Source organism: Ixodes scapularis, unplaced genomic scaffold, assembly GCF_016920785.2.
Source record: "Ixodes scapularis isolate PalLabHiFi unplaced genomic scaffold, ASM1692078v2 PGA_scaffold2__306_contigs__length_199485367, whole genome shotgun sequence".
NCBI classification, from domain to species: domain Eukaryota; kingdom Metazoa; phylum Arthropoda; class Arachnida; order Ixodida; family Ixodidae; genus Ixodes; species Ixodes scapularis.
This window is the reverse complement of record NW_024609857.1, coordinates 139,790,358-139,934,536: the sequence shown is the minus strand read 5'-3', so window position 1 is coordinate 139,934,536 and position 144,179 is coordinate 139,790,358. Positions and strand designations below refer to the sequence as shown.

The 144,179-nt window shown below is 48.1% G+C and overlaps 2 protein-coding genes across 2 annotated transcripts; both read right to left on the bottom strand.

The window, feature by feature from the left end:
- Nucleotides 1-11,515: 11,515 nt before the first annotated feature.
- Nucleotides 11,516-13,420, bottom strand: LOC121836811 (protein ALP1-like). The gene is made up of 3 exons (XM_042292035.1): nt 12,932-13,420; nt 12,648-12,855; nt 11,516-12,049 (listed from the first exon to the last, which is right to left on the bottom strand). The coding sequence occupies exons 1-3, from the start codon at nt 13,397-13,399 to the stop codon at nt 11,649-11,651; spliced, it is 1,077 nt and encodes a 358-aa protein (XP_042147969.1). The 5' UTR covers nt 13,400-13,420; the 3' UTR covers nt 11,516-11,648.
- A 27,372-nt stretch (nt 13,421-40,792) lies between these two features.
- LOC120847926 lies at nt 40,793-122,180 on the bottom strand. Its single transcript, XM_040219860.1, has 4 exons — nt 122,129-122,180; nt 117,180-117,268; nt 104,949-105,050; nt 40,793-40,870 (listed from the first exon to the last, which is right to left on the bottom strand). The coding sequence occupies exons 1-4, from the start codon at nt 122,178-122,180 to the stop codon at nt 40,793-40,795; spliced, it is 321 nt and encodes a 106-aa protein (XP_040075794.1).
- Nucleotides 122,181-144,179: the final 21,999 nt, after the last annotated feature.

Below are 144,179 nucleotides of genomic sequence, written 5' to 3'. Positions count from 1 at the left end.
TTTGTGCTTGAAGCGATGGGGATCTCTCCGCCATTATGCAGGGACGTTAGGTACTTCCTTGTCCCTATGGAGCTGGTCACGTGACGTAAAAATTCCTCTTGGCCGCGGCCGCAGCCGCAGCCGCAAGATGAGCAAACCGGCCCTGTGCCGGTTTGCTCATCTTGCGGCTGCGGACGCGGCCGCGGCCAGGAGGGATTTTTACGTCACGTGACCGGCTCCATGGGGACAAGGAGGTACCTAGCGTCCCTGCCTAATGGCGGACAGATCCGTATCGCTTCAAGCACAAAAGCCTAATTTCGCTCGCAGAAACTGATTGGAGGGACTTTCAACTGGAATCTAATTGACCGCCCCTTTATACTGTAGGAGCGGCAGGTAAAGTTACGGCCAGGTAGGGCAAATAGGAGCCAAAATAAGGAAAAAACCACACGAGATAAAAGCGGTAGCAGTATTTTTATATACCTCCGCCGGCGCCGCGCCTCGCGCTTTCTGTTGTGGTCGAGAGGTTAAAGCGCCGGTACTTGTCGTAACGGCGTGAAAGTTCCGGGTTCAAATCGCGCTAGGGTCTTTTTTTTTTTTTGTGTGTTTTGCGCGTGTCTTACTTTTGAACTGTGATTCTTTTTTGGAAATCATCCACTTGCACTACTGCGCCTTACACGCTTTTACTGTTAGTCCCACCTGTTCAATCGAAACACCGGGAAGAAGAAAAAAAAGATCAACGCAAGTTAACGCGCTAATGCAATCATTTCGTAATGTTCATTAAAAGGAAACCAAGCTAACAGCATCAGTATGGCTTTCACACAAGCGGAGCCGAAACAAGCATCCTTTCCCCAGCGTTTACAATTTTATCTGTTTTCAAATAACGCTCTTGCTACGATTCCTTTCAATAACAAGAGACGCCTATTTAGGACTAATAAAAACTGCAGTTGTAGCAAAAAATAAAACAAGCAAAAAAAAAAAAAAAGACTAGCAGCTGTGGATACATTGATTGAGCGAAATCCTACAGGCAAGGCAGCAGGTCAAACGTCTGAGAAAGTAGTAAAACTGAACTAAAAGAGATCATACTTTTACTTGCATGGAATGAGATAAAAAGTATATTTATATTCTTTACATTTTGTTGTGGCAATCGTTTTGTAATATTAACACATTACTTGTTGAATTTTAGTAGAATAGCAGACGATCACGACCAAATGCAAAAATGAATCAGGCATGGACCATCGCAAACCCTCTCTCTCATGCAAACACCTAAACTGACTCTGGATCAACAAATGGAATTAATTATAATTAATTCCCTTTCTTGATCCAAAGTCATTTTTCACTTTCTCAGACGTTTGACCTGCTGCCTTGCCTGTAGGATTTCGCTCAATCAATGTATCCAGAGCTGCTAGTCTTTTTTTTTTTTTTGCTTGTTTTATTTTTTTTTAAATTGCTACAACTGCAGTTTTTATTAGTCCTAAATAGGCGTCTCTTGTTATTAGAGAGTATTAGCTTACCGCCTACCGGGCGACCGGGGGGTTACCGCGACCGTCACTGCAGAACTGCGCATGCGCCAATTATGCCACGCTACTCGGTTTACCGCGTTTACCGTCAATGGCGACTGCCGGGCATCGGCTCCGACGGCCGGCGTAGACTAATCACTTACTGTTTTGGAATGGCGGGGGAGGCGTCTAGAAACAATCGTCGCACCACATAACATGGGAAAGGGCAAGTGAAGCGGCTCTGGTTGGCCTATAAAGGCTTTCGCCTACCCGAGGTCCATAGCAAAAATCCGGGCTTCCATGGCCGCCGGACAGGCCGGTTGAATAGATGGATGGTAACTGCTATGCCCCTTGTTTCGGGCGGCAACCTGAGCCACCTAGCCGACATTAGAGACTGGTGCTGATGGCAATGGAGCTGCGAATGCAAACAAGCAGCGTACAGGATGATGCTGTTTGCTTGCATTCGTGGGAGAACGGTGGCCGAGGATTCTAGGGTGCCTAGATGTCTGTCTGTCTCAGGGTGAAGACATCCATTGTTGTCCGGAATGTGCCAGCGCGTGACGCTCTCGCGCACTCGGTGCGTGACTTGGGCGGTAAGATGGCGTCTATGCATCAACCAAAGCTACGCGCTCGAGCTGAGTGACACCGGATTGCGCGCACTTCAAAATGCATAAAAAAAACGATTGGGCGGAAAAATGGCTGAGATGTCACCACTCAAGCAAAAGCGCGCGTGTGTATGAAGGCACTCTAGAGGATTCCACTTCCGGCCGCCGAAGCGAAAGGACGTGCGATCATGAGCTCCGTCGGAGCGGTTTCAGCGGCCTCATTGGGCCGCGGTAACAGGACCGAGGAAGGAACGCAGGAATACTCCGTTGTTTTGCCACCACTGCCAACTGGGTCAGTTGTTTTAAATACTGTTTTTCTTCACGCCGACATCAAGGGACGGCCTTAGCACGTCGAAGAGTTCCGCGACGCCCTGGTTGGTCTCGCCTTACTGCCCGAGGTTATCGCCCTTGGGGCGTATCAAATGAACCATGTGTGGGCGGTGACCTTCAAAAGCGAGGAGGGCAAAAAGAAGTTGCTGGCCGCGTCCGAGCTCGTCGTAAAGGGCCGTCGGTGCATCGTCATCGATCCAAGCAACCAGGACGTGCGGATCAAACTGCATTGGCTGCTCTACAACGTCGCTGACGACGACGTGGGGGCAGCTCTGGCTCCGTACGGAAAAGTCGTCGAAGTTGCCAAGGAGAAGTGGCGCGTCGATGGCTGCGGAAGCGTCGGCACAATGACGCGCACGGCGGTCCTCCGTCTCAAGGGAGGCGTGACTGTGGACGACATCCCACACCAGCTGCGGGTCGGCGGCGAGTTGGCCCTCGTCGTGGTGCCAGGTAGGGCCCCTCTCTGCCTGCGATGCCAACGGACGGGACACATCCGCAAGGAGTGTCGCGTCCCCAGGTGCAACGTCTGCCGGCGGTTCGGCCACGAGGGCGCCCAGTGCGTGCGGACGTACGCGGCGGCCACGGCCCCTGTGGGGAGCGACGAGAAATCGGAGCTTCTCATGGACGAGGCCGACGCCGAGGAGGCCGCTGCGGGCTCTGTTGGCACGTCCCCGGGTGCCACGCCTGCGCCCGTGGGCGACGCGGCGACCAGCGTGGACGGCACGGCACAGGGTGCGGACGCGACGCTGAAAGCGGCGCTGCGGGACTGTTCGGCCGGCGAAGTGACCGCGCCGAGCACCAGGCATGCCAAGGCCCACGACGACGGGAACGCAGAGGCCGTCGGAGATGTGCCCATGGACGACACCGTGGCCTCTGCAAGTGGCCTGACCACGAAGCGAACCAGGGAAGACGGCGGCATAGACCCCGCCGCGGCAAGCCAGGAGGTGCCGCCCATCAAGACGGCGCCCATCAGGAGAATGCGCATCACCCCGAAACCGAACATTCCCGTGGACGAGAGGAGGGCGGCCAAGCCACCCCCTTGAGTGTGTGGGACAGAGCCCGATTAGGACCTCGGAGTCTGCGCGACGGGCAGTCAGTCGCCACCACTGCGTCGCGACAGAGCGAAGGCTGTACGGTCCGAGGTAAGCGCCATACGGTCTGTCTTTTCTTTGAATGGCCATCAGCCTAGAGGCAGCCCTACGTTTTGCCACGATTAACGTACGCGGGCTAGCGGCGAGGCGGCGGCAATACCAACTTAGCAGGTTGTTTGCGGACAACGAGCTAGATATTATCGCCGTCCAGGAAACCAAAGTGGAAAGCCAAGAACAGACAGACCGTATGGTGCAGCCTTTTCGAGCTCTCTTTAATATCTGTGTCTCTCATGCTGTCGGGACGTCGGGAGGGTGCTGTTTGTTTATTCGCACATCAGTTGGCGTTGTCGAGACGGCTGTAGGCGCGAGCGCTTTTGGCCGCTTCGTTTTTTGTGATTTTTCTTATTCAAATGTTGAATGGCGCGTGATTTGTGCATACGCCCCAAATCGCGAACGCGAACGCAAAGAATTTTTTGAAAGTCTCAGTCCGTATCTCGAATGTAATAGAGCTATTGTTTTTCTGGGTGATTTTAATTGTGTTTGCACTCTAGAAGATCGTTCCGGCCAAGTACGCCTACACGACCAAAGTGCTTTTTATTTAAACGATATCGTTGGGAAGAACGCTTTAGAAGACGTTGGATACTGCGCGTCTAACGGCAACGTACAGTTCACACATTTTCAAGGTTATAGTCACGCGCGACTGGATAGGGCGTATATTTCACTAGACCTTATTCGCTTATGCAGCCAATACGCGGTTCAGCATGTTTCTTTTAGTGATCACGCGATGGTTATGTTCACCTTGGGTAACAGAGGTAAAGCAAAAAAATGGAATTGGTCACTGTGGAAGTTAAACAGTAGTCTGGTGAAGGACGAAGTGTTTAGAGCTGCCGTCAAAGAGTCTTTTAGGACGTTACACGAAAGTGAACAAGCAAGGTGGGGGGTAAGGTGGGAACTTTTGAAAGAAGAGGTAAAAATGAACGCGATAGAAAGAAGTACTATATTAAACCATCAGAAAACGAGGAAAGAGAACGAGCTGAGGCGCCAATTGAACGTCATTCTAATCGAAGAAAGCTTAAAACCCGGCGAGTTTCAACAGGAAATAAGGAACATAAAGAATCAATTGGAAGTGATCGATGCTGAAAGATACAGGGGGGCCGTTGTGAGGGCGCGATCCGAAAAGCTTTGGTTGAGCGAAATGCCTAATAAGCGTGCGCTGGGCGATGAAAAAAGGTACGCGCAGCGAAATGAGATAAAAGAAATTTGCTGCCATAACACAGTCACTCGTGATAAGAAAGCAATCGAGCGGGCATTTGTTGAGCATTATCGCCATCTTCTCGGGCAGAGCACACAACAAGGGGAGGGTTTTGATTCGGAATTTTTATCTTTGATGCCCCAACTCGACGAACACATCCGTGATAGTTTAGAGACACCGATTAGTGTTCACGAAATTCAGATAGCCATCGATGACCTCAGCACTGGAAAAACACCCGGACCAGATGGTCTTGGCGCCGAATTTTATAAGGAGTTTAAAACTGAGGCCGCGTATGTTCTCCAAAAAGTGCTAATCGAGGCGTACGAAAACAATAGATTGCCACCGTCATTTTTAAGAACACATACGGTACTTATTCCGAAGTCAGACGATCCAGTTAAGCTTTTGTCTGTTGCTTCTTACAGACCGATAAGTTTAGCAAATGTAGATTATAAAATCTACATGAAAGTTTTAACCACACGATTACAGAGTGTTATCCAATGTCTTGTAGGGTCGCATCAGACTTGCGGCATAAAGGGCCGAACTATTGGCACTAACGTACATGTTGCAAGAAGCATTTTGGAATGTTGTGACGCTCTCGACGGCCGAGTTGCAATGTTGCAGCTCGACCTAGAGAAAGCTTTTGATCGTGTGTCACATCAGGTGCTTTTTAGTATTTTGGAACACGTAAACGTCGGCTCTGTAATAATTAAGGGTGTAAAAATGTCGTACCATGGTTGCTCTACATGTTTAGTTGTGAACAAAAGTGTAAGCGAAAAAATCGATGTTCGGTCCTCTGTGCGACAAGGTTGCCCTTTGTCGCCCCTACTCTTTGCCATTTACTTAGAACCTTTTTGCTTAAGACTCATCAGTAATCATAATATTCGGGGTTTTAAACTGCACTCTAGCGAGGTGAAAGTCCTTTCATACGCGGATGATATTGCCGTTTTTTGTGTTGACCAAGACAGTTTGCGCGAAGTAGTCAGCACTGCTTCTTCTTATTGTGCGAAATCAGGTAGTTTAATTAACTGGGGGAAATGCACAGGGTTCTGGCACGGGAACTGGGACACAACACCCAAGGTTTACGTAAATGTTCAGTGGACAACCTTGCCTGCGAGGTATCTCGGCGTGCCGCTAGAGCATTACCGAGATACTGAACCATATTGGAACGACGAAAAAGAGAGGGTGAGAACAAAAACGGAGAATTGGAAGGGCCGGGATTTGTCCATGTTTGCGCGTGCCACTGTTTGTAACCTTTTTCTGACGGCAAAAATATGGTATGTGTTGCAGTTTTTGTCCATGTCGCGCATCAACGTGCAGAGGCTGCACAGAGTGTTCGCAGTCTTCATCTGGGGTTCAACCTGGGAGCGCTCAGCTCGTACGAACTTGTTTCGATCAGTTCGATGTGGTGGGCTAGGCTTGTCTCACTTGTTTATTCGGCAAATTGTATCGAGGTTTATGTTTCTGCGCGATCAAGAAGATATTTTCTTACGCACTGTTATTCAAACGCGATTAAGAAACTTGTTGCCTGAGTTCGTAGTGTCGTCAAGTAACGTCATGTGTTTGAGTGTCCGGGGTTATTTGCGTGAAGTGGTGCTGTCATTCCAGATGTTAAAAGTGCGTTTTTCTTTAGAGTATTTGGGTACGGTTTCACGGAAAAAACTGTATAAGGACTTAGTGGATGTTTTATTGCCAATCCCCCTGTACAGGTCTTTATACCCCAATAGCTCAGGTTTAGACGTTTTGAAAAGAGTTAAAAGAATGCCGGTAAAACCCACCGTTAAATCGTTTTTCTTTAGATTACACTGCGGCGTCCTGCCAGTTAAGACATGGCTGGAGGAAAAGGGCGTATTTGTACCGTGGTCTACCAATTGTCTCTTATGTAAAAAGCCTGAGACCATAGAACATGTATTCATTGAATGTTGGGATGCCATCTTCCACTGGGACATCCTCCAGCGCACTCTTAAGAAAGAGCTACCCATAACAGCGCAGGGAATTCGCTTCCTGCCCGTTGAAAACGACGGCGGGGTTCCCTACGACATGTTTATGGCACTCAGCCTTCACAGTATATGGAAGACGAGGATGGGGGTACGCCATGCGGACGTGAACGTTCGCACGGTCAGAGAAAACTTTGTTGAAAGTGTGGCCTACATTCGCGAGGTGTATCGGGCGCTACCTGAACCCCCAGACTGGTGGAACGTCCTGAATGATTTGGTTCTCCTGAAGAGACTTTAATGTAACCACGTCGACAAAGAAGTGATTGACGTGTTTTAGCATTTTATCTGTACCAAATGCAAAAACAAGCAATAAAAAAAAAAAAAAAAAAAAAAAAAAAAAGAACGGTGGCCGAGTGGGCTAACGCACCACAGCTCGGAGCACGTGTAGCGAAAGCTCGCGCTGCAGAACTCAGAGCACTGGGTTCAAATCCCCGTCCCTGCCCGGTTCGATCTGGACGAGTATCGTACCGGCTGCGTTCGTATAACCATGACTGGTGGTGCACGTTAAAGACTCCAGGTTTTCGGTCGTACCGCACTGGCCACACTGCCCATCTACAGCGAAGAAACAGTATCGCCAAATTCAGGCAGACTAACCTCGCGCTGTGTAAATATTCACACAACGACCAATTTCACTTTTTCTTTTGGCTTGCATTCGTTCCAATAAGCTTTCTATTCATTTGCGCGCTCCAATAAATTACCAGTTGCCACAAATCTCTTCAAGTAACCGCATGTTTTTTGTTTTGTTTTTTTATCACAGGGAACAAACAAATATACGAAAGAAAAGTAGAGGATCCAACATTACATTGCAATTTCTTAGCAAGCTAGCCAAGACTAGACTGCAGCGTCTAAAGGTGTATCCACACGACGGACCAAATTGCTGTTTTGGTCCGCGGGCCGCGCATCACGTGATCTTACGTCACCGCTTTTCGAGGTCCGCCGGCGGTCCGCGGCCCGCGCTTGTGAGAAATGCCAAGCCAGTTTTCTCGCCCGGACCTTGGCGGCGGACCGCGGCGTTTTTAGTATAATTGAAGTGCTAAGTCTGGCAACAAGCTGACTTTTGTTTGGATTGGAATCCAAATCCAAAGTCGTGTTCTTTTGGCGCCAACTGTTGAAGACGAAGACGATAAACCTTTTGTTGTGCGACGATGGCGGCATGGTGCAACGATGCAACTTTTTACTTCATTGCGCTTGTGGAGCGATTTCCCGCTCTGTGGGACAATAGATGCATGCCCTTTCCGGTTCACTTAAGTCCTCCTCGTCTTCAATAGTCAACGCCAAAGCCACCGCGGCCAAATTCTCTTTCGTTCAACCTCCATCTTGGCTCCTTACAAATAGCCTCAAAGCAGCTCGTTGCACGCGTTTGGCGGAGCTGTGAGGTCGAGGGTTAGACCGGCCCGTTCACTCTGTCGTCTGCTCTTTTGGTCCGCCGTGTGGATGCTCAGTGCAGCCGGGCGGCCCGCGGGCCGCGCATCACGTGATCTATCGGTCCGCGGCCCGGTCCGTCGTGTGGATAGCGATCATGGCAATGGCGCGTAGTAAGAAGGTAGTATGTGGCCCTGCGCCTGTTTTGAGAATGCGTTTCAGCGCGTCCGATGATATATGTCTTTTGCAAGAGGCCGTCAATGCAGCACCATTTTCCAACCGGGCGAAGTGGTGCGAGGTAGCCGCGAACGTAAGTTCGGCCACCGGCAAAGATTTCACACCGCGCGGCGTGATGGAACGACTAGACCTCCTGCTGACCTATTTCCTTCGGGAGGAAAGGCACAATCTCCGAAAGTAAGTCGATCCTCGAGGTGCTACGTAATAGAGTATTATCACTTGCTAATAAGTGTTGGCGCTCTTGACTCAGGTCCGGCACAGAGGAACAATACTCTGAGAAAGAGAGACTCCTGCAAGATGTCGCAGAGCTTGCGCGGGAGCTGGGATACAAGCCCAAAACGGTCCTCAGGAAATGGACCTTGTGCGCTCCAAGGAAAGTCTCGGCGCAACCACGTGCTCCGGCGCGAGACTCCGCTAAGGCGGCGAGAGACGTCGCCGCTCTGGAAGGGTTCAATGCCGCGACCCCAAATGACGCCGCTGAAGGTGGGGAAGTTATCTGACAAGTGGGCACGTGGTCCATGGTTTACTTCTGTCTACTTTATGAAGTACATTCCGCCAATTTATATACTCCTCAAATAAGATTTGAGTAAAACCCTAAATCATTATTGGCATTTCTATCCTTGCGTGTTTTAAACGAGGTATACAGCAGGGGTGATTGCTAGAAGCTAAATGTACAGCTAATAGGCTCAGCTGTCCACAACATTTTTTTTCCTTATCGGTATTGCGGTGTCCAAGCCACCCCCATCTACATAAAGATTACGTCACGATGCGGAGCTGTATCATTGGTTTTGCTAAAGCTACTTTTTTTCACTTGAGTTATTACGAGTCTTTTGTTGTCTCCCTACAGAGATGTTAAAGAAATATAATAGACCTGGTAATCACATCGATCTCATTAGTTACTGCGCCATGGGCGATATGTTGTCCCATGTGCATTAATCATGTTTCTAAACCCAGGCGAGAACAGTTCGGGACTTGGTGCGACAGCATCTGCAGCAGACTTGCTGGAGCAGATATACAATGTGGCAGAACACCAGGATGCTGTAGAGGAGCCAGCAAATTTGAGCCAAAGCATGTCCAGCTCTCAATCCTCTCTCGACGAGCAAAGACCCAGCACACCTCATTTAGCCCCACCAAGAGGTTAGAAAGAATCACGCTTTATTGGCTGCGTGAGGAAATCCTCTGTACTAGGTTCAAATCGTTCCAATATAGCGATCTTTGAAGGAACCATAAAGCAATTTTCAAATTTGTTCGGAATGGTTGCACAAAGAAAATCTGACTAATATTTCTGTGCCACGTTCAGAAAAAGTACTTCATTCAAAAAAATTTTTACTGTGAACTTATTGAAATCCTGCTTTCGGGAAAGCACTTTGGGGCTGATGATGAAACGAAACAGTCTTTACATCTCAATCGAGACACGGGACAGCACGCCTTTCGACTTGTAAAACACAAATGATTTTATTCCTGTTAAGTTTCGAGTTGCCGGGCCGCCGGAAGGGAAGAGAGGGACAGCAGGAAAGGGCAGTGTTGTGGGAAGGAGCTGGCCTCCACACACGGTCGAAGTTTTTAGGCCACTGTCTGTGTCGTTGACGTCGCCAACTCAGACGCTAGGAAAGCCGCTTTTCTCACCGACAACACAGGCGAAGGCGACGAAATCTTGTTACGTGCCTCCTTCAATGCTGTACGCTTCGATATTTTACTGCTCATAACAATGCGCTTTGCTGGCTCCTCATCCAGAAACTGTGCAAATATTCCCATTTCATCAGGCTGCTGCATCTCCTGTGTACTGTCTGGTTTCTTTCTTTATTGAACTTTATTATGTAGAGGCAGGTGTTAACTTCTCCTATTATAATATTCTATGCGAGGGTTATAAGTAAAAAGGTAATTGATATATTGTGTTAAATATTGGAAACAACTCAATTTTTCAATTTCCTCATATCTCCGGCAACATTTATAATGGATTACCGTTGCTACATTCCGTATTAAAATTTTTTCTTGTTTATAATGGCAATGAACCATGTGAGCAATGCCCCTAAGTATCTGTATGCATGGTATCTGGTAGCAGTTGGCCTCTAGCTACTTAGAGAAGCCTTTCAACAGAATGTAGTGTGGTCTTTATAATTGTTTCTTGTTTTCTGCAGGAATGCAGAGACAAAATGCGGCCACACTAAGCTACTTCCGCCTTCGTGGGAAGCGAGAATTGGACATCGAGAACAGGCGGCTCGCACTTGAGGAAAAAAGGCTTGCATTTGAAATGCAGAAACATGAAGACGAAATGCGTGAAAAGGAATGCAAAAGACTAGCCAAGGAAGAGGAGAAAAAAACGGCTGCGGCGCTCCAGGATGGCCAGCTCAAGCTCATTCAAACATTAATAGCAAAGCTGGATAAACAATAAAGCAACTAGAAAACCGTACTTATCTTTATCGCAAGGGAGACAAAGTGTCTGGTAATTACATCGACTCAGCCTTTTATTGAAACAATCTATACTACATATCGAAACAGAATGGCCAAAACCAGCAGGGGCGGATCAGGGTTTCTTTCCAAGAGGGGGTCAGGCCAGGGGGCGGAGGGAGAGAGCATGCTTACACACGGCCGAATATATGGCCCTAACTAAGACGTACGTGCTATCTCATTATGCCATTGTCCAATGTAATTGCAGGAGTGAAGATTGTGTTCGACTGCATTCAGCAAATCTCATTAAGAGTGACTTCCGGCTGCAAATTCAAAATTCTAGAGAGGGCAGGACATCCTGACTCCCCCGTGTGTCCGCCCTCTAGAGCCAGTAACAAAGCAATAAAACGGTAGAGGTGCTGAAGAGTTTGCGACAGTTAATCATGGCGACAGTTCCCCAAGATGGAAATATTTTAGAAGGATGCAGAAAAGAGGACATAATAGCTCTGCACCTTCTGAGGATGTTATTCTGTCCTTTCTGAATCCTTACAATATATATTGCAGTCTAGGGAACACTGATTGATTCATTATTTTATTAATTATCACCCTTAAATGTCCACGGGGTGCTTTACATAGGGGGAGGGGGCAAAACTCGCATGTAAATTGAAACAGAAACACACAAACTAGGATAGCAAACACAAAAAAAAAAAAAAAATTAGAACAAATTCAGAAAATGAAAGCAGCTCAAAGAGAACTTTCGATTTACATACGTTGAAACACAGCGTTACATGCCGCGCAAAATGGAAACAGCGGACCTGAAGTAGAATTGAAACTAGAAAGAAAGGAACACTTGGTGTCCTATGCTATACATTTACATGCAAGTGCATCTATATACACCAAACATAACATGAAGTTTACGAATCAAGGGAAAGGGGCACAAGGTAATCATCAAGGGCGGGTGCCTCGACCTCAAAGAAATTAGACACTTGACTGCCGTATAGGCATGTGTGACAATTTGACAGTAGGGTGGCAACCTTATACATGCGCCCAAGTCTTTGACGCGACATTTTCTGGTTCTTGTGGAAATCCACAAAAGCAAAATCTGCGGCCACCTTCCCAAACCCCCACTCGACCGCCTGGCGGACTGTACTCATCCTCTTGTTAAAGAGAGCTTCGTGCGGCAGCAGGCGGGAGCCTCCAAATGGCTTGAGAAGGAGAGGCCGCAGTGGGTACGCTGGGTCCCCGTAGATGACGTATCTTTCACCGTGGTTGATGGCTTGCAAGTTGTCATAAAGGGCGGTGTCTTTGAGGATACCTGAAATTGGTTATTTGCATACTTTTATTGGCACTGAACATCCAAGACCAAGGCCTCTCTTACATTTAGGAGCGACCTTAGGAGCTTCTTAAAAAAATGGAAAGTGAAACTCTTATTCTCTGATATCCCGTGGAATTGTTCTACTTCATCATTTGAGCTGTGTGAAACCATTCTTTTGTCATATACTGCTTTAGTTTCTTTAGGAATGGAGGACTACACCCATTCTCAAATTTGTGTTCGTTGAATGGAAAGCTGTACACTGCGGGACAGGGCCTGCGCTGTATTGCGACTCCCACCAAATAAATATGGTACAGCGATGAACCCCATCGGCCTGGTTCCTTGGATACAACGCTTATATCGTGTTCAAAGTAGGTTTCAGCCCTTCATGCCATGTAGCTGGATGCTTATGAGTAATACTGTGGACAATGCTTGCTATTTAGATATTTGTCTACTACTGCGCGAACGAACGAACAATGCTAAGGTAACCTAGAACTAGCTGCGCACACTCGCATAGGGTCGGTTGTTATTGTAACCTCGTGAAAAAAAAAATGTGCATGGAAAGCATCAACGAAAATCTGAGCACAAAGAAGACACTTGCCTGCGTCATGTCGTCGCCCATTAAAAGGGCCATCTAATTGGCAGATGATGCCGTTGGCAGACATCAGTGCTTGATATTTCTGCACGTGGTGCCGCTTGTGTCCGGAGAAATGCTCCTGTTGCCCCACCGACGGCCGGCAGATATGTCGGGCAGTGCCGTCGATGAAGCCCCAGCAGTTCTTTAACGGCGCACCTCTCGCATGCACCGCCTGCAAAACATCGCCCGGAAATTAAGGTTGACAGATGCACAGCGCAAACACCTCTAAAAGGCCGGCGTATTCTCACCTCGGAGAGCTTCTTGAGGCAGGGCACGTCAAGCCACTTGTGGTTCGTCAGGTCTGATAGCAGATGTCCAAACTGGTATTCTATATGCGCCATGACAGTGCTTACTACGCTCGAAATGACCGAGCTGTGCCGACCGAATGTTCTTTCTAAATCGCAAAGGCGATTGGGGTACGCCAGCCTTCGCAGGGTCATGCACAGCGCCTCGTATCCCGGAACCCTCACTCGCTGGGCGCTTTTCACCTCGGCTGGAATTTTTAGAGCTGCCACCAGATCTTCTAAATCCATTTTTTCAAATCTAAAGCTCCTTTTGAACGTCCACTCGTCCATGTTCGGAACATCTACAAATCCGTGCTGCCCAATGTTGCGTCTGGGGACAGGCTCTGATTGAACAGAATATATCGCTTCAATCTCCGGCCACGTTAGCTCATTTAACAGTAAATTGTCGCCCAACACGCTGTAGCGCGCCATCACACCCGTGGAAGGAGCCGATGATCCGAGCCAATGCTGCCGCAGGTTACCTCCGACAGCACCACGTTGCACCACGGGCAAGGTGAGCACACGAGACGGCGTCGGCTAGCCCTCGACGGATGCGTTTGGCTTGAGGCGCGACCAGTATCCAACAGCTTAGCTGACAAATTAAGTTACTTGGTCGTATACCAAGGAAGTACCACTATAACTACTCGTAATGAGGAAAATATTTTTTAAAAGTGGCTTTTTATGCGGCATTTGTCCAAATAAATGTACCGCTTTAAAAACGAACCACGCCGGTATTCACTATCATCATCATGACTTTTTCGAGCCGTTGGAGAAAGAAGAAACTTCCATAGGCGCGGTCAGGCGCGGTTACGGTATGCTAAAACGTTCTTTACCCGCTACGCTCTCGGTCCGGTACCGGCTCGATGGTCGCGGTCGCGGTAACCCCGGCGGTCGCCCGGTACGCGATAAGCTAAAACTCTCTATTGAAATGAATCGTAGCGAGAGCGTTATTTGAAAACAGATAAAATTGTAAACGCTGGGGAAAGGATGCTTGTTTCGGCTCCGCTTGTGTGAAAGCCATACTGATGCTGTTAGCTTGGTTTCCTTTTAATGAACATTACGAAATGATTGCATTAGCGCGTTAACTTGCGTTGATCTTTTTTTTCTTCTTCCCGGTGTTTCGATTGAACAGGTGGGAGTAACAGTAAAAGCGTATAAGGCGCAGTATAAGGTCCTAGCGCGGTTTGAACCCGGAACTTTCACGCCGTGACGACAAGTACCGGCGCTTTAACCTCTCGACCACAACAGAAGGCACGAGGCGCGGCGCCGGTGGAGGTATATAAAAATACTGCTACCGCTTTTATCTCGTGTGGTTTTTTCTTTATTTTGGCTCCTATTTGCCCTTCCTGGCCGTAACTTTACCTGCCGCTCCTACAGTATAAAGGGGCGGTCAATTAGATTCCAGTTGAAAGTCCCTCCAATCAGTTTCTGCGAGCGAAATTAGGCTTTTGTGCTTGAAGCGATGCGGATCTCTCCGCCATTAGGCAGGGCAGAGCCTCCTAGATAAGTGTACACTTATCTAGGAGGCTCTGGGCAGGGACGCTAGGTACTTCCTTGTCCCCATGGAGCTGGTCACGTGACGTAAAAATCCCTCCTGGCCGCGGCCGCGTCCGCAGCCGCAAGATGAGCAAACCGGCCCTGGCGTCTTGGGTTTTAGCCCTGCTCAGCTGCTGATGGGTCGACAGCTCCGGACTCAAGTACCCAAGGCTGCCGAGAAACTCCAGCCGGCATGGCCGAAGTCACAGCTCTTTCTGGAGCAGGACAGCGCGGCGAAGTGACGCCAAGCTTCCGACTTCGACCGTCGTCATGGAGTGCGCGAGCTCAGGGAACTTTCACCTGTCGAAGATGTGTGGGTGACCGACGCACAGTGCCCTGCTCAAGTGCTTAGCCGAGCGCAACGCCCACGCTCTTATGTCGTCGAAACTCCGCGGGGTATATTGCAGAGAAATCGGCGACACCTGGTTCCTTTCGGGAGCCAACCTGCGGAGCCAGTTCCCGGCCTGCCAGCTACGGTTCTGCCGGTTCCTGCGGCCGATGGAGCCAATGGCCTCCAACCCCAAGATTCTGAACAACGAAGCCTGGTTACAACTCCCTCTCCGCAGCTTTCTGCCGAGGAAGCTCCCGCAGAGCCAATGGCAAGTCCGAGAGCTGATGCAACTCAGGCACCAGCGAATGTGTGGATCCACACTCCTCGACGCACGAGATCTGGCCGTCCAGTAGTAGCTCCAAAGAGACTGAACTTGTAGTGAGGTCGTGCATTCTGATTTGTTCATCCACGAGTGATGTCTCTGAGAAAGGGGGATGTTGTGGTAGGTGTCGCTACCATTAGGTTGTATATATATGGGAGTTCCACCCGGACCAGGCGCGTGTGTGTGTTCGTTCCTCTCTGGCCTCGACGGTCGCCGGTCTCTACAACTTTGTCTTGTTTATTCCTGAGAAATCGCATAGACTTCCTATGAGTCAGAGCCACAAAACGGCGGACAGAAGTAGTCATCCCCCGGTTGTAAGACTACGCTGCTGTAGTTGCCAGACTGTGAAAATCTCCTTAAGAAGGCCTAACTCTCAGTATAAACGGCTCTGGGGGAACCTGGACGTTAGCGCACAGCTTTTGCAGCGGCGAGGACCCGAAACACACTTGTTTGCTGGGGAGAAGTGTGTTTCGGCGTATCGCCGCAGCGGGGCGCCAGTGACGAGGCTCGCCTCTTATCCGTTGTCTAACGCACCACCTTTTCCATTTCGGTGCCGCTTCTCGTGGCGATCTGCCAGGCTTTGTCAGTGTATAGAAGGCTATGCCCTCAAGAGCGACCCAGCGAAGAGTTAAACCCTTAACCCCCCCCCCCCCCCCTCGCATTTCTTGTGTCACCCACACGTAGTTCTACGGAAATTTATGCAGCATACTATAAGTACACCGACCAATGTTTTTGGAATCCGCGATATACTTTGTTCCGGGGTTACCTTGGTTATTGGCGTCGTTGTGATCGGCATTCCACTGTTGTCCAAACGCTCACTACGACGTCTTGAGTAGTATTGTTTCAGCTCTCATCGGCGGAAATAGGAGTCAGACACTCAACTAAGACGGTTTTAAATCCAAGAAATATAAACTGTCGCCCAATATCCGCCATTGTATAAAATTCAAATCATTAGAGTAGAACGCAAACAAGTCCTTCAGGTCATCCACCATCTTCTCCGTGAGCTCTTTAACTGGGCGGACGATTACATGGTTATCGTTGACATATGTGAAAATTTTGAAAACGTCTTCACCCCCGAGCTTTTCAAACATAATTTGTCACACCGAGGTAAGAAACGTTCACACACGACGGGAGCGACGCGCGAACCAATGCAAATGCATTGTTTTTGCAAAACGAAAACCTCACCACCAAAGGAAACAAAATTATGCTCAAAATAAGAAGATAGTAGTTTTATGGAGCCCTCGCCACTCGGCCCCGATGAGCTCCGGAAGGCGATTCCCGTGTTGGTTTCAAAACAGTTCCTTGCTGCACTAAAAAATGCCAGTGGGTACATAATAGAAGACGTCCCCAACGCCCATCGAAAAGCCGACACACCTTTATTTACACCCTTCTTTCAACTATTTAATAACTTTCTCATAATTACGGACCAAGACCTTATCTTGCAGTTTCAAATTAGATAGTAGATAGAGATGAAGTGCCTTTTGTAAAAACATTTTGATGGCGAAGTGTATGTAACACCCCTGTTACACGGGCACACTTAACCGCGGTTAACTCAGCTTTAACTGCGGTTACGTGGCAGCACAGATGCCGCACTATACCCTCGGACAGCTATTTCAAAAGAAGTGAAGAGAGCGCGTGCACTGCTTTGATGGGAGCTCAAAATGCTCAAGCGCACGTTCGCCCATAGCTCTGACTGCATCGCCGCAGAATGTTGTCGGCAAGTATTGTGCGCTAATTGTGGTTTAACGTAACTGCAGTTAAGTGTGCCCGTGTAAAAGTGGCAAGAGGTTCTATTTAACTGAACGCATTTGAAATGCACGGGTACTGAGTTTTCGTGGGCAAGGGGGGGGGGGGGGAGGGGTCATCATCACCTTCAGGTCCTCGCCACCTTTATAAAATTTGACCAATTAAAATATTTAATTGCGCGGAGATTCGAAACATTTATTTTTATTATGTACATTTAAGCACCAAAAACAAGGACGTAGAGAAGGACGAGGGCAATTCAAGGCGCGCTCTCAAGTGAGATTTCGTTTGACACGCGTTGGTTGAGAGCTGTTTAAAATCACGCACATACTTTCCAAGATGCCTACATGTGCTCTAAAATAGAAGTCCCTTATCAATCAAGGACAATGAAGGTTCGCTTACACATTTATCAGGACCCCTTGTTTTGATTTCATCTGCCTCATGGAATTCTCTTGTAGTTTTTTCGCTGGGGCGCCTCAGAATTGCTATGTGAGAAAAAACATGGAGTGAAATTACATCGGCTGCAGTGAACTGCTAAATGCCCTGAGAGTTACTTCCATTCTCTATCTGAGAATGGTGGAAATCTGTAGCCGCTACGTATCCCCTTCTTTTACTTTTGTCCTAAACGGAACGTCTAATTTGTGGGTTTTCGCCATGAACTTCATGTCCAGGAAACGTTTCTTGCTGGGGAGCATGTTCTTTTCTAGAACAGAAAGGGCTAGATTACTGTACAGTTCATTCACCCTCACTTTCACCTGGAACAGGGGTCTTAGCTTCACCCACTTGATTTTCTTGAGAGTGGTTTGTTGGCCTTTTTGACATTCGGGTCCTGTAGAAGAACAAAGGAGCCGGCTTCTGTTTTCTTTTTTTTTTTTTTGCGCGGGGGGGGGGGGGGGAGGGCACAAGTTCACCCCATTAAACGTTTAGTTCTTTCAGTTACCATCGCCTCATCATTTGTCATTCGTGACGTTTTGGTGTTGGTGCTGGGTATCGCTGTGTCCGAGGAGCGCACATTTACGAAGACATCCCGGCCAAGTGAAGTGCTTAGCCCCGAAAGGCTACCCTTCGCAGAAGACGCCGACGCCCTGCAAGCCGCCGTACCAAAGACCAACCTCCGGAACTCGGACCCCTGCTTAAGAAACCAAAGAAGAAGACCGCGACGATGACCACTCCACCCGTCGTTGTCCACCCGTCGCTGCCCGTACACCCGCGTCCTTCCCTGGTGAGCCTTATGAAGACATCGAGGACTGGCTACAACTGTACGAGCGAGTGGCCCAGCACAACTGATGGACGGACGAACAGCGCCTGCAGAATCTACTTCGCGCTCGAAGGAACGGCCATGCACTGGTTCAAGAATCGTGAGTCTTCTTTGATCTCGTGGACCGCCTGCAAGGATGAGCTGACACGAACTATCACCAACCAGTATCGACAGGAGAGGGCTGAGGACCTTCTTCGAATGAGCACCCAGGGCGCAATCGAGACCATCACCAGTTTCGTCAAGGATGCCCTGCACCTTGTCGCTCGTGCCGACCCTCAAGCCACCGACGAAAAGAAGTTGCGGATCCTGATGCGAGGTGTAAGGGATGACATCTTCAGAAACCTCGTCCGCAACCCGCCGAACGCCGTTGAAGCTGTGGTAATAATCAGGTTTATGCGTTTCAATAAAACCCCGAGAGGGGGCAGCCAGTTGGGGGCGCGTGCTTAACCCAGCTCGCTGGTGCTGTTCTGTCTCTCTCTGTGTGGTCAATCCGAATTATCACGACATGGTGTCAGAAGTGGAATGCGAGCGGCCACAGCAGTGAAAAGGGCAGGCGTGACGAGCGGCGGTCACAGCAGAGGAGGCGTCCGACTGGGAAGAAAGAAAACGGTCGGGAAGTCCGGGTACGTCAGAGGCAAAGAGCTAAGCCTAGCTGCGAACACTTAACCGCAATCGGTCAAGATGGCGGCGGGCGAGCATCGGGAAACCAGGAGGGCTATGTTGCGCTTTTTGCACTCCCAGGAGACTTGGAAGAGGGAAGTGACGTCAACAACACAACAAATGCAGATTGGATGTTGACAGAAGAAAACGAAATCAACACCCAATCTGCGTTTGCTGTGTCGTTGACGTCACTTCCCTCTCCCTAGTCTCCCGGGAGTGCAAAAAGCGCAACATAGCCCCCCAGGCCAGCCTTCGGTTTTGCGCCACCGACGGCGTTCGATTTTCAACGCCCAGAGGAGTGGACGGCCTGGTCCAGTCGTTTCCTCAGGTACAGAAGGGTCTCGCGACTCATGGAGGAAGAAGGAGCAGCTCAAGTAGACGCTCTAATCTACTGCCTAGGGGGAGATGCCGAGGACATACTCGCCGCAGCAACGCTGACGGAAGAAGACAAAGTGGACTTCGAAAAGGTGCTGGAAGTATTCCAAAATCATTGCATCGGAAAAAGAAACGTTATTTACGAGCGAGCGAGGTTTCATCAACGCAAGCAAGAACCTGGCGAGACCGTCGAGGCCTTCGTAACGGCCCTACACAGACTGGTGGCCCACTGCGGGTACGGAGCGCTCAAAGAAGAATTGGTGCGCGACCGCCTGGTGGTCGGCTTACAGGACGGGAAGCTGTCAGAGACGTTACAAAGTGATCCCGAACTCACCCTGGAGAAGGCGTTACAAAAGGCGAGACAAAAAGAAACCGTACGAAGGCAGCAGGCTGTCGTACGCCAGGAGAACCCAGCAGAAGAACTGTCTGTCGACGCCCTCCGGAAAACGTCGAGTAAAGGCCGCTCCAGTTCCGGAGACCAAACAAACGAGACTGCGGGGTGGAAGAGCCCCCTACACGGTTGCGGGAAGTGCGGCGGACAAAGCTTTCATGAAAAGAGCAACTGCCCAGCATCCACGTCCAAATGTCACTCATGTGGCAAGAAAGGCCACTGGCAAAAGATGTGCTACAAGAAAACTCTACGTGAAGTCACCACAGAAAAGAATGAACCTTTACTGGAAAGATGGTCACTGGGCGCACTCAAGGAGGGTAGCAGTCCATCAGCATGGAGAAAAGAGCTCAGCGTCAATGGAAAGCCAATCACTTTCAAGATTGACACCGGGGCAGATGTAAATGCGGTGCCACTGAGGGCTGTTAGAGATGTGAGTGCAGTACGACCCACTGCAGTGAAACTCTACGGTGCCGGCGGACAGCCACTGGAGGTGTTGGGAAAGGTTCAAGCCACCCTAAGCTGTGGAAACAACAGCGTCCGATGTGAGATGTATGTTATCCAAGGGCTGGAAGAACCTCTGCTGGGCCGTCGGGCGAGTACGGGTCTAAAGATTGTACAGCTGCTGCAAGCGGTTACAGCAGACCCAGGTGCCAAGTACAAAGAAAAGTTCCCAGGAATGTTCAAGGGTCTCGGGGAAATGAAAGGTGACTACCTCATCAAGCTCGAGGCAGGTGCAAGCCCAGTGTCAGTAAACACGTCACGGAGAGTGCCCTTGGCTTTGTTGGATAAGGTCAAGGCTCAGCTGACGGAGATGGAAAAAGACGGCATTATTAGGAAAGTCGTAGAGCCGACTCCCTGGTGCTCAGCTATGGTGGTGATCCCCAAATCAAGTGGGGAAGTCAGGATTTGTGTTGACCTGACAAACCTCAACAAGTGCATCGAAAGGGAGAAGCTTGTGCTCCCGTCGGTAGAAGAAACACTGGGGCGTCTCGCTGGCGCTAAGGTTTTTTCGAAGTTGGATGCCAAAGCGGGTTTCTGGCAAGTGAAATTGGCTGAAGACTCACAGCTGCTCACAACTTTTATAACCCCTTTTGGCAGGTTCTGTTTCCAAAGGCTCCCCTTTGGCATCTCCTCGGCGCCTGAGCACTTCCAAAGACGTATGAATCAAGTTTTTGAGGCGATACCTGGAGTGTTGTGTCACATGGATGACATTTTGATCACGGGAAGAGATCTCAAAGAACACGACGAGAGGCTGGAGGAGGTCCTTTCGAAACTGAATGCTGCTGGAATCACACTTAACGACAAGTGCGAGTTCGCAAAAACATCTTTGAAGTTCTTGGGACACATCCTGAGTGCGGAAGGGATCCAGCCAGACCCCGAAAGAGTGAAGGCAATCATGGACTTCCGGGCACCGGACACCGTTACTAAAGTTCGTCAGTTTATCGGCATGGCTAACCAGGTTGGACGGTTTATACCCAACTTGTCGGAGAAGCTAAAACCCATTCGAGATCTTCTCAGAAAGGACGCAGAATGGAACTGGGACGCCCAGCAGCAAGGAGCATTCGACCAGGTGAAGCGAGACATCACGGAAGCTACAACGCTGACACTCTATGATCCCCGACAGCAGCTGATAGTGTTGGCAGACGCCTCGGCGTATGGGCTAGGCGCAGTGCTGTTGCAGAAGGATCGACAAGGACTGGTGAGCCCGGTCGCTTTTGCATCCAAAGGACTGAGTGAGACGGAAGGAAGGTACGCGCAAATAGAAAAGGAGGCTTATGCGGTCACTTGGGCATGCGAACGCTTTGAAAAGTTCCTGATAGGAACCAAGTTTCATGTGCAAACGGACCACAAACCCCTAATTGCGTTATTGGGTGACCGAGAGTTGAATACCATTCCTGCAAGAATCCAGAGGTTCAAGCTCAGACTCATGCGTTTCTGCTACTCCATAGAACATGTACCCGGGAAGGATTTATGGACGGCAGATGCTCTCTCGAGATCCCCAGTAGAGCCTCCTGAGAAGATGGAAGAGGAGTTAGAGGCGTACGTCCAGCTTGTGACAAGCTTCCTGCCAGCTACGAGTCACTATCTGGACGAAATACGCACTGCTCAGAGTCAAGATCCTGTATGTTGCAAGTTAAGAGAGTACTGTGCAAAGGGCTGGCCCCACAAGACGGACATCCCACCTGAGATTGCTCCTTACTTCAGGAATAAAGACAGCCTCACGGTACAGAGCGATCTCCTCGTGAAAGACAATCGGCTAGTAATCCCGAAGTTATTGAGAGAGAAAGTGCTGTGCCAATTACATGCAGGGCACCAAGGAGTGTCCAAGTGCAGAGAACGAGCAAGAATGTCCGTGTGGTGGCCAGGACTCAGCACTCAGTTGCAAGAAGTGGTTACCAACTGCACAAGCTGCATCCAAGAGCGCATCCCAAAAGTGGAACCTATGATAGCATCGGAGCTCCCCGACTATCCATGGCAACGTGTTGCAGCCGACCTCTTTGAATTGAACGGCAAGCACTACCTTGTAGTTGTAGATTACTACTCCAGATTTATAGAAGTGTGTCTGCTGAAGCAAACAACATCGGAAGCGATTGTGGCGGACCTAAAGTCTGTGTTTGCCCGCCATGGGATACCGGAGGTCTTCAGGTCAGACAACGGACCGCAGTTCGCGTCCAAGAGTTTTGACGAATTCACAAGAAAGTACCAGATTCGCCACATAAAAAGCAGCCCACACTATCCCAAGAGTAACGGGGAAGCAGAACGCATGGTAAAAGTTGCCAAAGACATCCTGAAAAAGGCCGAAGACCCAGAGCTGGCACTTTTGATCTACAGAACTACACCAGGCCCCTGCGGATATAGTCCAACTCAACTACTCATGGGACGGCAACTACGTACAACTTTGCCCATGTTGCCATCCATGTTAACCCCTAAAATGCCAAACCACGCGGATTTCCGAAGAAAAGATAAGGAAGAGAAAAGAAGGCAGGCCCAAGGATACAATCAACGGCACGGAGTAAGCTGCCACAAGGAGCCGTCCATCGGTGGCTCTGTTTGGGTCAGAGACCCTGGCACGCCGGGGCAGATTGTGAGGAAAACGAACAACCCTAGATCCTTCGTGGTGGAGACACCGTCTAGACAACTCGTCCGGAATACCTACCATTTAGTCCCAGCACAAACACCGAGAAAGAGTGCTCAAACCGGATACAATGGAGACGAAGAAACGATATGCGAACAAGTGATCAATCCAGGCGAGAATGTCCAGGCCCCGTGCGTTAAGGACAAAGAACCGACATCGGAACAGGTACTCGACCCAGAGGGAGGTCCACCTATGGCTCTCGGTCCGGAAGAATCTACTCCGACATCGGAACAGGTACTTGATCCAGAGGGAGGTCCAGCTCCGGCTCTCGCTCCGGAAGAATCTGTCGTCGACTCCGGCACAAGGGAAGAGGAGCCCTACACTCTCACTAGAGCTGGGCGACGAATCATTCGGCCGCAGAGATTCAGAAACTAGTTTCAAGCCCATTGTAGAGAAAGGGGGATGTGGTAATAATCAGGTTTATGCGTTTCAATAAAACCCCGAGAGGGGGCAGCCAGTTGGGGGCGCGTGCCTAACCCAGCTCGCTGGTGCTGTTCTGTCTCTCTCTGTGTGGTCAATCCGAATTATCACGACAGAAGCCTTCGTCACAGAGGCGATCAACATTGAGCGCGCCCTCAGAGCTCGCTTTCCCACTGCCAACGACATCCAGACGTCGCTGCATCCACCCTGTTTAGCGGCGAAACCTCCCCTATAACCCCGGACATCCGCGAAATTATCCGGGACGTCGTCCGGGAGGAACTCAGCCGGTTGCTGCCAGCCTCGAGTCGTCCAGTAAAGCTCTCCATCGCCGAGGTTGTGCGCGAGAATGTCTAAAGGGTGGTGCAACTTGAAATTCCCATCAACAAGATGACTCTAGAAGAACCGACGTTGAGCTACGCCGCCATGGTCCGACGACCGCCGCAAGCTCCCCGCCAGGCCCCGGCGCCACCTCGAAGAGACGCCAAAACGTCACGGTATCCTCAGCATCAGGAGAGACAAGCCCAGCACGTCAGCCCGGAGCGACCCTTGACGAGGAAGACTGACGTGTGGCAAACGGCCGACCGACGCCCGCTCTGCTACCACTGCGGAGAAGCCGACCCCATCTGCCGCGGCTGCCCCTACCGTCGACTTGGGCAGCGTGGTTTCCACCCGAACGACCCACGCCCGAGGTACGGCGAACACCCTCGCGACATCGAGGAGTACCTCCGACGCTCGCCATCCTCAGTGCCGTCTCTCCGCCGTGAATCTCGCTCACCATCGCCAAGACGTTCAGCGTCTTCAGCATCACGACCCCGCCGAGAGAGCTTTCCTCCTCTGCTTCGCCGGGAAAACAAAGTGCTGCAACGCCTGGAGGTGGCGTTGCCGAAGACGACCAAAGTAAAGAGCCCCCAAGAACGCCGGAGCGCTCCCACTCTTTCGACGCCACGCATTGCAACGACGCTCCTTCAACGGTGCCCAACAGCCTAAAAGTTGTTATCGACGGCCACGACGCATCTGTACTCGTGGACACCGGCGCAGACTACTTAGTCTTGAGCGGGAGGCTCTCTCGCCGCCTGCGAAAAGTTACGATGCCCTGGGGAGGACTACAAATTTGAACCGCCGGAGGACACCTTATTACGCCTGTCGGAAGGTGCACTGCTCGCGTCGAAATTCACGGCAAAACGTGTTCTGTGAAATTCTTCGTTCTACAAGACTGTTCGAGAGACATCATTCTCGACATGGACTTTCTGCGTGAATACGGCGCCATCATCGGCCTTGGTGAGAACAGATTGACGCTGCGGACGCCTGTTCTGCCCTCAGAGAAATCCCAAACAGCGGCAGCCGCCGTCCGAGTCGCTTCCGATCACGTGAACCTGCCGCCGCGATTAAGTGTTGTCATACCCGTCGAGGCCGATGCAGCTACCTGCGGCGAAGTTTTTCTGGAAGCAAACCTACCATTACTCCGGGGAAGAGGAATAGACGTCGCAAGAGGAGTGGCTGAACTTCGGGATGGGCGCACCGCGGTCCTCGTGACGAACTTCCGACAAGAAACACCTCACGAAAGGTGCCGCTGTGGGCCACGTCGAGGAACCTCGGAACTCCGCCGAATCGCCGCGATTGCTGAAGAATCATCGCCACCTCCGCAAGGCATTACGCCGCCAGCGCAGCTCGACATTTACCCCAAGCTTCCAGAACTGAAACTACGGCAGCTGACTGGCCTCCTCCACGAATACAGCGACTGCTTCGCGATGTCGCCGAAGGTTCGCGGAACCGCCGTTGCGAAGCATCGCATCGTTACCGAGGACGACGCTCTCCCTGTGCACCGATCGCCGTACAGAGCCTCCGTAAAAGAAAGGGAGGTCATTCAAGAGCAAGTGCAAGAAATGCTGAACGACGACATAATCCAGCTTTCAAGCAGTCCGCAAGCCTCTCCAGTCGTGCTTGTTAAGAAGAAGGACGGAACGCTTAGGTTCTGCGTGGACTACCGACAGCTGAACGCGGTAACGAAGACAGACGTCTATCCAATCCCCCGCATCGATGACACGCTACACCGGCTGCGCCACTCTCGATACTTTTTATCGATGGATCTGACGAGCGATTACTGGCAGATCGAAGTTGACGAACGGGAACAAGAGAAGGCAGCTTTCGTCACGCCGGATGGACTGTACGAATTCAAGGTGATGCCCTACGGACTATGCACGGCACCAGCAACTTTCCAGCTTGTCATGGACACCGTACTAGCAGGACTGAAGTGGCAGAGCTGTCTCGTCTACCTTGACGACGTAGTAGTGTTTTCAAGTGACTTCGACGAGCACTTGCGACGGCTCCAAGCTGTTCTACTAGCCATACAGACCGCTGGATTCACCCTTAAACCGTCCAAGTGCCGGTTCGCCTATGACGAACTGAAGTTCCTAGGCCACGTAGTTAGTAACGACGGCGTCCGCCCACACCCCGAGAAGACCCGCGTCGTTGCGGCATTTCCAGCGCCTTCAGACAAGAAGGCCGTGCGAAAATTCCTTGGACTTTGCGTCTACTATCGACGCTTCGTTCGGGATTTCGCAAGGATTTCCGCGTCGCTCAGAAAACTCACGGAGGACGCCGAGAAGTTCGAATTAACCGAGGAGCAGCAGCACGCATTCGACGAGCTGAAGCAACGACTCCAGACACCTCCTGTTCTTGTAACCAAGGACTTGGCGCGGTACTGGTTCAAATGCAAGAAGGCACCGAGCGAGTCATCGCCTACGGAAGTCGGACACTGTTCAAAGCGGACAGAAATTACTTCACGACTGAAAAGGAATGTCTTGCGGTCGTCTGGGCAATCCCGAAGTTTCGCCCGTACTTATATGGGAGCCCTTTTCGCGTTGTCACTGACCACCACTCGCTCTGCTGGCTTGCAAACCTAAAGGACCCTTCAGGACGTCTCGCTCGATGGAGCCTCCGACTGCAGGAGTTCAACATGACTGTGGTCTACAACTCAGGCCACAAGCACAGCGACGCCGGTTGCCCGTCCAGAGCCCCTGTCGAGACATCTCCCGGTAGCAGCGACGACGATGACGACGAGTGCTTCCTAGGCGCGGTGAACACCGACGACATGGCGCGACGTCAAAGAGACGATCCTGACTTGCGCCCGCTAATCGAACACCTCAGAGGACGGGGGGGGGGGGGGGGGGGCACTATCCCCCGTGTCTTCTGGAGAGCCCTGCCGACCTTCGTCCTCTGACAAGGTGTACTTTACAAGGAGAACTTCGGAGACAACTACTCGCCATGGCTGCTCGTAATCCCTGCCGACCATAGAGAGGAGATCTTCCAAGTCTTCCACGACGACCCAACGGCTGGGCACCTTGGCTACAGGAAGACTCTTGCCTGGATTCGGGTAAGATACTACTGGCCAAGGCTACAGAAGACCGTTCACCTCTACACGCGATCATGCCACGAGTGTCAGCGACGCAAGAAACCACTGACGAAGCTGTCAGGGCTTCTGCATCCAATTCCTCCTCCGTCCACGACGTTCCAGGAGATCGGAATAGATTTACTTGGCCCTTTTAAGCCATGAACATCAGGAAACCGCTAGATAATCATCTCCACAGATTATTTCATGTGATACGCCGAAACGAAAGCCCTTCCATGAGGAACTGCTGTTGAAGTCGCCAAGTTTTTCATCATCACAGAGCGTGGATCATCGTTCATGGCTCAGCTGACACAAGAAATTCTTCGTCTCAATAGTACCAGCCACCGTCGAACCACTGCGTACCATTCACAGACAAATGGACTAACGGAACGACTAAACAAAACTATCGCCGACATAATCTTTAGGTACTTTGACCTAGAGCACAAGACTTGGGACGAGGTGTTACCCTACGTCACGTTTGCTTACAACACGGTGGTGAAAGAAACCACAGGAGTAACCCCGTTTCAGCTGATGCATTGCAGAAAAGTAACGACCATGCTCGACGCGATGCAACCCCACGAACCAGCTGACGATGGGATCCCCCACGCCCAGGTGCTTGCTCAACGAGCCGAAGAAGTTCGCCAGCTCTCCCGACTCCGAATTCAAGATCAGCAACGTGTGGACGCTACCCGGTACAACCTTCGCCGCACCGACGTTCGCTTTAATTCCGGGGACCGTGTGTTGGTGTGGACACCGATTCGCCGCCGTGGTCTCAGCGAGAAACTCCTGAAGCGCTACTTCGGACCCTACAAAGTGCCTCGTCGACTTGGAGATCTGAACTACGAGGTGATGCCCGACGGAACAAGAACATCATCACGCCGCCCACCACGACCTGAAGTCGTCCACGTCGTTCGCCTGAAGCCGTACTACGCTGGATAGGACTGTGGACCTTATGAGTTCCAAAGGACTCTTTAGTTTGCCCTTCTTTTTGTTTGCTATGGTTTGTTTTGTGTTGCATCGGGGCGGCACACTTTTTAAAAGGGGGAGTAATGAATGCCGCGCGCGCAGCTGGCCAAGTAGGTAGTGCGGCCGCGGCCTAACGGTTATCGTGTTTGCCTCCCACGCGACGAGTCAGGGAGCGACGTGTCTTTTATTTATTCTTGTAATTTCGAGTTCTGGTAAATTCAAGAATCCTGTCTCTTGTTCGAGGAATGTTCTCCGCGCCGAACCTTCTACGCCGATTGTTCCAGAATCCCACGTGCGTACATAAGGGGCTCCGCGTGCCAAGGCGGAGTCAGTCTCGCCCCAGCGTACGATCCTGCTGTTACGCCGTAATCGACGTCCGCGACGCTCTACTGTTATCTTCTGTTTCATTTTTGTTTTGGGCGCAAGTTCGCCCTATTAAACGTTTAGTTCCTACAGTTACCATCGCCTCATCATTTGTCATTCGTGGCAGTATCGCAAGAACCTCTTGGTTTGGAACAGAGACCTTTTCGTAAATCTCGAAAAGTTGCAAAGCTTATGCAGCACGGATGGTAAGCGCACCACCTGTGAAGCATTTCGGCCGCGTGAAGTCGAGGTCTGTGTTTAAGTTGTGGGCATCCACAATCGACACTTTTTAAGTGAGGCCCGTATTGATTCTCAGAACGCGTTGGACGACACTCCATGCCATATGTGCAAAAGGCGTTTTTTCTGTCCCGTCGAGGTGCAATTGAAAGTAAGTCACAAAATTGTCAGCCTCCTCCAGGGCTTCTATAGACTATTTATTTACAAATGACCCTCTTACGCTTGTAGGGAGTAGGAATAGGGTTTTTTTGAGAGCAAATTTTCGAGGCTGACCTGCGTGAACTTTGACGTCAAATTGCAATTGAAGCCATCCTCTTCATGGAGTCGCTTGTGGAGTCTCAGAACTCACAGCCACACGTGTGTGGCTGTGAGGTTAGGTGGCCTTTTCAAATGCTTGCCCCTTTCCTGTGCAAGCAATTGCTTGACAGGACAGAAACCTACAACGTTGCAGTGTAACTCAAGTTTGGTTTTGATATCTAGCGGAAGACGTATATGCTGCTCACGGCACAAGTGGTTCCTCAAACCTTTTTTTACTATAGAGCATAGAACATAGCTTTATTGACATAACAATCACGTTTCAAAATACAATAGCGAGCCGGAATAAGCCAAACTGTGGCAAAACTAGGTCTCCGCTGACCTAGTTTTGCCACGACTAGACACCCGTGCTAAGGAAAGGGGCTTGGTCTTCATTAAACACCACCTTTAGCCCTGTGTTGATGCTCGTGTTTTCTTGCTTTAGTTTGTTGTTTTGTTCCTGTAGACTTGATTTTACGCCTGATATTTGCGACCTCCTATTAATAAATAATCTCAAAATTAGCCAATAAAACTTTATTTACCTCAGACACGTATAATATAAAGCATAAATATTGCGAACACTGACTGTAATCTACAGATATGGCTGTGTACTCCAAGTCATAAACCAGCAAATTCGGTACATTACCGGTTCAGTTAAGTGTCGGTCAGAATTAAAAGGTTCAGTCGGACGCAGGAGGGTTCGAACGCGACGCCGCACTAGGAGTGTCTTACAGCTGCTTAAAAAAATATGCAAGTTGCGCGTATAGTAGCGCATGTCGACCAAAACAACGGTCAAGCCGAACACTCAAATACTGTCTATACGCATGTTCATGTACACTGCAAGATAATGTTAGCTAGACCGCTAAACCGGCGGTTTATTACATGTCTCTAGCAATTGATGACACCAGAATTTTATCGCTAAGATTTTAATTCGGTATAAACAGTCTCCACCTTGTTGATATCTTTGAGGATAGCGAATGAATTACGCGAGAAAGGCAGGAAAAAAGAGCTATGTTTCATTCGTGCCAATGGTGTCACACTTTGTACCGTCTCTGGACAGTCTGGGACTTGAAGGGCTGATGACTTTAATGGGCCTCAAGGCAGAAGGTAGGCATTTTGCCATTGTCATAACACTAGTATTGAAAAGTCCAATCTCGATCTTTTGAGGTTTAATATAAATTTATAGAATTATTTCTCATTTACCTGATTCGAGTTTTCCGGAGAGGAACTGACTGCCACTGAGGTTTGTTTAAGTCACAAGCAGTAACGTGAGCGAACCGGGCCGTGAGTACAAGATCTCAGTAAGGGCTTCGTTATCATCAAATGAAGTCATCTTATGAACACCAAGTTGCTGCAGTCTTTCAGTATAAGCATAGGAAGTCTCACCTGCCGCAGTTTGGGAGGTGTTCTTGGATTACTTGGCTTATTGTGCGGAAACACAGCAGGGGGAAGTCTTACCTGCCGCAGTTTAGGAGGTGTTCTTGGATTATTGACTTACTGTGCGGAAACACCGTAAGGGGAAGTTTCACCTGCCGCAGTTTGGAAGGTGTTCTCGGATTTCTTGGCTTAAGGCCTAAGAGCGCTGACAAAGCATGAGAGCGCTAACAAAGCGCTTCTGAAGCACTAACAGAGCGCTAACAAAGCGCTTGTGAAGCGCTAACAGAGCGCTGCTGAAGTGCTTACCGAGCACTACATCACGCGCTAGGAAGCGCCACATGACCGCTCCTTCGAGCGCTCACGTAGCGCTAACTTAGCGCTCCGCTGTATGTGGGAACCGGCCTTTACTCTTCCGAAACACCTTAGGGGGAAGTATCACCTGCCGCATTTTGGGAGGTTTTCTTGGATTACTTGGCTTACTGTGCGCGGAAAAACCGTAGGGGGAAGTCTCACCTGCCGCAGTTTAGGAGGTGTTCTTAGATTACTGGCTTACTGTGCGGAAACACCGTAGGGGGAAGTCTCACCTGCCGCAGTTTGGAAGGTGTTCTTGGATTTCTAGGCTTAAGGCATGAGAGCGCAAACAAAGCGTGAGAGCGCTAACAAGGCGCTTCTGAAGCGCTAACAGAGCACTAACAAAGCGCTTGTGAAGTGCTAACAGAGCGCTAACAGAGCGCTGCTGAAGCGCTAACCGAGCGCTACATCACGCGCTAGGAAGCGCCACATGACCGCTCCTTCGAGCGCTCACGTAGCGCTAACTTAGCGCTCCGCTGTATGTGGGAACCGGCCTTTACACTGCCGAAACACCCTATGGGGAAGTCTCACCTGCCGCAGTTTGGAAGGTGTTCTTGGATTACTGACTTACTGTGCGGAAACACCGTAGGGGGAAGTCTCACCTGCCGCAGTTTAGGAGGTGTTCTTGGATTACTGGCTTACTGTGCGGAAACACCGTAGGGGGAAGTCTCACCTGCCGCAGTTTGGAAGGTGTTCTTTGATTACTGGCTTACTGTGCGGAAACACCGTAGGGGGAAGTCTCACCTGCCGCAGTTTGGAAGGTGTTCTTGGATTACTGGCTTACTGTGCGGAAACACCGTAGGGGGAAGTCTCACCTGCCGCAGTTTGGAAGGTGTTCTTGGATTACTGGCTTACTGTGCGGAAACACCGTAGGGGGAAGTCTCACCCGCCGCAGTTTGGAAGGTGTTCTTGGATTACTGGCTTACTGTGCGGAAACACCGTAGGGGGAAGTCTCACCTGCCGCAGTTTAGGAGGTGTTCTTGGATTACTGGCTTACTGTGCGGAAACACCCTAGGGGGAAGTCTCACCTGCCGCAGTTTAGGAGGTGTTCTTGGATTTCTAGCTTACTGTGCGGAAGCACTGTAGGGGGAAGTCTCACGTGCCGCAGTTTAGGAGGTGTTCTTGGATTACTGGCTTACTGTGCGGAAACACCGTAGGGGGAAGTCTCACCTGCCGCAGTTTGGAAGGTGTTCTTGGATTACTGGCTTACTGTGCGGAAACACCCTAGGGGGAAGTCTCACCTGCCGCAGTTTGGAAGGTGCTCTTGGATTACTGACTTACTGTGCGGAAACACCGTAGGGGGAAGTCTCACCTGCCGCAGTTGAGGAGGTGTTCTTGGATTACTGGCTTACTGTGCGGAAACACCCTAGGGGGAAGTCTCACCTGCCGCAGTTTAAGAGGTGTTCTTGGATTACTGGCTTACTGTGCGGAAACACCGTAGGGGGAAGTCTCACCTGCCGGAGTTTGGAAGGTGTTCTTGGATTACTGGCTTACTGTGCAGAAACACCTTAGGGGGAAGTCTCACCTGCCGCAGTTTAGGAGGTGTTCTTGGATTACTGGCTCACTGTGCGGAAACACCGTAGGGGGAAGTCTCACCTGCCGCAGTTTGGAAGGTGTTCTTGGATTACTGGCTTACTGTGCGGAAACACCGTAGGGGGAAGCCTCACCTGCCGCAGTTTAAGAGGTGTTCTTGGATTTCTGGCTTACTGTGCGGAAACATCGTAGGGGGAAGTCTCACCTGCCGCAGTTTAGGAGGTGTTCTTGGATTTCTGGCTTACTGTGCGGAAACACCGTAGGGCAGGGGTGCACAACATACGGCCCGCGGGCCGCATGCGGCCCGCGGGCACTTTTTGTGTGGCCCGCGGCCCAGCTGAGCGCAGAAACCGCTCACCATGTCATTCAATGCACTGCAGCCGTTGACTTGGGAGAAAGCATTCGAACCCGTTGACGTACTTTTCTTCTCAGAGTCCTGTTTTCCGGGGGGAAACTCCGCGTCCTCAGTTTAAATATTCCCTCTTCACTAGACCCACAGAAAAAACAATACAAAAGCTTTTACAGCCATCCAGTGCGTTGTTATGACCCGACCCCGCGTCCCTGTGTTTGTAAGTGTTCCAGCTCTTCTTCATCCCGTTTCCTCCTCTCTCTCTCCACGGAGGCTACAGCCCTCTCCCCTCCTGTTGGGACATGATCAGTGACAGCTTGTTGCAGATAGAGAAAAGCTAGTCGTGTCGCGCTTGGAATATGAGTGCACTTCCAGAGAAAAGAAAGATCGACCAGGAGGGCCGGAAATTCAACCAGGAGTGGACATGGAGGTACTTTTTTATTGAGAACGCATCGAAGTGCTTATGTCTCGTGTTTCGAGAATATCTCGCGGCTCCTAAAGAATACAACGTTCGACGCCACTACAAGGCCAAACATGCCCGCGACTTCAGCGCTCTTTCGGATTCGGAAAGAAAAACAAAGTCCGAGGACTTAAAACGGAATTTGTTTGCTGAGCAAAGTATTTTTACGAAAGCAGAGAACACATCTGAAGCAGCCACGCGGGCGTCTCTTCAGATATCTCAACAGATCGCTTGTTCAGGTCGTCCGTTTGCAGATGGCGACTTCATCAAGGAATGTCTTATGATTGCTTCTGAGGAGATGTGCCCGGACAAGAAGTTGGTTTTCCAAAACCTGAGCCTATCAAGAATGACAGTACAAGGACGTGTGCATGACATTGCCGACGACCTATCAAAACAGCTGGAGAGGAGTTGCAGTCATTTTATCTACTACTCTCTTGCTTTCGATGAGAGCACAGACATCAAAGACACAGCACAGCTGCTTGTTTTCATCCGTGGTGTGAACAAAAACTTCGAAGTGACTCAGGAGCTGGCAGAGCTTTGCTCAATGCACGAACGGACTACGGGAGAAGAGATCAGCAAGGAGGTCAAAGACGTCATCGAGAAGCTCAAGCTATCATGGGAAAAACTCGCAGGAGTCTGCACCGATGGAGCCCCAGCCATAATGTGAAAGACAAACGGAGCCGTTGCCTTACTGCAAGCGTTCAGTGGTGTAGAAGTGAAGCAATATCACTGTGTGCTTCATTGGGAAGCACTCTGTGCCAAAGTGATGAAGTTTGACCATGTGATAAAGGTCGTGGCTTCGGTTGTCAACTTTATACGTGCTCAGGGATTGAAGCACAGGAAATTTCAAGAGTACCTGAAAGAAATGGAGAGTGAGCACATGGACATCCCGTGTCACACTGAAGTTCGCTGGCTAAGCGGTGGGAATGTTCTGAGTCACTTCGTCGCGCTGAAGGCCGACATCACCGCTTTCTTGCAAGAGGAAGGGAAACACATACAAGAGCTGGAGGAAGAACAATGGTCGTGGGATCTGGCATTCCTCACCGATATTTCAAGCCATCTGAACACGCTTAACATAGCTGTCCAAGGAAAAGACCATCTCATTTCGGACATGGTGAGCGCGATCTTCGCGTTCCAAGGAAAGCTGCGCCTCTTCAAATTGCAGCTTGGGGGTGGAAGCATAGTTCAATTTCCAACCTGCCAGAAGCTCTTTCTCACCGGCGAAAGTCGGAAGACGGTAGCTGCGACGTACGCTCCACAGGTTGAGTACCTGCTCTCTAAGTTCCAGCAAAAAGATTCAAGGCATTCGAAAGTGAGAAGAGTAACTACGATTTGTTCCGCGATCCGTTTTCTGTCGCACCGGAAGACACTGGTCCCACGCTGGAGCCAGAACTCATCGACCTCCAGTGCTTGCCAGAACTGAAGAGTATGCATCGTGAGTCTCAGCTACTTGACTTCTACAGAAGCCTTGACAGGAGCAAGTACGGAAACCTTGTGGACCACGCATTGAAGCTTGCATCACTTTTTCGGAGCACGTATGTCTGTGAGCAGACGTTCTCACTGATGACCCTCAACAAGAACCGTCTTCGGTCTACTATGACGGACATGACACTGCGAGATGTGCTGAAGACGGCAACCAGTGCGATGACGCCAGACATTGAAAACCTGTCTGCAGCAAAAAGGTATAACGTGTCACACTAGGTGCGGCCCGTGGAGTTTCCAATAAACAATTTTGGCCCCATGTCATTTTTGAGTTTTGCACCCCTGCCGTAGGGTGAAGTCTCACCTGCCGCAGTTTAGCAGGTGTTCTTGGATTACTGGCTTACTGTGCGGAAACACCGTAGGGGAAAGTCTCACCTGCCGCAGTTTAGGAGATGTTCTTGGATTACTGGCTTACTGTGCGGAAACATCGTAGGGGGAAGTCTCACCTGCCGCAGTTTAGGAGGTGTTCTTGGATTTCTGGCTTACTCTGCGGAAACACCGTAGGGGGAAGTCTCACCTGCCGCAGTTTGGAAGGTGTTCTTAGATTACTGGCTTACTGTGCGGAAACACCGTAGGGGGAAGTCTCATCTGCCGCAGTTTAGGAGGTGTTCTTGGATTACTGGCTTACTGTGCGGAAACATCGTAGGGGGAAGTCTCACCTGCCGCAGTTTAGGAGGTGTTCTTGGATTTCTGGCTTACTCTGCGGAAACACCGTAGGGGGAAGTCTCACCTGCCGCAGTTTGGAAGGTGTTCTTAGATTACTGGCTTACTGTGCGGAAATACCGTAGGGGGAAGTCTCACCTGCCGCAGTTTGGAAGGTGTTCTTGGATTATTGGCTTACTGTGCGGAAACATCGTAGAGGGAAGTCTCACCTGCCGCAGTTTAGGAGGTGTTCTTGGATTTCTGGCTTACTGTGCGGAAACACCGTAGGGGGAAGTCTCACCTGCCGCAGTTTGGAAGGTGTTCTTAGATTACTGGCTTACTGTGCGGAAACACCGTAGGGGGAAGTCTCACCTGCCGCAGTTTAGGAGGTGTTCTTGGATTTCTGGCTTACTCTGCGGAAACACCGTAGGGGGAAGTCTCACCTGCCGCAGTTTGGAAGGTGTTCTTAGATTATTGGCTTACTGTGCGGAAACACCGTAGGGGGAAGTCTCACCTGCCGCAGTTTAGGAGGTGTTCTTGGATTACTGGCTTACTGTGCGGAAATACCGTAGGGGGAAGTCTCACCTGCCGCAGTTTGGAAGGTGTTCTTGGATTATTGGCTTACTGTGAGGAAACACCGTAGGGGGAAGTCTCACCTGCCGCAGTTTGGAAGGTGTTCTTGGATTACTGGCTTACTGTGCGGAAACACCGTAGGGGGAAGTCTCACCTGCCGCAGTTTGGAAGGTGTTCTTGAATTTCTTGGCTTAAGGCCTGAGAGCGCTAACAAAGCGTGAGAGCGCTAACAGAGCACTAACAAAGCGCTTTTGAAGCGCTAACAGAGCGCTAACAGAGCGCTGCTGAAGCGCTAACCGAGCGCTACATCACGCGCTAGGAAGCGCCACATGACCGCTCCTTCGAGCGGTCACGTAGCGCTAACTTAGCGCTCCGCTGTATGTGGGAACCGGCCTTTACTCTGCCGAAACACCGTAGGGGGAAGTCTCACCTGCCGCAGTTTGGAAGGTGTTCTTGGATTATTGGCTTACTGTGAGGAAACACCGTAGGGGGAAGTCTCACCTGCCGCAGTTTGGAAGGTGTTCTTGGATTATTGGCTTACTGTGAGGAAACACCGTAGGGGGAAGTCTCACCTGCCGCAGTTTGGAAGGTGTTCTTGGATTACTGGCTTACTGTGCGGAAACACCGTAGGGGGAAGTCTCACCTGCCGCAGTTTGGAAGGTGTTCTTGGATTATTGGCTTACTGTGAGGAAACACCGTAGGGGGAAGTCTCACCTGCCGCAGTTTGGAAGGTGTTCTTAGATTATTGGCTTACTGTGCGGAAACACCGTAGGGGGAAGTCTCACCTGCCGCAGTTTAGGAGGTGTTCTTGGATTACTGGCTTACAATGCGGAAATACCGTAGGGGGAAGTCTCACCTGCCGCAGTTTGGAAGGTGTTCTTGGATTATTGGCTTACTGTGAGGAAACACCGTAGGGGGAAGTCTCACCTGCCGCAGTTTGGAAGGTGTTCTTGGATTATTGGCTTACTGTGAGGAAACACCGTAGGGGGAAGTCTCACCTGCCGCAGTTTAGGAGGTGTTCTTGGATTACTGGCTTACTGTGCGGAAATACCGTAGGGGGAAGTCTCACCTGCCGCAGTTTGGAAGGTGTTCTTGGATTACTGGCTTACTGTGCGGAAATACCGTAGGGGGAAGTCTCACCTGCCGCAGTTTGGAAGGTGTTCTTAGATTATTGGCTTACTGTGCGGAAACACCGTAGGGGGAAGTCTCACCTGCCGCAGTTTAGGAGGTGTTCTTGGATTACTGGCTTACTGTGCGGAAATACCGTAGGGGGAAGTCTCACCTGCCGCAGTTTGGAAGGTGTTCTTGGATTACTGGCTTACTGTGCGGAAACACCGTAGGGGGAAGTCTCACCTGCCGCAGTTTGGAAGGTGTTCTTGGATTATTGGCTTACTGTGAGGAAACACCGTAGGGGGAAGTCTCACCTGCCGCAGTTTGGAAGGTGTTCTTAGATTATTGGCTTACTGTGCGGAAACACCGTAGGGGGAAGTCTCACCTGCCGCAGTTTAGGAGGTGTTCTTGGATTACTGGCTTACTGTGCGGAAATACCGTAGGGGGAAGTCTCACCTGCCGCAGTTTGGAAGGTGTTCTTGGATTATTGGCTTACTGTGAGGAAACACCGTAGGGGGAAGTCTCACCTGCCGCAGTTTGGAAGGTGTTCTTGGATTACTGGCTTACTGTGCGGAAACACCGTAGGGGGAAGTCTCACCTGCCGCAGTTTGGAAGGTGTTCTTGAATTTCTTGGCTTAAGGCCTGAGAGCGCTAACAAAGCGTGAGAGCGCTAACAGAGCACTAACAAAGCGCTTTTGAAGCGCTAACAGAGCGCTAACAGAGCGCTGCTGAAGCGCTAACCGAGCGCTACATCACGCGCTAGGAAGCGCCACATGACCGCTCCTTCGAGCGGTCACGTAGCGCTAACTTAGCGCTCCGCTGTATGTGGGAACCGGCCTTTACTCTGCCGAAACACCGTAGGGGGAAGTCTCACCTGCCGCAGTTTGGGAGGTTTTCTTCGATTACTTGGCTTACTGTGAGGAAACACCGTAGGGGGAAGTCTCACCTGCCGCAGTTTGGAAGGTGTTCTTGGATTATTGGCTTACTGTGAGGAAACACCGTAGGGGGAAGTCTCACCTGCCGCAGTTTGGAAGGTGTTCTTGGATTATTGGCTTACTGTGAGGAAACACCGTAGGGGGAAGTCTCACCTGCCGCAGTTTGGAAGGTGTTCTTAGATTATTGGCTTACTGTGCGGAAACACCGTAGGGGGAAGTCTCACCTGCCGCACTTTAGGAGGTGTTCTTGGATTACTGGCTTACTGTGCGGAAATACCGTAGGGGGAAGTCTCACCTGCCGCAGTTTGGAAGGTGTTCTTGGATTATTGGCTTACTGTGAGGAAACACCGTAGGGGGAAGTCTCACCTGCCGCAGTTTGGAAGGTGTTCTTGGATTACTGGCTTACTGTGCGGAAACACCGTAGGGGGAAGTCTCACCTGCCGCAGTTTGGAAGGTGTTCTTGAATTTCTTGGCTTAAGGCCTGAGAGCGCTAACAAAGCGTGAGAGCGCTAACAGAGCACTAACAAAGCGCTTTTGAAGCGCTAACAGAGCGCTAACAGAGCGCTGCTGAAGCGCTAACCGAGCGCTACATCACGCGCTAGGAAGCGCCACATGACCGCTCCTTCGAGCGGTCACGTAGCGCTAACTTAGCGCTCCGCTGTATGTGGGAACCGGCCTTTACTCTGCCGAAACACCGTAGGGGGAAGTCTCACCTGCCGCAGTTTGGGAGGTTTTCTTCGATTACTTGGCTTACTGTGCGGAAACACAGTAGGGGGAAGTCTCACCTGCCGCAGTTTGGAAGGTGTTCTTGGATTACTGGCTTACTGTGCGGAAACACCGTAGGGGGAAGTCTCACCTGCCGCAGTTTGGAAGGTGTTCTTGGATTTCTTGGCTTAAGGCCTGAGAGCGCTAACAAAGCGTGAGAGCGCTAACGAAGCGCTTCTGAAGCGCTAACAGAGTACTATCAAAGCGCTTGTGAAGCGCTAACAGAGCGCTAACAGACCGCTGCTGAAGCGCTATCCGAGCGCTACATCACGCGCTAGGAAGGGCCACATGACCGCTCCTTCGAGCGCTCACGTAGCTCTAACTTAGCGCTCCGCTGTATGTGGGAACCGGCCTTTACTCTGCCAAACACCGTAGGGGGAAGTCTCACCTGCCGCAGTTTGGGAGGTGCTCTTGGATTACTCGGCTTACTGTGCGCGGAAACACCGTACGGATCTCGTTTCGTCTGAGCGTTTCGGGGTCACGAGAACTGCTGAGTGTTCTTGGGAGATGGTCCTGACAGTTAATTACTGCGCTTGTTAACTAACAACAGACACACATATAGAAAAAACAACAACAACAAAAAAACGTTAGAATTAGCTCGCAGAGCCGGAAACCACAAGTCGGCTCCCATTTCACGCTTCTGTTCTGGCCTGCCAGAACTTCGGTGTGGCCGCTATGGGGGGGGGGGGGGGGGGGGGGGCGTACAGTAATACTCTTAGCTCCTGTATGTTTACCCTGTGCTTCTGCGGGTGCGCGGCGACTCTTGTTTCACTAGCCAGCGTTTCTGCGATAGCTACTCTCTAGAAATGCCCCAGCCAATGCCGTGTTCTCAAGTTGCCGATACGTACCGGCACGAAATAAAAATGTCACGAGTCAAGTTATTTTGATTATCTCGAGTGGAGCGACGCCACCGACGCCGCAGAGCCTGCATGATTGCAAGACGACGGCATTGGCCGACGGTGCTAGCCTACTTCAATGTGATGCCGACAGGTGGCGCAATGCGACAAACGGGAGAATGCGACGCCAACACCACGGTGCCTCGACCGACCATGTCCCTACAACGATGGGCCATTCGGCACGCACAAATGCAAAAAATGCAAAAAAAAAAAACTTTCGTAAGTTTGTTTGCAAAAACCAAGACCTGGCTCGTCTACCTCTGCGCGGAAGCTTTACGCCGGTGGGATGTACTTGATCACCGCCGATGTCTTTCCGTTCACGAGGATGTTGAACTCGTTTAGGGATTTGTAGGTTTTAAGTCCTTCCCAGGTATATTGACCAGGCTGGTTGAATTGGTAGTACAGAAGATGTGTCCGCAATACCTTCGGTAGATTTGTATTTTCTGGAGGCACCGCAGTTATCGCTCGACGATGAGACTATTAAAGTTCTCGCTACTCAGTGTAGGTCCTCAAAAACAAGCAAAAGCAATATCCAACCGGAAGTAACATACTCCCCCCGGAAGTTCGGCCATTCTTTGTTTTTGGTTACCTCCGTACACCCTGTATAAAAGGCTTTGTACGAAAGTCAGGTCTATGGGGGCATATGGTTATTTTCAGTGGGTTACATTTTACTGCCAAATATATGGCCCCTAGAAAAGCGTATCACGTACAGCGTTCTCAAATGTGGTCCCTCGATTTCCTCCGGACTACGCCCCACAAGTTTCATGCTCTAAAGCCCCTCTATCCTGGGAAAAGTGGCGCCGTTCATTGTTGGCGAAATGCTTGAGGCACGTGCCGCGCGCCACTTCTGGGAAGGACATGGCGTCTGAAATCTAGCTCAGTGCTGCGCTGTGCCGCCATGAACTTCCCAAGGGCTGCACGTTGCATGTGGCTCGTGCATCAACGCACCTTGCGCTACTTTTAAAACATGAAGGGGCCTTATCATGCTGTAAATCCCCTTCATGTTTTAAAAGTAGCGCAAGGTGCGTCGGTGCACGAAGCAGGTGCAACGTGCAGCCCTTGGGAAGTTCATGGCGGCACAGCGCAGCACTGAGCTAGATTTCAAACGCCATGATTTTCCCAGAAGTGGCACGCGGAACGTGTCCCGAGCATTTCGACAACAATAAATGGCACCACTTTTCCCAGGACAGAAGGGCTTTATCATGCCGTTGTTTGCCGCGATCCTGGCGGTGGAACAGCGGCGGAGGTGGATGCGGCAGACGCCTGCTCTTCGCAGCGATAACACACCCTTTCCGAAAGTCAGTCTAACCACCCTGTGCAGGGCCCAGCCCGGCACTCTAATGGCGGCACTAAACGGCTTCTCCAGTCCACACCAGAAAGAGCGAACGTCTTCGAAACCATGGAGCATAAAGGGGAAAAAATGTGGGTCCTTTTACGTCACATTTGATTCACGAAATCGAGCGGTCTTGATTTAACAGAGTATGATCTCTTATTACCGCCATTAGAGCGCAGATATTGGAGCTTTTGGGACTGCACAAGGTTACTCTGACTTTTGAAAAGGGCCTATTGCGTTCTCATCTACTCTCTGGCAGAACTAATATGAAGAACAATGAATGCAATATCCAACGGCATGACACGGCGGCTCTTGGACCGCAATTTGTTGTCACTTCCGGACCATTTGCGATGCTTGGGCGCAATGGGACGATAAACACACCTGTCGAAGGCACGTTCGAGGCACCGTAAGAATACTCTCCAAGAGGCGGCAAACGGGGGATGTCGTAAGAAGAAAAACTAAGAGCCATGTTCTTACTGACTAGGCTCAAACACATTAGAGAGCCGTTTCATATTTATTTTATTTATTTATTTCTGCTCACAAACCTTCAGGCAACCTATAGGCACCGGATAGTCTCACTTGGAAGAACCGCGCGGAGCTTATTTCTTGGATTTCCCCATACCTTCCAGCGCCAACTTCCATTGTACTAGTTTTTCTAGGACTTCCGGCGTGCATGACTGTAGAAAAAAATTAATCATTCGCAACGTTGTTTGATAATATTAGAAACGACTAAACGAATGACTTTATATATTTTTTTTCCAGAATATTCCTCGGCTTTATTGGCGCTTTAGTTGTTTTTTAAATTAATACGCGCACGACAGAAACTTAAACATATAGTTTGCCAATAAGTGCGTTTTTTAACGAGATATAGGTTCTTCATTCAGATAAAAATTTTACTCATTGATCAAGATTGGAGTAAAAAGATTCGCAATTTCTCTCAACGCACTTTCGAAATGATAATAGTTTAACTTACCCAATGCTATATTAGCACCAGTAATAAAAAAATATTACTATATCACTCTATAGTTACTAAAGCTATACTGATGCTACTAATAGGACTGATATGTTACAAGTTTTGCTATAATGATAATGCTTGAAAAAACAAACCCTGCGGAACACCTCTCGACTCGTGTTTGGAGCTTTGCACGACACGGAAAAAGTAGAACCTATTCTGCGTGTTAAAAAAAAAATTCAAACATTTCACAAATATTTTTGAACCCAGAAACAGACAGCATACACGATCCAGCTCCCTTAAAACAAGAACAAAAAGAGTAACTCCTAAACATATCGTCTAACGAATGTAAAACAAGGGAAAGACAAAACAGAGACAACTCGACTGCTTTACAGTTTTGTCCGTACTCAGTATACAAGTTCACTTTCGTCTTTTTTTATGTGGTCACTGGCGAGATCACGAGAGGAAACATTAATGGTTGTTAACCTCGAGATTCAAAGAAGCGATAATGAAGCATTAACGTATAGGGTTTGCCTGGCACGTACACGGCACGCCGAGAAAAAACAAGGTTCATTGACTGCGCCTTCGTTTGTAATCGGTCCACGAATCACTCTGAAGCGAAGAGGAACCATTTCTAAACGCAGTGAAATCACACGTCACTAGAAGTAGTTGATGTATTCCTGAAGTGCAGTTTGCGCTGGCTGGTGCCCACCTTCGTCGTGCCAGAATGGGTTTAATAATTCATTTAGCGTATAGGTTTTTCCCGTCCTCTTTACACATTTAGGCATGTATTGATCATTACTGGTAAACGCCGAGACGAAAGCAATGTGTTGTGAATGAGTTGGCACATGGTGTGCCAGTGAGACGTCACGTGACGACATTACGTCACATGAAGCTGTGACGTCACAGAGTCAGTAACCTCACAAAGTCACGGGGCATCAGGGTATCTCGTCACGTCAAAGACTCAAGCGAGGAAGTTATAGTGGGCAGGAGGTGGCGTCTGTATTCTCCATAAATGGAGCGAAGCGTGGCGGAAGTAGGCGTGGCCACAAAATGCTCCCTCAGTCTCTCGGCCAATAGGAAACTCAGTTAATGGGCGTCGCCATGTAAATATGCGAAAACAACTGCGTTTACATTGAATTGCCATCGAAACGGGGTTGCTTGCCCCATATTTACGAGGCAGAGTGCACTGAATAGGTTTCGAACAGTTGAGATACGGAGCTAGCAGCGTCGGTGCGCCAGGGAGTCTGGGATTGAGTTTTTTTTCTCCGGCGTTGTTGAGCATGACGTCATTCCGTGTCTTGGGGTATTTAAATGTCCTTCGAGTCAAGTAATTTTGTCACGTGATATCATGATTCCACGTGAATTCTTTACGTCAAGGGCATAAGCAATATGCCTCTACCGGACTATAGTGCTCATATGACTTCGATCAAGAACAACGGGTGAGCGTGAAGTGTCGCCCTTCTCGTGGCATCCAGCCCAATAGTAGTAGTAGTAGATTGAGGTTTTATAGCGCAAAAGCAACTTAGGCTATGATGCGCCAAGAGATGAAACTATTGCATAGGAGGATTTAGGAGAAGAAAGAACTTTAGTAGCTAGTGCTTTATTAATTTATGAACATGAAAAATGTATAACATATGCCTTACATTATGAATAAAATTACAATTTGCGTAAAAGATCAATACTTTCTAAAAACTTAAAACCTGGGTGGGTGGGAGCAGTGGCTCATTTCCCAGTAACGCACATAGGTGTAAAGGGACACGCTCTTTGTACAACTGGGAAAAGTAGTGGAGGCGTTTTTTATCATAAGTAAAACATTCGAGAAGCATATGTAAGACACTTAATGGTTCCTGGCAATCTTCACATTTAGGAGGGCCCTCCCCACGTAAGAGGTGTCCATGCGTGAGCCGCGTGTGTCCGATGCGTAGTCGACAAAGGACTACCTCATAAAACCTGTCTCTGTGCCTAGCACTCTGCCACTCACTAAGAAAGGGTATATCATATACAGTTTCTTTGACACCTGTAGGCTCCATTCTGCCTGCCACTGAGCTTTAACATGATATTTGATTAGGGCAGAGTAATCTCTATAGGGTATACTACTAATGTCTACAGCACGGTTGCCAGAAGTGCCCGCAGCACGATCTACCTCTTCATTCCCTGGGATTCCCACATGGCTCGGTACCCAGCAGAATAGAACACTACATCCTTTCCTGGTGGCTGCTACTATTTTGTTTTGTAATAAAACAACGAGGGCATTCTTTGGTGTTTCAAGTGACGTTAGAACCCGTAAAGCACTCAGCGAATCTGTATAAATAACTGACCGGGAGTTACTTGTTTGAATGATATGATCTACTGCAAGCAGAATGCCATGCAGTTCAGCAGTGAAAACAGTAGTGGACGAATTCAACCTACGGACACTTCTTACTGAAGGACCAATCATGGCTGTTCTAACAAATGATTTAGTTTTTGTCCCGTCTGTGTAGTAGTGGGAATGAGAATCACGTTCCTTGTGGAGTTCGTAAAATTCTTGTCGCATGACCTCAGTTGGGGTTTCCTTCTTATTAAACTTCGTTAGTGAAAAATCACACCGTACGCAGTTAAAATTCCATGGCGCCACCGACCTTCCAACTGTAGCAACTGGGAGCTTACTGTGTATCCCAACTGACTCTGCCAAATTCCGGCTTCTCATCGCAAATGGAGGGATAATGCTAGGCTTGTTTTCAAATGTCTTCTGGTATTTAGTGCTCTCCGCAGCCTCCCGGGCTGGATGCTGAGCGACTGAACGTATCCTTAACGAATACATAAATCCCAGGGAGAATCGCCGTCTGTCAAGAGACATCTCATTTCCCTCAGCATAGAGACTGAGCACAGGCGACGTTCTGAAGGCTCCAATTGCTGAACGAAGTCCTGATGATGGATGGGGTCCAGTGCCTTAAGAGCTGATTGCCTAGCAGATCCGTATACAAAGCTACCGTAGTCCAGACGTGAGCGAATCACAGAGCGATAAATTTGTAAAAGACATAGACGATCAGAGCCCCATGTCTTGTGGAACAGAACTTTAAGGAGGTTCAGTGATTTCTGACATTTTATCGTCAAACGTTTTATGCGAGATATGAAGGACACTTGACAGTCGAAAATAAGGCCCAGAAACTTATGCTTTTTCTTTACTGAGATGGGAGTCTGGTGCATTCGTAAAGTAGGCTCTACAGAAATTCCCCTTCTCCGAGAGTAGCAGTCACACACTGTCTTATCAGGAGAAAACAAAAACCCATTTTCGTCTGCCCATTTCAAGAGGTTGTTGATTGCAACTTGGAGTCGACGTTCACAAAGGAAAGATTGCATGATGAAACGGATATCTGGAGATCGTCTACATAAAGAGAATATTGCACAGACGGATGTATAGACCGGACTATTGATTTCATCTTGACTATAAAGAGAGTAACACTCAAGACGCCGCCTTGCGGAACTCCAGTCTCCTGAACAAATTCTCTAGAGAGAGCAGTGCTCAACTTTACAAAACAGATTCGCTCAGATATATAGCAAGCAACCTCCAACGTAACCCTACTTCATACAAGTCACGAAGAATTCCATAGTGCCATGCTGTGTCGTATGCCTTCTCCAAAGGAAAAAAAACACTGATCAGCAGTGTTGTTTATTAACAAAAGCTTCACGAATTGTAGTTTCAAGGCGCACCAAATGGTAAACTGTGGAATGGCAGGAACGGAACCCACATTCATTCTTACCTAAGTGTTTTCTTTTTCTAAAACGTACATGAGCCTTTTATTAATGATCCGTTCAAATGTCTTGCTTAGGCAACTGGTGAGGGCAACTGGATGGTAGCTAGATGCGGAGGAAGCATCCTTTCTGGGTTTCAGAAGTGGTACGACTGTGGCTACCCTCCATGCCAGTGGGAATCTGCCCTCTTGCCAGACACGATTGAAGAGGTATAAAATAAGGAGTAGTGTAGAAGGGTGAAGATGCTAAAGCATCCAGTAGTGGATACCATGAGGTCCAGGAGCTGACGGCTTTGTTGAGCGAAGGACCATTTCGAGTTCGTGCTGCGTGAGGGTTTGATTGTAAGCCTCACGAACTGCACCTGAGGTCTTCACGGCATGCGCTTCCGCTCTCTCTTTGTATCTAAGAAATGCTGAGGAAGAGTTTTCTAAACTTGATACACGAGCGAAATGCAGACCAAGAAGATTGGCCTGACCCTCTGGGCTCTCTGGGCAGACCGCATTGAGGGAGAGAAGCGGGAGTATGAAATCATGGTATCGCCCTTCGATCCGATGAACTTTATCCCAGACTTCTTTCAGAGTTGCAGTACTATTAATTGAAGGGGCGTACCCCTGAAAATTCTTTCGCTTAGACTGGCGGCGAGTGCATCTTGCCCGAGCTTTCATATGTTTGAACGTGAGGAGATTACTCTGCGTGGGGTAACGTCGAAAAATACCCCACGCTCTGTTTTTTTTTGTTTTTTTTTCTCGATTCAGAACACTCTTCATTGCAGCACGGCTTGGGTCTCCAAGGCAGATGCGTGGAAGTCATAGGAATAGCAAGGGATGCTGAATAAAAAACAGACTCACTTAAAAGTTCTGTAACTTGGTCCACCGATATTTTATGAAATTATGTACATGCAAGCTGCGTCGCCTCGGTAAGAACAGACCAATCTGCTTTCTCAAACCTACAACGGGCAGTCCGCATCGGCACGCACTTTGGGGGAAGGTTGTTTTTAAAAAAAAATCGGCAAGTGATCGCTTCAATGTGGGTTTGTATCTGCGACCCATGTAAAGGAAGTAAAAATGGAAGCGCTACCGATGGAAAGATCAATACACGAGGATGATAATGAGGATGGGCTAAAATAGGTTGGTTCTCCTGTGTTAAAAAGGCAAAGTGAATGAGATGTTAACATTGATTCTATCATTCGACCACGGGCGTCAACGTGGCCGCTGCCCCATAGAGAGTTGTGGGCATTAAAGTCTCCAAGTAAAAGAAAGGGCTCCGGGAGTTGGAGTAAAATATCATTAAAATCGCTTAAGGTAACAGCAAAAGAAGGAGGTATGTACAAGGAACACACAGTGACCACATTGTGAAGGAGGAGGCACACCGCCACTGCCTCCAGTACAGTGTCTAAGTCGATCGCACAGCAGGGAATGTGCTTGGGAACAATAACTGCAACCCCTCCTGCTCAAACGGATGCATCGTCTTTATCTTTTCTAAAAATGAAATACCGCCTAAGAAAATTGGTATGTCTTGCATTGAGATGAGTTTCCTGCAGACATAGAGCTTGTGGCCGATGTTCCTCCAAGAAGAATTCCACATCGTCAAAGTTCCTCAAAAGGCCACGACAGCTCCACCGAATGACTGCAGTCATTCTTTATGGAAGTGCACCTATTCAAGAAAGGGCAGAAAAAAATATTTTGGAGGAACTACCGGTTTTTTCCCCTTCTGATTTCGATTTACTGTCTGCCAATCCATCTCATCTAGGTCCGTTTCTGGAGCAGAAAAGGTGCCAGCACTAGCTGTCATCTCTGCATCCAGAGCCTTCTTGGCAAGCTTGCCAGGAGCCTGAGAGCAATCAGACGACCGCGGGGGAAACCCCCTGCCTCTGCCTTGCCCTGCTCAGGGGGTGGTCGACGTACTAGGCCGACCTACTGCCCCGCTTGAGTCGTCCACTGCACGTGAAACGTGCTGCTTCCTCGGCGAAGTCCTCCCCTGGGATGCAGAGGGAGGGGCTCGCTCCCCTGCATGAGGGGACGGCGCAGGTGGAAGGGACGATGGAGTCACCTCCATCGCCTCAGTGGCACCTCGGTCTTTTGTACCACAGGGTGTGTCAGCTGCTTTTGCAGCTGAAAGTGAATGCCCAGGCAGAGAAATCTTCAGCCTGGGCGAAGGGGACTGCAGCGGTTTCCCATGGTCTGAAAAAGACACCTGGGTCGCCACTGACGCCTTGGACGATGCCGGTCCCCTGCTGGACACCGCCTCGGCAAAAGAGCCTCTCTGAAAAGCGGAGAGACGACGCTTCGCATCCTGGTAACTAATGCTCTCCTTCACTTTTAGTGCAAGAATTTCCTTTTCTTTCTTGAATTGGGCACAAGCCCTTGAGTATGCAGGGTGGTCACCGTCACAGTTGGCACACTTGTAGTCTGCTCTGCAAGCATCAGCAGGGTGGTCTTTGCCACTGAATTTGGCACAGGTCTCACGACCACGGCAAGAGCGGGAGCCATGGCCGTAGAGCTGGCAACGGAAGCAGCGGAAAGGATTTGTAATGTACGGCCGCACTTTGCAATTGATGCAGCCTGCTTTCACTGAAGGTGGCAGCGTACTTCTCTCGAAGGTTAGAATTATGTGCCTAGTGGATCGTTCCTCGCCATCCCGTCGGATTTTCATCCGTTTTGCGGCAACACCTTGAGCCTGCAGGCCCTCCACTATTTCTTTTTCGGAGCTGTCAGCCAGATCATCCTCCGATATTACACCCCGGATGGTGTTGAGTGTGTGGTGAGGAGAAACAGTCACCGTGATGTCATGGATAGTTTGGATGTTCAGCAGAGCTGCGGCCTGGAATTTTCGGAATACCTCCACAAGGAGGTCACCTGAAAAGAGCTTCTTGGCTTCATATTTCGATCCTAGTGTGCTTTGGAGAACCTTAGAAACAATGAAAGTAGATACCTTGTACAGTGGTTTAGCAGTGTCCTCAGAGTGCACTACAAAAGACCTGGTGAACTACTCATTGGAGTTTGAGTTGTCTTTGTTTAGGAACGTTGAAAGGGCTTCGGTGCGGACTCTTTTAGGAGGCCGATCAGTTTGTTTTAGCTTAGAACCCATACAGATGGGAAGGAAATTCAGTGCCCGGGTGCCCACCACCGAGCCAAACAAGGGGGTAGGTAATGTGCCATAGCAAGAAAGGCTTGGCAGACACAATTACTCTACCAGTGCTGCCCGGGCACTATACCCCAGTGTGGTTGCAGGGACAGGACCTGTTTCCACTCAAGGTTGGCCCTTGCCGCCTAAGAAGATGAAAAAGGAAGGATGAGAGTGTAGACGAAAGGAGAAAGAGGTGGGAGGAAAACTGAAAGAAGGAAGAAGAAGGTAGAAGAGGCGACTGACTGAATCATCCTGGTCGGGCCAAGCCAGGACAACCGTCTACGAGAAACAGGGGCCGAAGCAGTGTATCGCCTCACCCGGGGGGCCCCGAAGGGTCCAAACACACCCCAGGCTCAGCTCAACCACCAGGGTCCCCTTTTCCCCGGGGTTAAGCCACGCACAGCCAGACGTGGGTAGGCGAACCCACATGGCTCGGGGTTCGTAGTGACGCCACTAACCAAGCATCTACTAAAGTAAGTGCCCCCTGCGTGCGGGTATGGTGACCCACGTGGCTGGGGTCCGTGGTGACGCTACTTACCAAGCACATAGCACCTAAGGTGCAGGCGCCCCCTGCGGGGCTCTGGGTCCGTGGAGACGCCACTTTCCAAACACCTGCTTTCACAAGTGCCCCCTGCGGGGCATCCGGCCCAATAACATAGTGTGTATTAAACGTAAGTTTGCCCTTTTTTTAGATATCTTGCATTTTATAATCATCAGAGGTGTAGGATACGTTTAGAGTAAGTGCCTGTACATCTTGTTGACCACAACATCATGTCAGCCTGTCCATCACCATGCGCCCACTCACAGAGGTCGCAAGACCACGGTGGACATGTGTACATTGGAGTGTCTGGTGCAGGGCGTAAGATAGGTTGGTGAGAAAACAAGAGCCGACTGGACGACCTGATTGTGTCCCGCTTCAGGAAGGCTCTACAGTACATAGATAGCGCCACGCAAAGAAGAAACGAAACATAATATATCCTACATAATTATGCAGGCAACGCGACTCAGTGGCAATTTATTTCATAAACTGCGTAGAAGCCACGCACGTTCAACAGAGCAAACTAATAATATAGTTAACATATAGATTCTGTTTTGCCAGTAGTTTTACATCACAAGATAAAATAAACAAGAAGGCGCGCAGCGCCACAAAATGAAGGTGAGCTGAGAAGCCAGCAAAGGAGTGTCGTCAATGCATGGACAGCGTCGATTCCACTTCACCTGCGGATGAGTTCGGCGGTTCAGCTTCTAAGTTTCCACTGTTAACGACCAAGTAAAGTAAGTTTTAGCTCGATGTGATTTGGAACTGGCTATACCGTTGCACTTCGCTGCGGTCACACTGTGCCCAGCACGACAGAGTCGCCCGAACTCAGCAACTCAACAAAACGGGGACTGCATTGTAATTGGGCGCGTTAAGTCGGCGCTCCTTTACTCCTACTCCGACGCTCCGAGTTTCATACTCCGAGCGCAGTAACTAAACGGCGCATAGCGTACAAGAGCGCGACACACCGAGGCTGCGTTCGAAACCTACTCGAATGGATACGAGTTACCCTGGGGGATTATGTAACGTGTCAACAAAAATAGAGAAACGCTAGACGCGGGTAGGTCTTCGATAACCACCTTTACCCTAGAGTTAGATCGAGTAGGTTTTGGAACACGGCGAGAAACGCCAGAAACTATCAACGAGCCACACGAGCACCTTCCGACCGTGAATACGGGCGGCAGAAGCCGAAAATATTTCGAAGATAAATAATTAGGCCCGTGTGGAGCAGCAGACTCTAAAGCAAAAGAGACTGCGACGTTATGAAGTTTCTACGAACGCTTTAATATTCCTGAAAGGTTTGAAGACTCGTTTTGTGCACATATCTGGACGGTTACCTTGGCCGATCTATTTATTGACCATGCATGCTGTTACGATTTAAATTAAAGACAGCATTCTTGAGCCCGCTCGTCGACGCAGGAAACCCCCAAATCTCTCAGAGATTCCCTGGTTCCGTCGGTTCCGTCTCGCAGCGAGACGGATGCCACGCCGATACCGGCACACCCTCGTTCGACAGCACGTTAGTTCGTTTTTAGGCGGTATGCATGAACAAACCTTTCCCGCAACGCTAACTGGTGTTTCGCCTTTCCAATCTAAGTATCTTTATTCGCTGCGACTTGGCTAAGCATTCTAAGCAGGCAGCGGTATGACTCTTTTCATCACAACTGTTCTGTCGCCGAGCTATCGGCACCTCGTTCGATAGATAAATTCGTTTTCAGGCAAGACGCACGAACAAACTTTTTCCTCAACGCTCACTGATGTTTCGGCTTTCAAATCGAATTATCTTCATTCGCTGGGCTAAGCATTATAAAAGGGACAGAGCGGTGCAACTGTCTCCTCATCTCGACAACGTTTCTGTCGCTGTGCTTTCGGCACGCTACCGTTTGACAGATGAATATCATTTTCAGGCGAAATGCACGAATAAACCTATTTCGGAACGCTAATTGCTGTCTTGGCTTTCAAATCAAATTGTTTGTACCTGCTGGATTAAGCACTAATCAACTGAAAAGGGGCAGCGGTCCGGCTACGCCTCTCGTCTCGACGGTCTCAACAGCAGCGCAGCCATCTTGTTTGTTTACGTGACGTCACGGAGCGCGAAGAAGTCACTCGCGCTCCGAGAAATTTTGGGTGCACGAAGAGCGCGCTCGAGTGTCAGTCTCCGGTGGCACTCCTGTCCGTTTAGTGAAAGGAACGCCAAGCCCTCGCGCTCCGGAGCACGGACTTAACGCGCCCATTGTCTGCAACTGTTGCATGGCGCAAACGTAGCCCCCAGTTTGTGCACACAATCAAAAGAAGCAGACGACGACCGTTGATAAAACCGCGACGCGGCGCAAGCGTTCCTCGAAAGAAGGGCATAGATATATAAAATAAGAAAACAGCTATTAAACACGTGTATTACATTAAAAAGGCCTTGGTGACTTGCAAGCATCTCAGACCTCTAAAACAGTTTTGACAGTTTATTAGCTGTTAGTGTTAATTCACAGGTGCAAACGAAAGAAATTGAGGAACCCACAGATGAGTAGCGGTTGGATTAAATTGGTGGCCACTGGATTAAGTCAGAGTACAGCTTGATTAAATTCAGGAACGATCGGAGTGAAAAGGAGGTGGCACTTAGATTACTATGAGTAGAAGACCTGTATATCACATTTCCAGGACTTTTCAAGCGCATTAACGTTAAGAAAAATGTTGCAAGATAATGGTGAGGTAATTTTAATTCGCCAGGATTGAGTAAATGCAACTTTAAATTCGGGAATATTGCTGACACGGGGTTACACGGTGTATTTCCTCTCAGACCTCCATACAAACACGAGTCCATCGCCTTCAGTGTGGCGCCGCGCCATCTATCATAAGGCGGAGGTACCTGCCAAGCGGAATACGCCACAAGGACATAATCTAGTCGCACCGCTGAGGCAGATTTCAGTGGCGTTTCTCCCACCTGCTTATCATACACCCTGGCCTGGTGTTCAACATATACTTAGGCACCTCTAACGAATAACTGACTTTTTTTCAACGGAACGCGGCCAGCCATTTGGAACCGAGGGGTGCTTAGCACGAGGTTTCATTGGTCGGAGACGTTACGTTCAAGGATACATAGGACTGCCTGCTTCACTGCTGAAGAGAGGACAGCGAGGTATTTTTCCCAAATAAAGGGAAATCGTAGAGGTAGTTTTCGAAATAGAGATGTTTTCCTACCGATTAAATACCTGGCAGCGAATTTACACAAAAACAAATATTGCGGCACCTTAACATCCCGATATGCAGAGGAAAAGCAAGCTCCAACATCCGCAATTAAAAAAAGAGAGTCCATTATAATTAAACTTTAATACGTTTTATTGACCTCATAATGGTGGAGTATCAAACAAGAGAAGAAGCTACGCAGTGTCGCTAGACACGCCTGTGTTGAACCCTCTTATACGAAGAAATAACGGCATCCTTTAAAGAGCACGCTTGCTATGCTGGTATAGTCATGATGGTTGGAGAGTGCAGGAGAGAAAAAATGAGACTTTTACAACTCCCTGTAACGCCGAATTAGAGCGCAGCTCTTGAGGAGGAGGGGGGGAGGGTACGGAGAGTAGAGTATGCCCTCTTCCTCATCCGTACGCTCTCCTCCTCCCCTCCTACTTTTCTCCTCCTCATGTGCTCCTCCCTTCCTTTCCTCCTCCTCCTCCTCCTCCTCCTCTCTTGAGGTATTTCGATTTTGCTATATACCGTTTTAAACAATCTGAGAAAGATATATATATATATATATATATATATACATATATTGTGGCATTCACGCTCGCCCCTTGTCCGGAGAAAGGAAATATAGTTCTCACATCTGGAAGCTCCAGTTTTGGTGGTGCCAGGAAACAGGACAGCAGGAGCAAGGCCGGAGAACGAGACAGCGTCAAGGTCAACATGAAGCACGTTATACTCTCGATGCCATCTTACTTGCTCTCGGCTCTGTCGAATATTGTTCGGCGTTTTTAATTTCCTCAGCAATAGTCTTGAGCATGCCCCCCCCCCCCCCCCCCCCTTTCCGAAATGGCACAGCAGAACAGCGAGTGCACGTCCCTCGGGGCCAAAGGGATGTTTTCCTGCATGACTGGTATAAAGTTCTTCTTCGTCTTGCACTAAATATTTGGTGAGTGCGGTAGGTGAGAAATTCAGAGCTACCACGAGCAAGCCGTTGTCGACATTGGCGGCACACAATTTGCCAACTTTGTCTGACGTGCCGCTGAGATCGATGGGTACAGCAAAGATTCGTACCATGTACAGATCTGTGCTAAGTGTTCTCGTATTTTTTTCATTTCGGTGTAGCGGAAGAGTGCCATTCACCGGCGTCACGCCCAGATAGAGGGTCGCGCTCTTTGAAGGCGCAATGGGAACAGCGGGTGCATTACTGAGGCACGCGCTGAGGCAATCAAGGGCTGGTTCCGACGTTCTGCGGGCAAAGTCTAACAAGGCAGCGAGCGAAGGGCTTTGGTAACCCCAATGATAAAACTTTTACCCGATCCAAATCACCGGAACGAAGCCCGTTAAGATTACGAGACAACTCTTTTTGCGGCGGGTCCAAGTGACGGACGTAAACATCACGGTTGATTTCTCTGCTGCAACCGAAGGACTACAGAGCCTTGAACGCTTCAGCAGCGACAGATACCATCTTGTCTGGAGAGTCACCGACGTCACGTAAGCGTCGCATTGCGATTGTTTGCTTTTTGTTTGTTTATGTTTTGTTTCCATAATATACAATGTAGAGGTTGACAAAGCCGCAGGCCCCCCATTCGCATTTATGCAGCACTAAAACAAATAATCATTATGCTATACAGTTCACTGCATTAACAGAAAAAAAAATTAAAGGTAATAAAGAGAAGCAGCAATGGACACGGTCAAATCACGTCACAACCACGCAATGGGAGGATATCTGGAAAGGCATTAACAAGAAAAAACAAGATGAAATTCATTAGCAAGAAGCAACATACAATCTTATCTTTAAAAAATCGAGCGGAAACGCCGAAGCCGACTTCTGCTCGCGCCTCCCATTATCAAGTGTCAGTGATGAGACAAAAGAAACTGAAGAATCTTTTTACTTTTAAAGATTACAGTGTCGACCAGTCTATTGTCGTGACATCGCTCGCATGATGTCTCGAGGCACAGTTCTTTGGCAAGTGAGGGAATTTATAAGTGTTGGTTGACCTTCGTTTGTCAAGGACGAAAAGTTTAAGTCTTTCTTCGCCAGGCGCAAGGAGCTCACAGCTTTGTCATGGCTGCATCATGAACGGCCTCCGAGTTGTTGTTCCCGGGAAACTGCAGAACCTGCTACTGGATGAACTCCATGAGGGGCAACCGGGCATCGTGCGTAGCAAGGCGCTTGCGCGCAGCTCCATGTTGTGAGCGTCACTTGAGGCAGACCTCGAGGGTCGCGTGAGAAGCTGCATAGCTTGTAAAGAGCAACGCGCCACTACTTGCAAGGCCTCTCTTCACCCATGGTCATGGCCAACAGCCCAAGAGCAGTCAATCAAGACATGCCAAAAGCGCCTTGTCACGGCGCTCACTGTCTTTCCACGTTTTCTATTAGTCCACTATACCAGTGACGCACAGTGAAGGGGCTGAGATTATGCGCTTTTCTCATGTGTGATTGATTTTGCCGGTAATAATAACCCCCCCCCCCCCCCAGAGGAAAAAAAAGAAAAAAAGAAAAAAAAAAACGAGCGTTGGGATGATGCCCTTATTGCACTGCTTCATTGGCTCCGTGGAATCGCAGCGACGGCTGCGATGGAATCTATGTATAATTATGTTGGATCAAGTATCACTCGCCGCCGACTGCCGCCACGGGGCTAAATTGCTGGACTAAGTAGGACATCCCTCCGATTGTCGCCTACCAAGTGCTGGACTAAGTATGACTCGCCCCCTACCTTGGCCTGCAGACAAACTACCCAGATTGAGTTTTCTGAACTAAGCATGACTCGCCAACGACGATCCTCTCCGGACGAAGTATGCTGGACTAAGTATGACTCGACAACTATTGTAGCCTGCTGACTAAGTATGCTGATTGAGTATGACTCGGCGCCAACGATCGACTCCGGACTAAGTATACTGTACTATGTATAACTCGCCTCCGATGCTGTCATATGGAGTAAGTATGCTTAACAAAATGCAGGACTAGGTGCAACTCGCCGCGGGCAGTCGCGTGCTACAGCAGGCGAACGTCAGTGCCAAGTCACTCCAGTTGCCTGCGCTGTCGTTCATATATTTGTGATACCGTGTAAAGATGTCGGACTGCAGATCACGAGGTTTGGGGTTTGATTCCCACTCAGCTCCTTGTTTGAGCTCTCTGGTTTCAACGATTTGTCTTTACATTTTCAGAAAACGGGGGTGTAGTCTTACACCCTTTGTACCATATAATATACACCAAAACTTCAGCTCGACGTACAGCGCACTGACATAGAACCGACGGTGCCAACTTTCAAAAGTGGCTTGATAGTTGAGTGGTACAACTTCTTGAAATAAAGCTAATGTGTGTTACCCTATTAAAATCCAGGATTTCTGAAATGTTTTGGCGTACCCTTCAAATTATCTTGAGGTCTGAGATATCCGTCGAAGCTTTCTAAAGGGTCTGACGTACCCTTTAAGTGTTTCTAAAGGGTGTAAGAGACCCGTCATAGGTTGTTTGAGAGGTCTGTGGGGTTTGTCTTAACCTTTCCTGTGAATGTACGTCACCCATCAAAATCGTTTTAACGGGTCTGCGGGAGAGATGAGAATATCTGCGTCAAGGTGTAGATTTTTTTCTAATTTTTCGGTTGCCAGCTTTTTGTGAAAGTGCCTGGCCTTCGCGGTACTCGAAGTTAACCCTGAGTTGACGGTGACGCGTTTGAACTCGTTTGCGACGAAGGTCGTGGCACAGGCGTGCTGATATATTTCATGTTGGCACTATTTGGCGCTTAAAAAAACACGCGTCTTTTGCATTTGGCTTCCGATAAACTCGTCGTCATAATGTACAACGTGACAGCGGAACCGAAAGATTATCATTCTTAGGGTACAAACACACAACGAAAAGAAACACTCACTCAATGCCAACTGACAACTCTTGGTTTGCAACTTCCCGTCAGTGGCATATGTCGACTTTCCATGTACTTCTTATTGTGACTCTTGGGCGAGTACGCCGTATCACAAGCTCAATTTCGCCTCAGAATACATCACGCCATCAGAATACAGCAGCGCTAAGGCTAACGTCCTTCGCGCTGCTGATAGCGCGAAGGACGTCAGCAAAAAGCCGCCTCGGTGGCTCCGAGGCGAGAGCGCCGGCCTATGGACCCCACGTGGCGGGTTCGAATCCGGGCCGAGGTGCCCGCAATCTGACGGAGGCTTATTGCGGAGAAGGCGCCGTGTAACCGAACTTTTGGTTGCACGTCAAACGATTCCCAGGTGGTCGAAATTAATCCTCAGTCCTCCGCTGGGGCGTGCCAGATGCCCGTCGTTGGTTTGGCACGCAAAACCCCCAAATTTGACTTTTCTGACGTTAGCCAAACGCGCCGCGCCGCCGCACGAGTACACCAGATAGCGCAAGGCACCGCCCAATATGTGACGCACAACGCATCCGTACTCTGCACCGTCCGAAAGGATCGGTGGCCGAGTGGTCTAGAGCACACCAGCTCAGAGCACGTGGAGCGAAAGCTCGCGCTGCAGAACCCAGGGATCCTAGGTTCCATCCCCACCCCTGCCCATTTCGATCTATTAAGCATCGTGCCGGCGTGCGGTCCTGTATCACGAGTGCGTGGTGCACGTCAACGACCCCAGGCTAGCGGTTGTACTGCACTGGTTAAATTTCTCATCTACAGCTGGGAGACCCGTCGCCCATTGTGGCAGACCAAGTTCTAGGCTGTATAAGCATACCATGATGATGATGATGAGGAGGAGGATGCGGCTTGTTCCCTTTGAAACGGGCGAGCGCGAACTAAGTTCGTGCCCTAGCCTGGGAGCGAGGAGGTCTTAATGCCCCCTGAGGTGGATCTTATTCCACCAATCTTCAAGTCTTCGTTTAGAGGCCACTACAAGCCTGTGCCGGTCGCTAGAAGGCCCCTTTATCTGCGTAGCTGCAGAGCTTTGTGGATCAGAGTAGTCTGCTTGGTTGCGCCCGATTTCAGTAATTGTGAAGCCCAACGCTTCAGCGAGCACTAAGGGGCTCTGCAGGCGTGGGCACCGTGACGGCTGGAGTCCCGCACAATCTAGCACAACGTGCTCTACCGTTTCATCGTAGCCTCCGCAGACCCGACATGCGCTCGAGGTCACCGTAGCATCAAACCGGCGTCTGTAAACTAGTGTCCGGAGGGCCCCGGCGCGCGCCTCAGACAACAAGCGGCTGCTCAGGCTGTTGTCGTACAGCAGTGCTTCCGATGCGATGGTTGTTTTGTGGGTCCCCAGGTACGCTTTGAGCGTCGAATTTTTTTTTTTGTGTCTCGGAGCCATTGTTGCGCCTCGTTGTCTCGGACTTTCTTCTTAACCTCTGACGCCCATTCCCTTTCTGATGACGCTTCAACGGGGTCAGAAAATAAGCCATACATGTGTTCAAGTTGATGAAGGCGCTTCTGCCAGCGTGTCCGCAGCCCCGTCAGGTGAGTGTACATAAACAACCTCCTGGCCCACCTGCAGCTGTCCATATGGCGAAGACGCCCGTAGTGGGTAATTTTCCTGGTTGCCTCCCGAGCCTCAAAGGAGGACCAGCCCAGCTCTCCCTGAACTGCCTCGTTGGCGACCCCCACGTGGCAGCCCAATGCCTCGCGTCCAATCTCTCTGTCGGCGTTCCATATGGGCTCGGACATCACCGGGAACGCATACTACGGCATTTGCAAATGTCAGTCCAGGTACTACTACCGCTTTTCAAAGCTCCCGGGACACAATGAACCGATTGCAGCTCCAAAGGCTTCGCTTACGGAGAATGTTGGCTCCTCGCGTGGCTGCGTGGCGAAGATAAGTGTGGTGGTCTTGTAGGTAGTCTGCCGCATTTGACAGTGTGATGCCCAAGTACTTATATGGGCCGAGTATTGGCACATCGCATCCGCCGAGGCGAAGGCTGCCGAGTGTTGGCTCGGGGGAGCCTGAAAACACAGCCGCCGCTGACTTGCCCGCGTTGAATCTCAAGCCAAGCTCCATAGCCTCATAAATGCATATGTCAAGAAGTTGTTGCATTTCAGACACTGATGCCGCAGTCAGTACCACATCGTCTGCATAGGTTAGTCCCGGCAGAACCCAGTTGACGGTCTCGCCATGCTCCAGGTGAGTTAGTGAAAAGCCCAGTCTTGATCGGATGAGCTGCCTCTCTAGAGTGGTCACGTAGAGCATATATAAGAGCGGAGATAGGGGGCATCCTTGCCGCAAGCAGCACCTCCTCAGACGTACCCTCACCGAGTTGGGTTCTAACCGTGTTACCATAATAAAGACTGTAGATGAGCGCTGTCCACTCCGGTGGCATGTTAAGATACTGGAGTTGACGAACGAGCCGGGCATCTGGGACGCTATCGTAGGCCTTCGCGATGTCTAGAAAGCAACATATAAGATTCCTTTTCTCCCTTCGGGCCACCTCAATACATTGTGTAAGGGTATACAGGTGATCTTCCAATCGGCGCCCCCGTCGGAAGCCTCCTTGGAGTTCCGTCAGTAAACCCTCTTCCTCCGCCCATGCGGTCATGTGCTCTTTCATGGTGTAAGCGAAAGTCCTATACACCGTACTTGTTACGGTCAGGGGTCTGTAGTGTCGAAGATAATGACGATCACATCCTTTTTTAGGAATCAGTACGACCCGACCACCCGTCCAGTCTCGAGGAATCCCTTCTGTCCCAGACAGAGTGTTCTCGAAGATGTCCGCCCGCTGATTCCTGGACTCCCTCCCCAACGCCTTAAGCACACTTGCCGGAATCTTGTCTAAGCCTTGGGCGGTGTTGTTCTTAACATGCGCCAGTGCGCGTATAAGGGACACCCTCCCGATTGTTACACAGGTAGCGTCATCCGGCGCCAAGGCCGTACCTTCCGTCGGGCTGAAATCCTGTTGCGGTGCCGCTTCCTGGGGTGAGAACACTTCTACCAAATGATCTGTAAGACATTGTCCCAGTCGCTCTGTTGGCTGCCCCGTGTCTTCGTCCAGGATAGTAAGGCACTGCTCCCTTCTGTTGAGAGTTCCTAGGTACCTCCAGAACTTCCTAGGTGCATCTCTTCCGCTTGCACTGATTTCTCTCATTGTGACCATGTCAGCCTGAGCCATTTTCTCTTGGACAAGTTGCTTTGCGGCTTGCTTCTGGAGTTGGTACGCATGCCACTTTAAAGGAACTTGGTCACTGTGGCCGCCAAGAAGGACCCTGCGGTGCTCTCTGTTCAGCGCTTGTCGCAATCTGATAGCGGCTTGTACTTCCGTGTCCCACCATCGCTTTCTTTGTCATCGTCCACTTCGTTCTTTCGTAGAATGCTGCTTGATGAGGCGCTTTAATTCGTCCACATATTCTGCGTATCCAGACGCACTCACCCTCTTGCTGTTGTTCTCGAACTCCTCCACAACTTTCTCAGCTGCCGTTGGGGATAGCCGGAAACCGCCTGTCCGGGGGGGCTTTTGTTTTCTTAGTGGTCGCATGGCTTTTGAGAACTGTAACCTTATCCGGTTGTGGTCGCTCCCAACACTATGGTCACTGGCTTCATCGATGTCTGCGTGGTCAAGGTAGCGGGCCAGCTTCTTTGTGAAACTAAGGCATTGTCAATGCAAGTTTTGCTTCCACGGGCACTCCAGGTATATTGCCCTTCACATGAGGCTCTAAGGTTGACTATCTCCAGAGCGTTATCTTCGGCCATGTGCATCATCATTCGTCCGTTCTCGTCCTCCAGTTCATCCAGTTCATGCAGGTGTCCGTTGAAGTCACCCATAATAAGAATCTCTCTTGTGGCAGCAAGGGCCTTGGGATCGGTTGTCACACAAGCCATTAAACGCTGGTTCTCTTCTCTGCGCGCAGTTCCTACTGACAGGTACACTATGCAAACGGCTACAGGGATACATATTATCTCCCCTGTCACCCAAATATGGTCCCAGCACTCTCGTGGCTCCTTCTGCCATACTGATGTATTGCGCCAAACTACGCCCACTCCTCCCCATCGGCGCTGACCTTCCACACGATTGCGTCCAGCCCAACACCAATTTTCGTTGGTTGGAGCTTCTTCCAGATCACGTAGGTGCGTCTCGGCTACTCCAAAAAGTATCATTTTTTTGTTCTCCAACTGGCTGAACAACTCTTCCCATTTTTGTTGCCGTCGGGCTCCTTGGAGATTGAGAAATCCTACCACCTCTGTCGGTCGTCTGCTGCGTCTACGTCGCCTTCGTCTTTTTTTAATACTACTGATTCTGACATTTGCCCGCTTACCCCCCCCCCCCCCCCCACTGAAAGCGCTTTTAAACCCCTTGCCGTTGACAGTGGTAGCCCAGCTGCTGGTTTACCATCTCGGTCACGATTGCACGCAGATCGTGAAGGGGGAGAGGAGGCACCACATGTGTATACAACTGGGCGGCATGTGCTGTCTTTGGGGAGGTCCAAGGTTCCGAGGAAGGCACCGGGAGTCCCCCGCTTGAATCTGTCTGGCGCTAACGGTGGAGGGGGGGCATCTCGGGAGGCCATCCGAACGCTGCAAGCTTGTTGTGTGCGGCCTGTGTGGACCTCAGTGGTGATAACCCTGGAACTCCAGTCGCCGGTGGCAGGTGTATGTTCGAGTCTACGTAATGAACTTGCTGCTCGAGCCCGGGTGTCGGAGTGTAGTTTACCACAGCAGGATAAGGCAGCTGTTGTCTCACCTCCGCGTCTCTAGGGTGTGGAAAGGGATTGTGTGTTACAGTGTTCCCGTAGGGCCGCATTTGCGGGAAACTTTGTCGGGGCCTCTTTGTGTATGGATGAGCCCTGGAATCTGGCCGACAGGAATGTCTTGATGGCTTGAGCAGACGAAATGCAGTCGTCCGGTGGCTCTTTCGGTGAGCATCGTTGAAGCCGAAAGGAGGTTTCGTCCTTTGTTCTTCGCGGTTCCATTGGTAGCGCCGCTCCAGGTTTTTTGGCGCTTTCCACGATTGGCTTGCTGTTCCTCCAACGCCTCTCTGTACATTGCCTTCTAGAAAACGCCTTGCCACTTGTGCCAGTTGTTGGGACACCACATAAGCACCCATTTCTCCTTAGTGCATGCCATCTTTGTCCATAGTGTTGTGGCCAGTCAGCTCCGCACTGAGGTCAACGTACCGTGCACGTATCTTCCTGCACAATCCCTTGATCTTAGCGTTCAGCATCATCGTCGCAGCCTGTACAGCCTTGCCTTTTCTCATGACCTCTGGCACCGAGGAGATAGTCAGCGATGCTTTACGTGAGCTCCATCTTTTACGGAAAACTTCTACAACATCCTCTGGCTGGTGTCCCTGCAGCAGGTCATTAATCCCCACATGCATGATGTACATACGAGGAATTTTCCGGGCCCCTTCCTCGTACTCATCAATCATTGTATGGACCTGCTCTGCTGTCGCCTTTCTGTTGAACGTCACCTCAACACTTTGTGGGTTGTTCACTGCAGATACGAAAGGTTGGGCAATGCGCTCCACGTTGCTTTCCCCAACAATCAAGACCTATCGTGTGACCCCAGGAGGAGGTCTGTCCAGTCTTGTGAGGCCCTTACTAACTTCCTGTCGTTTAATGAAACTGGTGTGGCGCAAACCCGTGGTCGCCCCGTCGGGGATCCCAGGTCTCTTCGAATCATCCGGGTTGTTTGAAATGTGCAGGAGGTTTAGATCTTCAGTTGAATCATCCTTCGGCTCATCTATGCCAATCAGCCCTTCAGACTCCGGTCCTGTGACACTAGGTATTTTATTCGGGTCGGTTTCAAGCTCCTCTCCGTGTTGCATGAAATCTGCCATGTATTGCGTCAGATCTTCGCACTGTGCTCTACGTCGGTTGCACGAGTCGAAACCCACGAGCGCGTCGTCGGACTGCTCCTCGGACATCGACAGCGAAGCTGGCAGAGTAGTTGACGGCATTGATTTCAGTGACCTAGCTTCCCTACCCTGTAGGAGCTCCCTCCATTCCAACAGCTCTTTAAGCTGTTGCTCCATCAACGTGAACTTGTGTTGCATTTCACGTAGTTTGTTTCCCTTCGTCGCCGCCTGCTGCAATAGTTCGGCGAAACCACCTATGCGTACTTCCAGCTCCTCCATCTCCTGCTTGTGCATCCGCCGCAGTTCAGCAACAGAGTCACAGTCCTTGCATGATACCTGGGACAGACCTCCGAGAGTCTGAAGGTGTTCATCGGTGACCGGCTCGATGAAATGCTGCGAAGCGTGTTCGGTGGTTGTATCTGCCGGCGGCTTCTGGAGAGGTCTGCCTTGGCTCCCCGCAGAACTAGGCGCCCTGCTTGGGATTGACAGGAAGTCCTCATCGCGATCACTGAGCGATCCGTTGCCAGCCTATCCCACCGGCGGGGCGAGCAAGGTTTCTGCGCTCACCTTCACGGTGCTGCCCAGCGATGATTCGTCCAACTCTGTCCCAGTCAGGAAGCCGTCAGGAGTTGCCGTAGCGGCTTGAAAGCGATCGACAAGTTCACTTTCTGATCCGACGGTAGATAAACCCATGGCTCTAAGCTCCCGTTTCAAATCCATGACCCTCATCTTCGTCGTCGACCCTGCCTTTTTTTTTTTCTTTTTTAGCACCGTCTTGGTGGCAGCTCAAGCAGCTCGAGCTCAGAAGCTCGGGATTCATCTGCTATTCATTTGTCTCCATAGATGGCGCAGACGTTTTCCTTAACATAGGGTGCCTACATGTCTGTCTGTCTCAGGGTGAAGACATCCATTCTTGCCCTGAATGTGCCAGCGCGTAACGCTCTCGCGCACTCGGTGCGTGACTTGGGCGGTAAAATGGCATCTATCTATTAGCCAAAGCTACGCGCTCGAGCTGAGCGACACCGGATCGCGCGCACTTCAAAATGCATAAAAAAACGATTGGGAGGAAAAATGGCTGAGATGTCACCACTCAAGCAAAAGCGCGCGTGTGCATGAAGGCACTCTACCTTAACAAACGAGTTGCATGCTCACAGCTGAGCGTGCACGTCGGGCGCTTGGTGGGCTCGGACTACGGGCTGTTCGCCGTCGATCTTGAGCTAGATCTTCTTTGCCCTGCTTCCGTCGCTGCCGGAAGCGGCCAATGGGCAGCGCAAGATACGAGCCTATCAAGACGTAGGTTATGTTGGGTTACAAAAAGTAGGAAAAGCTCTGATTTCCGACCGGATTCGAAGTTCCTACCACGTTCAAAATTATCGAAAGTACAAAGTGCGGCGGTGTGGCTGTAAGGATCAGCACATTTGGCACCAAAATGAGTTTCTGGGCGAGTTGGTTAGACATGCTAAACAGCACCAAAAAGTTAAGGAAGGAAGAGACAAGAGGAAGGAAAGAGCGAATTTTTCGCTAGTTGTTTATACAGCTGGAGGTTAGTCTGCCAGAACATGGCGACATTGTTACCCAATGTATAGATAAGCAATTTAGCTAGTGCAGTACAACCGGTAGCCTGGGGCCTTTAACGTGCATCACGCAGTAGTGATACACGACCGCACGCCGGTATAGGATGCTCATCCAGATTTAAATGGGCAGGGGTTGTGGTTGAACCTAGGACCCCTGGGTTCTGCAGCGGGAGCTTTCGCTCCACGTGCTCTGAGCTGGTGTGCGCCAGCCCACTCGGCCACCGATTCTCCCGAAGGAAAGAGCGCTGACTCACAACTTAGGTTTTAATGAAGATGTAGTAAAAGATAAGAAAGATGTCAAGTCCTTCCTGTTGTCTCTTGCTTCCTTAAATGTTTTGAGCTGTTTAAGTTAACATTTGGCACGCCTCACAAAATTCAAATTCCAAACGTACGTACCTGAAACTAAGCACGCAATCGTCGTTTTCAACAAAAAAAAAAAAAAAAAAACATGTACGCCTATTTTTTAGGGCTCAAATCAAAGCTAATAAAAAAATAGAACTAAAACGGCAGCTTTGCGTTTCCTATGTCAACCATCGGCCTGCTCTTCGTCTGCACACTGGTTCGCAAACTCGACCCCAGAAGGTGTGGAGAACGCAAAAAAACCCAGAACGCCACAGGAGAGGCTGGCGATGAGTAGGATAACCGCGATAAATAATGATTTTAATGAACGTATGAACGATGATGGAGTTTCAGTTCACATTTAGGAAAGAAAATTTAATGTATGATAAAAAAAAAGTGAAAGCCGTTTACAACTTCCTGTAACGCCGAATTGGAGCGCAGCTCTTGAGGAGGAGGAGTGGAGGGTATATTCCTCCTCCTCCCTCGTGATCATGCCTGCTAGTCCTCCTCGCCTCCCGCTCCCACTCCCTCTCCTTTACCACCTCCTCGCCCTTCAAGCTCCTCCCCCCCCTCGCCTCCGGCTCCTCGTCTTTCCTCCCCCCTCCTCCACCTTCGCACTGCTTTCCTCCTTGCCGCTCAAGCCGGACAATGAGGGGAGGAGGTGGAGAAGGAGGGGGAGGAGGGGGAGGAGGAAGAGGGGGAGGAGGAGGAGGGGAGGGGAGAAGGGGGAGGAGGAGGAGGGGAGGAGGAGGGGGAGAAGGAGAGGGAGGAGGAGGAGAGGGAGGGGCGCGGTTACGCCGACGCCGACGCCGACGGCGACGGCGACGGCGACGCCGACGGCGACGCCAACGGCGACGCCGCTCAGGCTGGAAACGGGCCCCTAAGAGCTGCGCTCTAAAAATGTAAAGCCGACTAATGTTTGTTTTATTCGGTCGTCATCTATCCGTTCGCGAATCTCTGCTTGGCGCGGAAGAGATAGGACAGACCTTAAAATGTTATACAACTAAAAAATCGCCCCCCTAAAAAGGATATTTTATTTTTATATAAATAAGCTATGCATTGTTGAACGCTCATTCTCCGACCAAATGTGTCGCCATAGGTCCGAACCAAATGCCGAAGTCTCAACTTTAGCCCTTATCTTTTTAAAAAGTTAGTTATAAGTGACTGTCTGAACTTACTTTTAGGAAAATGGGGGCAGACCGAGATCCCGAATACATGGACGTCTAAGGCGCCAGTTATCGAAGACGGGCAAAAATGGGCCCCATAGCCCCAAGAAAGTTCCAGAAAATTAGTTATTAAATTTTGCATAAGATAACAGTTGGTGCTGAAGCTTTAGCATCTGGTTCGGATCTCTAGCGCTACATTTCAAAGGAAAATGAGCGTATGCAATGCTAAAAAACAATTTGCAACTAAAAAAAAATTTTGTTTTGTTTGTGTGTGTGTTTGGGGGGGGGGGGGGGGCACGCTTCAGTTTTCAAGAAAAGGGAACCGTATACCTATGGGCCGGAGTAAATAAAGAATGCATCGCAAAAGGCTCGAACGCCGTGAGAGCGTGATAGCGGTTGGGAAAGAGCGCGGAAGTTTGGGGAACTGACGCTACCTGAATCAAAAGACAACTCAGAAACACGGAAAGTTTCTTTGAGCCGATGACCACCTAAGCCTAACACCGCCAAGACAAGACGTTACACTGTAAGCTCATGTAGCACCTATTTTATTAAAAAAAGATTTTGTCAGCAAGAAAGAAAAAAAAAATATTATCTTTCTTGCTGACAAGTGTTTTCTATTGATATAAAATTCCACAAGCGTTTACAATGTCAGTTTTTGTTTCGACGATGCTAGGCCTAGGTAGACGTTAACTCAAAAACAAAATTTGTTATTTTTTTTTTTTTTTTAAATCCAGGAAACGTTACTTTTTTAATCTTTCACGTTTATCTATCTCAAACGCTAACGTCACATTCTCGCGGAGTTTAAGCTTTCTGCGATGCTTAGTTAATTTATATTAATTAATTTATTTATTTGGTACTTTTGCGGTGCCCCTCAACAGCCCCTGGGCCTACAGGAGGGTGCACCAGTGCATACATGTAAGAGTTCAAGCAACATAAACACAGGATGTAAAAACAAAAACTTGCCTTATTTACCCGGGCGGAAACTCACGGTTCTCTTTACTCGGTAACTTCCTTATTTTGCTCTTTAGTGGCACTGTTCTAACCTTGGGAGCTACAGACCTTCACTTCTGTTTTATATGTTGTGTATTCACTAGACCCTGACAAAGTTGCGTCAAGCTCTCCCTATAGTCGCCATTTTGGTTCATGGTGTGTGCAGTTTCTCCTTGACTTCCCCATTCTTGGTGAGTTGATTTGAAATCGGGGTAACAGGTTCTATATAAAAATGTTTCTTGTATACAGGGATTTTGTTATTCACATACCAACTAAACAATGACGCATCTTCGCATTTCCATCACAAGGAGCGTCGCTGTTAGGCGGCGCTAAAAATAATTGTTTTGCCTTGAAGATCAATATTATTATAAGACATCTGTCTAGATGAGTATGTTTGATAAACTGCTTGCATACGCAGTGCCAAAGGTGCATATATTGGAAAGGAACTCTTTCACTACGATGACGCTCCCTAGCGATCTTGGCGCGGCTGGTTCAGATCAACCCTTTCGAAAATTCGAAAGCAGGAAAAGACCGAAATCGCGATTGCGATGGCAAAAGTTACCGATCAGTCAATTATTTTGCAAGGCTTTTGTCGTCTGTACGTTAGTTTATGGTTGTGTCCTGCAATCAGTCAGGAAAGGCAATTGCGCTACTCACCCAGGATCCAACACCGATACGTTTTTGTGGCGCCCTCTTAGGTTTTCTATCCGTGACATCATGACAAAGATTTGACTCGCCGTGGCGTCACGAATTCTGACCCTGGCTACTTATCATGAGATGTGACTGGTGTGTTTAAAAAGCATAGTAGAAGGTAGGAGCCATCGCGTTTCCAAACCAGTACCGTCAAAGTTGATATTCTGACAATGTTCTTATGCCCGTGATTTGGCCAATCGTGAAAAACCTAAATGTAACGAAATATATTTTAGGCTGCAATTTTGTTATCGCTTACTTTGAACGGTCGATGTATCTGGCTGCAATATTAAAAAAATCATGACCTTCTAAACAAAAACTCAAGCTAATGTTTCTCGCTTTTTTTCTTCTTCAGAGAATGGAGGTTGCTGTGAAGGAGATGCGAATAATTCGTTATTGTGCACACCAAGGTTCGTTTTGGACCTCTTGTCTTTGGTCATACGTGACAGCCTGCTCTGTTCGCCAAAGATAACACATGCTTTTCAGGACTTCAATGTCGACTATCCTCCTAGATTCCAAAAGTTGAAGACGCTGCCGGCAAGTGCAGACCAGGGCCCGTTCGCTCGAAGCGCTAAACGCGGCTAAAGTTAGCCGCAGTACCTAGGAGAGGGATTTTTAAATCACGTGACTGGCTCGGTAGGGATGCGGAAAAACATGGCGGTGCCCCGGTGAGTGAGCGCCGCTCGCTTTGGAACTAATATGTCGTTGTAGGTGCAATATCGGGCGCGTTAGTCAGCAATGAATGGTGCAGGAGGCTTTCGCTTTGACTTACGTCACTTAAATCGCAAAGCATGAGCAATGACCTCGCCGCATTATTTAGATAGTCTTTCCATTCTGACCATTCCTAAGCCTAAATGAACGGAATGATTGTCGGCATGGCAACGTGTTTGGAAAGTGGATTGCCTTGACTCAATCGGCCGGGAATTGATAGCACACAAAAGCTGACACCGTCCCAATAGACCCTTTTTCTTAATTACCCAAGCACCGAGGTGCATGCTGAAGCTCAAGTAGAGTGAACTAGAAACGACTGAGTGGGGTGAGCTACAGGCTCCGCTCATGCTCTCAGTTGCCCCTCAAAATGTGGAAAGCGATCAGGTGGAACCAAGCCACTTCGATCGCAGCGCCACCTTTGCTGCGATCGAAGCGAGTGACGACACAGGTCAAGGTTATATGGAAAATATAGCCCCTTAGGAGCTATGTTGTATTTTTTATGATTTTGACGTCAGAGGTAACGTCAACAGACCACGTCACGACAACGTGACGGTACGACAACGCCACGATGTCATCGTCGACTACGACGTTACGCGATGCCAAGATGCTGGCGTAATGCCGTCGTGACATCACTTCGCGTCGAGGACGATGCCATTTTGCGACATCAATTGTCGCCGTTGTAACGTGGTCGTGACATCACTTCGCGTTTAGGACGACGCCGTTACGCGACATGAAGTCGCCGTTGTAACGCGGTCGTGGCATAGCGTCGCGTTGAGGACGACGCCGTGACGCGACATCAAGTCGCAGTTGTAACGCGGTCATGACGTCGCGCTGCGTCGAGGACGACGTGTATGTGGTTGTGGATGCCTAGGTTGATGTCGACGCACCCCGCAACGTCAAACATTGCTATGACGACCCGCTAACGTCGTGTTGACGTTGTCCTCAACGTCAATGTTAGGACGACGTCACGACGAAACCTTGACGGCGTGCAACGCCGTTATCTTTGCCAACATCAGCGTCGACGCGCCGTCACGACGAAGTCTTGACGTCGTGTAACGCCGTCGTCGTCGGCGATGGCGTCGACGTCGACGTCGTGAAGTAGTCAGGACGTTGTCATGACGTTAAGTTACGTCATGTCGACAACGACATCGACGACCTAACATTAAGCATCTTTATGAGGTCGCATTGACAAGGACGCAGTCATCTCGACGTCGTCGTCGTCGTCAACATCGACGTCGTGGTCAACGCAATATGACGTCAGAACGCAGTCTGGATGTCGTGTAACGCGCGTTGTCGACGTCGATGACGACGTTGACGTCAAGTCGTCGTGGCGTTGTGACGACGTCACAACCATGGCGTTATGAAGACACGTCAGGTTGCGGTGACGTTATGTAATGACGTGACGCCTAACTTCTAGGGTGTATAAAAAAATAGCCCGGCGTTTTATGGTTTCTATGACTGACTAGTGTGCAGGTCTAGCTTGGCGTTAGTACGCAAGGCGTTTTTTTTATAAAGGAAAGGCTAATCCCAACCACTTCGCTAGTAGCGCACGAGAGGGCGGTACGAGTGAAGTGGCCGTTTTTCACATGCGGAGGTGCAAAAATAGTAGTCCGGTGGCTCCACTCATTCTTTCTAGAACACTCCAGCCACGGTGGAAGAAATACAATTTTTTTTCTTTTGGTTGTGGTCCAATTCTCTAAAGAATTGGACAACAACAGGCCACCTCGCAGCCCTTTGCCGCGAATGTCAATGCGAAGCAAGACTCTCAGACCTAGGCTTCGTGGGGGAGTATGGACATCAGCTTGGCCGTGAACTGTTGGAAGCCCTTGCCATTGAGGAAAAAGGGGACCATTGTGTTAGTGCCCCCCTCATCACACTGCATCCCAAGGACATTACCGTCTTGCGAGGGTCCGCAAGAACGCTATTTCGGCAAGGACGATGAAGAGGAAAATAGAAACAAATGGCACCTTCATTCTGGTAGCCAACTGTGAAGGATAAAGAAGTGGCATTAAATGGGCTCTTGCGAGATTCGGAGCGCGTGCACCGAACTGATCGGACACATTTTTCCTTGCTCTGTGCATTTTCGCTTATTTTAGTCATCAGTCGCAACTACGAACACCGGCTGCAGCTTACAGCAGCACGGGTTACTTCGAGTAGCCCGGCACATGACATGACCTCCCAGCCCGGTGCAAACGTACTGGAATCAGCGACCAATCTTCGTGCTCCCAGCAGACTCCTGCTAGGAGGGACCACACGTACTATGCAGCTCAAGACACTCAGACTCGACCCTTGGAAAACGCCGCAACGACGGGGACGGTGAGCCTGCGGACTTGCTGGCGACTCCTGCCAAACTGCAAGCACCACCGGGTGACTCAATGGAGGAAGACTTAATTGAAGGTGACCTAGAGGGCTTCCTTCTTGCCTCACATCGCCGACAACGAACGACAGGTACCCCTGTACTCCTTTCACCGGTCAATGAGGAGCATCGTTTGCAGCAACAAAATCCACTGACCTTGAGTACCGAGGTGAACGAAGCAGCAGCTGCTGCCATTTTGCGACATCGCTTCACAAACAGAAGTGGCCTTATGGTAGAAGTTGCTGAAACCACCACAGTCGACCGACTCCTGAAACTTTGCCTTCTCGGTGGGGTTCCTATCAAAGCTACAGTGCCGAGGACGTACCTACAGAATGGTGGTCTTGTAAAGGGAGTGCCCCTTTGGCATACCGATGCCGACATAACATCATTTGAATTTGAAAAAACATCGTTTGAATATCTGAAAACAACCTTGAAAGAAAAGATGTTAACAGCTAAAACCAAATATTTTAATGTAACTTTGTCTGAATTTATGAAATCAAATCCTGCCAAATTTTGGAGATCTATTATTCCAAGATGTAGTGTATCACAGAGTTTTACTATTGAAGGTGAATCTGTAAGTGAGCCGACAAAGATAGCGAACTGTTTCAATGATTATTTTAAATCTGTATTCAGTCGTGACAACGGCAATGATTCAGAGTTTTTCTTTGAAGGTATATACCCAGCTTTATCTGATTTAGAGATTAGTGTTTCTGGTGTCCTCAATCTACTAATGAAACTTGACTGTAAGAAAAGCCCTGGCCCTGATGGAATTCCAAATTCTTTTCTTCGCCGTTATTCACTTTGGAGTTCAAAATACCTATCTGTCATTTTCAAAAAATCTATTTCTACTGCAACAGTGCCTCAGTCATGGAAGTCGGCTAAAATTATCCCCTTGTTCAAGTCAGGCAACAAACAGGTGGTCACAAACTACAGACCCATTTCGCTCACATCGTCTTCATGCAAACTTTTGGAACATATTGTCTATAAACAGATATCTGAGTACCTCGAGACTAATTTTATTTTTTGCCCTCAACAGCATGGTTTTCGTCGTGGTTACTCCACCTCAACCCAACTTCTTGAATTCACTCACGACATAGCTTTAGCTTTAGATAAAAGAGTACAACTTGATGCCATCTTTGTAGATTATTCTAAGGCTTTTGACAAGGTACCACATCATAAGCTTCTTCAGAAATTACAAGCGATATTAAATAATACGTCATTAGTTAATTGGATCGAAGATTACCTAAAAAATAGATCACAGTTTGTTTCATACAGGGATGTTCATTCTAGCAATGTCTCAGTTAGTTCCGGTGTCCCACAGGTCCTCTTTTGTTTTTACTTTATATTAATGACGTTGCAAATGGTCTTCAAGTTAAAATTCGCCTCTATGCAGATGATTGCGTTTTGTACAACGAAATCAACTCGGTAGATGACCATGCCTTACTAAATGACTCTCTTGAACAGTTTTTGAATTGGAGTAAAAAGTGGCAGATGGAAATTAATTTTGAGAAATCTGTAGTTATGTCATTTACTAATAAGAAGGAACCGTCTGTTTTTAGCTATGGTACTCGTAATATAATTCTGCGTCAAGTTCACGAATACAAGTATTTGGGTATTTTTTTCACGCCTAGTCTCAAATGGGATAAGCACATCAGTTCTATTTGTTCTCGTGCTCTGCAAAGGCTAGGATACGTCAAGAGAACTTTAAAATCTTCAACTAGGGAAGTTAAAATAACGGCGTACAAGACCTTGATTAGACCTATCTTAGAGTACGGTTGTGTGGTGTGGGATCCCTATCTAAAAGGTGATATAAAGCAGATTGACGCAATACAATCAAAGGCAGCTAGATTTATTTGTAATAGATATGACCGCAATTTTTCTCCTACATCTGCCATGACTGACATAGGACTTACGCCTCTTGATTCTAGACGCGCTGTAGAACGGCTCAAGCTCCTGCATAAAATAGTGAATAATAACTGTACACTTAATCGAGAAAAATATGTTAGTTTTGTTACTGAATCACGCACTAGAAGCTTCCATCCATTAAATCTTGTACCATACAGAGCCCACCTTAACTGTTTTAAATATTCTTTTTTTCCTAGAACGATAGAAAACTGGAATAACATAAATGGATCCATTCGTTGTCTCGATTTTGATAAGTTTGTGTTAGAAATACAGTAGGTGTTCTGGTATGGTGCCTGGAATCTGTACTTGAAGTGTATGTGATTGTTTTTGTAATCTTTTGATATTGCATTTTCCAAGGTTTTCTAAGTTTTGTTTGTAGGGTGTGTACATCTTTAATCGATTGTCTTTTTGAATGTATATGTATGTTTTCTCTCCACTCCTGCGATGACCTCATCGAGGTCGCAGTATTTTGAAATAAATAAATAAATAAATAAATTTCTGCAACAAGTCGGAGTTATCGCAGCCCGCCGCTTATATCGACGTCAAGGAAAGTCCGGAGAAGCTGCGCAACCAACAGACCGTGTAGTCCTGACCTTTCGGCCAAATACTGACCGGCCAGCCCGAGTAAATCTCGGATTTACAAAACATGACGTAACAGAGTTTATTGAAGCTCCAACCAGATGCTACAACTGCCAATGCACTTCGTCACGTCGCTAAATATTGCAAAGGTGCCGCAAAATGCAAGAAATGCGCCCAGCAACATTCCACCAAAGACTGCAAGGGCGAAGCACCATCGAAGTGCACCAACTGCGGCGGAGATCACTCAGAAAGCTACGTCAATTGTAAAGCGCGGCTGACGGCTCTTGCAAGAACCAAGAGATACGTCCATGGCCCGAAAGTTGCGACGTCAACAAATGAGGCAGAGGTTCCTCAAGGCCCCTGGCCTCCTCTTGAATCATCCACCGCTGACCTTCAAGCAACACAAGACACGGTGTCCCCTGCGTTAAACCTCAAGGACTCACATCCCAAGGGTAAAAGCAAGAAGTCTCGACCTGCTGCGAAATCCACCCTTATGGCCAGCCAATGGCCTCCTCGCGACCCCGCATCCGCTTCAGGAGAGCTCAACGCATCAGGCGTACCTCCTAGCACCGCAGGTACGCGCCCACACAGCAAAACCTCCGCTGGAGCCCTGCCTCGCCAACAACAGGTTCCCTCTGTCTTTGGCACAATGACAATAGGTGACATCAAACGCATTATCTTCTCCGTCCTTCGACGTCTCACGACCCAACTGCCGCCATGCACATTCAAAGACATCTTGCGGAGAATCAAGGCCTTTGAACCGGCCGTTATTGCAATGACCGGAAGTTCACATCAATGTACTGGATGATTCCTCCTCATTTGATGAAAGAGTAAAAAAAGCGACCGTTTTTCAATGGAACGCGAGAGGGCTTAGTGCCCGCCTTTCAGACTAGCGACAATTCACATTCAAACATAAGTTCCCAATTTTAGCTATTAGCGAATCGCGTGTAGCATCAGACTTTCGGCTTTCAGGTTACGAAGTATTTCAATCAGCTCGTCTCTCTAACGTCAGTCGCGTTCTTCTTGCCTTACGAAAAGACTTGACATATGTTTCTCATAATATCACATCACATCAAGACAATGAGTACGTCGGCGTTACTGTTCGCAAGGGCAAACTAACTTTTACTGTAATCGCTGCCTATATAGCTCCAGCTTGCAATTTTTATGCTACGCGACTTCATGATATTATTAAACAATGTAAATCGCCAGTTTTGGTTGTTGGCGACTTCAACGCCCATAATATAGCTTGGGGTAGTGTAAGAACTACACGTCGGGGTCGTGAACTACTTGAGCTGGCGAATTCTCATGACCTTTGTCTTCTAAACAACAGTTCACCTACATTTATCCGAGTCAGTCGCTGCAGCAGCAGTTTAGATATTGCCTTCATGTCACGCGAACTCGTAACTCGAAATTCCTGGTTTGTTGACGTAGAGAGTCATGGTAGTGACCACATCCCTACCTACATCACAGTACGCGGTTTCCAAGCTGATAGAGCCAGGCATGATCGAACCTCATATATAGAATGGACATGCTTTCGGGAGGGTGTAGAACAGCGTATACATATGACAACGACCTACGAAGAGTTTGTTTTAGTTATGAATCAATCAGCAACAGAAGCAACTGGGACTGTCAATCTTTCGGCCTCACGAACTGTTGTAGATGCAGAGTATGAAAAACTTCGAGCTATTCGTCGAAGGGCCGAGCGACGCGCACGTCGAACTAAACTACAAGCTGACATTAGGGCAGACAGGCGCACACAAAAGCATATTCGCCGTCAGTTAGATAAACTCGGACGAAGAAATGGAGGGGAACCTGTGCGTCATTTGATCCCCGTGCTCTTCTCTCAAAAATATGGCATATTGCACGCGGATTAGATTTCCACCACAACAGAGAACGCCTTTTCATACAATATCACTGTTCCTGCGACGCTCGCAATTGCACATTGCTGAGGAATTCTGCGCATCACTTGTCCGATCAGCAGTGAGTGACAATGATATTTCAGATATAGACCATCAAGCCTCAGTTAGTCCATTTTCACGTTACATGGATGATATATTTAATGCCACGGAATTGGATCAAGTTCTAGCTTCCCTCAGTCATTCTTCTTCTCCAGGTCCAGATAAGATAACCTATGGCACACTCGCTTATCTGGGGCTTGACGCTCGCCAGCGTTTGTTAGACATATTCAACGCTTCGTGGACAAGCGGCAATATACCACCTGACTGGAAAACGGCCTGCGTTGTGCCCATCCTTAAACCGGGTAAGTCCCCACTGAATTTAAAGTCTTACCGACCAATCGCTCTAACAAGCTGTGTCAGCAAGTGTATGAAGCGATTAGTACTATCACGGATTGAATGGATTCTTGAATCGCAATCGATATATTCAGCTACCATGACAGGATTTAGACAGGGTCGTAGCTCCATTGATAATGTCGTAAACCTTGTAACTCATGTTGACGACCAGAAGCTTCGCGGGAAAATTACAGTAGCTGTATTTCTTGATGTCTACGGAGCTTTTGATAACATCAAACATTCGGCAGTTTTACGGGGCCTCCAATCTATTGGAATTGGCGGTCGTCTTTATGCATGAGTATCTGACTACCTTAATAATCGAATGATCTACATGCGCACAAAGGAAGGGGAAACTTCTCGTCACAGATCTGTGACCAAAGGTGTGCCTCAGGCGGGTGTTCTAAGCCCGGTCCTCTTCAAAGGGGCGGTGCAACGATATTCAATTGGAATGTTTTTCACTTTACACGAGCTTACTGGCACTAGTGGGACTCAAGTAAACTCGCACGCAACGCCACTGACCAAGAAACTCCTTTGTTGCGCTGTAACTTCGAGGACAAAACCGAGCGTTTTCATTCAATCTCTCCTTCGAAAAACCTGATGACGCAGCTCGGCGGTAGCAATACCGCCTAGTGACGATATTTGAATGCGGCTCATAGATTGGACCCGAGCATTGCGTGGGCACTCGATTTGGGCTCGTGAAAATCTATACACGAACTCATCTCTGTTACGTCACGGCGCGGTGGTGGCGCGTCGGTCGCACTTCCGGTCTGGAGCTGTGGGCAGAAGTCCCCATGCCAGACGTGTATTCCTGCGTTGTTTTGAAAGGAACGAGACAAAAACTTACCTTATCGTCAAAACGCCGCGACTGGGGCCGTACCAAAAGTGTTGAGAAAGGTTTGAAGGTCAGTTTTCACGTGCTCGGTTCGTCCGAGAATCTGGATATGTGCCGTGAAAAGGGAAAAGCAAACGCCGTCGGACAACGATTGCTTGGGCGGGAAGCATTTTGGGTTGAATTCACGGATACTTGTGGTCATCAAATTTATTTGTTTTGTTCCAACATGAACGACAGAAAACCGTCAAGTTGTGCGGACCACCGGCGGACTACGTTCAGTGAGTCTTCAAGTTCAAACGGCCACTTGATCGTTCGAATTGTCGTCTGCTCTTTCAAACACTTCTGCTTGTCGTCTGCTCTCTTAGACGACGCCGGCCCGTAGACCAAATCTTGGCCCGGTACTTGCGACAAGAAGGAAGTACACGCCTCAAAATACTTAAATTTGAAGGTTGGTAAGCAGGCTCGATGTAAACAGCAGATACAAGGATATGTTGATCATTGTTATCAGTGACCATCACCGACTTGCTAGGCCTGATTGGCATGGTCCGCTTCTGCTTTAGATTTTCAGTATCGACGTCGACCATCTCAGCTACGGTTCACGCTTTTGCAGCCCGAGCGACGTTGCGACTGAAACTTGCGAGCGAAATCTCATCATGTGAATCAGGCTTTACCGCACGTTCTGCGGCGTCCACGCGGAATGAATCGCCGCATGCCAGATTATTCACGCGAATTTTTGCGGTGTAACGAGCCTCGTTAATTTCACTGACGCTGCTCAAGTAGTCAGACATCGTTAGGAGGACGTAGAATCAACAGTTTCAACACGAAAAAGAGCGCGGGGACTCACACCGGCGCCGACATCATCACATTTCAATGGTTTGTTTATGGGCGACGGCGAGCTTTTTGCCCACACCCCCATCGCGCATGCGCGGCGCCGGTGGCGTCCGCTAGGGGCGCTCCGGGCGCTCCGGTTTGTTTGTAAACATGAGTTGGTGTATAGCTCGAGAAGCATTCGGGTGGTGTCCTGTGTCCAATCGCTGCAATGACGTGAACAGCCGAACCATAACAATGTCTGGAACGCAGCGCGTGTCCTGTGCCTTGCCAACCCCAGCGCATGGCTATGATCAACATTGGCGGCATATAATCGGCTCCAGATCACGTGGCCGCTTGTTCTGGCTGCGAGTTGAGGGGGTGAACTCTGCTCGTTTTTCTTTATTTTGTCTGCGACTTCGATTGCGTGTGGTGAAAAACGAACGGGTATTTCACATGTCATTAACGTCAGGGATCCGTTATAAGCGGAATCCGCGCAAAATACAAAAATCGTTGCATCACTCCTTTAACATTGCTCTCATCGGGATCACCGAAATGCTCTCAAGAGCTGTACACCTTGCAGTCTATGCAGACGACATGTGCATCTGGACGTCTGCAGGCTCACCTAAGCTCATACATGCACGCCTACAAGATGCGCTGTCCAAAATTTCTCAGTTGCTTAACATACGGGGGCTTAAGATTGCGCCAGCGAAATCAACTGCCGTAACCTTTACACAGATGAAGATGACTCGATATCCACTCTCCATTAATGGAACTCCAATCCCATATGCGCCTAATCACATATTTCTTGGACTTTCCATTGACAAAGGTTTAACTTGGAACTCCCAACTGAAACACCTAAAGACTAAGTTGTCCGCATTCACAAGTTTGGGGCGATTTATAAGTGGTACAACTTGGGGGCGTCTACCTCTGCTCATCTTCGTTTATACAACAGCCTGTTTGTTGGCATCCTTTGCTATAGCTTGCTTGTTATGCACGGTTTAAGTTGACAAACATGAAAGCACTCCAATCGCTCCAGGCCCAGGCGCTCAGAGTATGCCTTGGAGCACCCCGAACAACCGCGACCATAGACACGATTGCAGAATCTCATTGTCTACCTTTGAAAGCTCTGCGTACCCAAGAAACTCTACGACCACATATGCGACATCTGATACGGCATCACTCTCATCATCTAGCTGACATTCCGGACAGTCGTTTTTACAGCTGCATCTCTCAAACTATAATTGACAACAAGGATGTCCTTACAACAGTGTTTCAAGATCCTGTGGTATTCGATGCACCACTCTGGTCACTGCCTCCACTTCTAATCTACAAGACTATTCCTGAAATAACAAAAAATCGACGCTCTCTTCAGTTGTCCTTCAGCAGCTTTCCTTGTCTTTATTGTATACACGGCGCTGTTCCTCTTGCCACATGTATGCCGATGCATCAACTACGCGTAACGGGTCATCGATTGGCTTGGCTGCCCCAGTGCTTCATATCAAAGCTGGTTACAACCTGTCCCACAAAACCTCATCTACGGCTGCTGAACAGGTTGCCATTCGAAAGGGGCTCCAACAGATTAAAGAAGCATCACCTCGCGCTTGGACGATCATCAGCGATTCACAGTCTACCCTCCAGTCGCTTCAGTGACTACTTAAAAATAGTCTAAACACACAAGTAATTCTAGACAAACTCAAAGTTCACTCAGAAATCGTTTCCCTTGGCCACTCCGTATCATTCCAGTGCGTGCCCAGTCACTGTGGTATCATGGGTAACGAAATGGCTGACTCTATAGCTGCAAAGGCTCACGAATCTGCCCAAAAAGTCCCAGCTCCATTAACAAAATCAGACATCTGTTCAAGAGTGGCGATATTGGGGAAATCGACCGCAACGAGCCTCTGGAAGGAGGATATTAACCAAAGCTGCTCTCTAAAAAATATTGACCCGCACCTACGGTTTTGAGTACCTCGAGGCCTGAAGAGACGACGGGAAGCGGTTCTCCATAGGATTCGGCTAAAGGTCGCCTACACTAACTATTACCTTCATCTTATTGGGAAATTAGAGTCCCCAAACTGCTCCGTACGTGGAACTATCGAAGATATTCAATACATTTTACTTCAATGTACAAGTTATGATGAATTTTTACAAGACATTAGAAAGCCTCCGGGATCACCCCTTACAATAGAGCACTTCCTGGGGCCATGGCACAACGAAGACTGTGCTTTAAACACCACAAATGCCCTCCTCCGTTTTCTTTCAGCAACAAGCCTGGATAAGAGACTCTAATGCTATGTACTGAACTTTCTTGTCCAAATGTTTGTGTGTGTGTTATGTGTGATTGTGTCTCTTTTGTGCTTTTTGTTTCTTTTCCTCTTTCTTAACTCTGTGATATCCCGTACCCCTTTCCCACCAGAGTAGCCAGTCAGGAGATTGTACTCCCGGCTAATATCTCTGATTTCCGTTTATTGCATCAATAAAGGCTCTTGCGAAGATCCGCGTGAGCGCGATTGTGAAAAGGACGATGAAAAAGAAAATAGGAAAAAGGTACCTTATTTTGGTAGCCAACTGAGAAGGAAGAAGAAGTGGCATTAAATGGTTGCTAATCCAGGAGTGTGGATGCAAATTTGTGTGTCTGTGTTTATATTTTATTAAGTTCAGCTGGTAATTCCAATAAAAAGTGTGACGCTGCACTTTAGAGCGTTGATACTGGGTGCATGTGCGAGCCCAATCTCGAATGCCCGTGTTCATGCCCGGACATACATATCGGGCTTTCTTTCACCAATGCTTGTGTGGCGCGGATTCCAGGATTGGAGAGGTTATGCAGAGAGTCGAACACTGGGCGTCGGAAGAACTTCGGCACGAACGGGCGAGCGGCGCCAGTGGAAATGTCGCATGTGAGGAGCTGAGTTCATGTCGGCAGGGGGGTACGTTTTTAAAAAGTAGCTTGGCTGAGGAAGCACGTAGGTCTCTGAGCTCTTCATCTTCTCTCTGAAGCGTTGCCATCTTATCAAATTCAATAGGAGTGGAGAAAGTAAGGCGGCCCATATTGGCACGTGAGAGAGTGTCAGCTTCGGGGTTCTCAGTTCCCTTTACATGGCGGATGTCGGTGCAGAACTCCGATATGAACGCCAGATGTCGAACTTCTCTTGGGGAGAGCCCATCCGTTTTGGTGGTGAAGGCGTGGATCAGGGGCTTGTGGTCTGCCATGACGTGAAATGACCGTCCCTCTAAGAAGTGGTGGGTACTTGACCGCCGTGCAGACTGCTAGCAGCTCGCATCCGTGGGTGCTTGAGTGAGTTTTCGCAGGCGACGGGGACTTCGAAAAGTCCCTGTAGCCTGCGAAAACGGTACGCGGTACCCCAGTCTCTCCAGCAAACTGCTGCAACACCGCGCCTACGCCGCCATCAGATGCGTCCACCATGAGGCGTGTAGCTGCATCTGGTTGAGGGTGGGCGAAGAGCGAAGCTGCTGCCAGGTGTTTTTTGATCTGGACGAACGAGGCCTGAGCCTGTTGAATAATTATTGCAAAAAGAAGAAGAAGATGTAACGAAAAAGATATAGACGACGACGACGACGAGAACGGAGGAATCGATGGTGACTCCGGCAGCAACTGGAACGAACATGTAAATATTGTACATAAACCCTTCCTTCTTAACGAACTCGCTACATTTAATCCTCTTAACGAAGAAAAGTAACATAAATTTGGTGCCGAAACCCGGGAGTAGCTGAGTCAAGGAAAGGCAAAAAAAAAAAAGACTTGGAACATCCATCGTAAAACCCAACGATCACCCGTGTGGACTTACCTCAACGAAAATGGATCAACTAACGCCAGCCGCCATCGAACAACTTAAAAGAAGAAGAACCGTGATTCGATCGGCGACCACGAGGATCATTTCCGAAATCGTCACTCTTCTAGGCATGGAACCAACGTCCATCGGGGAGCTGGAAGAAAGGCTTAACATCTTGACACTCAAAGAATCTGCGTTAAAAGAAATCGACGATCAGATTGAGAGAGCCATCATCGATGACACACTGGAACAGGAGATGGTAAACGCAGAAGGCTACGCCGAAAGAATTAGCTCAACGAAAACAAAAGTCCTACGGAAACTAAAAGAGCACGAACGAATGACTAACATGACGTTGGACACCTCAATGCCAGGCGCAAGTTCAAGACCACCACGGCCTATCAGTCAAGAACACGCAACGGTCAAACTTCCAAAGCTGGAAATTGCAAAATTTACGGGTGACATACGGTCATGGCAAGGTTTCTGGGACCAGTTTGACGCTACAATCAACCAAAACGTCTCTCTGTCTGAAATTGACAAGTTTAAATACCTGAAAAGTTACCTTACAGCTAAAGCTGCTACAGCAATTGAGGGGTTACAACTGACAGGTGAAAGCTACACCGTTGCACTGGACCTCCTGAAAACAAGATTCGGGAAAAAAGAGCTCATCGTAGAAGAACACATGTCACGATTACTGGCAGTGAGAACAGTCAGTAACTCTCACAACGTGGAGAAGCTCAGGTTGTATGACGAAGTTGAGACAGGAGTCCGAAGCCTTGAGGCGCTTGGTGTCTCTTCAAACACCTACGGGACACTCCTACTAACAGTCCTGCGAAAGGCTGTGCCATCAGACCTCGAACTAGAATATCATCGAAAAACAACACCGGAAGCGACAAACGAAGTCAACGAACTAAAACAGTTTTTGAACTTCTTGAAAAGCGAAATCGAAAGTCGAGAGCGGACTCAGCATGGAAACCAGAGTCCAACCAACTGCCAGTATGGCCAGTTCTTCAACTGGGGAACGAACGACCTAGAAGATACCCACCTTCGACAGCTATGTTCGCGACAGGAACGAACACCAACGAAAACCAGTGCCTGTTCTGCGGATCAGCTGACCATATAACTGCCAACAGATCGGTGCGCATGCCCCTGGACCGAAAAAAAGAAGTCCTGAAAGGGAACAATCGTTGCTTTCGATGCGCTAAACCTAACCATTGTGCGAAGAATTGCAAAAGCGCAAGGTGGCTAAACTGTGATAATTGTTCCAGAAGACATGCAACAACGATGTGCGACCCGAATTACAATGCATTGGAAAAGCAAACTCTGAACAAGCCTTTAATAAGAAGTAACAAAGCAGTCCCTACCGGAAATGTGCTCCAGTCCTCTCTAAAGGCAATTGATAGGGAAAACAGAGGGCCTTGCCAAGTGCTTCTACAAACAGCAAAAACGTGGGCCGAAGGAGAAAGAGACCGTGCGTTCGTTCGGCTCCTGATTGACGGGGCAAGTCAACGCACTTTTGTTAGAAAGGACATCGCGGAATAACTTCACCTGAAGGTTCTCGGAGAAGAAGACTTGAACATATTTACCTTTGGAGAAGGCGCAGCAACTGCTCCAAGAACATGTCGAAGAGTTGAACTATGGCTGCGCAATCAATACAACAGAAAAGACGTACGCATTGAAGCTTTAGAGGTCCCACAAATTTGTGCCGACATCATTGCCGCACGACCAGAGGTAGCGCTGAGCATACCTGAAGACATGCTCATTGCGGATAGCGCTTTCAGCAACAACGAATGTGAGAGAGGCATCAGCCTTCTAATCGGAGCTGACTATTACTGGGAAGTAGTAAGTGGAAGTGTAAAGCGCTTGGAAAAAGGGCTGATGGCCGTCGACACTATCTTTGGCTGGACTCTACAAGGTCCCGTGCCTTCAACTTCGTCTACTGCTATATACTCATCGATTACAGGAGTATTGAAAGTGACTACAGCTGACATAACTGACATATCTGCACAGCTGCGGTCATTCTGGGAACTGGAACACATTGGGATAACTGCAAAAGAGTCGCCGACCAAAGGAAATCTACAGTTCGAAGAATTTGAGAGCAAAGTAAAATATAAAGAAGGACGTTATGAAGTTCCTCTGCCATGGAATGATCAAGTTGAAGAGCTGAACGACAACAAGGAGAATGCAAAAAGAAGACTTAGGTCGTTAACCGCACGCCTCATAAAAAACAGAGCGTTTATGATGGGCTACGACACCACCATTCCGGAATACTTTGTAAATGGCTTCGCAGAAAAGGTCGTAAATACAAAGGAAGCCGGAAATCCCGTATATTACATGCCACATCAAGCGGTTGTACGACAAGACCGACAAACAACAAAGTTAAGGGTTGTATTTGACGCGTCTTCTAGCACCGCTGCGGAACTTTCTCTGAACGACGTCTTGTCCAGCGGAACAAACTTAAACCCTGACTTGATCGATCTACTGATCGCGTTTCGTACACACAACATCGCAGTAACAGCTGACATCGAGAAGGCATTTTTGCAAGTCACCTTGGCGGAGCAAGACAGAGACGCATTACGTTTCTTGTGGTATGACAGTACACCCAAACAAGGACATCGACTACCACAGGTAGTAACGTGGAGAATGACCAGAGTTCCCTTTGGAGCAACATCAAGTCCGTTTCTCCTCGCGGCCACGCTGAGACACCATTTTAACCTAATGGAAGAAGAATTTCCTCAAACCACGAAGATTTTAAAGGACCACCTATATGTTGATGACCTGATGACGGGCGCGGAAAATTTGAAAGAAGCAGAAATCCTCTGCAGAGAAGCAAGGGAAATAATGCAGAGGGCAGGAATGAAGCTTCGGAAGTGGAAGTCAAATAGTCCAATATTAACGCACGAGGACACAGCGCACCCGTAACAAACACTCAACGTTCACAGTCACACCAAAAGAAAGGGACACTTACACAGCGCTGACTTCAACTCTTTGTATATTCCCGCCTTTTCTCTTCTTTCACGTCTAATGCATAACCTAGGCCTCATCTTTTTCTTTCTTTGCTAAAGGTTAACTGTAAAAGTTTTAAGCCAGAAATTGAAAATTAAAAATTAAATGGAAAAATTAAATGAAAAATTAAAATTGAAATTACTGTAGATCAATGATGCAAAGCTAAGTAATCCAGCTCTTTTTGTGACAGCGCTATAGATGGATTACTAATACACCTGCCGTTTTGTCTGGCAATGCTCTCCGCTTCTATTATTTCCCTTGTGAGCTGGTCTCGACTCCTTGCCAACACCACACACTTGTCAAGTTCCGCTGTGCACCCACAGTCCCGAATGTGTATGCCAACATGTCCAGAGTTCTTGTTGATGGTGGACAGGTTGTGTTCTCTAAGGCGGTGGTTTAAACACCTACCCGTCTGTCCGATATATGTTCTTCCACAGGACAGGGGGAAGGAATAGACCACATTTTCAGTGCATCGAACGAACTTATTTCTGTGATTCGTTGTGCAGGACGTCGGTGTTCTTGAAGGAGTGTTTACCCTCTTGCACAGGCTGTAGAGCTTGTTCGGAGCGGAGAAAATAACGTCCGTGCCTACTTTGTTTGCTATTTTCTTGAGGCCATGAGAAAAATGATGGAGATATGGCACAATCACTGGTCTTTTTGCCCTGTCCCGATGACTTTTCTTAATTCGCTCATCATGCTTAAAATCTCTGAAAAGTCCTTCCGCCACTGATATTAACAAGGATGGTGGATATCCAGCGCGTTTTAATCTCGACACTTGCCCATCAAAGCTCCTTTGGATGGAATGGAAGCATGACTTCGTAAGAGAGTTCTTAAGGCACAACCGCGCTATGCCTCTCTTTACGAGTTTTGAATGCGCTGAGTTGAATGGCAGAAGTGGCTTCTTTCCCCTTGGCTCGTAAGTCCAGCACGTATGGTACGGTGACGTACAAAGACGAAGATCTAAGAATCTCAAACTTCTTTCACTTGGAAGTTCGTGGGTAATCTCCAATGGGTTCATGCACCTTTTGAAACTGTTGAGAATGTCTGGTACCAAGGCTGTCAGATTTTGGTCATCGGTGGCGAGGACAATTAAATAATCGTCGACATATCTGAATACTTTTTTAACTTTTGACCCGTCAAGAGTTTGGTTTAAATTCCTGTCAAGGTGTGCAAGATACAGGTCACTGAGGATAGGTGCAATGCACGAACCAATACACACCCCTCTCTTCTGTAGATACGTATGTCCATCCCAGGTGGCGAAGGTAGATTTTAGATAGATGTCAAGTAAGTTTAAGAATTTGCTTTGGGATAGGCCTGCCGCATTCTGAAAGGCGGTAATGCCATATGTGTCAATGCAGTCCTCGATACACCTTAGGAGATGGGGTTGGGGCAGGGAATAGTAGAGATCCTTGATATCGATGGAGAATGCTCTTAGATCTAGGTCGCTATTTTGATCGAAGAAGCTGATGACGTCATAAGAGCTATGAATCAAGTAAGGATCATCGATGACTAGCAGCTTCAGTCTTTCTTGCAAATATACACCTACCGACTTCTGCCAAGTTTCCCTTTCTGAAATTATTACTCTAAGAGGGCATTCCGGTTTATGAGTTTTGGCGCTGAAGAATAATTGAAGGCTCAAGTTTTTGCTGCGTTCAATTCTGGAGCAAAGTTGATTCAAATTCTGTGACTGACAAAACGTTTTTGCTACCCGTTTCACTTTTTCCAGGGAGATCTCGTCGTGGCTGCTGAAGACAGATTCGACCGCTGTTAAAGCTTTTTCTCCGAACGTCTCCTTGTGTATGAGCACAAAACCGCCTTCTTTGTCAGCTGGCATAAGTGTCAGTGAGTGTTCTTTGAGGTATGCTTCTACTCTCTTGATAGGCAGAGGTGTAGCTGAAGGCTTGTAACGAACGAGCATGTCCACTCCCTCGGAGGTGCATCGATCTATCTCGGTCTCTGGAGCTCGTCGCGACACTTGCCTAATGATGGAGAGTAGCTCCGGTGCCGTCTTCTTGGGTTCCACTGCAAACTTAGGGCCCAAACTTAGAACGTGCCTCACAGAACTTGGTATATCAATGTCCCCTAACGTGTGTACTGGGTTACTTGAAGCCGTTTCTTTCTTGGGTCGGGTGGTCCGGAGATGCCTTAACGTGAGTGTCCAAAGATGCTCAGTCGTACATTCCGTTAAAGAGGCGTAAGTTTGCCATATTCTTCTGCTGGAAGAAAGAGTGGTATCCTCATGCAGTAGTGAGAACAGGCTATTTCGATAGTGCCGTGCCTGCCTATGCCACTCGGCCTGGAGTATTTTACAAATTCTCTTCCCGTGCCCTACGGATGGTAGGAAGCCTCCGAAGAGGGCCATGACCTCAGGGGGCAACATCTTTACTCGTATGCAGTACCCAAAGGATCTTGCTTGGCAGACACATATGGCGATTAAGGTGACAAGGCCGTTACGGTCCAAGGAATGATGGCTAAAAGGGCCCGATGTACTAGAAATGAAGCTTGTTAAAACAGAAGTTCGGGCGAGTTGGTAGTTCATGACGCACGAGGACACAGCGCACCCGTAACAAACACTCAACGTTCACAGTCACACCAAAAGAAAGGGACACTTACACAGCGCTGACTTCAACTCTTTGTATATTCCCGCCTTTTCTCTTCTTTCACGTCTAATGCATAACCTAGGCCTCATCTTTTTCTTCCTTTGCTAAAGGTTAACTGTAAAAGTTTTAAGCCAGAAATTGAAAATTAAAAATTAAATGGAAAAATTAAATGAAAAATTAAAATTGAAATTACTGTAGATCAATGATGCAAAGCTAAGTAATCCAGCTCTTTTTGTGACAGCGCTATAGATGGATTACTAATACACCTGCCGTTTTGTCTGGCAATGTTCTCCGCTTCTATTATTTCCCTTGTGAGCTGGTCTCGACTCCTTGCCAACACCACACACTTGTCAAGTTCCGCTGTGCACCCACAGTCCCGAATGTGTATGCCAACATGTCCAGAGTTCTTGTTGATGGTGGACAGGTTGTGTTCTCTAAGGCGGTGGTTTAAACACCTACCCGTCTGTCCGATATATGTTCTTCCACAGGACAGGGGGAAGGAATAGACCACATTTTCAGTGCATCGAACGAACTTATTTCTGTGATTCGTTGTGCAGGACGTCGGTGTTCTTGAAGGAGTGTTTACCCTCTTGCACAGGCTGTAGAGCTTGTTCGGAGCGGAGAAAATAACGTCCGTGCCTACTTTGTTTGCTATTTTCTTGAGGCCATGAGAAAAATGATGGAGATATGGATATGGACTGTGAACGTTGAGTGTTTGTTACGGGTGCGCTGTGTCCTCGTGCGTCATGAACTACCAACTCGCCCGAACTTCTGTTTTAACAAGTCCAATATTATTAGAGGAATTGACGAAAGAAAGTTCCGCCCAAGAGGAACTAATCGAACTGGTTGGTCCAACGAAAGTTTTAGGTGTTGGTTGGGAAACACGGACGGACATGATCAAAGTCGATCTCACTTCTCTCATCAACTTTCTGTGCTCAAGAGAGGACAGCAAACGCTTTGTGTTGCAAGCGTCATCTCGCATTTTCGATCCAATAGGACTACTGGCTCTTGCAATAATCACTGTAAAAATTTTATTTCAGCAGCTATGGGAGCGAGGAGTTGATTGGGATGAGACATTACCTGCTGGCCTTTACGAAGAGTGGGACGCATGGTGTAAAGACCTCACTGCACTAAAAAACATCGCGGTCCCAAGACTCATTGCTCTCGACTTCTCCAAGGACGAAACAGAAAAGGCGTTACATGTCTTCTGTGACGCAAGTACAAGAGCATATGGAGCTGTAGCATACCTGACATCGAAAGAACAAAATGGGAAGAGGGTAGCTCTAATAATGGCAAAATCAAGAGTGGCACCCCTCAAACGGTTGACTCTTCCGCGACTAGAGCTCATGGGGGCATTAATAGGCGCTCGACTGACGCAGTTCCTCACGAGCAAGTTGAAGCTAGAAGGACTTCCAGTATATCTGTGGACGGACTCTACGATTGTCCTGTATTGGATTCGTGGTTCAACAACCCGGTGGAAGCTATTCGTAGCAAATCGAGTCACGGAAATCCAAGCTCTGACGGAACCTAGGAACTGGAGGCATTGCCCTGGTACAGAAAATCCAGCAGACCTCCTAACACGGGGACTTATGCCAAAGTCTCTAGTACAGAGCAAGACATGGTGGAATAGACCAATCTGGTTGCATCGCTCCGAAACATCATGGCCGAGTCAAATTCAGGGCAAACCAGAAGGCAATGAATACCTCGCGGAAGAAAAGAAAGAGACTATTATACAACTCACAGTACCTCAAGATAATCAACTGGTGAGCTTGGAAGACTACAGTTCATTTATCAAGTTCATTCGGGTGACGGCGTGGATAAAACGGTTTATAAACAACGTAAAACAACAAGGCCAACGAAGTGGTCTCCGAACGAGCGAGGAAATTATAGAAGCTGAAAAATTCTGGATAAAAACAACACAAAATGAGACCTTTTCAATGGAAATCAAACTCTTGCGAGACCAACGACAAGTTCAGAAGACTTCAAAAATCAAGATGCTTAACCCAAATATAGACTGTGATGGGATCGTAAGAGTTGGTGGCCGATTGCAATTTAGCGACAACGAAGAAGAAGTGAAACATCCAATTATTTTACCTGCAGACCACCGATTCACCTTCCTTCGCATCGCTGAAGAACATCGTCGACTACTGCACGCCGGAGTTCAAGACACGTTGACGCAAATACGTGAAACCTATTGGGTTCTAAGGGGAAGGCAAGCCGTAAGAAAGGTCATACGTCGCTGTATAACTTGCCAAAGGCAAACTTGTGCACCAGCCTCCGAGCCTGTAGCTCCACTACCGGCTGAACGAGTATTAAGGTGCGAACCGTTTGAAAAAACAGGGGTGGATTTTGCTGGGCCGCTTATCTGTCGACGTGACTGCGGAAGCTACAAGGTTTACATCGTCCTGTTTACCTGTGCCGTGACACGTGCTGTGCACCTCGAACTAATGAGCGACCTAACGACAACAGCCTTTTTATTGGCATTCACACGATTCGTGGCACGCAGAGGTATCCCAAAAACGATTTATTCCGACAATGCCTCAACGTTCAAAAGAGCAGCCAAAGACATCCAGAGATTGTCTGAATCGATAGAAGGGGAGGAAGTGCAAACGTACTTTGCAAACCATAGAATTAAATGGAAAGCGATCGTAGCGAGAGCTGCCTGGTGGGGTGGGTTTTGGGAGAGACTAGTGAGGTCAGTCAAGGTTTCGCTGCGTAAGGTTCTAGGCCGCAGTAGTCTGAATTTCGAAGAACTGACAACTGTCCTCCCGGAGGTAGAAGCCGTAGTCAACTCCCGTCCGGTGACTTTCATTTCCACCGATGCAAAAGAACGAGAGGCTCTCACTCCAGCACACTTTCTGGTGGGACACAAATTGACCAGCCTTCCCTCCCATCAAATGCCAGAAGAAGATCAAGCAAGCCCCGAGAACTTGGCGCGAGGTTGGAAATATCGAAACACAGTTATGAATCAATTTTGGAGAAGATGGAGATCAGAATATTTGCTAGAACTGAGGTCAGCCCACATCGCTAAACCCAGCAATTCAAGCTGTATACAAACCGGTGACCTGGTCCTTCTCAAGGACAATAGACTACCGCGACACATGTGGAAACTCTGCAGGGTCACCGAGACATTCCCAGGAAGGGACGGCAAGGTGCGGTCTTGCAGAATAATTACACCCAGTGGTCGTGAACTTTGCCAGCCGATACACTTATTATATCCCCTGGAACTGTAAGAATGAGCTTGTGCTCATTTTCGGGGGAGTTTGCTGAATAATTATTGCAAAAAGAAGAAGAAGATGTGACGAAAAAGATATAGACGACGACGACGACGAGAACGGAGGAATCGATGGTGACTCCGGCAGCAACTGGAACGAACATGTAAATATTGTACATAAACCCTTCCTTCTTAACGAACTCGCTACATTTAATCCTCTTAACGAAGAAAAGTAACAGAGCCTGAACCGTCCACTCCAACGGAGCATTGTTTGGTCCTGGGAATGACAGGAGATCGTTCAGAGGCTGCAGTGTGCATGCGAAACCTGGGAGGAATCTTCGGTGGAAGCTAATCAATCCCAAAAACTGCCGAAGTTTGGGTTTGTTTCTTGACTCAGGGTACCGCATAAACTGAAATATAGGTCGAACCGGAATATAGGTAGACCCTCTAATTTACCAGTTGCAAAAAGCGAAAAAAAAAGTTTTTACGGCAAGAAAATGCAACCTTACCTTGGTAACAAATTTCGCCAAGCATGCGGTAGTACGAGCAAACATGGCACATTTATTTAATTGCTTCGCACGCAATAAAACAAGTGCGGCAGCGTTACTACTCAAATTCTTCAGAACCTTCGTCCGAGGACGAGTTCGCTAACGCAATTTAAAGGGACGATGAATTGCACCCTCGAGAGCCCGGGGGAACGAGCGACCTCGACGGCTTTCGTACGGATTCACTCTAACGTCACAGGCAGCGATCTGGCGCGCAGATTCCGGATGAAATTTGCCACCTTTGTTTCCAATTCGGGGTACACCGCAGTCCTTCCACGAAATTAAGTTTTCTTCGCCTTGCTGCACGCTGCCAGTTTTTTTTTCTTGTTGGCCTCGCCAGCAGCGTATGCTCTTCTCCAATACACCAAACTCTCGCTGCGCTGCAAGATTCCAGTAGATCTCTGCATAGGCGATTGCTTTCTTGAAGGCTACCATGAACGGTCTTCTACTTCCGCTCATTATCACTCCGGGAGCGGCAACGGTAGATGTAAAAAAATAAGGAGCACAAGCGAAAGTGAATCGTGACTGTCGCAACAAATGCACGAGTGCTAGGCGATTGCAAAGAAAAACAAGATGGCGGCTTCAGCCATCCGGTGTTGCGAGATTATTTTTGTTTTTCCGCTAATGACCGTTATATAAGACGAGGTGCGACTTTTTCAAGTCCATTTTCAAAAAAAAAAAAAAATCGATCTCTATTCCGGTTTATACGGTAATTCCGAATTGCTTGCACCTTATCGCCAAGAGGGCGAAGGTCGTCGAAGTTGATGCGATGTCCCAGAATATTAATTTCACCAGCACCAAACTGACAATTGTCTGGGTTGATGAGTACACCATATTCTTCGAGGCGAGTGAAGAGTTGTCGCAGGCGTTTTGCATGTTCCTCGACAGAAGTGTTAGCGACGAGAATGTCATCGACATACACGTAGCAGAAATCCAGGCCTCGTGTTATCTCGTCGATAAACCTCTGGAAGGTCTGCGACGCGTTCCGAAGTCCGAAGGGCATCCGGGTATACTCAAACAACGCAGACGACGTAGTGATGGCCGTTTCTGCGATGTCAGCTTCCTCCATTGGTATTTGATCATACGCTTTGACAAAGTTCACCTTGGAGAACACGGGTGCTCCGTGAAACGTGACTACGAAGTCGAGCAGGTGGGGCACAGGGTAGCGGTCTGGTTGGGCCACATGGTTGAGGCAGCGGTAGTCACCGCAAGGACGCCAATATCCCGGGTTGGACTTGGGGACGATATACAGTGGGAACGACCAAGGGCTGGAGGATGGTCGCACAATTCTGAGTTCAAGCATGTGTTCAAACTCTCGCCGAGCCACGTTCAGTCGCTCAGGTGGTAGTCGGCGAGGACGCGTGCATGAACAGGTGGTCCCGACGTGATGATGTAGTGCGTGATCTTGTGCTTGATGGGGCGAGTTGTGGCAATTGGAGGCGTCAGGGAAGAAAACTCACGCAGAAAATCATCGAAGTCTGACTTGACTTGCGGCTGTGGGAGTGTCGAAGTCACCGCCCCCGTGGCTTCCGCAAGTCCGTGCACGGACAGGGGCGTCGTGGCATCTCGTAGCCGGGTGTTGCGAATGTCAACGAAAAGATCGAAGTGGCGGAGAAAATCAGCTCCGAGGACGGCGTGACCGACGTCGGCGACCAAGAAAACCCAGCGAAAAGTTCGGCGTAGACCGATGTCCATCGTCAGAGAGCGCTGGCCGTACGTTGCAATTTTTGTAGCATTCACAGACTGCAAGTTGTAGCTTGGGGGCCTTCGACGATCGACACGGGAAGCTGGGATTTCACTGACCTCTGCACCTGTGTCCACCAGAAAGCGGATACTTTGTCCACCGCATTAAATAGGCGTGGTTGAGAAAGCACTCCTGATATGTGGGACAATTTCTGAGGTTGAATTTTTGTTTGGGATGGCACCAAATATTCTCTCTTCAAATTAGTTTTGTTATTTTGATAACTGTCTGGTTGAAGTCTTCCTCCGCTGCACAGCTGGGCTAGCTGTACAGGTGGAAGATAAAGAAAAGCGGCGCGCCGTGAAGCCAGGAGCACCGGCCGCTTTCAGTGCGTGGCCCGGATTTACCCTGTTGAGCGCAGGGCGGGACGCACTTGGTGCCGTTGCCGCCAAAGTTGTGGTGGTACCAGCAGTACTCTCAGGCACGCGCGACGACCCACGAGGGCGAGAAAAGGATCGAGGGCGTCTCGGCTGTGGTTTTTCCAGGATTGCGAATGCCTGCGCGATGCGCTGAACCTCGTCGCGCAGAGCTCTGAACTCCGTAAAAGAAACCAGATTATTTACTTCGTTTGGGGCTGGAAGCGTCTGAACCGAGCTGTCGATGGCAGAGATGCTGGGTGACGTTACTTCCACTACCCTATCCGCCAGTGCAGCGAGACCGTCAAGCGTCATGCCCCCGGTACCTGCCAACACCATGCATGCATTAGCAGGTAGGCGCTGTAAAAACAGCTGCCAAAGGAGCAAGTCGTCGACTGTCACAGCATTCTCCCCGAGCAGCTGGCACATCTCGCGGAGTTTTCGGTCCCCCAGGTCCTCCGCAAACAGGAACTGTTGCAAGCGCTTCTGCTCGGAGGGGGTGGTGCGGCGGACGAACTCGAGTTTCAGCCGGTCGAATGGCTGGCCGGCCGGGGGAGAGAGTATGATGTCGCGCACCTCTGCCGCTTCCGTTGGGTTGAGGCGGCGATACATGGTGAAACTTTGTTTGTAGGGAGGTTATACGTCTCGTCGCAAATTGGGCTTCAACGTGCGCGAACCAGAGGGCTGGGTCCGCCGGCCAAAAGCACGGAAGCTTGAGAGCGGAGGTGGAGACGGTAGGGAAAAGCGGTGCTCGGGCGGCCGCGTCAGCCGCGGAACCGTTGGTGGAAGTCATGTTTGCTCACTGGTGGTTGCTAGGGGTCGTGTGACCGAGGTGTGCTGTCTGGAACTCCGGGTCACCAATTATGTAGTGGAGATGTCCGGTACATAAAACTATGTATTATACTTGACTACACAAGATAAAGCAATACATGAGCGTGTTGGTCCCGGTGCGGGCGTGTCCCTCCGGTCTCGAAAGTGAAATTCGAAACTAGTTCTCAGACGCCCGCGCCCTCCGGCGGCATAACTCCGCAGGCTTTAGTTACCAGACTCCGGAGGCGAAACCGAAACTAAACATGTGGCGAAACCAAAATGAAGCGTGTGATGTTAACAAGGACTTAATATAGTCGATCAAGTGTCATTGTTCCTCGCGCCAGTGCCCTCACCTAACGAGTATATATCTTACACTGTGGCTCCGTCGACACCGGTCACCCGCTCCGTTCCATCCCACACGGGCGGCGACCTTCATTCACCGAGTGCCTCGACTTCCTGGCGCCTTCCCCTTCATGTGCGAGAGATTCGTGCTCACGTCCAGGTCGTGACTCACGATCAGCGGGAGCGAAATTTCTATCACCAACCGCTGTTTGTTTCAAGCGCGGTCGAGTCAGCTTGAGTGGTTCAATATCCTATTGAAGATCCGTCAATGGGGCCCACCAGGATTTCTGAAATGTTTTGACGTAGTCACCAAAGTTGTTTGATGTCTTTGAGTTGTCCGTCAAAGTTTTCCAAGGAACCTGACGTACACTTTAGGAAATTCGTAAAGGGTGTAAGATACCCGTCATAGCTTCTTGAGAGGCCTGTGGGGTCTGTTACCATTCTGTTCGTGAAACCACACCACCCATCAAAATCATTTTCACGGGTTTGTGGAAGAGATCGCGTAACCCTTCAGGATATATGCTTCGAGGAAGCCGCTTAGCCATGTCGGAATCAGGCGCTTCTGGACCTGTCTCTTACTGCCCGGGTGCTCGGTCGCCCCATGTGGAGAGTTGACGAGGCGGGGCCAACGGCTTTTGGAGACGAACACAATCCTATCCGCGTGAAGATCCCCCGCTCCCCGCGCCGAATTATCATGGCGAAAGAGTGGTGCGCTCCCCTCCGCCCGGCGATGGGGAGGGGGTGCATGGCGGCCCTTCTCAACACGTCCTAGAGAAGAAGGCCATAGCGCTCTGAGAGGTTACGTCACAGTGTCGGAGGAAGGAAGGCATGGCGCAGCTACGTGAGAAAATATCTGCTATCGATGGTATCGACGTGAAAAAAATGTTTCTCGTCAAGCGGCGCGGTGGTGTTTCTACGCGTTTATCCGACATTAATATACGTTTTAAAGGCACAGCCTTGCACAATTTAATATGTATATATAATATAAACGTAATATACAACGCGTTACCAAGGTTGAGAGTACCACATTCATATTTATGAATATCCTCGTAACCGCGGGACTACGTGCAGTCCCGCAGCTCCCCACACTTTTCGAAAGAACCGGCTCCGATGCCACATCTTCCCTCATACGGGCTCCGATTCTGATAACTTTACGTTGTGTGTGAGCTGCTGACTGTCTGAAAAAGAACGCTGAGACATTTCAGAAGGGAAGGAAACCGAAAAAAAATCCAGTCATTGCCGCAGGGAGAGCAAGAGATGGGTGGACAACGTTAATCCTTTCGTCGCCGCTGCTCTCGTGTCTGGTACTTTTGAGACTTGTTTCTCGTCGTATTTCTGTCACCACCGTAGCCTTGGGTATTTCTTTTTGTGTTCGCTTGATACGGCATTTACATGGATTCGTGAAACAAGTCCTGCTACGGTTTGAGTGATATGCGTGACAACTAGCCAACGATGACTCTGGTCTATTAATCGATAGACCTCTTTTTCGACAGAAAGAGGCTTCTTGGAGTTCGTGTTCAAATGTTTTCGTCACAGATATTGTGGGACGTATGGATACGATCGACAGGTGAGAAACAACTTATTTACGGGCTTTCTTGGTCAGGTAGGACGCAAGAAAAATGCTGCAATCATTTTTTATTTAATCGCGTGATGGATTAGAATTTCGTTCTTTTGTCGTTATTCGTGTACAGTTGCGTCGACATTTGTAAATATGCGCGGTAATCTAGTTTTCACTGGAAGGTAAAAAACAAGTTTGTGTGATTACTGAAATTGCGTTGTTTGTGGTTCTGTGTTTATTTTTACTGATGTTATTTTATTGCCTTTACCGCGTTTATACTAGAATCTTGACTGTATTAAGGTAATAGTATTATTATATACAAAATAATTGATATTTTGTTCTAAGGCAGCTCGAGCCCATAAGGAGAAGTTAATTATTTGACTAAGTAGTAAGTTTAGCACCCCTACCACACGGAAAAAGTTTATATATTTTCATTCAGTGACATAGGATTTAATCAGCTCGCAGTCTTGAGTGATTATACGAGCGCTGCAAGCGGATTTGTTGACCCCATAATGTCATTCGATCGAAATTACACTACATTTGCCATGTGGCCGGGGTATGATGCAAGAATTCAGTGACTGCACGCGATAACGTCGCTTACATGATCGTAAGTGACAGTTGTCTTGCCTTGTCCGCGTTGACTACGTCTACCTCATTTTTAACTGATCTGTCTTGCTGTTTCCAATCACTGCGTGTCTCGCAATTTTGCCGATTTGTGTATAAAATATGTATTCCTACAACAATAACTGCGTGACTCAATGTTTTTGACTTAAAACAATCACATTTTTCTATAGACGTCTTATACGCATCCCTCGTGCCATTTCGTACCGATTATTTAGCGGTGTAATATTTTGCTTGTGTAATAAAATGGTTTCTAGACCCGTTGCTGTGTACAGATTTCATTTTATCTAATATGACACGCGTATGTGACTAAAAACGCGTTACGATGGTCAATCCACCCGCGTTGATTTCCGTTCGACGCGCGCCCCGATGGCCTTCCTTTACGACGTCACGAGAAGGGCGCTACGGCCTTTTCTTCTAGGAGGTTTTGGGTTTGATTGGGTTTTTATGGCGCAAGGGCTGCTAAGGCCAAAGAGCGCCAAAGAAGGAAACTATTGCATTGAGGGTAAGCGAGAAGAAAGGACTCTAGTGGTCAGGGTTAAAAGTAAAGGAATGAGACATGAATCGGATAATGTCACAAACAAAAATGGACATGAGTGAAAAGCTTTGTAGTTCACAGTCGATGTAGAAGACCAATAGCTTCTAAAAACATAAAAACCTGCTTGTAAGTTACGAATGGTTCATCACCCAATAACAGCATTGGGTGTAAGGGAATGTGCTTTCTGTATAACTCTGCGAAGTGAGATCGGCGTTCCCGTTCATAGAAAGGGGACTCAATTAGAAAATGGAGAACACTTAGAGGTTTGTCACACTGTTCACACAAAGGGGCATCCTCCCCATGGAGCAGGTAGCCATGAGTCAGATGAGTGTGGCCAATGCGCAAGCGACACAGTACTACTTCATAAAAGCGTTCCTGGTGCCGGGCGCTCGCCCATTCACCCATGTCTGGCTTAATGAGATGCAGCTTGTTGTAGATCTCCTCATTCCACTCAGCTTGCCATTGTGCTCGTATGCGAGACTTTACAAAAGTGTGATAGTCAATGTAAGGGATCTTTTTAATATCTACCTCTCTGCTGACGCATGTGCGGGCAGCATGGTCGGCTGCCTCATTGCCTGGGATACCAACATGGCTGGGAATCCAACAAAAAAGACAATGGTGCAATGCTTTCTGGCTGCCACAATAATTTTCTTCTGAACTTCAACAACAAGGGCGTTCCTTGTAGGCAGCAGTGAAGAGATGGCTCGCAAAGCACTAAGAGAGTCATTGAAAACCACTGCCAGGGGTATCCTGTGACGGGCTATGTGTTCCGTAGCCAACAGGAGGCCATACAGCTCCGCTGTGAGAATGGTAGCAGCAGTATTTATCCGCCTTACAACTTCCACTGAAGAGCCAATGACAGAGCAACCAACAAAGGTCTCAGATTTTGTTCCATCTGTATCGAACTTTGTATAATCGTCATACAATTGAGCAAGTTCATGAAATTCTTGCAGAAGCACAGAACTTGGAGTGCTTCTCTTGTTATACTGTGCAAGAGACAGGTTGCAGTGTATGTCAGGGTGCTCCCAAGGTGCTATGATGCCAGGGAATTCGACTACCTGGGATGCCACATCTAATCCGAAAGACTCGGCCAAGATCTTCAATCGCATACTGAATGGAGGGATCACGATAGGTTTTGCGAGAAAGAGTCGTTCCGAGCGTGTTTCTTGAACGACTTCGCGAGTGGGGTGCTGGAGGACAGATCGGATGCGAAGAGAGTACATCATGCCCAATGTGAATCTGCGTCTTTCGAGGCAACACTCATTAGCCTCTGCATACAAACTGGGCACACGGGACGTACGAAACGCACCCGTAGCCAAACGAAGCCCAAGGTGATGAATGGGATCCAACATCTTGAGCACAGATTGCCTGGCATACCCATAAACAAAGCAGCCATAGTCCAATCGGGAGCGCACCAAAGAGCGATAGATTCGCAGGAGGCACAATCGATCCGAGCCCCAAGACCGGTGAGAGAGAACTTTAAGGGTATTGAGAGACTTGTGAGCTTTCAGTTTCAGGCTTTTTACATGAGCATTAAAATTCAGTTTACTATCAAACGTAAGATCCAAAACTTTGTGCTGAAGTTGGACACTAACATTACTATTGTAGATTGTTAGGGATGGTTCAAGAAGGATTCCACGTTTGCGGGTGAAGCAAACACATGCAGTCTTTTCAGGAGAGAACTTAAACCCTTTACTGTCAGCCCACTCAGTAAGCTTGTTGATGCCTAGCTGAACCCTGCGTTCACAGACTGAGAGGTTACAGGAGGAAACTGAAATTTGTAAATCATCGACGTAAAGTGAGTACTGAACCGACGGAGAGATTACAGAAGCAATGGAGTTCATTTTAACTGTAAACAAGGTGACACTTAGTACGCCCCCCTGCGGCACTCCATTTTCCGGCAGAAATTCGTGGGAAAGTGTGTTTCCCAGCTGTACTCGAAAAGTGCGCCTGTCTAAATAGCTCTGAATTGCACGAAGCATGTGACCACGTAGTCCGAGGTCCAACAGGTCCCTCAAAATGCCAAAGCGCCAAGCCGTGTCATAAGCTTTCTCGAGATCAAAAAACACGGAGAGGCAGTGCTCTCCGTGTGCAAAGGCCTCACGCACAACAGTTTCGAGACGGACCAAGTGGTCGACTGTGGACCTTGATGAACGATAGCCGCACTGAAATTTGTCGAGCACCTTACCATTTTCGAGATAGTACATTAGTCTACGATTAATCATTCGCTCCAGTGTCTTACAGAGGCAGCTGGTAAGAGCAATGGGCCTATAACTGGAAACACAAGAAACATCCTTACCAACCTTCAAAAGTGGAAGGACATGTGCTACCTTCCAAGATGAAGGGAAATAGCCCTCCTGCCATATGCGGTTATAAAGATATAAAATGACATCGAGTGTAGAAGGATGAAGATACTGTAGCATTGAATAATGTAAACCATCTGGTCCAAGAGCTGAGGGCTTCGTGTTATGAAGAACTGCGAGGAGCTCGTGAAAGCTGAATGTAGCATTATATTCCTCCTGTTCACCGCCTGAGATTTTCAAGGGATTGCTCTCGGCCTTCAGCTTGTGTCGAAGGAAAGTAGATGAATAATGATGTGAACTGGATATATATTCAAAATGTTCTCCAAAAATATCAGCTTGTTCCTCGAGTGTGTCTGGGCATGTTCCATTCCTAAAAATGCAGGGGGATTTTAAATGCATGATAGGAACCATTGATCTTGTGTAATCGATCCCAGACTTCCTTAGGTGAGGTACTGCTATTTATAGTGAGCCTTGCCAACTTTCCCGTGCGGCTTTTCTTCGAATGTAGCGTGCACGGGCCTTCATTTTCCGAAAGGATATGAGGTTATCTCTAGTGGGGTATCGTCTCAGAATATCCCAAGTCCGATTTTGTTTCTTGCGTGTCTTTTCACATTCCGAACTCCACCAGGGCTTTGGCCTCCTAGGAAGAAATTGAGATGTCTGCGGGATGGACGGCTTGGCTGCTGTGCACTGCGCTCGGTTAAAAGATGAGTGAGTTCGTCAATTGTAAGACTTTCGAGACGAGAATATGCTAAAAGCGATGCCTGCTTGAAAAGGATCCAATCAGCCTTGTCAAGCTTCCAACGAGGCGAGCGTGTATGAATTAAAAGAGGGGCTACGCTACAGGTTAAAAGAGTAGGAAAATGATCGCTTCCACGTGGATTGGAATCAACACTCCAGGAAAAATCTGGAAGTAAACTAGCAGAACCAATTGAAAGGTCGATGGAAGTTGATGACAAAGATGATGGACTAAAATAGGTTGGCTGGCCCGTATTAAAAAGACAAAGACTTCGTGTGGTTAAAACTGACACAACAATTTTTCCTCTAACATCCTGACGTGTGCTCCCCCATAAAGGGTTGTGACAATTAAAATCGCCCATCAAAAGGAAAGGCTCAGGAAGCTGGTCTAACAGCGAGTTAAAATCTAAACATTTCAAAGTAAAGGAGGGTGGCAGATATAAAGAGCATACTGTAAGAGCCTTATGGTGCAAGAACCGAACAGCCACTGCTTCAAGTGGTGTGGACAGTGGAACCTCTGTGCAGGGAACTTCTCTCGGGAGAACCACCGCAACTCCCCCAGAGGAACTGACAGAGCTCGGACGATCCCTCCGGAAAACCTGGTAACGTCTGAGGAAATTGGTATGGCTGGGACTTAAATGAGTCTTTTGCAAGCACAGCGCTCGTGGCTTGTACTCCTCCAGAAGATGCTCTACATCATCCAGGTTTCTTAGAAGGCCACGACAATTCCACTGTATGAGTACTGAAGCCATTTTAGGCACAAAAAGTGGAGCACGTGGAAAAGCGAGTCAGTTGCCTCACTTCGGAGGAGTTACGAGTTTTTTCGATTTTTGTTTCTTCGTAGTCTGCCTCTCCATCTCATCCTGGTGAGAACCCGGAGTCGATGGGGGGGGGGGGGGGAGCTGACAAGGCAGCGCCAGTGTTCTCCTGAGCCCCGCAGGCAGACCTGCCTGCTAGCCCGGGAGGGTCTGTGCCGCGGGGCCCCAATCCGCGGCCACGACCAGAACTAGGTGGAAGGGTGGTAGATGTACTGGGGAAGGGTTCCACCCCATCCATCTGTTCCACCTCTTTTCCCGACGAGGAACCTGCGTGCGAGCCACGCAGCTCCTTGGTTGCTGGCTGCCTCTCCAGGGACTGAGGCCGAGGTCCTCGCTTCTTCTACTTAAGAGAGCGGCCAGTGTTGACAGGTGCAGACGGTGCTGGCCTATCCTGAGCAGAGGAAGCAGCTAAGGCGCCCTCCCTATGAGAAGGGGGAGCCCGCTGACCCTGCTCCATAGTCTTGAAGGGGAGGGCGGGCACGGCTATTGCTGGCCCGTCCTTGCCCAGGGGAGCAGCATGCCACTCCTGTTGATGGGATGGGGCCCTTAGGTCAGCCGCCAAGATCTCAGGAGAGACCTGAGTGCCCCTAGTCTCCGAGCGTGGTGCAGGACCCCTGCGCACCACCTCGGCGTAACCTCCCTTTGAGAGGAACGACAGCTTTTTCTTAGCTTCCAGGTAGGGGATATTCTCCTTTGCCTTTAAGGAAAGAATTTCTTTTTCTTGACGCCAAAGGGGACAGGTGCGGGAGTAAGCTGGGTGGGGCCTACTGCAGTTACTACAGCGGGCCGCCGCCTCGCAGATGTCAGCAACATGTTCCAGGCTTCCACATTTCGCACAAGCTTCTTTTCCTCGGCAACTGCGTGACCCATGCCCAAAGCGCTGGCAGCGGAAGCACCGTTGCGGGTTGGGAACATAGTGACGGATGCGACACTGGAGATAACCCGCCTTCACAGTTTCAGGGAGGGCGTGTCTCGCAAAGGTCAAGATCACATGCTTTGATGGAGCTCCCTTGCCATCCTTCCGGAACATAATACGTTTGACAGCGACAACACCAGCATCTTTTAGTCCTTCCAGAATTTCTTCCTCGCTAGCATCGAGGAAGTCTTCTTCAGAGAGGACTTCACGGATCGTGTTGAGCGTCCGGTGAGGACTCGCGGACACTTCGACGTCCACTATGCTGGTCATCTTGGAGAGTGCCTCACTTTGAACTTTTGTATTTACTTCAAAGGGAAGGTCGCCGGAGTGGAGTTTTTTCGCTTTGTATGGGAACCCGATGAGGTTTTCTAGCACCTTGGCTACCACAAAGGAGGACATTTTCGTAACTGGTTTGTCTTCGAGGCTCGAGTGAATGACAAAAAACTTTGGAGATGTTCCCATTTCAGGGGCTTTTTCAGTGACATGGGGCTCAGGGCGAGGCCTCTTGGAAGCCTGCCTTGAACCGGGTTTAGAGAGGAGGGGCGCCATATGAAGGGCAAAAAACTTCGGCATCTGTAGCGCACCACCCACCACGGAGTCCAACGAGGGGATAGGTAACATCTCATAACAGGTATGGCTTGTCTGAGTACGTTACTCTACCAGTGCTACTAGGATGCTATAACCAAGTGTGGGTAAAGAGAGAGTTCTGTCGCCACCCAAGGTTAGCCCTTGCCGCCAAAGGAGTTGAAAAAGGAAAGAAGAGAAATGAGAAGAGTGAAAAGAAGAAGAAGACAAGAGTGAAAGAAGGGAGGGGATAGTAGAAGTGGCGACTGACTGAATCATCTTGGTCGGGCCAAGCCAGGACACCCGTCTACGGGAAGGGGGGAGGCCGAAGTGGTGTATTGCCTCGCCCAGGGGGCCCCGAAGGGTCCAAACCTACCCCGGGCTCGGCTCAACCACCAGGATGCCCTTTTCCCCGGACACGGGAAAGCCACGCACAGCCAGACGTGGGCGGGCGAGCCCGCATGGCTCGGGGTCCGCGGAGACGCCACTCTCCAAACACCTGTTTTCACAGGTGCCCTCTGCGGGGCTTCTAGGAGGAGTTGCCCTTCTCCAGTGGTCGGCGGGAAAGAGTGGTGTGTGGATGCCGTGGAGGCCCGTATAGCCATTTTCTCTCCGCTTGTGGGCGGTTTGCTTGTTACCGCCGCCGCCGCGGTTGTCTGGAGCGAACCGGTTTTCTCCAGGAAGGTGAGCATGGCTTTGAGGGCCCGGCTTTTAGTCTGCTTTGATCCGTGCAGTTTCTTCCTTGGTTTTGCAGGTGAGCCCCGTGTCGGCGTTGGCCGCCTTCAGCACCACTCGAGCGCCATCGTGTTCGGAGCATTCAAGGAGATGGTGGCCGGTGTCGGCCTACTCGCCACAAGCCTGGCAGTCGGGTTCAGCGTCCCAGCGCATATAGTGCCTGCGCACCGGGATCATGGCACTTAAAGTCATGAGGAGGTGGATTACGGCCGCTGTCCGGGCCTGTTCCTAGTGCCTCTTCGTCCGTCCAACTTCAGAAGCATCCAGCGAGCGAAAAAGACGCCGAAGACATCGCCGCGACGGCATCAGGGACGACATCGTGGCTGTGCTCAGGATTTCTCAACGGTGGCGGGTGCTGCTTGCGAGTTCGTGGTTTTCGCTAAACGTGCTTACTGAAAGTGTATATGTGTCCATGAGGTGCACCTGCTCGGTTTTATTAGCTGAACAACCGTATATCAGGAATTTACCCAGCGGCATTATGAGCACTTTGAAATATTTGTTTGTGCGATAAAGAAGTCAATTGTTTCTATTTGATCTGAACGCTTTCTTCTACAGCTGCTTGCGCCCGATGTTTAAGCAAACGTTGGTTTTTATCGTCTTTTTGAGTTACAATATGCATGTAAAACTAAATGTCTGAAATAAATTTCCAATAACGTTTTGAACTGCATTTTTGTCTACGGTTCACAGTAATTGGGGTGTCTAAAGGGTTCATGTGCTAAGGCAGTGTTTCTCAAAGGGGGTCCGCGAAGGCATTCTAGGGGCCCATCAAGCCGAGCCTCATCAGTCGACCCCGGCAATAAAAAGGTGTATTTTCTCGGATTGAGAAGAAATGTTCCAATTTTCGTGTAAATTTTCTCGTGTATATGTTTATAAGAGAAGTCTACTTCACACTAGCACTTAGTTATATCCATTTATTAAATCACTATAATAGTTAACCTGTACTTTTCCTTTTTTCACTACCAACGGGTTCCTCAACATTCACGCTGATCCACAAGGGGTCCGCGGAACATCAGTGGTTGAGAACCACTGGGCTAAGGGGTTTGGGCTGAAGGGTCTGACGGGATGATGACGGGTTGAAGGGTTGTGGAGCTGAAGAGTTTTTCAGTGGGGTGTCCCTGGAGGATTTTTCTGTAGGGCATTCGTGAAGGGTTTTTAAGTCCTGTGAGGTCCCGTAATTCTTCAAGGCTGATGGGCCCTTGAGACCTATTTTACATAGGGGAGGTTTGACTTGTAATTGTGCAATGTGACGTCTAGATTTGGAGTTTTCTGTCACTTCATCGTAAGTATGCCGTCAAGTTTTATTGGCCTGTCACGATAATTACTGTAGGTGTGATTAGTACTGATGCGGTGTATTGTTGCGTATCCTGGCTGCGAATACCTCGATAAGTACTTTTTTGCTACAAAGAACTCGTTCGTTTCTATTTAGTCTGATCTCTTTTGTCTACAGCTGCTTGCGCCTGGGTTTGAGCACGCGTTGTTTCTTATCGTCGTTTTGAGTTACAACATGCATGTAAAACTCAATGTCTAAAAAAAACTTCCAATAACGTTTTGAACTGCATTTTTTGTCTATGCATGTTCACACCCATTTAAGTTTCGAAAAGTTTGAAGGGCTGAGGGGGTCTAAGGGCTGAAGGGGTTTGAAGGATTGAAGGGATTTGTAGGGCTACATGTTTGATGAGTTGAAGGGGTTTAAAGGGCTCAGAGGGTCCCATAACACATCAGGGCTGAAGTGTTACTTTCGATGGGGCACTGACTATAAAAGGTAAGTGGGGTTTTCTTTGCCCTATTGAAAAACCTGTGTTTTTGTTGTCTGTGATAGGGATGCATTAGCTGTTTAATAAGTCACATCGCAACGTTATTAAGTTCTCTTGAAAGTTGTGGCCGTCAAGCTCAACATCAGCTTGCCGTACGTCGAACCGAAGCTTTGGGGTGTACTATATGCGACAAAGGGTGCAAGACTGTACCTCTTTTTGTTTGTGTAGTTATGATTTATGCCTTCTATATGCTTTGGATACCTACGCATTGCATACTACTGGCTATGTATCCTTTATGTTACCTTGGGCTGTGTGTATTGACTTTTCGTCACAGACGAGCGTTACACTTTTCGGACAAAATCCAGCCCATGAACGCATTATACATTTTAAAATAAAAATACGCAAACATAATGCACGCACTAATTTTACCGTTTTCGTTAGCGCACGTTACGCAAGAAAGTATTAGAATTTTGTTTCTCCGCCCCAACGCGAAAGCCTAAGCTTCTTGCGCATGCAACTTCACAAAGATACGGTAACAAATTTTACTTCACATACGTAAAAAACAAACAAACAAGGTGTTTGGTTCAGAGTAACATTTTAGATTTGTTTAACTATGATATTGCGACGGCAGCGGTTGACAGGTCGTGTCCGTTTGCGTCGCCTCGGCAAGAGACGTCTCGTGTACTGGCCTTCGAACACCGTACCTTCGCCGAGAAATATTGGAGCGTCGCAAGCAGTAAGTCGCAGCAAGATGCTGGCAATAGTCGCCCACCTTACTGGGTCTTTCCAACCGTTTGTGACGTGCACCTCCGGTGGGAATGAAATGCTGTTCTGTTTTGTAAATCGCAGTCGCCAGGATGCCACCGACATCACGGTCACAACGCCGCCAAAAGCGGCCGAAGCTGCGGTCCTGGGAGCCGCCATATTTTAACTATGCTCGTCTTGGCTTTAGACATCCCATCCCGAATCGTCTTTGGAGGAGCGAAAAAACTCTGCGAGTACGCACGCGATTTCCGCAAATAAGCCTGCGCTAAAATAGCGCACGGAAAGCGCAAACTGCAGTCGGCGTTCAGCTTATGCACAGTGGCGAGCAGGCTAGTATTTGCGTACTGAAAACATTTGCGTACGCTATTCTAAAACACACCATTCTGTGTTAAAAGTAGAGATTAAAGACTGCGTGGCGGAGAGGTTAGTGGAGAAAGTGCGAAAGCTTGTGCCCCCAAAGTACGGCGGAGATTACAAGCGATGTCCTCAATCGTGGAACGCCAGGAGCACAACGCCACGGCTCTCGGTATTTTGCTTTGTGCGTGATTTTTATAGCGAATCCAATCGCGTCCAGCATGTGCATCCCGACAGCCTGTCTGGTGGCATTTGTGCGTTTCTTGAGCTTTCGGTTCCGCCTTGACTTCCAATTAAACCAAGTGTAGTATACGCCACCTTTAGTATCCTGGGACAATGTACCACGTGACGACTGCGAGAAAGCAAGAAATAATTAAAAAAAGGTGTGCGCGCCTCAGGGGAAGGGAGACGTCGCTACCTTTTTTGCAGGGCGGTAGTCCCTGCCTTTATTTCTACCAATGCACAAAAAAAAAAAACGAAAAAGAACGATGGATGGCGGGCCAGAATAAACGCAGAAAGGCATTTCCATGAAACCTTGCACATTCAACAAGTGGAAAGTCAGTCACCTGATTTCCGGAAAAAGCCCCGTGCGGATAACAAAACAAAAGGAAATTATAAATTGCAAACGACCACACAAAGAGTTCGGTAATAGATTGCTGCAGCTGTTTTCTTGCCGACAGATCTGCTTTTGAGATTCGCTTATAGTTGACGTGCTTTAGCATATTTGCTTTATGAGCTTTACTTTTAGCAGAATAATTGTAGATTGGTGGCTACGGCTGCGGCGGCTGCGGTTTCAGAGCTACTGCTGTGTGGGTGGTGGCGGGAAGGGGGGCATTGGGAGGGGGGGGGGGGGGTGAGGCTTGAGAAAGAGGGAGCAATAGCGCGCCTTGCCATAGATGGAGTGACTGTGAGAAGGGCGACGGCGATGGGGAGAGAGCGACAGTGCGTCGGCGATGGGACTGCGCGCCTTAAGATCACGTGGGTTTCTTGCGTATGAACGCCACCGGCTTTCACCGGAAAGTTGCATTAGCCGCTCCCGCTAAAGAGAAACCTCTAAGCTCTGAACAAGCAATGGAGAATATACTTTATTTCTAAAGTTCTTAAATATTAAGAGCTGACCCACCACGGAAGCATGTGGTAGAGAGCAGGTGCAGGAAACAAGTCAATTTCGAAGTTACTTACCAAAGTTCCAGTCGTGCCGCATACACCATCCGGCAAACGGACAAAACGGTTATCCTCCGTGCAATCTAAAGTGCATAAGCCAGCATTGAATTGACCATAGGTCTGGAAAACAAATAATACGTCCTAAACTAATTCGATAACACTAAAACTAAAAAATCACACAATTAAAATCAGTAGAACGTTTTCTATGTCCTGATTTCATCAACTAGTTCAACAATTTAACATAAGTTTATATTTCCCCGCAATCACGAATCGCCGTAAGCGCCATATTGTACCCATTGGCAGCTCGCCTGCGGGTAAGGGGATACTTGGTGGCAGGTGTTAAGGAATATATTTGAAATAATACATATATCTAAATATGCCGATTCGTGTCGCAATAATCGAAACAAAGAAGTAACATGTTCCACAAACTCTTCCTTGTATTGCGATTGTCAGCTGCATTGCACCGCGCTACTGTTGAATTTCGGAGCTATTTATGCTTGTTGAAATCATCACGAATGAGAACAATTTTAATTTATTCAACAAAGCCGTTAATCAAGAATTACCCCACTTGACTAATAATAACGGCATAGCTTGATTTAGATTCACAACCTCCACCTTAAACATAATAACGGCGTCTTAAATTTGCTCTAAAATATAATTGAGCCTAGTCTTTCAGATTTTGGTAGGGTTGCCTTGCTGCATGCCCTTCTGGGAGGAACAACGCGAAGCCGGAGTTTCCATAACAAGAAGCAACATTTCTTAGAGCAAGAGGAATGGGTTGTTAGTTTTTAAAGTATAACATGGCCGTAGCGTTCGACCGACACGTCTCCGTACCCTCGGTTCGTCTTCCCTCGTTCTGTGGGCGTGTCCTCCTTTTATAGGCTCCCGCGCCTATTCGTAATGCGCTGCTGTGCGCTTCGGACTGTGTCCTTTTTGGGCGGTCGGTAGTGGCCCCTGGGCGTAGTGGCAGACCCTCGCTCCCCCAAGATGCACCACTTACCAAAGTAATCAAAATTTATTATGCCGCCAGTCATTAGGCGAATAACTTTATTACTTGTTGCTAAAATTGTATGATATAGGTGTTGTATTTAATAAAATAAGAAGTTTAGTTAATTATGTGAAGTGAATGACGCTAATTTCTTTGTTTAAATACGCCCCAAGCTGTCGAGTAACCACCCAGAGAAAGTATTTTTAACATGAAACGATCTTTGGCCAGGTGTTGGGCGTATCTTGAGGCCCAGATAAAAGCGGGGCTGTGAGACTCGACACTGGTGGGTTCTAAGTGTGTGTGTGTGTGGGGGGGGGGGGGGGGGGGGGGTGGATGGTGAGATGCCATTGCAGTAGAAAAGTGTTTGCGGCAGTCGTTAATCAAACCCAGCCCAGTCAGACTATGAATCGAGTGTTTTCCAGCATGTTACAACGCAGTTTTTTGAATGCGGAAGCGTTAAATGTCCCATAAAGCGAACCGGCGTTATCAGCTTTTGAAGCCGCGCCATACGGCACCTTAATTATCCTGTCCCATGGAGCGAAGCCTATAGTCTGTAGCAGCCACACCATTGGCTGGCGTGCGGCCTAGTTTCAAGGAACACCACCCCAGAGGAGCCCTCTCCATGGCACAGCGGCCCGGCCGCCGGTAAGAGCGAACGGCAGGCCTCAGAGCGAGCAGAGCCCGCCCGGACACACTCCGGAGAGGTCGCACGGCCGAGCTCAGCGCGACGCGCAGCTTGTAGGCATACGCTACGTATACGAATCTTTCGCATTCCGACAGGTTAGCAGTCTTAAATGTCTTCGTTGTTTTTGTTTGGTTTTTTTAATTTCGCACAGAAAAAAAAACACATAAAACAGGCTCAAGAAACTGGGTCTAAAACACTACTTGCCCTCGCTGGGGGCCGTAACGATCCTTAAAACTCCTTCATGCCTATAAAATCATTTACCAGGTCAACCAACTCTGGTGGGGTCTCAGTCCTTTCTAAAACGCTCATAACCTGCAAAACAACTCCAATAAAAAATAAACGCGCTGACTTTGGGTGGACTTCAGCATGCCGCACCGCGGTACGGGATCTCGACAGACTAAACAATCCAAGGGCCATAAACAGATCATGTCACAACACATTGCCATGAGTTGAGGTGCTATTTGACCGGAAAGCCCTGAGAAGCATCAGCTCTGCGTCCGGCAGATAGCAACTTGACACCATGTCCAGGGCTGTCCAAACAGGACCCTTCAAAAATCGGGAGGCGGCAAAACTTCGTCATATTAAATGGAAGTTGAAGTCCGGCAGTCGGATTTCTGTTTGGACACTACCAGGCAAACATCATCACTATCCTCCTCGTCTCCTTCGCTTTTGGGTGACATCGGCACTCGTCAGACTTGACATCACACGCCACCTACCAATGGTGTGCCTGTTGCCTGTTTATCTGTTCTGCCGCACCCTCGTATCCTTCCCTTTCCCGTTTTCGGCACTTGAAGAGCAGCGGAGGCGTTGAGCGATTGACCGACGGCCAACAGATCGCGTGAGTGGCCGTAAGGACCCACGTGAAGAACATACTCAAGGCCCCTGTAAAGGACACAAGCAGACTTGGACGGGGAGAATCATAAGCCCCGTCAAAAAGAACGGATGGGAGCGAACCACCGCACGGCATATGACGGAGTTGTCTCGCATCACGATTTCTGGAGCATCCTGTTTAGACACTTCACACGTTTTAACGTGAAACGTTCTTTGGCTAGTTCTTCGTCATTTCGTGAAGCCCAGATAAAAGCGTGGCCGCGAGGCCCGACATTGATTGGCTGACGGGTGGGAGAGGAGGAGTGAGGAGCTTGACGCTGATTGGTTAACGGAGAGAGAATATGATCAGAAGGGTACGCAAGGAAGATTAATGTTATATTCCTAACGAGCGTGTTGGTACGATGTACTAGATAACAGAAAGTATAAAACAGAGAGAGGACGAAACAGAATGTACTCGTCTGTGTTTCGTCCTCTCTCTGTTTTATACTTTCTGTTATCTAGTAAGATTAATGTGGCGAGAAGAAGCTCGACCACCGGTGCGCATACAGTGAGGGAGAGGAGTTCGAGAGTATGGAAGGCTCTGACAGATCGCCAGGTTTATCAGCACAATTAGCGGTAGAATCGTTTCATTCTTAGAACTATCATATGTACACATGGTACGCGTTAAACTATCTGATGAAGAGCGCCGTGAACGTAGTCGTCTGGCGTCTGGAAACTCAGAGTATCGCTAAACGTTTGTGATGCCAGAGCGTTTACGTATGCAACACAATTGTTTAGCGATTTGCCGACATTTCCTTAGGTGAAGGGGGCGGAGAGGGCGGCAAAGCATTCTCTCGTGTGTTAAACCTAGTGTTTGTGAGGGGATTAGTGGTCCTCCTACCTCATCTACGAGACAACCTGCGAGTACACCAAGAAACCAAAGGCAGCACGGGAAGCGCCTCTCCTACGTGTACTTGGACCACAGGCACGTCGGATATACCAGACGTTTCCAACGCCTCCAGCCTTACCCGCAGAAACCGCGCGCGCAGCCTCCTTCAACGAGGTCGAATATATCTTAGAGCAGTTTGACGCGTTCTACCAACCTTACAAGAACGTAACCCAAGCAAGTGCCATCTTTAACTTGATGACACAGAAGCCAGGCCAGTCCATTGATGATTTCGTGATTAAGCTCCGGCTTCATGCTCAACGTTGCGACTTCAGAAGCACGGGAGATCGGCTCGTTGGTGACAGAATTATCGTTGGCATCCAAGACTCGGCACTTCGCGAATGGCTTTTCCGCTAGCAGAACTTTACTCACAAAAGCATAATATCAACCTGCAAAGCCGCAGATGTCAAGGATCTCCAGGCAGCTGCACCTAGGTCAGTGGTGGACGAGATGCATCGAAACAATTGGCGAGATGCCAATTTTCTCCGCAAACAACGGCGCGGGTACAATTACCCGACACAACCGCCGCAACAGCAACAAAGTCCGCCAGAACCACAACAGCATCCACCGCAGCCGCCTACAGCCCGGCCATGTTCGAGGTGTGTTACGGTGCATGCCCCTAAAAATATCCCTGCCTATGGGAGCAGCTGCTTTCGGTGCGGGACATTTGGACACTTTGCATCTGTAAGTCGACAAAATAGATCTGGCCCAGCGAACCACATATCCAGTTTTGACAACGACGGCTTTTTTATGGGACATCTGACGGTGAACAACGTTCAGACAACCTCTTGGACGGCCACAGTTGATGTTCCCAACAACAAGGTCACCTTCAAACTGGACACAGGGGCTGACGTAAACTTCCTTCCCAGGCATGTTCTTCGAAAATAGAATCGACTACCAAAGGTAGAACCCACACGCGTCAGGGTCCCCACCTACACTGGTGATCATCTTCCAATCAGTAGCGACTGCATCCTACAAGCAAACACAAGAGACCTTTGTCGCAACTCGAGATACCTGGGTGTGTACCTTAATGTTATCCCGATTCCTGGTGCTGAGGCATGCCGGGATCTTCAGCTGATACAGCGGCTTCGGCACCTGGACTCGTCGAGCGCCTCAACCGCCGCTGGAGCACCTACTGCCGAGTATACGGCCACTATTGACGTCATCAAGAACTTTTTGGTTGTGTTTACTGGAATTGGTCAGCTCTCGGGAACTGTGGCAATCACGCTTCAAGACGGAACAGCACCTCCTATCGCTGCTCCCCGCAAAATTCCACTAGCTATTAAAGAGAAAGTTAAGGCGGAGCTTGACAAGATGGACCATGATAACATCAACAGAAAGGTCACCGCTCTAACAAATCGGGTGAACCCATTAGTAGTGGTAGCGACGAAAGATGACAGCCTACGGATCTGCCTTGACCCTAGACAGCTGAATAACGAAATCAAATGTCAGCATTATAGCATTCCGACGCAGGAGAAACTCTTCGCTCACTCAAGTGGATACACTGTGTTCACTCTCCTTGATGCGAAATTAGCTTTCTGGCAGGTGGCACTGCCTGAGGAGAGTTCGCACATTTGCACTTTTGCAACTCCTTTGGGCCGGTATCGCTTCTTGCGGCTCCCATTCGGACTCAAAAATGCACCTGAACTCCTACAACGTGCCATGGATGACATTTTTGCCAGCATCAGTTGTGTTTACCCCTACTTTGACAACATTCTCATCGCATCAAAGACAATAAACGAGCACATTAGGCAGCTACATCTAGTTCTGCCGACTGCACGCAAGTACAGCCTCAAACTCAATGTGAAGAAAATGCAAGTAGCAGAGTCCACCATCTCCAATATGAGACATCAGGTAACGGCAGACGGAATTCAAGCTGACGCTGCGAAAATAGAGGCTATTATTGGTATGCCAGTGCCCGAAAATAAGGTAGAGCTGCTCAGATTCCTGGGTATGGTCACTTATCGTACAAAATTCATGCCAAATGCCTCGTGAAATGGCACGTCTGAGACAGCTACTAAAGACCGACGTCCTATGGCACTGGGATGAGAATCTGACGTTAGAGTTCATCAAAATCAAGCGTATGATCGCCGAGACATCTGTCCTGCGCTTCTTTGGCAAGACGAAGGACATTGTAGTTTCGGCAGATGCGTGCTGAAACGAAGTTGGTGGTGTTCTCCTGCAGGAAAGCCATCCAGTTGCCTATGCCTCAGCCGCTCTCACCCCTGCTCAACAGAAGTACGCACAAATTGAATAAGAGCTACTCGCTATAGTTTTTGCCTGTGAGCACTTCCATTTTTACACCTACAGTAGAATCGTAACCGTGCAGATTGACCATAAGCCTTTGATTAGTCTACAACAAAAAGACTTCGATAAGATCACACCACGGCTACAACGCCTTCTTCTCCGGCTTCAGCGATACGATGTCCGTCTGACATACGTCCCAGGAAAAGAGCTCCCCGTCGCTGACGCGCTTTCTCGAGCACCTGCCAACACAAGCTCGTGCCGAGACTCTGAACCTGGAAAGAGTCTGGGGATACGTGCACTAGACAGCGCGTCGACGACAAAACTGTAACAGATTCGTCAGGCAACAGCTGCAGATCAGATGCTACAGCAAGTCTCCAGGTTCATATGAGAAGGTTGGCCAAAACAGCGCTCAGTTCATGTGACAGCGAAACCCTTTGTGCACTGCAAAGATAAACTGCACATATGTGACGGCCTAATATGCCGTGGACAGCGACTGGTTCTGCCTACCTCGTGTCAGCAGGACGCTATAGAGGCACTACATGGAGCACACCGTGGCATTATATCATGTAAGAACAAGGCACGAGAGGCACTCTACTGGCCGTTAATGAACAAAGGCATTAGGCAGGTGGTCCAGCGGTGCCAGCATTGCCAGCACTACCAGCGACAAAACCAACATTCACCACTTGCTGATCATGACTTGCCTGACCGCCCAGGGCAAAATATCGCAGCTGATCTTTTCTATACATTAACATATCGACTTACTTACTCATCGTGGATTACTTTAGGAAGTATGTGTAACTACAGCCCATTGCGTCTGCCTGCACTGAAGCTGTCATCACCGATATGAAAGCTGTGTGCGCCAGATTTGGTGTACCTGATGAACTGGTCTGTCAAAATGGACCGCTATTTAATGCAGCAAAATTCAAAAAGTTCCTCACCGAGCTGGGACATCACCTACAATCCTAGCTCGACCTACCATGTCAGATCGAATGGACTCGCTGAAAGATTCATTGAGACCATAGAGCACGGACTTTAGAAAGCTGTAGAAGATAGAAAAGACCTGTTTGTTGTGCTTATGGATGTTAGAAGCGATCCCATGGACGGACTGAAGTCACCTGCAGAGCTCCTAATGGGCAGAAAAATCCGAACACTGGTCTTGATGAAACAAACTCAACTGCAACCCCACTACAACTGCACCGAGGCTTAGCGTCGTTTACAGTTTTGTCAGGAACGGCAGCATCGGCACAGGGATAAGAGAACCAAGCCCCGGGTCGCACTTCAGAAAAGCCAAAAGGTGTGGTTTCAGCACTATGGCAAGAGGACACCAGGCTACATTAATTATGTGGGTCCCCAGCACCGCTCATACATTGTGATGGCACCGAAAGGAACCATGTATAGGCGCAACAACTATCACATCCACCCCACTCACAATCAGCCGCCAACAGCGACTCTTACAGCCGAGGATTACTATGTCGCAGCACTCTCTCCACCTGCAGTCAATCCACAGTCACCGCCGCCCGTTAAGTTAATTTAAAAAAAGGGCGTTTTATGTATGGTGACCAACAGCCAGCGCTCCCTGGCTCCTGTGCTCTCGTGTCTGCCAGCCCAAGATGAAGTGATCTGGCGGTCGCGCTCGAACATTGCATCGACGACTGACCAGAAGCAACATATCCTATGTTCTAGACTATGCTCTGAATAAACATAGTCTGGTACATGACAATAAGCACGGTTGATAAATTGATTGCATACACAGCGCCAAAGACGCTTATATTGACAAGGAACGTTCTTCGGTACGTTGACAATTTATAGCGATCTTGGCGCGGCTGGTTCAGAAGCGTGTTGCGGAATGGGCACCCCCCATTTCATTCCAATTCCATTCTGGGGAGTTAGGGTTTTCGATAATTCAATTCCTTTCAACTCCAAGGAATGGGTACACAGGGCCCATTCCCACTCCTGGAATGGCTGAATCGTTCCGTTCAATTCCTCCAATTCCTAAAAGTAAAAATTGGCACTTGACAGCTACATTGTGTTGCCGGCATAAGCAGCATAAAACTGACATTATCAAACGCATAAAAAATTGCAAAAAAACAAATTCTTAAAAAAGGTATTTCTTTTACTAAGCGGAGTGCTGGTTGTACAAAGTGTTCATTTACATTGTACTGCAAACATCGAGAAAGACCCCTTGATATGTCGATGCTTGTATAAGACATCGGTCTCGCGACCACGTGGCTCGCAACAGCACTACTTAAATCCACTCATTTTTTTTGCAAACTTTTTTGCATGCGATTTTTAGGACATACACGGCCAGCGGGTTTGTTTGATAAGGCCATAAAAATATCCAGTTCGTGCGTGGCGCAGAAATAAGCTATATTACTGTATTCTTCAAATACCTGCACAGTAACACGGCTAGTACGCTGCTGGAAGCGACTCCAGGCACACCTCTGACAAAGTGCAACCTTTACGGCGCAGAACGAGGGACCGTATAGACCATATCACGAAACCTGTTTTAAAACGCATAAGTTCACACTTGCTTTACAAATCTCCATATTTCTTATCATATTTATTTCAATTCTTTATGTGTTTTCCAGGCGATCAATAGAACGTCTGCTGGGCTCAAATATACGTTTGTTCATTGTGGTTCGTTCATTATACGGACGTTATCGGTTTATCACCTGTTATTTGTTGATCATCTTGCTAATTATTCGGACATGAGCCAATGCAAAGCAATTACTTTCATGCAAGGTTACAAAGCGCGCGGAAGGCAAAACCTCAGTAGCAGCTATCACCCGGTTCTCCTTCTCAGTGGCCCTCACAGCAACGGTCGCGCCTCGTCTGGCACGGGACTGTCTTTCTGCAGGTCTAGTCAGTTCGGTCACACGACGAGAGCGGTGACGATAGTCTACTTCACCTTACGATGGACCGTAACAGACAGCACGAAAGCCATTGAAACCAATCCAGTGCCTTCTGAGTGTCGTGGGACCCTGGAAAGCATCAACGTGCCGTGCGTGTAGTTCCGCTCACGGTGCTGGATCGCCTGGGGTGACTCGTAGTGTCCGCAGGGGTCCATCACAAGGTGAAACAAAGTATGCAGAGACTAAAGTCAAAGTAAATGAGCGAGAATCTGCTAGCTTGCTTGTAACCTTAACCATAGCTCCTCTACACTGACATATGAATATAGAGAAGGCTATGCCCGAAACCCACTTGAATGCAAAACACAGAAAAGAAGCATCGGAACAAAGACCAAGTAAAAGGCGGACTTACACGGAAAATTGTAGTATGAACAGCCTTTCCACTCTCATGAAGAAGGAAGACCAGCGGAGCTGTGCTCGATACACTGTGTGCTTCTTCATCGTCGTCTGTTTTTCGCGCTGTTTCCTGCGATGAATTCCCACCTGTTGTGGTAGGTGGGTATTCAGACCTGAACAGGAGTCAACCGATGCAAGGCACGGGCTCGAGACTCGGTGTGGTGGCCCCGTATCGGCGATCAAATCAAAACTATGATCGAGAAGTGCGAGCGCTGCGCATCGACGAGGGTACAGCGGGCTGAACCTCTCATGACGTCGCCTCCAACAGAGCTACCTTGGCAACAGGTGGGAGTCGATTTATTCCACTTAAACGGCCAAGATTTTCTACTGATGGTGGACTATCACTCACGATATCCTGAAGTAATGACACTGCGAACCACGTCAAGTCAAGCCGTGAGTTCTGCAGTAAAAAGTGTCATGGCGCGTTTCGGGATCCCTGAGGTACTTCGAAGTGACAACGGACCACAGTTTGCCTCCCACGACTTCGCCAGATTCACGGAAGACTACGGATTTATGCACGTCACTAGCAGTCCTGGATTTCCGCAGTCAAACGGAGAAGTGGAGCGTACAGTCCGGACAGTGAAGGACCTTTTGGGTGAAGGCGACGATCCGTTCTTGTCACTGCTCGTCTATAGAGATACTCCTGGCGTCTTGGGTTTTAGCCCTGCTCAGCTGCTGATGGGTCGACCGCTCCGGACTCAAGTACCCAAGGCTGCCGAGAAACTCCAGCCGGCATGGCCGAAGTCACAGGTCTTTCTGGAGCGGGACAGCGCGGCGAAGCGACTCCAAGCTTCCGACTTCGACCGTCGTCATGGAGTGCGCGAGCTCAGGGAACTTTCACCTGGCGAAGATTGTGGGTGACCGACGCACAGTGCCCTGCTCGAGTGCTTAGCCGACCGCAACGCCCACGCTCTTATGTCGTCGAAACTCCGCGGGGTGTATTGCAGAGAAATCGGCGACACCTGGTTCCTTTCGGGAGCCATCCTATGGAGCCTGTTCCCGGCCTGCCAGCTCCGGTTCTGCCGGTTCCTGCGGCCGATGGAGCCAATGGCCTCCAACCCCAAGATTCTGAAGAACGAAGCCTGGTTACAACTCCCTCTCCGCAGCCTTCTGCCGAGGAAGCTCCCGCAGAGCCAAGGGCAAGTCCGAGAGCTGATGCAAGTCAGGCACCAGCGAATGTGCGCATCCACACTCCTCGACGCACGAGATCTGGCCGTCGAGTCGAGTCGAGACGAAGTTACTTGTTTCGTTCCACCCGGACCAGGCGCGTGCGTGTGTTCGTTCCTCTCTGGCCTCGACGGTCGCCGGTCTCTACACCACCAACGCGCCCAACTATCTATTTTTCTATTATAGCTGGAAAGGTTGGCGCCAACAACGAGCGACGGCGGAAACCATACTGGTTGTGTGCTTGCCGCCGTCGCTTATAGGTGGCGGTAGCTGTCCAGGTAGGTTTGTGTCGACATACCGGACACGATCCTGGGGAACCTAGCCCTTAACAGCTCCGCTGTAGAACGAGCGTCGGAGCAAAGCGCAAGAGGAGAAGAGAGAAGTGAATCTCGCTTTGTTTTAATGCCGAAGCAAACCCACAGCTCGCACTTCAAAGGAGTGCGCGTGAATGAACGTGGAAGGCAGCAGGGTTGGCCACCCGCTAAACAACGCTCCTCGAACTATAAGAAAACAATAACTGATCATCTTTCGGCGGCGCGCGGGTCAACGAGTTATCAGAGCTCAGCGAGTTATGAGTCGCCCCCGCTACCAGATCTCAGTCTGCGCGCGTGCATTCCCCATGCCGTCAAAGAAAAAAAAAAAAAAAAAAGATCAGGAGCCGTGCACTGCGGTTTCTTTCTTTGCCGCTCGCTTCGTTTCTTTTGCTTGGTGCTTGGTTTCTAGTTCCGCTCTCGTTTAACGCCAGTGAAGCCAGTCGCCTGCGCGTCCGTGAAAGGCGCCACCGCAACCTCCCCCTCCCCCCCCTCCCCTCGCTGCTCTTTGCTTTGACGCTTGTTTTTTGTATTGCATTTTATTTTCAGTATAAGTCTATGAGGACTCTACGCGGGCTACCAGTTTCCCGCTCATTTTATTTCTGAGCACCTGACTCGCTGACGGGCTCAGATTAGCTAGCCGTAAACACTAACAAAAAAAAAAAAAGAAAGGGGCCCATTTTATTCCGGGCAAAAGGCGTCTAATTCCATTCCCATTCCATTCCCCTGGACGTTGCCGCCATTCCAATCCCATTCCATTCCGGGGTCGCAAAAATGCCGGAATGATTCCGGAATTATTCCGGAATCATTCCAACTCTGGAGTGGCAACTCCGAAACACTGGTTCTTCAAGACGGCCGTTTCAAAGCTTCTAATATTTAAAAGTGTGTGTTGTTGCAAGCGTTGTAATGAAAAAAAAAAAAAGAAGGGGCAGGGGGGGGGGGGGGGAGGTAGCCAAAAGTGTCCGCGCACGAGGCCCATTTGTCACTGGCTCATTTGAAAGGACCTAAATGGCAAATGTAATGGCCACAGAGACTGATCAGCGAATCGCCTTACGAGGTTTCGGTCGTGCGTATGTTAGTATCTTTTTGTGTCCGGCAAGCAGGCAGGGAAAGCAATGGCGCTACTTTCGCAGGATGCAATGACTTTACGCTTGGGCACTCACAAACCAAGAGGAGCAGGGTGGAAACAAAGCACACCTAACGTGGCGTATGATTTTTTTTTTACTCTCCTATTTTGTCGCTCTTTCTTGTGTTCTTTACTCGGGTAGTCCGGAGTGGGCTGACTTCACGGTGCAGAGCGCCGCCGAATATTTGAACACATGATGTTGTACCCCTGACGGGAGCAACACTGAGGCATTTGAGGAAGGGGATTGGCTGGCAGTCGGCCTGTCGACTTTCGTTCCTGGCACCTAACCGAATATAATTAGGTGCCAGCCATATAACGCATTCTTTGCTATAGAGATGTTTGCAAAATATTGTATCTAAAATAAATATGTTTCTACGGTACAAACAAATAGTTAGTCCACGTTACTGCTGAAAGAACGCAGGATATGAAAGAGCACTGTGCACTTTGAGTGTGACGCCTACGCTTTGTTGTGAGACGAACAATTAGTAGCCTATAACGCACTTCCAGATAATTTAAAAAAAATTACGCAGAAATTTCTTTCTAACTTTATTTTAAACAGCTGTTGATATTAATTTCGACAAAACGGGCCAAGTAGTGCTCTAAACTGGTGAGCAAATAACATTTATTTTAATTTAACTATATTCCACTCTTTCTGGTCACTTACCCCTACTTTTCCTAAAGTGCACATAATGTCTCCTCCTTTTTTAATAAAATATAAGCACACACGTCCGTCAAATACGGTCGAAGACACCCCTGAAAAGAAAGATTGTTAGAAGTGTGCCAAACTGCACTTCCCCATCAAGGATTACTATACGTCACACAAGGATTACGAAATCGACGGATCTCCCCAAACAGTTTCACTATGCCACCGCTGCTGCAAGGCATCGAAGGAACTTTCGTCTTTCTGCACGTGGGGCAACCTTGCTGGAACACTGTGCGTGTAGAGCACGTAACGGCATGAGCCGTCTCGTGCACTTGCGCGTGCCCCCTGAGAACTAAAGTTGTGGCGGCATCACGCATACGCCGAACGCTTGGTGAGATCGCTCTGTCGGCCTCAACGTTAGTTTATTCTAATCAAGGCTGTCTCATCTTTGATAATGCAGGAAAGAATAAAAGGCCGATGAAGTCAAAATGCAGTTTTCTAGATTTTGTCATCCTCAGCCTCCATTAGCCCCGTTACCCAGAGTGAATTTAGGGGAAGCGTGCTCTTTACCTATGGTTTTCTATCAGGCACGTAAATCTTTCAGCTGTTAACAATGCGGGTGGAGACAAAGCATCCACACTAACGATGCTTTTTATCCCCGACGGCGAAAAGTCTAACGTCCAACGACGGCGACGCCGCAAAACACGCGAATGAGCGCATAAGTATTGCGCTCTAAAATTAACTAAATAAATTGAAAGAAAGACGACTTAAGGAGGGTTTCGCTAAAGCCTTTCAGGTTTTAGAAGTAGCGCAAGGTGTGTCGATGCAAGAGGCACGTGCAACGTGCAGCACTTGGGAATATCATGCCGGCACAGCGCAGCGCTTAGTTATATTTCAGACGTCGATCTGGATGAGTACCGTACCGGCGTGGGATTGCGTCTCTACTGCGTGATGTGCCCTAAAGACCCCAGGCTAGCAGTTGTACTGCACTGGCTGAATTTCTCATCTACAGCTGGGAGACTCGTCGCCCGTTGAGGCAGGCCAAGCTCTATGTTGTATGAACAAACAAACAACCCCCAATTTTTATCCGCAGTAACGACACAGAGCACGGGCAAGAATACTGGGCAAGAGCTCTTGGCAGTTGATTTCAGTGCGCGAGAGCTGCTTTGGCGTCCCCGTGGCTTCGGCTTCGCGTTCGTAGCACTCCTTTTGTTCCAAGTAAGCGTAAAACAAAGAGTAGATCTACTTTTCGAATAGCAACAAAAACCCAGATGTGAGGGTTGCTGTGTTAAGAAGGGAATAACAGGCTGAAGTTGAGCTATACTTCGTTTCACCTTATGTTGTACCGCAGCGAAGGCTAGAAGCGCGAGCTCATAGCGTTGGCAGCCGATCTTAAGTGAAGAGAGCTTGTGCCGCCGAGATGTGCCCCAGAGCAAGAAGCTCGCGCTTGTAGCCTTTTCTGCGGTACATCATAAGGTGAAACAGAGTATAGTTGGTGCATAATGCAAAAGTAAACGGTCAGCTAGAACGATAGGAACAAAACACAGACAGGAAGAAACAGAGACATACACACCGCTGACTATCAACTAAGTCTTTACACATCTTCTACATCAATTTGACCCAAACATTCACACCTAAAGTAATGCCAATGAATCACCCTAAATTATTACATTACACTACTAAATTGAAATACAAAATAAAAAAATAAAAATAAAACTAATTAATTAATTACATTAAATTACTAAATTCGGTCACTAACACCTCCCTGACCCAACCCACAGACCACCGCCGACATATATTCCTCTTATTCCCCTTCAGCGGGGCCGTGCCACACTGGAAAAATTGCCTTTTTTTCTTGCTGACCGTGATGAAGGGCGTGCTCACGCAGTCATCGGCGCTTTGTTCAATGGTCACGGCCTCGAAAATCTCGTGCGCAAAGGCATTTCTGTGTCTTTTAATAATGGAGACGCTGCTTAAACTTGGCCTGCACCCGCACGCGCGGCAATGGGCTGCAAGATGCCCAGCTCCCGTGCCCTGCACCGACGCCGCGTGCTCTCTGACTCTGTCATTAAAGGAGCTGTGCAACGATATTTAATTGGAATGTTTTTCACTTGACACGAGCTTACTGGCACACCTGGGACTCAAGGATACTCACACGCAACGCCACTGGCCAAGAAACTCCTTTGTTGCGGTGTAATTTCAAGGACAAAAGCGATCATTTTCCTTCAATCTCTCTTTGCAAAATTTGATGACGTAACGTGGGGATCGCAGTACACCCAAGTGACGATATTTGAATGCGGTTCATAGATTGGGCCCGAGCATCGCGTGGGCACTCGACTTGGGCTCGTGATAATTGCTAGTTCGAGAAGCATTCGGGTAGTGACCCGTGTCCAATCGCTGCAACGACGACAACAGCCGAGCCATAACAATGTCTGGAGCTCAGCGCGTGTCCTGCGCTCTGCCAACCCCAGCGCGTGGCTATGATCAACACTGGCGGCATATAATCGGCTCCAGATCACGTGGCCGCTTGTTCTGGCTGCGAGTTGAGGGGGTGAATGCTGCTCGATTTTCTTTAATTTTTTTCTGGGACTTCTATTGCGTGGGGTGAAAAACGAACGCGTGTTTCATAGGTCATTAACGTTAGGGATCCGTTTTAAACGGTATTTGCGTAAAGTACAAAAATTGTTGCATCGCTCCTTTAACGCACCGTCCCGTCTGCCCAATTTAGCAGCTCTCACATGACATTGGAATCTTGTGCACTACACCGGTCTGGCACATGGCGTACTTAGTCGTGTGCGCAGTGTTGCAGGTTGGCTGGAGGTTCTTGGCCCGATTTACTCTGCGGCACATAGAGTTCCCTCTGTTCGGTGCCGAGCACACAACCCTGACACCTTGTGCAGCGATCTTTTTGAGTCGGTGGGTGACACCGCGGATGTAGGGGACTACCGCGAAGTTCTCTCGTGGAGTCTGACTATTTCACTTGGTACTTGGTAATCCTCTTGAGAATTTTCTGCATATTGTCTCACATACGGCTCCAAGGAGGGCATCTGGATACCCAGAGTCACGAAGCCGGGCCATCTGTTTTGAAAGCTAGCGTCACCTTGATGGTTGCATGACTTGCGCAGCGCTGATACGAGTGCCGTGTTGGCGAAAGGAAACTTTTACTTGAACGAGGTTCGTACCTCCAGCACACATGTCCATCCTTAAACTCAAGCGCGAGGTCCACGAACTTAAGAAGGGGTTTTGAGTTTGGAGCTTCGCTTTGGGCAAATTTATACTTAATAGCCCCTACAATTACTTATTTATTTTTTGCATTTTTTTAGACACTTTGAATGGATTTTTTTAAAATTCCGATAGCCATAACCCCGCAGGCTGCTCCTTGAAGTCAAGCTCGGATAGCGTTAGCTCATCAAGCTATTTCGTCCCTTTGCTGTAGGAGAATAGCCGTTGGTAGCGTAATAAAAAAAATTATTTAGGTTGATTATAGCTTAGTTGAAAGCAGTGAGTGAGTGTACCAGACTTAACACAAGCAGGGTATAAACGTTTTCCTAGACCCTCCTTTGGTTACCAGATATTTTACACCAGGGTACAAAATACGTTCATACAAGTGCAGGAGCCCATGCACTCGTATGCACGGGCTCGTGTTTTTTGGCTGCCTCACCCTAGTGAAAAATGTTATATCTATAAGACATTTTTTGGCCCAATAAACGCATATTATCAAATAAGATCAGATAATATAAAAAGCATGCAAGAGTATATAAGAAAGTATAAGAAACTGATAACAAGTTCGTAATAGCTTCTTATATAATCTTATCATGCTCTTATATGGTTCTTGTATGCTCTTATATGACCTTATTGGATCATATGAGTTTATTCAACCAAAACATTTCTGCTACATATAAAATATCTCACAAGGAGAGTCTCCGCACTACAAATGATATTGCCAATAAACATGATGACTTCAGTTAGGACAGCTGTCGAAAATTTTTTTATGTAAAGTATAACGTTGCTTTAGTTCCTGCGTAAACTAATTTCAGCGTTTGTATTACGGGTGCTTGGTGTGGGTTGCCTTTTTCAAAAGAGAAAAAAAAGCAATTTAGGCTTTACAATGGTATTTTAAAACACCACTCCACAATCCACGGTATCCTCTCAATTGTTAGAACGGTTCTGTGCTTGGTTGTTACTTCTAACGTTAGTGGAGCTGTTTTCATTGATTTGATTTGTATACAGAGATTCACCTTATACCTCATTTCATTCATTTAAATATATCGAGTGCAGAATTTAGAAGCTTGAGAAATTCTGTAATGTGGCATGTAATGTGGATGGTTGACGTTGTTGGTGTCTAAGTTACCCATAACGAGAGATGGACATGGAAGACAAACAGACGACACCGGCTTTCGACATGCAACAAGACGTTTTCTTTCTTCAACTTGCCTCCCGAATCTCGACGGAGGAGTGTCGCCGAGGGAGGGAGAGAGGGTGGTTTGTGAGAGGAGCAGGGGGCCATGCTGCTTTGCCAACAGCTATTTGTGCACTGCGGAAGTTTGGTGTCTGCTTAGTGTCAATCGACAAGCTACCGCAGAGAGCCCTGAGGACCGACGGTGCCTTCATGGGGAAGGGAGGGAAGAGAGGGAAAGGTTGCAGAGAGGAAAAGGAGGGAAAGAGAAATTTTGTCTTTTTTATGTTTTTGGAAGAACTCTCTCGGCCTCGCAAGAACCGAATCTCTGGATCCGAAAGAAAAAGAGAAGGGCTCGACAGGTTTCACAGAGAAGATTAATATATATAGACTCTACGATTTCCCTACCGAATCAAAATTTCTGCCCCCCCTCCCCTTTTAGGGTTTTGGTTTGCGACAATTCAGGTCTGCACGAAGGACAGTTTTTCTAAAAATACTACATATCAGTTTGTAGAGAGTCGAGAAAAGTAAAAACGAAATACCACCTTTTCGTATCATGATTGTGTATTCTTACCCTTTTCCACTGTCTGTGATATCAGCATTACGGCGAAAAATACAAGTAGCATATTTCTTTCGAGAATTAGTCAAGGCTTTAGTGGAAGCGTCCTTCTGAAAAAATTAAGAATGGAAGTGGATTAAAAAAAAAATTGAAAGAGGTGGGAAAAAGAAAAGGTCACAAAAAAGGAAAAGAAAAGAAGCAAGAAATAAAGAAGCAAGCAACAAATCAAACGACGCTTTAAAAAACCGATGAGTTGGTCGTAGAATTTCTGAGAATATTACAAAATGGCGCAGTCGAAAGGAACAAGGATACATGAAGACATTTCGTTCTATATCGCAAGGAATTCGACAGTAAGTTATAAAAATAGATTCCTATTTGGTTAGTCCAAAAATATTCGCAAATTTCTTAATAAACTGCAGTGCAGCTTGAATTTATTTACATTTGGAATCAAAGAAACTGGTGAAATTAAGTACCGTAATTGCTGCGGGGGACGGAGTAGGGCGGATTTAACTCCAAGTCGAATCTGGCCTGCACAAGAACATTTGAAAGGACGGGGACATGAATTTATCCTAATAACTTTTACGGATTTTTTCATGATATACAAATATACCTCCACGCTCTACAGACGAAGTTCAACAATATGCTGTGTTGAACACGATTGAATAAACAATTTTTCTTCAATATTTTCAAGTTGTGTCCGCGCGTTTGGCATATCAAGGTAATGATTTTGGCAGATTCATGGCAGAAATAAAATTAAAGTTTTATTTATTATGACAGGAATTAACTGCCCGTAACACAACTTGCACTAAACATTACCGTGAAACAGATTATCGTGTACATTTTAAGGCGCCGAAACTTACACGTATATGTCCAGGCTCAAATCAACCTGAGCTCATTTTTTATGAGAACTGAAGATTTCTACTTTTTTTAATATGTTATCTGACACAAGCTTGTCTATACATGCCTTGCGCCTGACGTCACGCCGCGATGCCCCGCCCCCAATCACCAATGCTCCGTACCACCGGAGGACCGGAGAACCTACGAAGCGTAGTCGACGGCGTGGTTCGTCCGACCGTGACGTGTTCACGCAGTTTGAGAGCGTAGCGTTTTTTCTTTTTGTGTGTGTTTGCTGTTCTTCGCACAATTTGTAAACAAATCGTTTTAATCTATTTTTACCAGCGCCTACGGGCTAAATATGCCGTCGCCAGAGGAGCGGACGTTGCCACTCTGCGGAGATCACTTCGACGAGCTCGTTGGGCCTACGAGTGCGAAATACGCGAAGAAGTGGCACTTTGCGACGGCGAGGATCCCTACAAACTTCTCCTCGGCGTGGATACGACATTTGACGCCGCCTTTTTCCCTAACGTAACTCGCTCAGCCTCGAGCGCTGCGACTCGAGGTTGAGCGATCTCCTTCGTCCGTATAACCGAGCTTCCGATTCGGCGCCCAGTTAGGGTTCGAGTCATCGAACAACTTAGAAGGAGCTCCTGTAAAACAAAGAAAAAACGCCATTCGCTGACGCGCTCACGTTCGCGAAACTCGGCGCAGCAGAATATACTGCGCCGAGTTTTATATTCAATTTTGCGACAGCAACCGGGTGAACGCGTTCCGAAAACGGAGAACGACAAGAAGCATTTCTTACTTGTAACAAAGTGCTCGCTGCACACCTGTGTGCTCACGTTCGCGACCAGGTCAGCCCTGTTAATCTTCGCAAACCAGATGCCCCTTCGCTTCTTTGACAGTTCGTGTGTCCGCCGACACTGAGCGGAGATCACCTTCGGTAGTTTGAAAATCTCGCATCACTGACGTTGTTACGATCACGACGCTTGTTGCTCTTAGTCCTGTTTGCAAAATTAATAACCGCACATGCAGCCCTTCTACGTAGCGAAACCTTCGTTCAGCGAGGCAGACTGACGGCAACTCCAGGGAACTTCCTATGCAGCGTCAGTGATAACGATTTGGTACGACGTAATGGCGACGGCCCTCCCAGCACGCAATTTTAATGACGTAGGTGCAAGGCATGTATGTGAAAAGGTGTTAAGTTCTGCTGAAAGGGAAGAAATAGAAAGCTTTTTACTACTCACCTGAGCAAGATATCGTGCACAAAACATAGAACACGAGCCTGATCATATTTATATCAAGACGTTGAAATACACTCGGCTTATCAAAAAAAAAAGAGAAAAACAAAAAAGGTAGTGCTGCGGAGTTCATTGCTCCTTGATTTCTGTTTTCATGCTCGATGATTTTCTTATTTTAATTCCATAGCTTTTCTAACAAGTGCGTTGCGGCGTGGTCTTCTGACATTTCCTATATTCCGCAGTCTACGTAATTCGCTATTGTTTAGCTACATTTCCGCCTAAACTTTTTAAACTTCTCAAGTTTCCAAATTGCACAGAATATTAAAAAAAAAAATCACCATTAATACGTAAGAGTAGTGGGCATGGCAAGCTTTTATCCTGGATGTATCCATCGATCCCCGTAAAGGGGGGGGGGGGGGGGGTGAGCTTAATGCAGACACTACATCATGCGCCAAGTTGCCAAGAGTTCAATACATATACATGTTGAAATAAAGTCGACATACAAATATTTTTCAAAGAAAACCACTTGATGGCTTATAATTTTTTATACGCTGGTGGAACCATGCCATGCTACCCCGGCCAGTGGATAATTCTGTTTCAGGACAGTGTGGCAATGCGACCGCACGGAAGAACTCGATGAAATGATTCGAATTTAGCAAAATAGGTTTATGATTTGTCGATTGTATCACGATACTATCGATGCCGCATATATAGCTAAACTTTCATAGCCTGTACGGAGCTAAAAATGAATTGCTATGTTTATGTTTATGTTTATTCTTATTTTCAGTGACCCACCAACAGCTTGACGCCTCCTTAGTGGTGCACTTATTCCTTCAGAAATACAACGCTAAACAGGATAAAAGCGAAACGTTAGGAAAGAACAATAGCCTCAACACACTGTCGAAATTTACGCTTTTCATCAAATATATCAAGGCTAGCATTCGCACAAATCTGTTCTAAATGGTTATAAGTCAATTGTAGGCGTGTTATGGGTGCAGCATGATAAAAGTCTATAGGATAAAACAAAGTATAAAGTCTACAAGACTGACGAGGAACGTGCAAATAGATGTGGCCGAGTAGCTCTGGGGAGTCAATTATACCATTTACAATCTTGTACAAGTATGTCAGTTCACGAATTGTTCTCCTGTTGTGCAACGAGTCTAACTTCACGAGTTCACAAATCCTCTCATAACTATAGAAATAATTCGGTTGAAAATAACGATCAAACAAAACACGAACAAACCTACGTTGAACACTCTGAATTAAACCTGAATTTGTCACTCCAATACAGTTCCAGACAACTGAGGCATATTCAACACGACTACGCACCAGTGAAGAGAACAAACGTAAAATACAAAGTGGTTTAGAAAAATCGCGTGTCACTCGTGTAATGGCTCCCAGCACTCGAAAGGAAGCATTCGTAATTGTGGTCACGTGATGGTTGAAATTAATTGCAGGATCCATAAAAACGCCTAGATCACGAATGACCTCAACGCGAGTAATATTGGTGGAATCTAATACATAGGGAAAACTCAGAATTTCACGCTTCCTAGAAAAGGACATAACTTTCGTCTTTGACTCATTTAAGAGTAGGTAATTTGAAAAACACCACGCCGAAATAGAATCTATATCGCGCTGAAGACATTTACAATCGTCAACCGTTTTAACCGCTGTAAACAACTTAATATCATCAGCAAATAACAAAAACCGCGTGTGTTTGATGCAGGAAGTTAGATCATTTACAAAAACCAAAAACAGCAGAGGACCGAGGTTACTGCCTTGAGGAACCCCAGAAGTAGATAAAAAAGGAGCAGATAATCGGCCGGATACTCGTACAAAGTTAAGCCGATGAGATAAGTAACTATCGAGGAGACGACAGTACTTAAGGGACAGACCGTAACTACAGAGTTTACTCAACAGTAATCGGTGATTAACTTTGTCAAAAGCTTTGCTCATATAAAAGTAGACTACATCCGCTTGTCCTCCGCTATGGACAGGTGGTACAACCTGATGTAGGAAGGAACACAGGTTTGTTTCTGTGGAGCGGCCTTTCATGAAACCATGTTGCTCAGGAATAATTTTCCGACAAAAATATGCGTAAAGGCGGTTGTGCAAAACAATTTCATAAACTTTAGAAAAACTACAAAGGAGGGAGACTGGCCTATAGTTGTTAACCATGGATCGATCTCCCGATTTATGTAATGGAACAACAACAGAGCGCTTCCAAGCGGTAGGAAATGTTTCAGATGCAAGTGATAAGTTAAAGATATGAACCAAAACTGGACAAAGGAGTGGAGCACAACCTTTTACTTTGAAGCCTGGGAATTCCATCTATTCCCGTAGATAACTTTGGTTTCAATTTTTTAATTGCCTCCAAGACTTCAGATTCATTAATTGGAGCAACAGTCAAAAAATCCAGGCAGTTTATATTCGAGCTAGGCATTAGGCCATTATTTGTACTGAATGGAGCACTAAAGTGGCGCGCAAAAAGATTAGCTACATCAACAGGGTCAGAGACGCAATCCTCATTATCTCGCAATGTGATCGTGGTAACATTCTCTTTGATGCTCTCTTTGACAAACTTCCACATACACTGTGGCTGTGTGCTCAATGATTGCTCGGCGATGTCAGCATGTTGTGTTTATCTCGCTTAAACAATTGTTTCGCCTCTGCACGACATTGACTAAATCTCGTGTACCAAACGACATTGCCAGTTTTTTTTTATGTGTTTTTTTGCCAGTTTTTTTTATGGGTATGCTCGCATACCCATAAAAACATGGGCTATGGACATTTATTGAAAATCTTGTGGTAAGCTATCACCGTATCTGACTCTCAATAGTCAGCCATAAAAAAATCATAAAACACGCTATAGTCGCCTACAAAATAATTGGTCTTCAAATCTATGGAATCTTGACATTTCAAATTTCTATAGCCGGCTATAAAAAAAAAAAAAAAAATGAACCCCGAAAGCTATTGACTCGCGACTATAGACCCCTTTCGGAATTTCGGCAACACTAAAAAATATTTAGCCGGAATAGTAAAACATCTAGCAACATTGGGTGATCGCCGCCATTACGCAGAATTCGCCTCGTTCGACCGGTCGGCGTGCAGCGTAGCCGCCGTAGCGTTTTGAGCTATGGCTTGTGTGGGTGTTTTCCCGATCACCTGTTGGTCTAATGATCTATCGATACTGCCACATATAAGTGCCAGAGAGGTGGAGCAGTTTTACAGGAGCCGGTGAGGCACAGACCGGTGCATGGAAAGAAGCTAAACTTCTTCGTCGAAGCATACATGGTCCCCGCAGCGATAAGGGCTAACTACTCAGGGAACGGGCAAGTTCTCTCCTGTTTTGCAGTGATTTTTTTTAGTAACATTCCATAATTTTAATACAGTTAATCATAGTGATCGCGCTTTTAGCGTGGCCACTCCGAACGACCCGGGACGCTGCCCCCGTCGTGAGCTTGTCATTCGGTGACAGCCGAGAACTCGCTCGTTTCGTTTTTCGTACCCCTCCAATAAACTTACGACCGCGTACCAGTAACTGCAAAAGGTGCCTCACGAGTCACAACCTTGAGTGTTCAAGAAATCGCAATCGCAAATCGTACAGAACAGCAGAAAAGGTTGTAGGGGTGGGTGGCAGGCAGCATTTTAAATTCCTTCCTCGGTAACCTTTTGAAGACTAAGAAGTTAAAGGGGCGGTGCAACAGTTTGCGGACTTTGGCTAATTAATTGCGGGAATTAATCCCGGCCACATATGAAACGAAGGACCGAAAACCATTGTTTTCTACTTGCCCTAGTTTTCATTAAAAAAAAAAGAAAAAAATTGGTATCTCCGGCACCCCTCAACTCAACATTGAAGCGGCACCAGCTTCGCCTGTGACGTCATTCGGAGTGGCGTTGGTTTCCGGTTGGGTTCTTCTGGCTTCCGTTTCCCCAGCGCTCGCCGGCTCGCCAGGCTCGCCGCTCTCCGGCCGATTCCCGACCAACATGGCGGCATGGGCGGACAGCCTGAGCGACGTCGAGCGCAAGATGCTTGCGACGCGGCGGGCAGTCGAAGTCGAAGTCGAGGTCGAGACACCAGGAACAATAACGATACCACGATACTACAGACCACGACCAACGCACTCCGTCAAGCGAGGGAAAGACAAAACGTCCGGGTTGCTCGTGTAGCCGCCGTAGGCGCCTCGGGCGTCGACGGATGACGGCGACGGCCGGTTTGGTTGACTTGCGGTAGATGGCGCCACAAATAATTCATACTCTTTTAGCGGCAATATTAGGCTTTTGAAGCGTTTCTGCATGCCTAAACAACAAGATTTTTTAAAACTTAACCTTAAATCAAGCTTAGAAATGCCTAACACTATCACTTACAAAAACCACTCCGAATGACGTCACACCACAGGTTCCATTTGCGGTCACCATGTGGCCACAGGTTGGGAAAAAAAGCGTTTTTTATTTTGCGATTACGCAGCGAAATAGAGGTATTTTTGGGTATGGTGGCACTTTTTCTCTTACTTATGCCGAAGTAAAAAATATAAAAAATACAAGCTGCACATTCGTTCAGTGTTAAAATCATTGCACCGCCCCTTTAAGCGGTTTGTGGCATTCCCCACAATGCTACAGAGTAGACTTTCCAGAACCACTGTTGTATTGGGTTTATTTCACGGCGTTTGTAAACGTACCACGTTTGATTAAACCCACTCGAAATGCGACATTGCAAAAAAAAAAAAAAAAGTGTACTGGAACTGATCTTTATTTGCACAGAAATATGCACAGCTGTTTTTTGGAGTGTAAAACCGGTGTATAATTTTTTTTTTATCCCATTCAGTGCAGGGAGTTTCTTCGTCAAGGGTTCCTGCTACCGAAGCAAGAAGAAGACCCAAGAACAACATACAATGTGTTCAGGAAAAACAACCGTTGAACAGAATAACAATTGTTGAACATGCTCTAAACACTAACTCTTTGGCTGCATTCTCACAAATTTCCAAACTGATCAGTAGCGTAACGTCCCTAAGCATCTAGCGGTACTGCCTAGGCACTCTGTTCAGGCCACCACTCCAAAAGTTCCCACGATCGGAAGGCGGGTTCAGGTGATCTTCAGATTCGGTGTACACTGCATTTAGTCTGTACACCCCCTCCACCCGACGTCTGTTTCCTGGAAAACTCTTTACTGGCGTGAGTAAAGGAAACGAACTTGCGGAAGAAGTAATCATGCCTCTACACGCCGAACAAGTACCTAAAATGGCCTCGGTTGCAGTGAAGAACCACTGAAGGAGGAAGCCGCTCGCGCATCCGAGCCGCGCACTGAACCGCGGCCGTACCTCTCTAGTTAAAGACGGGGCGCGACTCGCGGCCACACTACTAGAACATATAATCGTTTGCGATGCTTCCGCTTACGGATGATAAGAGCGTTTTCTTGTCTAACCCGCGAAAGTTTTGTAAACAACACGAGGACTCGGTTTTTCTTTTTGAACACTTTAGAACTTGTGTGACACGTACCTTTTTTCCGTCTCCGTCAACACATCCATCCTGCGTACACAAAGGTACGCAGCAATGCGATGGCATATTAATGCGGCGCGCGCAGAGTGGGACCCAAAGTGTAAGCAGCACCGTTGTAGGCGGCAGGATGCAGGCGGTTCTGGCGGGACCCCTGCGTGATGGCGGCGGACCTAGTTGCAGTTGCGTGCAACAGGTGGCGCTCTACTCCGAAAGGGGTCTATTCAATTTTGATTTGGTGAGCTATTGAAAACTCTATGTCCCTAATCATAGAGATTCGTAAATATTCAACATGCTTTAGCCAGCTATAGAGTGGCGCATGTCCCTAAATTTATAGACTTACGACCGTTGAACCTTTTTAGCCGACTCAATTATGTTTTATGTCACCAAGGCTATAGGTTTCCGACCTTTCAAGGTGATTTAGACAGCCATTGATCTAAAACATTAGACAGCCATATGCATAACGTTCTAGACTCGCAACCATTCCATAATGTTTAGCTGGCTCAGTGGTGTTGTATGTCGCCAGGGCTATAGACCCGCGACCCTCTTAGCAATGCAGAGGTAGGAAAGTGGAAGAGTGTCATTCAGGCGCTCGCTCAGGGCGAGCGAGCGCATCCCATTAATCTTTTTTACCTGCAATAGAGAACCCTGTGTTAAAGCTATGGACATTAGACCATTAAACCTTCTTTAGCCAGCTGAACCGCGGCATATGTCGCCGGTGCCTTAAACCCACGACCAAAAAAGCGTCTGTAGCCGCCTATTGGCGACGCAAGCGATCCGTGGCGTCGCTGAGGTCGGCCTGCCACGATTGGCCAAATGTTGACGATGACGTCAGCAAAAGATTTCTTATCGACGGAAATAAGAGTAATGTAAGAACCTTAATTTTGGCGGTGTTTGCAGCGTTGCATTGAGAGAGCAATGATTTCAAGCTTGCACCATGATAATTAGAAACACCATCGAACTTGCTGCTCGCGAAGTAATTACGTCACGAGAGGTAACCATAGGAGGGCGCCACCAAAATATCTCGCCTCTAATTGACATATTGCAGTTTTGCACAATTGCCTCAGCGCGCGCCTGAAAAAAATGTTCGTACGACGTTCTGCCTCCTTGATGCTCTTCATTCGCATCGTCTTACCTCGGCGTTAACGTCATCTTACACTCTAAGAAAAAATGACTACCCTGGGTGGTCAAATAGCGCTTTGGAGGCTTTGACTACCCCAAAAGGCGAGTTACGACCCCAAACCGCTGTGGAATGACCGCCTTTCTGCAGGTGACGACTGGGGTGTAGTCACTTTTCAATCCGATATTCACGTGCAGGCAGTCGTAAATGATATTAGTAACTTGGATAACTACTGGAAGACTATAAATGATATGCTTCCTTAGCTTTCGTGATCTTTTAAGATCCGCCAAGATCACATATGTTGTGCAATTCGCGTAAATTGGTGGAATAAACATTTTGTCAGCGCGCGCAGCAACACTGGTCTCGACAGCCGTGGACCGTGGTGGGGTGTAGCGTGTAGCTTTGGCACCATAACAACAACAAGCGGCGTGGGTGTTTGCTGAACTGAGGTGAGGAAATCTTTCTGACCTATTTTATTGCAAAGAATATTTTAAAAAAAATGTTTAGTTGTATATCTGATCGTGTTGAACCATTGAACACTGGGACCGAGGATCGGCAGGGTAAACATGCTCAGAGGTATGTGACTGTGTCGCCCATACTGTTTTCATCAATCTCGGACTGGTTGAATGTCTGAGCTGCACCCGTCGTGGTTGTATCTCCTGGCTGTACGTACGTAGTGCGCGAACTTTCCAATTCAGTAGCAGGTTGAGATTCAGTGGCAGCGTAGTAATTGGCTTTTACTAGATTGTTGTGTCGTCACGAGCGCTATTTGTGCTTTTACAAGCGCCAGCGCGAGCCCGAACTTGCGCCTCTTTCACCGTTTGCGTTCTTCTGGTTTGATGTTCTGCTCTATGATTTATTAAACCTAAATCTAAAGGTCAATCGCCTCTGCCTCGTCACCCATCAGGACACCCCATAGCGCTGCCGCTCTACCGGCCGTTCCTGGATGTCTCCTGCTGCCAAGTAACAGCCGGATCGTCGAACCTCCATCATCGTCGCCTCTCCACCAGAGGATAACTACATTTTGGTGCGTCAGCTACCACTATATTTCGGCGCGTCAGCTACCGTTACATTTTGGTGCGTTGGCCGAGCCTGTCGGCCCGTCCCGTTTTTTCGACTGTTTAACTCTTTTCTGGGCACAAAAAGAGCCCCCGCGGTTTTTCACAACGTTCTTGCGCTCGTGCTCGTTCAGCTTTTTTTTTTTTTTTTTTTAAGGGCAATTTATAAGCTTCCGAGGTTCTTTGCAGTGTTCCAACACTTGTGTTCCTTCTGTTCTTTTAGGACAGTAAATAAGCCCCTGATGTTCTTCACAGTGTTACAACGCCCGTGATTGTTCAGTTTACCAGTCTGCCTTACAAGACGGGGCCTTTCAAACCTTCTGATCTTTTCCCCTTGGCCGGTCGCTCTGCTGTACCCGGTTTTGGACTTTACGAAATTTCATTGCATTGAGACACGCTGCCCTATACTCCGTTCACCCTTAAGCTGAGACAGACCCATATATGTAGAAAGTTTGGCCATTCGTTGGGAAGTATAGGAGACAAATGAGCAAGTGCCATTGGCCGAAAGCAGGCTGGGCGCGTTCCAGGGCGTCTTCACAAATTCGAATGTGGCCAATCAGAAGCCGGAAATAATACCCTGGCGGTGGTTGCAAGAAACAAAATTCATAAGTGCGTCGGAGTAACTCTCGGTGACTGAAAATGTGGTACATGTGATGTTTCGATCACGGTCATCCAAAATTATGGTGAAAGAGTGCGACTGGCGGAATGATCGACATAATCCGTGCGCCGAAGGCCGGCAATCTACCATCTGAGCGGTCACACTCTCCCCGAGAAAAACAGAGTTGAGCGGCACATTTGTTTCTTACATCTTTCTGCATGATCATGATTGTAACATCCTGTGCACCCTATTTTAAACCATGAAGGGTCACTACATTTCACACTTACGTGCTTATTAAAACCATACACCAACATATATCTATGGTTAAAACAGTTTCTCGCTACTACCGCTAGGGATTCTTTTAGGCTTCTGGTTGGTCAAGAGAGAATGTCAAGCCCACTTTCTGCTTCTGGTGCATGTCCAGGCTCTGCCTGCGCCTAGCACTGACCAAACACTCTCTAAACACGGCTCTGAGCTGAGACTGCAGTGGGAACTGCTTGCCCGCCGAACTAATCAGCCGCCTCCCTTTCATCACCTGACCCAGTCCTCGGTCTATGGATATGAGCGGGAGCGTGATCACGTGCCGAAAGAGGGATGTATAACTGGTCCATTGAAGACGTAGTTTTCCCCACAGTTTCAGCTGAGGGATGAATGGAATATAGTCAGCGCGCAGGATGGCCACCCAGCTCCGGCCTCCCAAGAAGTTGGTGTTTACAATACGGCCGCTGTCTTCATTGGCCTCTTTGCTCTAAACCATATGCTGAAGAACGAGCGTGCACCAGCATGCGACACGAAGCTTTATCGATGGCTGCCCGTACGCGGACAAGCTAGCATCTCCTCCGTTCTAGACGGGCACTTTCGGTGAATCGCAGTGCTGTGAAATTAATTGTTTCTCTTTCGATTTTTCTTCTAAGAAAACGTTTTTATCATAAATGCCTGTGACTACAACAGCCGCCATTAAGTCAACATTTTTCTCTGATTGCGACTATCTCAATTATGACAAACTTTCCTCGGATATGAAGTTTTTCCAATATCATTTCTCATTGATCACTTGTCTGTATTAGAAGATAAGTGTTGTGTTCTGGTATTTTTATTATTGTAGTCTTCCTATAGCTACTGTTAAAAAAAAAATATTAGGAATGGGAGAGCAGTAGTTTTTCGTTCTGCTTTAATGAGGTACGGAAGCAACATTTTAGCGACTTCTTTGTGTAGACATGGTCTGCTTCATGACAGCAGCTCACAAACAGCAGTCTTTCGTCTATAAATGCAAGAAAAGCAATTTTAAAACAAATAAAAAAATGTCCTAATACCACGTGGTAGTTGAGGTCTGAGCTTTGTTGGAATGTCTCACGTCACGGGTCCATCAGGAGCTACACCATGGTGTGGCGTGTCCGATGGAGGCGTGCGGGAGCGAGCGACGCTTGGCGCACGTATCAGGTCTAGTACACCGTACCTCGGGCATTCCGACTTGTCAGAATTGTAACGCGCTGACGATAAAGCTGGCGCCACCTAGTGACGGCGATCGTAATTACTATACCCTTGGCCTCGTATGGGCCCGTGACGTTGCGAGCGTGACGTTACGGGTAAATATCCCGAGATTTGGGTGCCGACTCGATGGCTGTTTTTGAAAGCGCTCGCCAGAATCTGTCGGTTGGAACAAAAAATATAGCCATCTGCTAAAAATACAAGCGTGCCATTATCATTTACAGATATCGTGGATCATATTTCACTTATTTCGAAGTGTTCTGGAAATATTCCAAGTTTTGATTCTGTACTCCCTTAATGTCTTTCTTGGGGTTTTGTTTAAAAAAAAATTAAGGAAAGGAGAATCTAATAATTGGCTTTTACTAGTTTGTTACATCGTCACAGACACTATTTGCACTATTACGAGTGCAATTTCGAGTCCGAGCTTGCACCTCTTTGCCATTCTTGTTCTTCAGTTCTGATGTTCTGCTCTATAATTAATGAAATCTAAACCTAAAAGTCAATCACCTCTGCTTTGTCGTTGGCAGGGTTCGCGCTGACTGTGAACCCCGCCACTACTCGTCTCCCATCAGGGTACCCCATCACCTGGCCGCTCTACCAGCGCTTTTTGGATGTCTCCTGCTGCCAAGGAGCAGCCTGATGATTGAACCACCGAACCTCCAACATTGTTGCCTCTCCGTCAAAGAACTACTACAGGTAGGCTGGCCCACTTATGGGGAAGCTGTGTCCAGAGCTGATCTGCCTGGTGTTGGTGCTGTCCTCTTGAGGTGCCTACTGTTGTCATTCGTATACCATCAAGTGAGCAGACAATTTCAGGAATCCACCATAGGCCTAAACTGCGCGCCCACACAGTCAGTCCCACACCAAAAGGATGGTTGCCTCCCATGTGCGGGGACGAGTCCAAATGCATATAGACAAAAATCAATCAGGGATCTGATGTGGTAGCCAAATAACAGTTAAGAAGAATACTTCCTATCTTTTGCTGAGGTTCTGCAGCAGTGGAACTTCAACAACAGCGGGGAAGTGCTTGCAAGCCTGGTTCCAAGACTGTGAGGTTGAACCACATAAATTCCCCCTTGTCTCCACATATCGCATGCTCGGATAACCTGATGAACTGCGGGTGATACAAAGGGGTGGTGGGGTGATGTACATGACTGTTGTAAAACTGTTTGAAAACAGTACTATTAATCTGGGTTTGTTGTCGTCAAACACAAGTGTCCTTGGCTTCCAAATCGATCAAAGATGTCGCACTGGGCTTCCACTGTGGTCTCGGCCGATGCTTCTATCTGCTTTGTGTCGATCAGTATCACGTAACTCTCCAGCTGTGTGGCATAATATAAGCCATGTTCATCGTTGCTTGGTATCCAATCAGCTGACCCTAACCTGCACCAGGGGCATTTAACATCACTGGGCACATGTTTCGCACCTTCTTACATGGTCTTAAATGTCTTTGTCAACACCGGGGTTCCAGAAGATGGTTTGTGCCAAGCTCTTCATGACTGACCTGCCTGGGGCCCTATGTCGCACTTTGTGGACTCCCACGGCGGCTAGAAACAAGGAAGTGACGTCAACAACGCAGCAAGCACAGATTAAGTGTTGATTGGTGAAAGTCGCTGATGACGAATTTCCGCAGAAGAAAACAAAGCTCACTTTTTCTTTGTTTTCTTCTGCGGAAATTCGTCATCAGCAACTCTCACCAATCAACATCCAATCTGCGTTTGCTGCGTGTTTGACGTCACTTCCCTCTCCCTAGTCGCCGTGGGAGTCCGAAAAGCGCAACATAGGGCCCCAGGATAGGCGTCATGGAGCATAGCCTCCTGTATACTGATAATGCCTGCTCAATTGCCAGTTGCCAGCTATCACTACAAGGGTGTGTCGCCTTCCTATACAAGGCAGAAAATGTGAATGAAAATAAGCCTCTCGTGCGTTCTTGTACTCTTGGTGCTGTTTTTGGCATTTGTCGTGGTACCTGTGGGCAAGAACTTGCCGGGACTGTCATTTCACGAGACCCCAAGCAACACTCGGGATCATGGAAAGTGACTAAAGCTTATTTTGAGGGAAGACTGCGTCCCAAATTCGACCTCCTATATACTTAATAGTGTGTGGTAGGCACCTTTTTGTGACGTACATGAAGGAAGGCTTGTCTGGTCCTCCTTCGTGGATTCTGCTGAGGTTCCAATTAAAGCCCAGCTTGGCTCAGGCTTCTCTGGTGTCAAAGCTGGATGAGCCTGTAGCGCCAAAGCGCGAGACTTAGAGCGGTGGCGACAAAGCGCGAGACTTACAGCGGTGGCGCCAAAGCGCGAGACTTACAGCAGTGACTCACGCAACGTCAGCACCTAATGACGTTTCAAGCGCGCGGCACGAGCAGCACCGCCGGCACCGAGCTCCGGGTTCGAAGAGAACAGCACGAGCCTGGCAGCGTTCGACGATGTAGCAGGGCGGTCTCAGCGGAGCCCCTTTTTATGTTCTTTTCAGTTTTTGTGTGGTGATAAAGATAAGTTTGTTGATTTGCATCGACGGACGTCTTTCCTAACCACCACAAATTGGTGACCCGGACGTGATCAATTTGTGGTGGTTAGGAAAGACGTCCGTCGATGCAATCAACAAACTTATCTTTATCACCACACAAAAACTGAAAAGAACATAAAAAATGGCTCCGTTGAGACCGCCCTGCTACATCGTCGAACGCTGCCAGGCTCGTGCTGTTCTCTTCGAACCCGGAGCTCGGTGCCGGCGGTGCTGCTCGTGCCGCGCGCTTGAAACGTCATTAGGTGCTGACGTTGCGTGAGTCACTGCTGTAAGTCTCGCGCTTTGGCGCCACCGCTGTAAGTCTCGCGCTTTGTCGCCACCGCTCTAAGTCTCGCGCTTTGGCGCTACAAGCCCATGTACCCTTCCAGTTCCTGTTTTGGTGCTGCTTGACTGGCTGTTACTGTTTACCTACGCACATCTTTCTCGCACTGCTCCAGGTATATAGTGACGGGCGCCTGACAACAGGCACAGTGCGTCATTATGAAACGTGAGCCCTGGCACAGCTAACACCTTCCACAGTGCTTATGTGACTTCGTAGCGGTTGTTACCCCAGAGAACCCTGACTGTTGCAATTCCTCTTCACCTTCTGAACTTTAAAACAAAACCAATTATGCAGAAAAACCAAAGCATGCACTACCTTTCAGCATTTTAGCACCGCTTCTCGGCATCATTGTCGTTGTTGCAATGCTTTGTTTGTTTGTAGTTGAGATGGTGATATCACAACACCTTCCTTGTCACTCATGGTGCTTGCAGTAGCTTCGCAGAAGAACACAAAAACATTCGAACTGCATACACCTGACACTGCAGTGAAATTACTAAAAATGAGGTTGCAATTTCTGCTTGCGTCGGCCAGCTCCCCACAATGCGACATCGGGACGTGTCATGTCACAGTGTCATAGGACGCCAGCTACGATTCATGTGGGAACCATCATACAATGCCTGTCTTTGTTGTGCACGTGTTTCACATCTACTTTGCCAACTGATGCAATGAAAAGAGTTTTTGTTGAAGGCTACTGAGTTGGCAGGTTACAACCGCCTGAGCATTCAGCTAATTGGTGATTTCACTTGGCTACTCGTTTCAGTGGAATGTGTGATCTTGATTCTGTTTGTCCATAATCTATTTATTGGCTGGTTTGTTCGAAAGTAACTCAGTCGGTCTATCTAAGGAAGCCTCAAGAAAAAGCTTTGCTAAGGCAGCACTAGCCTTGACAATTTTGTTTTGTTGAGACCAAGATAAGGCCACCTGATTTTATTTTGAGCAAGCCAGCACACTGCAGAGGAGGAATGACCCAGATTTAGCATGGAGTTGTAGGTTTCACATGAGCACATTCCATTTGTAGCTGAAAAAGAGATGTCACTTAATTAGAAAGACAAGTGAAATAAAAGCATTCTTAGGTATTTCGGTTAAGAAAGCTGTGCATACTTTAGCTCAGCTTTCAGTATTTTGGGTACATTTTGCTTTGTAGCTTTGAGTTTATCTATGATAACTATTAGTTCACTTAAAGCATGTAAAATACATTGGTTTTGACAGACAACTGCACTTGGGCATCTGTCACATGTCTGAGCTGAGCCTTCATTTTTTTTTTCAGCTGAAGTGTATCTCTCGCTTGGCTTGATGAGTATCTACTTCATGTACTGAATGCCTTTTTACAGGGTTGCGTTGCCACAGGAGACATGTGCGCTTGTGGGTGTTTGGTGAGTGGTGTCACCAATCACCATGAGCCCCGAGCCCAGCATGGGTTCAGACCCCCTGCAAGCCTGGCTGTGCTAGGTGTCCCCGTGTCTGATGAAACTGGGGTCTTGGCAGTTGAGCCAAGCCCGGGCTAGGTTTCCTTCAAAGGCCACCCAGGTTAGGCAACACACCACCCCAGCCCACGCCCTGCACAAACAGGTGTCCTGCGTTGGCTCGCCTAGGACGATTCGGTCAGTCGCTTTGCTTCACCACTCCTTTCCTCTGACGTTCTTCTCCATCCCTGTTTTCAACCTCTCATGTTTCTGATGTAACAGAATTCTACGAAAGTGGAGAGGAATTATATAGCCCATGGGTGTTGAAAACCACCAGGGTGTGACATGACGACACCAGATACTTTACTATGAAAATATCTCACCCTATGAGAATCCAATGGCCTGGACACAAAGAGGCTTTGCATGGTTGGAACGACTGGATGTGCAGCAGCCTCAGGGTTTTTGCCTTTGAATAGACCAATCTCACCAGCCAGTTTCATTAAGCCGCCGCTGCCACAATGCATCAAAGAAACTTAATCTGCATGTGGGAGAACCCCGCTGGAGCTTTGCACGTGACGAGACGACACGAGCTGTTTCGTGCACTGCCTCCTGTGAACTAAAGTTATAGCGGCATCACGCATGCGTGGATTGCTTAGTGAGATCTGCCTATTGGGACAGTTGATGGCAACAATAGACGACTGTTCCCGTCTATGGTTGTGGACACCTGGAGCACTAGTCGAGACAGCTGCCTCTGCTGTCTCGACAAACCCGGTATCTCGGCGTGCCCATGACAGCCCTCTCCCTTGGTGCGGCATGACTGCTGTACAGTGTGGACGGTGTGATCCTCATGCATTCTCTCAGATGTGTAGTGTCTACACCGTTAGGAGAGCAACATTTGGCAGTGTGGGTGCGCCGGCGTAAATGAATGGAGACAAATGTATTTTTCCTGGTGAAGCATTTGGTGACACTGTCAACTGGCATGCTTGCAGCCAGGCTAGCAATGGCCGTGGTAAGGTGACTCGTATCCCAAATGTCCCAAGATGTCTCTGTCACATTTCAATGACTGCATTAGATGTGCTTGCAAGAATGGGACATTCACAATAAAAATATAGCAATTCACTCAAGATAGATATTAAACATATTTTTTTTAATGAACCCGTATATGCTTGTAATTTAATTTCATTATCACTGCAGGATCAGAAGGTTAATTGACAACAAAATTTGATTGCTTTATTTTTTTCTAGTTTTGTAATTTATGGTTCTAGGTGCATCAGCAAAAGACATAGGCATAGTTGCAAGTGATCACTCCGAAAGTTTGGGTCTATGCAGCATGAACTAATTGTATTTTTGGATAGTGATCATACCAGAAATAGCATGTTGCTATTTCAGCGGTTGCTGCTCGTGAACTCAGGAGACTGGAATTGCAGCTATTGCTACTTCAAGATGTAACGAGATTTCAGCTGCTCGTCAGACCATGGCCAGGTGGTGGAATGGATCCTCAATCCTTTGGGGGGCGTGCTTGTTGGTTTAGTTTGTGAAACTTCCAGAATTCTGTTCGCCTTGCAATGTCAAAATGTTGAAAAAGATTTTTCGTGTGAAGCCAGCCTAAAACAAATCTGTATGCTACATTGTTACAGGTTTGTCACCCTGTTTTTTTTTGTTTTGTTTCTTTATAGTGATTTAGAACTGTAGTGGGAAACACCAGTGCCCACCGCCGAGCACAGCACCTCATGTGGCAAGCACCAGCAAAAAGATGCGAAAGAGGGTTAGCAGATAAGGCCCACCATGAATAGATGCCACCAGCCCGACAACCCACAGGACCACGTATTGTATGCAATGAATCAGTTGTCGTCGTTAACCTGTCTCGACCACGACATGCCGGCAGCGGTGGGATCCAGTGTTGCCCATGAGAAGAACAAAGGCTATATCAAAATCATAGGAGACGAGTGAACATTGCAGTATGCGCTTCTGCTATTTGTATTGCAGCCAACAACAGCTTGTCAGCTACCCTTGAATAGACCCTTTTCGAAAGTGTGCACCAGCTATACTATGTTCACCCTGCCGGACCAATCAGCCGCCTCCCTCTTATCACCCAGTGATGTGATTGCTGTGCCATTTGTGCCAAACTGCGCCAAAGTGCTTATTCTGCTACACCTGCTACATTTGATCAAAATGTGAGGAATTTGCACCAACATTGCACCAGAACTTAAGTTCAATTAAGTAATACTGAAAATATAACAGCTGCAGGCCTTGCTGCCGGGGCGAATCGTTAGTGTAGGCTCGTGCGGGTTTTCAGGACTTTCGATAATCGTCTCAAATAACATACTATTCGATTTGATTTCGCACCAAGCACTGACAGTGCTTAGAAGTTTCACAACAAGTCTTGTGTTCGTGGTCTGTTCTGGTGGGTTAGTTAGCTTTGTTGAGTGCGCTTCTCACCGCGTGGGGTAATGCAGTGAAGCAACAATTGCAAATTAGGCGTCGCTATGTTGCGTGTCTTGCTTCGCCGCAGCACCCCTGCATACTAAGGGGAAAGGTACTCCTCCAGAGCAAGACGGGGTGCAAGAAGGTATATATGGACTCTTGTAGGTTTATTTTTTATGGGTTTTTTTTGTCTGAATTAAGAGTTGCAGTTTTGTTACAACCCCCCTTAGAACTTGAAGGACACATAAATCTAGGTGCTCAAAATGATTGTATTTTAACATTTTTTCAGTGGGATTTCGTACCTAAAATCATCATCCACAGCTGTTTGCGCTGTTCTTCATCAGTCGTTGTCTTGTTTCCGTGTCTGGTGCTTCCACAAGCAACTAAACAGCTGGTGTTTGTTCTCCTAATATTTGCCATCTCTCCTCACATTTGCAGTAATATAAATGAAAATCAAGTGTGCGGTTGTGCTCCAAGAGCTCTTTTTGCTTCTCCAAAATGAACTTTTGGCTGCTCAAACAGCTGCTCCAAAATGGCTATGACCAATCACATCACTGCTTTTATCACCTGACCCAACTCTTTGCGCGTGGTTATGGCCGGGAGCGTGATGATGTGGCAAAAGAATGGCGTATGACTAATCTAACGAGGACGTAGCTTCCACCACAGTCTCAGCTTAGAGGTGAATGGAGTAGGGTAGCTGCAGCACCAATTATCGAAGTCTGATATTATTTGGGCACACACTGTGGCTGATGGTGCTTGATGTTACAGAGAAAATTGCCTCATCTAAATTAAGCTTATGCGAAATTGCTTGGTAGTCTGACAACACTGAGAGCGTCACTGTTTTAATGTTAGCAAGCGTTGTCGGTACTGAAGCACAATGGAGGGCAGTGTGTGATGGCGCGGCAGCTGTGTTTTCCGCCTTCTGACCATGGAACGGGGACGAAGAGTTTAAACAACCTACCGCAACTGTCTGATGAAACTTTCGGAGGCCTGTGCACACGCTGGCGACAACCCGCAGTGTGTAAGCTTGTACAGCAAAGGAGTAGGACTTGCTCAGCTGCTTCGACGAGGTTGTTGACAGCGCGCACAGGCCTCCTAGAGCTTCATCAGACAGTTGCGGTAGGTTGTTTAAACTGTCCACATTTCATGATCAGAAGGCGGAAAGCAGCTGCTGCACTATCGTACACTGCCCGTACGACTCTCTCTGATGCCTCCACCGTGCTTTGGTACCGACGACGCTTGCCAACATTAAAATGGCGACACTCTCAGTGTTGTCAGATCACCAAACAATTTTTCATAAGGTCTATTGAGCCTCTTTGACTGGTTGCCATCTTTTTTTTTTAAACATGGCATATATCGAAAGCTTTTGGTGCAGTGATTCGTAACCGGAATGAATTTCTGAAAGGCGGGCTGTTTGTAGTACCAGCTTCCGCCGCTAGCAGCGCTTTGCAGCACCTCTTCCAAGCGAGTTTGCCGACTGGCATTGTCTGCTGCAAATATTTTTTCCAAGCACTTCAAAATCTTTTTTTTTTTTTTTTCAATGTCTGATATGAAAGAACAACATGGGGCTATGAATTATTGCTTTAGGTAAAACTGTGCCAGAAACTCTTGTAATGCTTCAGAGAGCTTACAAGGAAGATGCTAATAAGAAATTGCAAGTGGTTTTCTCGCTTTAAGACTGGTGATTTTTTGATCGATGAGCAACCTCGTTCTGGGCGACCTTTAACCTCCTCAACTAAAGAACACAAAAATATTTGGGCATTGATCACTCAGAGTTTGTTTCTCTTGGTGAATCTGTTAACCAGGTGTTTTACCGGAGAATTTTGGGACACTTGCGAAACTCAGTAAGGCAGAAATGCCCCGATAGGAGGGAAAGGGGGAATGATAGTTCCATCACAACAATGCCTCAGCAGACACTGTCCTGGCATGACACCGCTTCTCAACCTCCCATATTCTCAGGACCTCGCCCCGTGTGACTTTTTTCTGTTCACCCGTATGAAAAGTCTTGAAAGGAAATCATTTTATGGATGTGGAAGGTCTTTCAAGTCAGACATTGCAAAAAACAAGGAATGATTTTAAGCGCTTGGGGAAATTCACAACATGCCGCTAGATCCTTAGCAGACGCCGCCGGTCGGCAAACTAACTTGGGAAGGGTGCTGCAAGAGGTGGATGCTGGTACTACGAATGCCCGGCCTCCTGAAATTCATTCCGGTTATTTTTGGGTACCCACTCATACTTTCTTTTATTGTTGAAACTTTGGTTTTATGGCGCAGTATCTTGCTTGGTGTAAACCATATCCCTTTTTGTGTTATACATATTTTCAGGTATTCTTTTTTTAAAATGGTGAAGTGACTGTGATGTTGCATATTTTGATGACTTAATATGTTTGTAATGCATACATAACATTGTTTTTTGGTTAAACGTTCCCTGTTTCCATGTAAGTTTTCTGGTTTGTTTCATATTCAAAGAGTTGTTTCTGGCTTTTGAAAGTATCATTACTATAACTATTATAGTTCGATAGTCCGGTGCTGGAAAAAGACTCCTTTTCAGATTTCCATTTCCACAATGTGTCAAAAGTACCTACAAGGTTGTTTTATGAGTTTTATTTATTTTTTAGAGGAAAATATTTTCAATATAAAATTGTATAATCAGGTTTGGAAAATAAAAGAATACAAACAATTGCCACCTGAGCACTTTGTCTTCATTATAGCCACTTTATATATATATATATATATACACACAGTATAGTTTTGGTTGTAATGTCCTAATGTTTTGAGCTTAATACACTGTTTATATCAAGTGTCCCCATACTTGAAAAGTGCCAACCTTTTGTTGTCAACAGAAAACTGAAAGATTTAAAATAATTTGATATCGGTGTACATGTTCCCCAAAAGCAGCACAAAAAAAAAGAAGAAACCTTGGGTATGCTAGTTGTTTTTGTTTCTTTTACAGGTACCCCAATCCTTTCTTTTTTCACACGAGTATAATTTAGGGGATTCTAAAGTGGAGCGAGTAGAGCGACTCATCGGTCACACGATCAACACGGGAAAGCGTGCCGCCAGCGTTTGCCCGCTACAATTGTCACCTATTCTCAAGCACTAAATTTAAGTGACGAAAATAATCCCTGGAAAAGGGGAACAAGAGGGACAAAGGACAAGCACAAATCTCCAAACACAGCTAGGTGACTGGTGCGCGACCGAAAAGATCTGCCTGGTCCGGGTATCGAACCCGGGACCTCTCCATTACAGGTGGAGCGCTCTACCAATTGAGCTAACCAGGGTTTAGACATCAGTAGAGCAAACGGGTTTTATCAGCCGCCACCACTCTAACACCAACAAGGGTGAAGCTTGCAATTTTAAGGTTATGATTGTAATGCAATTAAATGCAATTAAATTCGTCATTCTTGTCCAGCTCGCTTGCACATTTGCATTTAATTGCATTATAATCAAATTTAAGTGCTTGAGAAATTTAAGCCCAAACATATTTCTAGGCAAATTAAAATTGTAGAAACTTGTGTGCCTTTATTTATGGCTAAGGTAAGTACAATCATGCAAAA

What these genes read in the sequence shown, in the direction of transcription:
- LOC121836811 (XM_042292035.1), bottom strand. Translation starts at nt 13,399, where the DNA reads ATGGCGCGCTACAGCGTGTTGGGCGACAATTTACTGTTAAATGAGCTA. An exon ending in GCCTCAAGAAGCTCTCCGAG is followed by an intron (nt 12,856 to 12,931) that starts GTGAGAATACGC and finishes GATGTTTTGCAG; the next exon opens with GCGGTGCATGCGAGAGGTGC. An exon ending in TGGGCGACGACATGACGCAG is followed by an intron (nt 12,050 to 12,647) that starts GCAAGTGTCTTC and finishes AACCAATTTCAG; the next exon opens with GTATCCTCAAAGACACCGCC.
- LOC120847926 (XM_040219860.1), bottom strand. Translation starts at nt 122,180, where the DNA reads ATGCTACTTGTATTTTTCGCCGTAATGCTGATATCACAGACAGTGGAA. An exon ending in ATCACAGACAGTGGAAAAGG is followed by an intron (nt 117,269 to 122,128) that starts GTAAGAATACAC and finishes CTTTCTTTTCAG; the next exon opens with GGGTGTCTTCGACCGTATTT. An exon ending in GCGGCACGACTGGAACTTTG is followed by an intron (nt 40,871 to 104,948) that starts GTAAGTAACTTC and finishes TTTTTTCTACAG; the next exon opens with TCATGCACGCCGGAAGTCCT.